Below are 144,179 nucleotides of genomic sequence, written 5' to 3' on the forward strand. Positions count from 1 at the left end.
TCTCCGCATACATGGCGTTATCGCTCTGATATGACCTGGAGGTGCAGGGGGTATGGGGAGAAGGCAGGAACGGGGTACTGATTGATAGTGATCAGCCATGATCGCATTGAATGGCGGTGCTGGCTCGAAGGGCTGAATGGCCTACTCCTGCACCTATTGTCTATTGTCTATTGTCTATGACGTCTACATTAATATTCGTATCATAGTCATCATAGAGCCAAGCAGCAGAGAAACAGGCTTTTCAGCCTAACTTGTCCATGCCAACCAATTTGCTTAACTGCGTTTAGTTCAGTTCACAGATTCAGCGAGGAAACAGGCCCTTTGGCCCGGGTCCACGCCGACCATTGATCATGCATACACTAGTTCTATCCTACACACATTTTACAGAAGCCAATTAATGTACAAACCTGCACGCAAAACCCACGTGGTCACAGGGAGAACGTATAAACACCATAAAGACAGAACACATCTCTGGCACTGTGAAGCAGGAACTCTAGCGCTGAGCCACCCCGAGCTCATACCATTTGCATGTGTTGGGGCCAAATCCCTCTAAACCTTTGTGTAAATGTTGTTTGAAAATAATAGAGACCACGATGCCCGAGTTCTGGTGTACTTGTTAATTCTAGGCTATTCCACTGGTGTTGCTTGAGAGAAACAAAAAATCAATGGAAAAAATTTGTTCCAATCAGAATTCCCCAATCAAATAAATTGATGAAACATGAGACCCAAAATAGAATTTCAGTAATTCAGTAACTTCCTACAGCATGGAAACAGATCCTTCGACCCAACATGCCCACTCCGACCAACATATCCCATCTACACTAGTTCCACCTGCCTGGGTTTAGCCCATGTCCCTCTAAACATATTGAATGGCGGTGCAGGCTCGAAGGGCCGAATGGCCCACTCCTGCACCTATTTTCTTTGTTTTTCTATGTTTCTAAACCTGTCCTATCCATGTACCTGTCTAAATGTTTCTTAAACTTAAAATTAAAAATGGAAAAAACATCTCTAGGACCAAGAGGCCTTCCTGAATAATGGGAAGTTCCGGAATAATGGAGCCGTGGCCGTTCTGTCATTGAAGGTGTGGTTTTTGGATGTTGGAGGGCTGAATGGGTTCGGGGATGGTGTAAGATCAGATCAGCTGAGTATTTGCTGAATGGCAGAGCAAGGTCAAGGAACAGGCTACTCCTGCTCTTTCTCCCTATGTTCCTTTCAATTGAATATCTTGCCACCCAAATTGAAAAGGAAATCTGGTCGACAACTTTAAACTGGACCAAATGTTTGTACTGAAAAATATTAAACATGATTCCGCCAGCCGATTTGCCTGTGCACTCCAGATATTATTAACTGTATAAAAACAATTCCCTTCATGATATCACCAAAATATGATGCTACACAAGAAAATCCTCAGCGCTCACCCTTGATCTTTTCGGTGAGGGGAAATTGAGATGAAAAATATCGGGTGAATGGACCAGGTTCATGGGGAGAGTAAAATTAAAGCCATACCCATGTTCCTTGATTTTCGTTTTTTAATTTGGAGATACAGCACGGAAACAGGCCTTTTAGCCCAGCAATCCTCACACACTAAAGGGCCAGTCCCACTTAGGCGATCTTTTTGACGACTGCCGGTGACTGTCAAAGTCGTAGCAGATCGCCGAAAAAAATAACCGTACGACGATGTCCACGACAATGCCCGCGTGTTAGAAATTTTCCCACAAACGATTATTACAAAAACTGAGGTACAACTGAACGAACTTTATTGAGAGAGAGAGAGAGAGAGAGAGAGAGTCACACAGAGCACAGGAGTCCGTACGAGTCCCCCCTCCCTTCCCTGCTGCTAATGCTGCAACATACCTCTTTTATACATTGATTGAATACCAAAAAGCGTTGAGACAATGGCGTCTGATAAGTCTCTCGGGGTGAAAGGAAATAACAGATAGCTGACTGAGTGAGACCTGTTAATTACTTGTGCCCTAGGCAGTTTCGGTAAGCAATCTTGCAAAACAGCTTCTGGTCGCGCCAGCAATTATCTTATAGGTACACAGACAGAATACACAAGGTAACAAATGCATAAATTTTCCATCACGCGACAAGGTAAGACAACCTCAACAGTTCAACAGAGCTTTATTTGTCATTCGGTACCAAGGTACCGAACGAAACTACATAGCAGTCACACACAAAAAAGAACACAAGACACATGACCCCAACACATAACGTCCATCACAGTGACTCCAAACACCCCCTCACTGTGATGGAGGCAACAAAACTTCCACTCTCTTCCCCACGCCCACGGACAGACAGCTCGTCCCCGACCGACCCGCACAGTCCCCGCAAGGGGATGGAAGTCCCCGCGGCCGAGTCGCACCGGGCGCTGACGAAAACCGGTGACTCAGTCTTCGCTACCTAGGACGTTCACTACGTCGGGGACCACGGCAAGCAAGACAACCAACGAAAACCTGCACTTATGTGGAGGTGACACAAGCACAACTCACACGTGAACAAATCGACAGCAAATCGTCCGGTGAAATTTCTAGGTATATTTTGCATTTGTTTGAAGTGCCCGTTTATAAAAAAAAATAATCTTTGCATGCAATTACCCATCTTTCATAGGAATATGTTGTTTTTGAATAAAGTTGATTTTGTTGATTTCTTAAAAAATAGCTGTGGGGATTTATTGAATTTCTAAGTGCTTTTTCACGACATCTCATTCACAGATTCTCATCGCATTCATTTTCACCATTAAAATCAAACGCTGACACACGCGCTGCGCTATGAGAACTCTTTTCTAAATGAATGAATGAAAAGTGTTTTGGGACTACAAGACTCATAGAATAAATAAAAGACATCTATGTAAGTCTAAAATTAATGGAGGAATTGCTTTACCTAATTTTTTATTTTATTATTGGGCGGTTAATATTAAAAATATAACCTGCTGGTTGGATGATTCTGATCAACAACCGGATTGGTTAAAGATGGAGAAAGAGGATTGTTTACCATTCGATATTGGTGCGATCCTCTTAGCTCCAATAAATTTAAATAAAAAAACATATGGAGGTAATCCCATTATACACAGTGTTATCCGTACCTGGAAACAATTAAAGCTTACGTTAAAATTGAGTAAATTATCTGTTTTCCTTCCTATTGCGAATAATCCCTCTTTTAAACCGTCTGTCTTAGATAGAGGCTTTGCTCAATGGAAAAGTTATGGAATTAAAAGGGTGGGAGATCTTTATCATAAGGGAACTTTTCTTTCTTTTCAGGATTTACAGCAGAAGTACGGATTACATGTTAATAATTATTTTAGATATTTACAACTTAGAGATTATGTAAAATCACACATGCAAGAATATAAGTTTAGAGGTCCAGAAACACTTGATGTATGCCTGAATCGACATTATAATTCAAATAAATTAATATCCTTTATTTACAATACTCTCCTTGACACTGACATTCCGTCATCAGAATCTTATAGACGAGCATGGGAGGACGAATTGAATCAATTTATAATGCAAGATATATGGGATGAAAGCTTACAACATATACATCAATGTTCATTGAATACTAGACATTCCTTAATACAATTTAAAATAATACATAGATTACATTATTCGAAGACGAAATTAAATAGGATTTTTCCTAGTATCTCTCCTATTTGTGATAAATGTCAATTTCAAGAAGCTAATTTAACTCATATTTTCGTAACTTGTATAAAAATGCAAAACTTCTGGTTGGAGATTTTTAAAATAGTTTCTAAAGTTATTAATAAAAAATTAGATATGGACCCAAAATTAATTATATTAGGATTATCAGAACATACTACAAATTTTACAGTAAGTCAGGTACATTTTCTTGATTACAGTCTAATAACTGCGAAAAAATTAATACTTAAATTTTGGAAAAAACCAATAACCCTCACAATTAAAATGTGGACTACGGAAATGACAGAGACCCTGCATTTGGAAAAAATAAGGTTTGCCTTAATCGACAAACCTGAGTTGTTTTTAAAAATATGGTCTCCATTTATTGAATTTTTAGAAAAGTAAATGGGTTTGGCACAGGACTAAAATAAAAAAATTAAATTAAAAGTTGAAACTTGAGTTAGGGGTTGGATGTACAACTGTGGTTATTGTCTCCCGGATCTACTCCCTTTAATTTTTATTGTTAGATCCCTTTTTTTTTTAACCCTCTTACTCTCTCTCCCCAAGTTTATAGTTTTTTATTTTTATTTTTACTTTCTCTCTTCAAAAATTTAAAATTGAAGCTATGTAAGAACTTTGTAACAAATGTGTTTTTTTCTTATTTCTATCTGTACATATGCTTTTCAAAAATAAAAAAAATAAAAAATAAAAAATCAAACGCTGACACACGCGCTGCGCTATGAGAACTCTTTTCTAAATGAATGAATGAAAAGTGTTCTCATAGCACAGCGCGCGTGTCAGCGTTTGATTTTAATGGTCAAAATGAATGCTACTAGGTTCTGTGAATGACATGTCATGATAAAGTACTTAGAAAGTCAATGAATTCCGACTCCTGTTTCTTTAAAATCACCAAGATCAACTTTATTCAACAACCTTTTTTTTCCTATGAAAGATGTAAAACTGCATGCATCGCGGACTCCACCCACAATCCACAACTGGCTGTTGCAGCTGCCTTTCAGTGGACTGGTTTAGACCACAGGTGTCATGCTCGGAGGCGGCAATGACGTGTGAAAAGGGCTGGCCGGACCTTGCTGTCCACGTGGTCAGGTGTGCATTTCCCCTACAAACACAGCAGTAAAACTCAGTTTATCTTTTTAGTAGTGTCTGTCTATGTGGGAGCTTTGGCTTTTAATAAACGTCGTGAAATGCCTGTGGATGTGCTTGCCTCATTGATCTAAACAAATAAAGAGTTCTCATAGCGCAGCGCGTGTCAGCGTTTGATTTTAATGCTCAAAATGAATGCTAATAGAATATGTGAATGACATGTAATGAAAAAGTACAGGCGCCAACCTTGCGTACCTGGGGATAGCACGCGACAATGCCCGCAATAAGCTACGGTACCGGGCGATAAGCCAGCTGTCGCCGAGAAATTTCAAACCGGTTGAAATCTTTGCGACGCGCCGAGATCCACTACGATTCTTTGAAGACTCCCCACGATCATGCCAGCGACACCCTGGCGAACTGTGGGGGCAGCCTAGTCGCCATCTGTCGCCTTACAATCGCCTAAGTGGGACAGGCCCTTGAGTCGCCGGTTTTCGTCAGCTTGCCGTCGCCTATGTGGTAGGTTGTCTTACCTTGTCGTGGGCATTGTCGTACGGTTATTTTGTTCTGTGATCTGCTACGACTTTGAGTCGCCGACAGTCGCCCAAAAGATCGCCTAAGTGGGGCAGGCCCTTAACACTATCCTACACACTAGGGACAATGTACAATTTTTACCAAAGCCAAATTAACAACAAACCTGTACGTCTGGAGTGTGGGAGGAAACCGGAGCACCCGGGGAAATCCCACGCAGTTACGGTGAGAACGTACAAACTCCATACAGACAGCACCCATAGTCAGGATCGGACCCGAGTCTCTGGCGCTGTAAAGCAGGAACTCTACCGCTAGTGCAGCCGGAAGGAAAGCAGATTTCTTATGCTGATTCACACACACTTTCAAAATGAAATAATGTGGGTGAAACCAAGTGCCATGGCAATTATTTGTTCTTGTGGCTTGGCTTCAAAGTTCACATGCAATAGGTCTGTTCCAACAAGAGCACTTGTGATGTCTATCATCGCTGGCTCTCACATAGGCTGGATGAAGTTTTAAACCATGGAGAAATTAGCTTAATCTGCATCATTGAGAAACTGGAAAGAATGGAGCACTGCTCATTGTCTATTAATTCAGTGCGAAAGTACATCCAAGCTCAAATTTGAATCTGCACCAGAATGCTCAGGTACAGATTTGAATGAATAACTCCAGTTTGAATTTAGTTTATTGTCACGTGTGCCGAGGTACAGTGAAAAGTTTTTGTTGTGTGCTAACCAGTCAGCGGAAAGACGATTACAATCAAGCCATCTACAGATACACGATAAGGGGAATAACGTGAATAACGTTTAGTGCAAGATAAAGTCAGTAAAGTCTGATTAAAAATAGTTTGAGGATCTCCAATGAGGTAGATAGTAGTTCAGGTCTGCTCTCTAGTTGTTGGTAGGATGGTTCAGTTGCCTGATAACAACAACAGTAAGTCCAGCTTTACCAACTCCCAAGCCAATACCTTGAAATGGTCTCTATCTTTGAAAGTGGCACCATAGGTAGATAGAGTGGGTCAAAAAGGCTTTTGGCACATTGGCCCTCAACAGTTAAGAGTTTTGAGTATAGAAATTGGGAGATTATGTTACTGTTATATAAGACGTTGGTGAGGCCACACAGAGTAGGCAGGTGGGACGAGTGAAGATGGGACATGTTGGTCAGCATGGGCCAGTTGGTCAAAGAGGCCTGTTTCCAATCTGTGGCAATGAATTCCACAGATTCACCACCTTCTGGATAACAAATTTTGTCCCTATTTCCATTCTGAAGGTACATCCTTTTAATCTGAGGCTGTGTCCTCTGGTCCTGGACTCTCCAAATGTACCATGCATGAGTACACTGTCTTAGTAAATCACACTCTGAACATTTTAACAAGCAATTCTCATACCTTCAAATTCAAAGGGGGCGTCATCCAATTAATTTGTTCAGGGATATAATCTACTGTACAAATGGGAGTATTTTTTGTTAACTTTCAGCCCAACATCTGAAGTAAACCTGTTGCTTGCACCATTCTCTGATTAGACAACAGTTTTGGTTACAACAGAACAATGGAAAAAAGGAAAATCCAAGAGGTTAGCGTGATACAACAACAGGAGGAAGTACCGCTGTTTCATTATAAGTGACAAATTCCTGCTTTGGCATGAAGGAAGGCCAAATGAGAAAAGAAAAACTGTACACATACAAATCACAAACACGGGGAATATCTTTCAGCTCTTCAACCCATCTGATCCATTCTGAAGGGTCTCGACCCGAAAAGTCGCCTATTCCTCCCAGCCTTTTGTGTCTATCTTTGATCCATTCTTCACACGGGTTTCCTCCTACTTCCTCTAACTATAAGCATGACCATCTTTTACTTACTAGCTTACTGGAATTTATTATAACTCTCTAAATGACGACTTGTGGAACAGGGGCCCACTTTTCCACCCCCCTCCAGCGAAAGGGGTGTGTCCCAAATTCCTCATTATATTTATTAGTCACTATTTTGCATTTTATGGCCCCTGACTTTAGAAACTATGAACATTGAATATTGGCAAAGACGGTGCATGCATGTTGTAGTTCGTTTTATTTGGCTTGGTGACAATTTCAGAACAAATGTACAGCAAAACGAACAGTAGTTTGATTTTTGAAAAGAGTTGGACACCATTTCCATCCCAAATTTTAGCCTGCTAAAGTCATCCCCATTTTTCAGTATGTACAGGAATTTCCATTTGTGGGATTATTTAGTTTGTCAATGCTTGTGTATAACCAAAAGAATAAACCTTGCACAACAATGCAATACATAGATTAATTATCAAGGGTGTGTTTTTGGCAGATGAATTTTGAACCTGTTCTCCAATCATTTACAGATCACCTTTGCGGCACAGTGCTGGACTTAAATAGCACAGTAACTTTAAGAAATTCATCTTTTTAACGTGGCAATGGTTAAGAAAAAAACCAACTTACATTCCCTGTGATCAACTGCTGCAGCCATGACATTAAAGTACAAAGTTAAATACCTTTATTCCGACCAACATTCAAGTACATTATAGAAAAATATATTTTGTATGGTACAGAGTAATTCAGGCCAGCTAATTTCCCCATTGATATCAGGCAACATTTTTACACAAAAGCATTTGGAGGAAACTGTCATCTGTGTAAACGAACTTTGCACAACAAACCCAAGATGCGTAAAAATGGCAATGCTAGTTCAGGAATCGACACAAACTACAAATACTTCAAGATAAATATTCATTCTTTCAATAAATAGAGTGGTTAAAAAGCAGCACATGGTTTTTAGAGCTCTACTGTGTAAAAAGGTCAAAGTATCAAAGTTCTGAACCCAAGCCAGTTGAGATCTTGGAAGGGAATTCTGAGATCACTGCTGAAATCATGAATTTTTCAATCTCTTTCACTACAAGCTTACAGGTCTTCAACTTCAGTTTGTCATCTGGGTGTCAGATGAAGCAGGGGCTGGTGTCACTGGTCAGAAAGGGACCTTTGGGATTCACGAGGAGAACGTCTTTGTGTATCCCATCTCTGTACTTGTCCATGAAAAGAATGTAATGTCTACTTATAATAATCAATGTTTGCACCAATAATAGCACCTTTCCTTTTGGCAACTGACAATGTTAGAATCAAATTGATAAGTGCAAAGAACACCACCATGACCACCACCCTGTCCACCAATAACCCAACCCCTCTTCCCATTCCCACTCTCCCCACACTGGAACAATTGTAAAAGACTGAGCAAGAGCCATTAGACATCACAGATAATCACTCTCAATGTCCGAGATTGGAGATGATTGAGTAAGACAATAGTTATTGGATAAAAAAAACAAATTGAAAAAAACCCCAATTATCGGGCTCTCTGTGATGAACGTACACCAAATATACTGGAATGTTCAGAACTTAAAATCCAGCTCTCGTTTTATTGGGGAAATTAGTTGATCCTGATTACAAAGTACCTATTGAGGAAAAGCCACCAATGTTCAGTGCCCCTGAGTGTTATCCCCCAAAGAATTGGATTGCACCTTATTACTAAGGGAAAGTGTGTCAAAATAACAGCAAAATAAGTTGTAAACATCTAAGAATTTTCAAGATATTTAAAAAAATTATATTGTAATTTTGTAATTGCATAATTTTGACCATTACATAATCACAATTTTTCTAGATCCTTCATTGAAAGTGTGTCAAAAAAATATTTACACACTGAGCTGTACATTTTTTTTGCAGCAATATACAGATAATTCTCCATCTCGTACATTTACATGACAAACTACACTGCAAGAAGGTTGTTCATCTCCCACTTTTGCGAGGTCTTTGCAGAATCACAATCTGAGATGAAAATCTGGTGAAGCACGTCGGAGCGGTCTAAGCACTTGCCTGTAGGAATGTGTGTGAATCTGTGCAATGTCTGAAAGGAAAGATTGAGAGATCACATTCTACCCAAGAACATAGAACAATACAGCAAAGGAACAGGCCGTTTGGCCTCACAATGCCTCTGCCGATCATCAGAAGGTCATAAAACATAGGAGAAGAATTAGGCCACTAGGGTCGCCGAGAGTCTGTTCTGCCATTCGATCACGGCGGATCTATTTTTCCCTCTCAACCCCATTCTCCTGCCTTCTCCCCGTAACCTTTGGCACCCTTGTTAATCAAAAGCCTATAAATCTCCGCTTTAAAAATACGTAAGGACGGCCTCCACCGCCATCTGTAGCAATGAATCCACAAGTTTACCACCCTTTGGCTAAAGAAACGTCCTCATTAATAATACTGAATCATGATGCCAAAATAAACTAATCCCTCCATTCCCTGCTTATCCACATGCCTATCTTTTTCTCCAGAGGTGCTGCCTGACCTGCTGATTTACTCCTGTACTTTGCCTATCTAAAAGCCTTGTAGAGGCATGATGCATACCTTAAGTTGTAACCGTGCTACCATGGATTCCTGAGGAAGGGTTCTGACCCAAAACGTCACCTATTCCTTTTCTCCAGAGATGCTGCCTGACCGCTGAATTACACTGCATTTTGTGTCTATCTTCGCTATAAACAAGCATCTGCAGTTTCTTCCTACACACCATAGATTGAAGACTTATTATCTTATTAAGACTTAAAATGTAACTGGTGAGAATGCCTCAAGGATCAGTCTTTGGCTCTCGATCTATATTAATGACAGAAGAGGGAGCAGAGTGGAAGTTATCCATGTTTGCTCTTGACACTAATATTGCTGCTGCAATGGGTATTTGGAATGATAGGTTAATTGATTCCACAAAAACTTACCAAATGTAATTTGAAGTGTGATATCATATAAGGTAGGAATCAAAAGACAGAGCAATATCCAAAATGGAGAGACAGCAAAAGAAAGCAGCACAGGGCGACACAGATTTAAAAAAACACGTCTATAACACAGTCAACAGGGAAGTGCAGTGTATTTAAAAAGCAAATAACACATTGGCCTTCATTGGAAGAAGGTTTGAGTATTGTTACGATTGCAGAGAGTTTGAGGCCAATTTTGCTTAGCTTATTTAGTTTAGTTTAGTTTAGAGATACGGCATGGAAACAGGTCCTTTAACCTACTGAGTCCATGCCGAATATCAATTACCCATTCACACCAGTTCTATGTTATCCCATTTTTCTAACCACTCCCTACACATTTCCTCAGGCCATCGGAGGAAGGGTTCCAACCCGAAACGTCACCGTTTCCTTTCTCTGGAGATGCCACCGGACGCGCTGAGTTACTCCAACATCAGTATAAACCAGGATCTGCAGTTCCTTCCTACACAGATAGTTTCTTGATGTTCACCTAGATCGTCTGCCTAGGAAGGGTGCATTGGGTAGGCTAGGATTTTCAGTGGACATAAAATGCCGTTTGTTGGGAGGTGAGAAAGGATGGAAAGATGCTCCCTTGTGGGAATGGAAGTAATAAGGAAGGGGAACAAATGGGTAAATTCAGTAAAGGTATGGAAGTGAAAACGCAGATGCAACCTTCTGAGAGGAAAGGGCACATATTTTAAATGAGCAAAGGGCTTTGAAATGTTCAAGACTAAGTATCGGTTTTAATTCAAACCTCACTGTATCACCAAAGGTACTGTACTGACAATTTATTATGGGTTTTCCCACAGTAATAAAAAGTTAACAATTTTGCATTTACAAGTGAAAACTAAGGGTGACTTGTAAAATTATATAGAACATATACCACACGACCATGCCATACACCGATCAGCCAAAACATTACGACCACTGACAAGCGAAGTGAATAACATTGATTATCTTTGTTACAATGGCGCCTATCAAGGGGTGGGATATATTAGGCAGCAAGTGAACAGTCAGTTCTTAAAGTTGATGTGTTGGATGCAGGAGAAATGGGCAGTAAAGACCTGAGCGACTTTGACAAGGGCCAAATTGTTATGGCCAGATGACTGAGTCAGAGCATCTCCGAAACAGCAAGGCTTGTGGGGTGCTTCCGGTCAGCAGTGGTGAGTACCTACCGACAGTGGTCCGAGGAGGAACAAACCACAAACGGGCGACAGGGTGCCCAAGACTCATCGATGCCCGAGGGCAACGAAGGCTATCCCATCTGGTCCGAACCGACAGAAGGTCTACTGTTGCACAAGTCACAGAAAATTTAAATGGTGGTCATAGGAGGAATGTGTCACATTACACAGTGCATCGCACCCTGCTGCGTATGGGGCTGCACACGGTGGACCAACAGCATATTAGGCAGGTGGTCATAATGTTTTGGCTCATCAGGTCATAATGTTTTGGCTGATCGGTGTATCTCCCATCTTGTACAAGGCTCTTGTCACTCTTCTCTGCCCATCAGCATACCATTCTATTCTCTTCCTTGTTTCCCCTGCAATCTACCTTTCATTTTCACCGTGGCTGCTCCTCACGATAGTAAATTTCTCTTATTTGCAACTCTCTGGGAAAATAAGTTTCTTCTTTTTCCTTTATTCTTTTTATTAGTGGCTGTTATTATATTTGTCGCTCTTGACTCAGACTCTCCCACAGGTGGAACCAGGTTCGTTCTGTCTAATATAATTTCCTTTAACCAAAGGACCTCAATCTGATTCCATATCAGCTTCGTTACTTCTATGGAAGAGAGCCACAGACTGCTCAATCTTACAATAAACTGGTGCTAATAACACTGACCTTACCTTTATATACTGCCATTCTTTATATACATTCATATTACAGTGCGTGATCATAACCTTTGACCCATCTGCTCCTCTGGTCAAGCACTGGTCGTACTGCATCAATTGATTGGCTTCGTTGATTCGAAACAGCTGAAAATAACATTCAGTTTATGATGCTTCAAGTACTTTTTCTTCTTTTCATTACTATAAAAAACCATGACCACAATAACTTGGCAATTACAGGAACGTTTCTTGGTTTCAGTCATTATATGTCTATTTGAGAGGAGTTGCCAAACTTGCCCAATAAGCAAAGTGGAAAAAAAATGTTACATCAGGAATAATTTTCACAGGATTTGAGCAGATTAAAAGGAAGAAGATTGCATCTGACTTAATACACTAGGCTTCATCTCACAATTAAGAAGCATTTGCCTTTCAGACTATCAGTTAAAAATAACCCTCCACTACCACCCTCTGCCTCCTACCACCAACCCAATTTTGTATTCAATTTGGTATCTCACCCGAGATCCCAAATTTTCTAATCTTTTGGAACAGCCTACCATGCACGACCTGGTCAAAGGCCTTGTTAAAGTCTATGTAGTCAATGCCCGGTAAAGAATGAAGCCGTTAAAAACTGAGAAGTTGGATGGCATACTACATTCTCCTTGGGCAGGGAAAACAATCATATCATTGAAATACAAACACAAAAGGTAAAATTATTTAAATGTTTTCTCAGTCCCCATTTCTGTAGTAGTTTCTACCATATCTAGTTTGTAGCTTTCTTCTGACAATACAGGTTTTAAACCAAGATTTTAGCTTGAAATTTTTCATTTAGCTGGAAATACCTAATGATTCATTGTTGAGGTCGAAACCTCTTTTCATAACAAAAGCTCAGTCAAAACTGCACCAGACACAGCGAGAATAAAGGCCAGGTTGCCCCTGATCCATCTGTGTTCAGCTAACCAGAACGCTGCAAATCACCCTGCATGTTGCAGTCATGGAGAAAAGGCTTGAGAGCAGGTCCGGCAACATTTGTGGAGAAAGAAACAAGAGTTGGTGGTTGAACCTTTCATCGGACCTGGTGTAAATTCCAGTTCCAATGGAAGCTCCTTGGCCTAAAATATAATTCTGCTTTTCACTCCAGAAACATTGTTTGAGCTGCTGAGAATTGACATTTTCTGTTTTGATCTCAGATCTTTGCAGCATCTGGGGTGTTTTGCATTTGGGCATTCAGCTGTGATTCTCAGGCATCCATTCACTTCCTTGGGGCACAATATATCTTTAAAGCCAGTGCCAAACTAGCAAGTCTAATATGATAACGTAACGTTATAGATTTCTTGCTGAGTTCTGCTTACTACAATGGTTACATTGAACTTCTTCCCCTTTTATCTTGGAGCTGACTAGGATTACCTGATTTCCTCCCATTCTATGGCAAGGCCCCAGCTCGATAAATCCACCATTGGTGTGGCCCATGCTGTCGATGCAATAATCAGTTTCGTGTCCTCTGATCTGAAATGAAAGGTGAATGATCCGTAAAGCTGGTGTGGTAAAGAGCATGTAATTATTGAACCAAGTCAAGCTTAAGGCTATACCTAAACGAATGTTTGATTATTTCAGCAATCATTACTAAACACGTTGTGTGCCTCTATGACTCTACCAGTGACACCATTCACACACCACCTTAATAAACCTGCAGGCAATAGTGCAATTTACTGCTACATAGCTAACGTTTTGGGGAATATAAATTAATCTAGAGTGAATTAATAATTATACCTCTCCCCATTCTACATTTTTAGCTGGTAGTGGGTAGTGTTCTGGAATGTCATAAGCTATCTCTTCCATGAACCATTTAAAACTTTTGCAGTGGTGTTCCTCACGAAACTTCTTCAGTGGTGTTATATCTCCATAAGCCATGGATTTTGTCTCGGGACGACTTGCATAAAAATAGTCGGCATATTCATCCCACCATACTTCTACAACGCGAACATAATTCTGTGAAGAATAACGGTGATATATTAATTTCATGACCAGCAAAGCTATCTCCTGTCTGCACACATGCAAAATTAATTGATTGATTAATCAATTCATTAGTTACATTGATCAATTGAAAATTGTTGCCTTAACATTTACTCATTGAGGAAAAGGGAAACCATGTTAGAAATTTTAAGGGCGGCACAGTGGTGCAGTTGGAAGAGCTGCTGCCTTACAGCACCAGAGACCCGGGGTTCAATCCTGACCTATGGTGCTGTCTTTACGGAGTTTGCACATTCTCTGACCACACGGGTTTCCTACGGGTGCGCCAGTTTCCTCCCACGTCCCGCAAATTCAGCCTTGGAAGTGGGCTATGGGAACGGATCTGCTGACTCCAGCCAGGCCGGAGTTAGAGCCCCGGCCGCAGGGGACAAATTTGACCCAAAAGTCCCGGTGTGGTTGAGATCGGCCTCACCCGGCCAAGGCGCAATATTTTTTGGGAGACTTCCGGGGGAGCGGGGCGGTTAAGGTTTCAAGTGCACCGAAAATCGGTACTCGATCTGTACTCACAGAAGAGGAATTTAAACACTGAATGATGGAAATCCTGGCCGTATTATAAATTTAGACATTTCCATTTACGATTACGCAAAGCTCATTCAGCATACACATATAGTCGGCTAATTGGTTGAAGACATACCTTTAAGGTTGGAGATGATCCTACGTGAGCTGGTGGTGGGTTCCCTGCCCACCCATGCAAACGGTAAATATGACCTACACGAGAGCACGGTACAAATAACAATTTTCCTCCACACTGCCATATCTGTACGGGGATGAACAAGTCAAAAGGAAAAATTATTGTGTGGGAATAAAAGTCTTCGACTGTTCTCAACAATAACATTTTATTTAGGCATTAGCTCATTGAGTCATACAGCGTGGAAACAGGCTCTCCCGCCCAACTTGCCCACACATACCCCATCTACACTACATAGACTTAGGGGCATAGATTTTGTCTTTTTGACATATTATTGTTTGTTTTTATGCGTGTAAACATATATATATATACACACACACATGCCCGAGTTACTTCAGCATTTTGTGTCTTCTTCGGTGTAAACCAGCATCAGCAGTTCCTTCCTATCCCAGAAATACTAGGGGACCGAGGATCAAGTAGGAGGGAGGAACTAAAGGCAATCCACGTTAGTCAGGAAATGGCGTTAGATAAACTGTTGGGATTGTCATATGAGGAAAAATTGAAAAGACTAGGCTTGTATTCACTGGAGTTTAGAAGGATGAGAGGGGATCTTATCTCCACACAACGAGACCTGGGTGTGCTTGTACATCAGTCACTGATGTACAGCAGGCAGTGAAGAAAGCTAATGGCATGTTGGCCTTCATTGCTAGAGGATTTGAGTTTAGGTGCAAGGAGGTCCTACTGCAGTTGTAAACGGTCCTGGTGAGACCGCACCTGGAGTATTGTGTGCAATTTTGGTATCCTAATTTGAGGAAGGACATTATTGCTATTGAGGGAGTGCAGTGTAGGTTCACCAGGTTAATTCCCGGGATGGCGGGACTGACATATGATGAAAGGGGATCTCATAGAAACATATAAAATTCTTAAAGATTGGACAGGCTAGATGCAGGAAAAATGTCCCCGATGTTGGGGGAGTCCAGAACCACGGGTCACAGTTTAAGAATAAGGTGTAGGCCATTTAGGACTGAGATGAGGAAAAACATTTTCACCCAGAGAGTTGTGAATCTGTGGAATTCTCTGCCACAGTATGCAGTGGAGGCCAATTCACTGGATGTTTTCAAGAGAGAGTTAGATTTAGCTCTTTGGGCTAAAGGAATCAAAGGGAAAAGCAGGAACGAGGTACATTTTAGATGATCAGCCATGATCATATTGAATGGCGTTGTTGGCTCGAAGGGCAAAATGGCCTACTCCTGCACCTATTTATTTTCTTCACATACACACCAACATGTATATAATATATACCCACCACCCTTTGTGTAAAAACGTTACCCCTCAGGATTCTATTAAATCTTTCCCCCCTCACCTTAAACCTATGGTGTACATGTGGGGCAAGAGACTCTGCATTTACCTGATCTATTCCTCTTGTAATTTTGTACAAATTCTGTATCTCAACATTTTCACTCTATGCTTTTAGATGAGAGCAATTCCTACACATAAAATTCTCCATAATGTTTTTTAATAATAATAAATTGTTCAAATCTTAATTTTATTGCCAATTTTTGGCACCACAATGTTACTGTGGATCGAGTTAACATTGTAAAGTCTTCCCAAAGGTATTTCAATAGTTACGATGTACTTTCATCAATTACAGCATTGAAGAATAATGCTTCAAGCTTTCTCTCTCCATGTATTACCTTATAGGATATCTCGAAGTTTTCACCTCCCCAGATTTGAAGACCAGGATCATAGAGCCCCAGCTCAAAGAAGAAATCTCGTTCAATAGCGAACAATCCCCCAGCCATAGCTGGGGACCTGGGAAAGTTATTATTAGACAAATAGATACCAAATTAGAAGTTTCCAACTACTGTCTTATTCTTTTTGCGCCTAAATTTCTGAGAATTGCAGTTTTTAATAATAAAATTCATAAAGCATAAAGTTGCACTACCCTTTTCCAGAGAATAAGCCGATTTCTGGTCAATTATCAAGTTTTAGATACAGCCATTTGTTAAACTCGATAAATTGAATGATGTAATGGTTAGGAAGCATTATACATATGAAACAAGTGGCAAAATTTATATTCAATTAACACAAGAACCAAAAGAACATAATGGCTAATAAGCACAATTGGAGGATTTTAGTTAAAGATCTAAAAAATGTCCTGCGAAAAGGGGAATGCAACTTAAGAACGAGGAAAATGTTGGAAATCCTCAGTAACTAAGCGAAAAAAACACAAAATGTCCCATGTGTAACCCCTTCAGTCTCCAACATTTTGTGTTCTTGTTTGAGGTTGCTACTATTTGCAGATTTTGCTTTTTATTTAATTTCATATTCCATCCATTTCCTGGGCAAAATATTTCCACCTTAATGTTTTAATTACTTTGCTTGCGTGCAAAATAATTTGTGTATCTGATTTAGAACCTTTGATCCATTTTAAGAGGAAGAATTGTTTTACCTTTATCTTGACCTAACCCCACCCCTTCAACTTAACAGGATATGTCATGCGAGATCTGCAGTTTATATATAAAACTACATCCTGCTGGTTTGAGAACAGACATGTCCCTGTATTTGCATGTATTCTTAACCATTTACTTTAATTCTGACTGCAAGTCTCAACCTGTTTGCAATTGGTTTTCGTTTGTAATGTTCTACATCTGTATTCCTAAAACTTAAGCACTGAAACCTTTATCCTTTTAGCCTTTGTACTTTTATTCCCAGGAACCATATATGCACTTCAAACACTGCCTGCTTTGTTTAAATACTTTCTATTCACCATTTGTTTCCATATCTCCAACCATTTCCTTCTACAACTGGCACATTCTTTCGCTTAGCAACTTAATCTAAACCTGAGTTTACGACTTGAACTGCTTTCAACTGATACTTAGTGGGCTTGGGCTTTCCACCAAAGGATCGGAACACAATGTTACTTCTGCAGCGAGGCTTGAATCCAAATATTATACACCCATGTTATATAAAAAGGATCGAACCCGGGTCTCTGGCACTGTAAGGCACCAACTCTACCACTGCGCCACCGTGTGTCAGGAGGTGAATAGAGAGGTCAATTTGGCACCTGCTTATTCTGCAATGACTGGGACAGTGGGTGCTAGATGGAGCAGGTGGGTGAATGGTTTGGGATGTGGTGTGTTCTCACTGCCACGTTTCTGTGTATTTCCAACAACAAGTGCCATTCTAAATATTCCTTCCCCACTGAGCAAAAATTATAGGTCAGGGATGTTACACTTTCTCAAGGAGCCTTGGACAACATGCTTGAATTAATTCATCTGTTCACCTTGTCATCTTTTGTCATGATGGATCATGGATCACTCTGTTTGTTTTAGTAATCTGGGGTGGGGTATGTGAACAATGAGGACCGTCATCAGAGACAATTGCGTATAATTCAACCCCCAACGCAGGGGAGGTTGAGTCGCTTACCCTGCCAACGGGTCAGGGAATATTGCGGAGGCAGCAATATTGCGGTGTCTCTTTAGTGCCTTGAGGTGCTTAGTGTTGTTAATACATCTCAGAAGCACACAAGGAGGCAAGCATCATTGTCGTTTGGTCAACCATGAGGGTAAGAGGTCCTGAACTTTAAACATTCTGTTCCTAAGATGGTTAAAGGCCATGCTGGTCCACTGAAGGTGATGGTGGAGTTCATCTACCTGCAGTGAGAGATACCTCCTGAGATACATATCGGGATCATCCAAAAGTCCATATTAGGCTGGTATGGATTTGAATTGGTAAATATCTTCCTCCTGTGCAAAAACACTCTGATTTCATGTCAGCTGACAGGATGTGTATTTAATCTTAATTTTTTGATACAATTATAAAAGGTAGAGATAATCTACATAATTATCTGGAGCTAATGCAGCCAAGGCAACCATAGCAAGGAAGTTATAAAACACCAGCACCTGCCTCATTGACGTGGGAAGAGAACGCAATAACTGATGATTGATTGTATTACTGATTGTTGTGTTGTTAAGTTAATGTGCCTGTAAAGCTGCAACAAGTAAGAATTTAATTGTTCCGATCCCATTGCATATGACAATTAAACGCTGTTGACTCTGTAAAATGTTAAACTCGCAATATGACTAAAATTCTTTTAATGCTTCCAAGACTGGAAGATAGAAATGCTTTTATTCCAAATATATAACTGCAATGATTTTACTATGTGGAATGGGAGCATTTCCTTAACTGGCCTTTTTATGGAATTTGGCTTGGGTGCAGCTGAGAAAATCCTACGTTAATGTTGCGTTTAATGTGCCTGTAAAGCTGCGGCAACTATGAATTTCATTGCTACATTCCTGGTGCATATGACAATTAAACACTCTCGACTTGAGAATGAACAGCCCTCTTCAGATCAAAGGTTCTCTGTTCCTCATCTTTTTTTTGGTATAATTTTAACCAATTGCTCCTCTTATTAATGCCAAATTATAATCAGCAGTGGTAATTTTGTTAATAAACTAAATACATTAAAATGATATTCAATGCAAACTGAAAACCCAATTGTATTATACCCGATAAAAAGCAAATATCATTGCAAAATAATAATCAATAGTATAAGAACTTAACTGAAGAGCTCTCAGTTTACAGTTAGAAGGAAGAATGCACATTAAGACATATAAATACATGCAGCAGCAGAACCCCATGCGTGGTCACCAGCTTTTCATTTGGTCAGATCCGCAGAGCACTGTAATATGTTTGGGTAAAATGGGACTGAAGTAATCAGAGCAAGGAAGGTAGAACCATAATCAGGCTCCTCAAGGAGAGCAAAGGAATCTCATATCTTACACAGGTCAGTGCAGTGAAAATTTAATGGTACCAGAAAGGTTGAATCACGTTAAAGCCTGCCGCACTCACTCGATGCCAAGAATTATAATTTTATCTTTTTTTTTGTCTACCATATTGTGCAGAGCATAAGATGCATTACATTGGGGGAGAAGCACTATATGTGCCTTTTGTTTTTGCCCAAACTTGTGCATTTTAATTGTTAGAAATTTCCAAAAAGATTTTGACAGTCAGCAGCCATTCCTTCAACTGGTCATGCTCACGTTTATGGTGTCAAGACACACATATTAGTCGAAAAGAATCTCTACGTTGCTGGTGTATTTATTAGACATAGTAGGAAGCAAACACACTCATGCATTCCCAAAAACCTCCCATGTTATCTATTTCAAAAAAGGCAATAACGTGATTAGAAATACTCAGTCATAATAAGTGAAATTTCTGTCGCTGTGGTTTAAGTGATAACAGTTTTGACCATGTTGCTGACCCAATGGATAGAGAAAAGTTAGCGATTTGTTTACCAACATAACTGTGGATGTCTCCGGAGCCACCAGACATTATGAATGGCACCTGGCAATTGCTTTTAATCAAGACTACTTAAGCTCATGGTTTACTTTTTTTCACATAAAAGTTAGTAATGCATCTTAGTCCCTGCATGATAGGATAAGTCACAAATAAGCTATTTAGTAAGGATCGAGCAAAGTACTACTTCCATACAGTGACTTCCAGTTTAGTGCAGCCTTGTATCAATGCTGGATTCTGTATACTCCACAATATCACATCAGAAATTACAAATAGCATGTTCAAAAAAAGCATGGCTATGGCTGATCCCTAAATAAAAAATGAAATTTAGTGAATTTCCAACACAGACAAATTCAGGACCAGAACTAGTATTTATTCTTGCTGTCAACATGTTTTTCTTCCATATATATCGTATCTCATTAGTGGGATTCCTCAACCATGTCACACCTTGATCCTCTTTTCTCCAACATAAGGAATTCAAATCACTGTGAGTGCATTCTCATTCAATATATTGTCTCATGCCAAAATCGTCCGCATGTGTTTGTGTGCTTGGTTGCATTCTCTTTGCAATGAAAGGTTGAGAATAGCATACAGCACAGAAGAGCCAACCTGATCTAAAGTCTGTGAAGTGACGGGATAATACGTTGAGGAAATTATTCTGTCTTCTTTTAACATAAATCATCCCTTTTTTGCCTTCAGGATTCATCTTCTTTGACTTTCAGATTTCTTGATATGTTGTATTGCCAAATATTCCTATAACCCTTTTGCTTATTTAGACTTTGAGATGAAGCCACTGATACATCTATCTAGGTCACTAGTGAAAATATGGACAAATTCTAGGCCTTACAGAAGCTTACTCATCCAAATGCCTACTCATCTTGGAACATAGAACATCTAGAACAGTACAGCATAGGAAGAGGGCATGAAGACCACGATGCTAATCTAAACTAATCTTATCTGCCTGCACAAGGCATATAACCCTCTATTCCCTGCCTCACAAATCTCCTTTAAACTCCCTTTCACCTTAAACCTACATCCTCTCATATCGGACATTTCCAACCAAGGAAAAAGACTATTTACCCTCTCATAATTTTATATTCTTCTGTCAGGTTGCCCCTCAGCCTCCGATGCTCTAGAGAAAACAATGCAGATTTTTCTGCATCTAGTTACTCATGTTATAACTGTTAACATAGAAACATACACATAGAAAATAGGTACAGGAGTAGGCCATTCGGCCCTTCGAGCCTGCACCGCCATTCAATATGATCATGGCTGATCATCCAGCTCAATAACCTGTACCTGCCTTCTCTCCATACCCCCTGATCCCTTTAGCCACAAGGGCCACATCTAACTCCCTCTTAAATATAGCCAATGAACTGGCCTCAACTACCTTCTGTGGCAGAGAATTCCACAGACTCACCACTCTCTGTGTGAAGAAATGTTAACCTTTATTGATTTCCTACTCCATTGTAATTATTCATAAGGGCAACATTCCAAAAGGTGTCAAATGTGTAATGGGTTTTCAAAGATTTATGAAAAATTATGGCTTATTTTATGGCAAATGAATGCCCATGAACTGGATCCACTTTTGCACAGTATTTGATGGGATGAGTTTCCCCATGGGAACTGAGTGGCTTCTCAGAATGGGTTAAAGTTGTACTCTCAGTTCAAGTGTTGAGTGTAATTTTATACCAGTGTAATTCAAACTGATTATCCACCTGATTTCTTCTCAGGTTTTCGCAACGGAGAAATAATAGAAGCCCTTTGTTTGCTCACAACTAATGCACTCACTCATGTGTACATGAAATAACAGGAGTGGCTTAAATCCACATGGGATTGCAAAATCTGATGTGTGTGAAGAAAAATACATGGCAGAGTGGTTGAGGATGGTGTAAAGTGCTAAGTACGGATGCAAATCTGCACTCAGTGGAAAACATAAATAATATCTGATCGTTTCTCCTCTGAAACCCATCTTCTTCTAAGACATTCATCTCTGCAAACATCAAAAGAGTGATTAATCCACCAAATAAATTCCTTTCAACGTTATTTCCTGTGGGGTTGTAATTTTGGGAAAAGCTAAGACGCCTGGATTACTTGTGTGTGTTCGGTACACTCCCATTGCAATGAATACCAGCATAGATCACTAGTGGCTGCATAGCAGACGGCTGCAGAACATGCTAAACTGGAACTTCTGGTTTGCAGTACTTTGGGAGAACATACACAGAACTCGACAAAGAGCTACTGGTTGATCCTTACTTGGAGACAAGCCCTTTATGGACACAATTGATGTAAATGTTTAAGAATATATAAACTGTGGATACATTCTCGCACGTAAAGTTAAGAATATCTTGGCACGATGTAAGCGCGGCATTTTCAGGTCAATGTGAAGACATTTTTTGCAGGTAAAGAAGAAATACCCAACATATTAAAAAACAGGAAGAGAAAGACATGGACATTACAGAACTAGAGTGTGGATTTTTAAGTGGCAATTATCAAATGTTCTAATGATTACCAATATGGTTCAGTTTTATGTTTTCTCCTTTCCTTCTCTCGCTTGGAGAGGGGGACACGCTTCCACAGCATGCTCCAGTCCCATGCTCCTCTAGCAAAACCATCTTCATCACCACCCCCTTGCGGCGATATCACGTAAGTATTTCCGTTTATGGCATCTATAAGTGGCACAGTACATGAGGTTCTGCGGCATTGTCAATATCGTTGGTGGAGGCGGAAAGGGTGGGTGCAAGGATCCATGCGTCAACATATTATTGGAATTAATGTGGGATGCAGCCGGTTACATGGGAAAAATGGAGAGATCATAGGTCTTAGAGATGTAATGGAAACCAACAATGAATAAATTCAACTGTGATTACCGATAAGGCTCAGTTTTATGTATTCTTCTGGCCTTTTCACGACTGTTCAATGGTACACGCTTCCACAGTAAGCTCCAATCCCAGGCCCCTCTGGCAAAACCATCCTCATCCCCACCTTGCTGTGGTTCAATGGTAAAGTCATTGCCATCTATGTAATCTATAAGGGGAACTGTACATGTAGTTCTGAAACAAATATTCAAGAACACAGTATATACCAAAGATAGATGAACCAAGTTGGACCTTCATGTTTAACATCTAACTGCAAACAATTATAGCAGATTTGAGATAAACTGAACTGCTGTCATTTATTGGGCAGAAACACAATCTTACCTTCTCATTTCATGGAATCAGTGGCATGTTTTTAGTAGCATAAATTGGCATTTGTAGCTTGGTTATGTCTGGGTCACTAGCTGTCCGGTGGAAGTCTCTCACTCCCGAAGCAGAAGTCTAAGCCAAGACTCCAGTGCAGTCGAGACACAAGGGACTGCAGATGGTGTAACCTGGAGTAAAAAATAAACTGCTGGAGGAACTCTGCAGGTCAGGCAGCATCTGGACAGGCAGAGGGATGGTTAATGTTTCCAGTCGAGATCCTGATTGAAGGTTTTGACCTGAAATGCCAAACAACTCTCCAACCTCTGCAGATGCTGGCTGATCCGACGAGTTCCTCCAGTGGTTCGTTTTTTTACTCCAGTATGGTACCCACGGAGTGCTACATCATCAGTGATGTTGCCTTTCAAAGGTAAATGCTAAATCAAGGTTCTCTGTTCGCTTATGTACTCTGAGGCTCTGACTGCTCTCATGGTTTTCCAATATTTATTCTCCAACCAATGTAACTGAAGCAAAATATCTGGTCTCAGTGACTCATTTCGACACAGGAGGAGGCGCGTTGGTCCACTGGATCCAGTCCAGCTCCCAGCAGAACAATCCCATCAGTCCTACTTCGCTCATATTTCCCTTTAACCTGGCAACTATATCTACATCAATGATTGTCAATCAATGATTGTCAATCAATGATTTGGATGAGAACATACAGGGCAAGATTAGCAAGTTTGCTGATGATACAAAAGTGGGTGGTTTTGCAGATAGTGAAGATGGTTATGAACGATTGCAGCAGGATCTGGATCGATTGGCCAGGTGGGCTGAGGAATGGTTGTTGGAATTTAATACAGAGAAGTGCGAGGTATTGCATTTTGGGACGTCTAACAAGGGCAGGACCTACACGGTGAATGGTAGGCCGGGGGAGTGTTGTAGAGCAGAGGGTTCTGGGAGTGCTGGTGCATGGTTCCTTGAAGGTCGAGTTGCAGGTAGATAAGATGGTCAAAAAGGCTTTTTTCACATTGGCCTTCATCAGTCAGAGTATTAAGTATAGAAGTTGGGAGGTCATGTTGCAGTTGTATGAGATGTTGGTGAGACCGCATTTAGAACATTGTGTTCAGTTCTGGGCGCTGTGTTACAGGAAAGATATTGTCAAGCTTGAAAGGGTTCAGAAAAGATTTACGAGGATGTTGCCAGGACTAGAGTGTGAGCTATAGGGAGATGTTGAGTAGGCTGGGTCTCTATTCCTTGGAGCGCAGGAGGATGAGGGGTGATCTTTTAGAGGTGTCTCAAATCATGAGATGAATAGATCGGGTAGATGCACAGAGTCTATGCCCAGAGTAGGAGAATCGAGGACCAGAGGACAAAGATTCAAGGTGAAGCGGAAAAGATTTAATAGGAATTTGAGGGGTAACCTTTTCACACAAAGGGTGGTGGGTGTATGGAACAAGCTTCCAGATGAGGTTGTTGAGGCTGGGACTGTCCCATCGTTTAAGAAACAGTTAGACAGGTGCATGGATAAGACAGGTTTGGAGGGATATGGACCAAGCGCAGGCAGGTGGGACGTGTAGCTGGGACATGTGTGGGCAAGTTGGGCCAAAGGACCTGTTTCCACACTGTATCACTCTATGACTCTAACTCTTTCTTCCAAATGCCCACCAACTCCACCCTGAGCCCTTTGTCACTTACACCTAGCACTGCTTTAGGGTGTGGGAGGAAACCAGAGCAGCTGGAGAACACCCAGCAGACACAGGGAGAATGTGGAAAGCACAGACAGACAGCACCCAAGGTGGGGGATCGTCCAGGTTGTTGGAGTTGTGAGGTTCCATGGTGCAGCTGTTTTTGTCCGTGCCACATTTAGAGTCATAGAGTCATACAGTGTGGAAACAGGCCCTCCGGCCCAACTTGCCCACACTGACCAACATGTCCCATCTACACTAGTCCCGTCTGCCAGCATTTGTCCCATATCCCTCTAAACCTAGCCTATCCATGTACCCGTCCAAATGCTTCTTAAACATTCGTAGTTTAAAACGTTAGTTACATGATTGGACCTGTCTCAAATACCTCCTCTGGCACTCGTGTCATATACTTATCACCCTTTGTGTAAAAAAAGTTACCCCTTAGGTTCCTATTAAATCTCCCCCCCCCCCCCCCCCCCCCCATCTTAAACCTATGGCCTCTGGTTCTCGATTCCCCTCCTCTGGGTAAGAGACTGTGCATTTACTCTATCTATTCCCCTCACGATTTTGTACACATTTCTTGCATCTCAGCAGTGACTGAATTAAGTACTAAATTGGGTGTGAAGTGCTTTGCGACATCCTGAAAGGGATGTAAAAGGTGGCACAGAGTTGCAAATACTTTTTAAATTCTTGCCTGAAGTCGCCTTACAACAGTCGGCCAGATTACTTTGCATGACAATGTTCAGCAGTGTTACTGGAAGTTTGAGGGGGATGGGGTGATATCCCAGATGAGATCATTTCGTTCTGCATGGATCAGGAAATGTAACTTCTGCTTTCTGATCTGCGTGGCACAATGCTGCAGTTTCAGCCATTTGGGGATTACACCCTCATGTATCCAGAACACCAGGTATCGTTCACTAGATATTAGTATGGTTGTAAAAAGCTTTTATCTGGGTACATGTCCTGTAATTCATCTGCCTTTTGTTTTTAGACTTTAGAGATACAACATGAAAACAGACCCTTTGGCCAACTGAGTCCACGTCAATCAATGATCACCCCCGTACACTAGCACTATCCTACACACTAGGGACAGTTTACAATTTACAGAAGCCAATTAACCTACAAACCTGTACATCTTTAGAGTGTGGGAGGAAACTGGGGCACCCGGAGAAAATCTCCTCGGGTTCCTATTAAATCTTTTCCCCTTCACCTTAAATCTATGACCTCTGGTTCTCGATTCTCCCACATTGGACAAGAGTCTGTGCATCCACCTGATCTATTTCTCTCATGATTTTATAAACCTCTGTAAGATCACCCCTCATCCTCCTGCGCTCCAAGGAATAGAGTCCCAGCCTACTCAACCTCTCCTTATAGCTCAGACCCTCAAATCCTGGAAACATACTTATAAATCTTCTCTGCCCCAGTTCCAACTTAACATCTTTCCTGTAACATGGTGCCCAGAACTGAACACAATACTCAAAATGTGGCCTCACCAACATCTTATATAACTGCAACATGATCTTCTAACTTCTGTACTCAAGACTCTAATTGATGAAGCCAATGTGCCAAAAGCCTTTTTGACCACCCCATCTACCTGTGACGCCACCTTCAAGGAATTATGTACCTGCACTCCTAAATCCCTCTGCTTTACAATACTTCTCAGAGTCCTACCATTCACTGTGTAGGTCCTGCCCATGTTAGACTTTCCAAAATGCAACACTTCCCATTTCTCCGTATTATATTCCATCAACCATTTCTCTGCCTAGCCAACTGATCAAGATCCTGCTGCAATTTTTGACAACCACTATTCGCAATACCATCCATTTTTTTAATCATCTGCAAACTTGCTAATCTTGCCAAATGAAACCAATTTTCTATCCATCCGTGGATCCCATGCGATCGGACCTTCCAGAACAGCCTACCATGAAGAACCTCATCGAATGCTTTGCTGAAATCCATATTTACAACATCTACAGCTCTGCCCTCATCAACCTTTTTGGTCACATCTTCAAAAAACTAAATCAGATTCGTAGGACACGACCTCCCCGGTACAAAACTATGCTGACCATCCCTAATCAGCCCTTGACCATCTAAATGCATGTTTTTTCCTATCCCTCAGAATATTCTCCAGTAACTTTCTGACTACAGATGTTAAAGCTCAGTGGCCTATAGTTCCCAACCCTTTCCTTGCAGCCCTACTTGAATACAGGTACAACATTTGCCACCCTCCAGTCTTCTGGCACCTCTCCTGTATTTAATGACGACTCGTAAATTTCAGCCAGGGTTCCCCCAATTTCCTCTCTAGTTTCCCACAATGTCCTCAGATATATCTGATCTGGCCTGGGAGAATTGACTATCTGCCTATCTTCATACACGTCAGGACCGTCAGCACCTCTTTGATCGTCATACTGACTGTTTTCGCAGATAAGGTGGTTGAGGCTTTTGGCACTTCGGCCTTCACCAGTCAGTATTGAGTATAGATGTTGGGAGGTCATGTTACAGTTATATAAGACATTCGTGAGGCCACACTTAGAGTATTGAATTTAGATTTGGTCACATTGTTGTAGGAAAGACGTTGTCAAGCTTGAAAGGGTTCAGAGATGATTTCTAGGATGTTGCCAGGACTCGAGGGACTGGGCTATAGGAAGACCTTAAGCAGGCTAAGCCTTTATTCCTGAGAACACAGGAGGATAAGGGGTGATCTTATAGAAGTGTACAAAATCATGAGAGAAATAGATAAACTGGTATTTTGCCCAGAGTAAGGGAACTGAGAACCAGAGGACATAGGTTTAAGGTGGTGGGGGGGTAATATTTAATGGGAGTAAATGGAGGTGACTTTTTTGTTTACACAAAGGGTGGTGGGTGTACGGAACAAGCAGCCAGGGGAGGTAAGTGAGGCAGGCACTATCATAATATTTAAGAAAAATTTAGACAGGTACATGGATAGGGTAGGTTTAGAGGGTTAAAGGCCAAAAGCAGGCAGGTGGGACTAGTGCAGATGGGGCATGTTGGTCAGTGTGGGCAAATTGGGCCTAAAGGTCTGTTTCCATGCTGTATGACTCTACGTTCAAGCAGGGAGGTTTTGTTGGACCTACACAATGCTATAATGTTACTTAGCTCACAAGTATAATGTTTAGCTCTGGGCAGAATGCTTCAAGAAGGAGGTAATAGTACTAGAGAATGTGCAAAAAGATTTACTAGAACCATTTCAGAGATCAAGGATGGCAACCCAGTAGGTTAAACTGGAGAAACTGTGGATGTTCTTGGAGCAAAGAAGATGACGAGGAGATCAGAAGGAGATGTACAAAATCTTAACCAGTATACACCGCAGAAATAGAGGGAAAAACTGTTCTTATTCGCAGAGGTCAGCACAGAGTAAAGTAATAGGCAAAAGACAGAGGGAACTGTGGGGAATTTTGTTCGGCACTTGGGGAAAAATAATTTGCAAGGCTACAGGCTAGACCTGTAAAATTGATTGACCGAATTGTTCGTTAGAGAGCTGGCAAGGACTTGGTGTGCTGAATGTCCTCCTGTGCTTCTCTGATTCAAGATTAATTGGCATTTTCCTTGCAGGTTAGCTGCTGTGGATAACCAGAGATAAAGGAAGCTGACGAGTAATTGGCACTCGAGACATCATGCATGCATGACGCGGTACCCATAACAAATGAGGTCATAACATTCTAATCACCTGGGAGAATTAGCCAGCACAATTGGCACATGTGTGTGTGGTTACCATTTAAACCCAGATGCATTGAGAAGTCATAGCTGCTAGTCACTCAAGCGTTTTTTTTGCGTAAAATGAAATGAAATGTATTTTTAAATGATACTCTTGGGATATCCATGTCACTAGTAAGAGCAGCATTCATTGGGTATTCCAAACTGTCCTTGAAACGATGGTGGTCTCTCAACTTTACAAACTGCTGCAGTCTTTGGGCTATTAATTAGGGAGCTCCTGGACCTTAACTCAGTAGGAATGTAACTTATTGCAAAATGCACTCTCAATGGCAATTTAAAATCTTTTACGTGCTTCTCAAGCTGTGCTGGAATGAACAGCATTGCACACAGTTCGAATGGCATCTCCTGTGATAATACATTATTCCAAACGTTGCAAAATAGTGGCAAAAATGAACATTTGAGCTATTGCACAGGGTGTCATTAAAGTGGCTGGTTTATCCTGAATGATTTCAAGTTCTTAATTCTTAACTGTTCATGGGGCTGCACTCACCCAGGCAAGTGAAAGTGTCCCATCACATTTCTGGCTTATGTGTTGTAGCCCGTGTGAAGGCGAGTATTCTTTGTAGACTTTGACCTGTTCTTATAACCTAATACTTAGGTAGCCAGTACAATAAAGTATTGATCAATGTTGAGCACCAAAAATGCTGCTAGTGGGAAATGGTAATTCTATTGAATATCAAGGAGGGCTGGTGAAATTTTCTCTTGTAAAAGTAGGTATTTTCTCCTGATTTTGCAAGGATCTACAAAAGCTCTTTGAATGGTACAAGGGTAGGCTCATTAATCCAGCATTAAGGATGCAAAGACCAGAAACTGTATAGATGTCATCACATCATCACATCTTTAAGTAATACAAGTTACACTGAACTTCTTTGAATTCCATGCAGGTAAAACACAGAATCCATTTTGTGCAAAACTTTTTTCCCCCTCAGATATTGCAATGACACAAACAGCACGGCAGTCTGTTTAAAGTGTTGAACGAGGGAATAATGATAATCAGGATATGGAAAATGTCCTGCTTTTCTCCAAAATGCCACAAATCTTTAGTGCTGCATTTCTTTACCTGTATTTTCCCAATGCTCTCAAAACATTCTTGCCTTTGCACTGCAGAGTTGCCAATGTTGGTGCTGATCTATCGCCCTATCACTCATGTGCATGTTTATCCCTTTTAGTTCACAAGTTATAGGAGTAGAATTAGGTCATTCGGCCCATCGGGTCTATTCCGCCATTCAATCATGGCTGATCTCTGCCTCCTAATACCATTTTCCTGCCTTCACCCCACAACCCTTGACACCCATTCTAATCAAGAATTTGTCGGTTTCTGCCTTAAAAATATCAACCCTTCGGCCGCCACAGTCCTCTGTGGCATTTTCAGTTGCGTTTCCACCATCTACAAGTTAGGGGTGTGATGGGATACTTTCCAGTTGCCTGGATAAATGAAGCTCCAACAACAGTAGCTCAGAAGCATAATACAATTCAGGACAAAGCAGCCTGCTGGATTTTTATTCCATTTACAAACTTAAATATCCATTTCCTTCCTGACTAGAGCATTGTGACTACAGTATGTGCTTTCTACAAACTGCACTACAAAACCTGCAATCTCTACCATTAAGAACGCTGAGGGAAGTAGGCACACGGGAACAATGTATAAATGTACAATTGTTCCCGAGTCTAAATCCTGGAGCTCTCTACTCAATAGGGCTGTGTGAACATCCTCACCGGAGGAACTGCAGCTATTCAATAACATGACTCACTATAGCACTTTCTAAAAGTAGTTGGGAATATCAGTAAGCGTTGGCCTTTTCAGTGATGGCTGTAATTGTACAATGAATATTAAAATTGCTACCTTTAAAAAAAGAGTTTAATATTTCATTTGAAAACAAAAGTACAATTCCAAATTATTTAAATTGCTAAAAGTAGTTACGAGATTTCTCTTCGCAATTGACTTCCTATCTTTTTGAACAACGTTTGAAGCAGATCAGCTTGCCTTACCTGTCTGCAGTAATGGGGGCTATAAGTGGTGCATACCAGTTAGGTCCAACTTCACAATGAGCATCTAGATATATCAAAACCTGGCAAATGAAAGAATAAATATTTTGTAATGGATAGAGTAACTTTGCAATGCCAACTTTTTTATTCCAGAGTGACAGAAACACATTTTAGGGAATATGCTATTTTTTAGTCATTTTAGTCATATAAAAGCTGAGCAAATAAAGACATAAGAAACATGTAACATATCCCAAACCATCCACATTAATGAACAGATCTATCCACATTTACCACCCCTCACCCCCACCAAAAAAAACCCCTTCTGCTCCTTTTCTTTCATATACCCATCTAATCCAATCCTAACAAAGAACATTTAGGCCAGAAATGGCTGTGATGCCCATGTTTTAGCAGTGTAATATAATGGGAACGATTTGCCTCCACATTTTTAAATTGTTCCAAGGTTCTTCACGTGAAAATGTGATGAAAATTTAAACCATGCCAAAATAGGCGAATTTCAGGCAGTGATCAAAAGCTAGGAGCATGCTGAAAAAGGAGAGAAAGGTGGAGAAGTTGAGAGACAGAAAGACAGAACCTAGGTTCCATGTAACTGAGGAATTGCCCCCAAAGGAGGTTTAAGAGACTCAATATTCAACTTTGTAAAATATTACAGAAATAAATTAAGAAGCCTACCTACCATTAGGCATATTCTTTCCCTTTTTTTAATGGAAGTTTAAACTTGCACATTTTATTGTTTGAGTAGTCAAGCTCGGTGTGATAAGCATGAGTCTTTGTACAATGAAGTGCAGCTAGTTTGCATGGTAGTCCTCCCAGTTCCCCAGATTACAGTGAAGACAATCCTGCTGCGTTGATAGATTTCTCTAGCACCTTAGTTGATGAACTGTGGTCCACCTAGTTTTATTTTTATTCTTGATTCTCTAAGTATTTTGATAGAAAGGGATGAGAGTGGATCTAGTTAGCTAAAATGGAACCAAACTTTAACGTCAAATTGCAGCAGAATATTTTTCATATTTTTTTTTTCTTTTCATATTTCAGATACAGCGCGGAAACAGGCCTTTTCGGCCCACCAAGTCAGCGCCGCCCAGCGATCCCCGCACATTAACACTATCCTACACACACTAGGGACAATTTTAGGGACAATTTTTACATTTACCCAGTCAATTAACCTACATACCCGTACGTCTTTGGATAATATGAATTATCTTTGCAGAAATTATGGTTAAGGTACATTTCCCTGAAGAACAAATGAAGAACAAACAAATCTCGAGCTCCAAAGATAACAAAAGAAGAACTCAAGGCAACTTACGTCAATAATTTAAAAAATGAAATGCTGAAAAGCAAATTCAGTTAATGTTTTGCACCTGTTACCCTTCCTGAGAAATGGGGGAGTGGATGGTTTAGGATTTTTTAAAGCAGAACTGGGAGGAGGAGTCAAGTGTAGGACTATATGGAGATGGTGAAGACAGGTCAGGTGATAAGGAACACAAGTACTGAAGGTGTATTAAAGAAATGAGTTGAGAAAGGACATAAGCATAATAATGAGAAATGACGAAAGATCAGTTTATCTGAAATTGGAAATTTTAAATGTTCATTGCAGAAGATTGTAATGTGGACAGACAGAAGAAAATATGTTATAATTTTTCTAGTTTAATTTGGACAGACAGATCGGAAAGTGAATGGGATTGAGAATTAAAGAAATTCCGGATCATCCCCGTGGACTGAGTACAGGTGTTCTGCAAAGCAATCACCTAGCCTGCATTTGGCTTATCCAATGTGGAGAATGCAGTACACTAGATTAGAAAAAAGTGCATGTACATTGCTGATTTACCTGGAATGACTGTTTGGGCCCTGGATGGTGGAAATGTAAGAAGTGAATAGACAGGATGTGTAGGAAGGAACTACAGATGCCGGTTTAAACCGAAGATAGGCACAAAAAGTTGGAGTAACTCAGCCGGACAGGCAGCATCTCTGGAGAGAAGGAATGGGTGACTTTTGGGTCTGAAGAAGGGTCTCGAAACGTCACCCATTCCTTTTCTCCAGAGATGCTGCCTGTCCCACTGAGTTACTCCAGCTTTTTGAGTCTATCTTAAGTGAATAGACAAGTGTTGCTTCCCCTCCCATTACAACGAGAAGGTGATGTGGGATGGGCAGTGCTGGGTGAGTGGAAGGGCTGACCAAAGGAGTCAGAAGCAAGCAATACCTGTGAAATGCAGAAACGCGGGGAGAGAGGAAGCCACGATTGTTAGTGGAATCATGTTAGAACTCTTAGAAATTACAAAGAAAAAAAATGCCAGCTTGATTACGAAAAATAAATCAAGAGGGGAACTGAAAACTTAAGTAACAAAGGCAAAAAGAGCATTGTGAGGAAAATTGAGCAGCCAATTTAAATGGTAATACAAAAGTAGGCATATAAATAGTACAAGTCTAATACATTGAAGACAGGGGTCTATTGAGGACAAATAAAATGTGTATTTGCACATCAATGCTGTGGAAATGTGTAGGAAAGAACAGCAGATGCTGGTTTAAATTGAAGGTAGACACAAAATGCTGGAGTAACTTAGCTGCCTGTCCCGCTGAGTTACTCCAGCATTTTGTGTCTACCTTCGATGCTGAGGACCCGGTTAAGATACTGAGTTCTTTGCATCTGTCTTCACCAGTGTGAAAGATGAAATAGTTGAAACACTTGATATGCTAAAAATTGTTAGCTTGGAGGCAGTGGAAAGGTTGGGTGAACTTAAAGTCGAGGGTTCACCAGGATTCTGAGGGAAGTTTCAGAAGATATCACAGGGGTATTGACCATAATCTTTTAATGATCTTTGGATGACCAAGCATGGTGGCAGGCTAGGCTCGCCGCCCCAAAGAAAGACCCGCAGGGGGGAAACTCGGCAGCTGCCGAACTTGGCTCCAAAGACCAGAGTCGTGAAGGAGGGAGCCATTGGCGATGATGGATGCAAGTAGTGGGCCAGTAGGAGAGGAACCGGGGTATTGCCTACAGCGCCTTTAAGGTCATGTGCCGGAGGTGCCATCGAAACACAGAGGCCATTGGGTGAGGCCCCCAGTACGCAGGTCAAGCCAGTCGAGTGCAACGGCGTAGGCCCTGAAGCAGTATATGGCTGAGCCCAGTAAATACAGAACAGCCATTTAAACCTCAGCCATGGGAAAGAGGATAGCAACCAATTGCCGCAAAAGATAAAGAAGCTTGTGTAATGGGGTGATGCATAGCAAATGTAGTTTAATGCAGAGAGATGTGATCTACATTACAGTTGTGAATATAGAAAAAGAAAGTAGAAAAGCAATGAGTGAACATTGAGGTGGTGTTCCCATCGGACGTAGCAAGGACTAGAGGTAACAGGTATACAAATAAAGGGAAAGAGAATTAATAGTGACGCGAGGAGAAGCTTATTTTAATGCAGTATATGGTTGGGATCTGGAATGCACTGTTTGCAGATATGGTGGGGTCAGGTTCTAATGTGGCCTTTAAAGGTGGATTGATAGTGTTTAGATTAGTACTGGCATCAAAAGTTACAGGGTGAAGGTAGGAGAATGGGGTTGAGAAGGACAGATAGATCAGCCATGATTGAATGGTGGAATGGACTCCATGGGCTGAATGGCCGAACTCTGCTCCTATCACATGGATTGAATAAATATACGGTGAAGAAAAGGTTGCATGGCTGCAGAGAAGATGCTGGCAGAAAGTACTAGTGAGGTCCTCTGGTAGAGAGCCATCGTGGATGTGATGGTACATCTGTGTAATAACACTGCCTATGACACTTAATCTATTGTCATGGATAAGGGTGGCAGATTTTGTTCCCTAAAGAGTTTAAGTGAACCAGATAGGTTTTTATGGCAATCCAGCGTTCTATGCATTTTATTCCGATTCATTTAATGAAATTAATTTAAATAGCCTCGCTGGTCTGGTAGGATTTGAACAAATCTGCATCATGAGTCCAGGTCTTCATTTAATTGTCAAAAAGCATATCCTTGTCCATATTATACAGATTTTGAATGAATAAGAATCCATACTCTACCTGCCCAAGGGCTGCTTTATGAGCACCAATACTTCTTGCTTGAATTAATCCTTCTCTTCTTTCATTTCGAAATACCTTGACAAATCCATTCCATTGTTTCAAATACTCCTCTAACCTTTCCTTTAAATGTACTGGATACAAGGCAACAGGAAGAAAAAAAACCCATTAAATTGCTTGTCGCCCTGGATATTCCCACCAACATTTGAAATGACTGTACTTAAGAAAAATCCCCAAGTGCTGATCTTTTAAGAATTTTCTGCCCAAACCATGTGTAGGAGCATTTGTTTTTGTTTAAAAAAAAGTATGAAAAGTGACACCATGTCAATAGCTGCAAGCAGTAAAGTCTGTAGATGCAAAATGAGGCCTGTGTACTGCATTTCTTGATAGATCTGTCCACCTAACACTTTAACCGTGCTGAAGTTATTGGTAAGAATTTGGAAGTAACAATTTGGAAACATTCTGAAAGCAATGAAGGTGGAGGATCTGTGAAGGGAATTCAACCTGGAATGTTGACTATGTTTCTCATTCTTTAGATACAGCCTGACCTGCTGAGAATTGCTGGCATTTTCTGATTTTATCCAAAGAATGGGAGTTGAATTTAGATTAGCTTTAGAGATACAGCACTGAGTTTGTGCCAATCAGCGATCATTCGTATATTAGTTGTACCCTACACGTTAGGGGCAATTTACAGAAGCCAATTAACCTACAAACCTACATGTCTTTGGAATGTGGGAGGAAACCGGAGCACGCGGAGGAAACCCATGCGGTAACAAACTCTGTACTGACAGCACCCATAGTTAGGATAAAACTGGGGCTCTCATGCTATAAAACAGCAATCTACTGCTGCACTATTCAAGTAATAGCTACCAATGGTGTAATGAAAAATTAAATAATAACAATAATCTCAAAGCCATCTGTCTAGGCCTTTAATAGTTTTGCAACATAAATATCTCTCTGTTTGGTATATCTGATCTATTTGGTTAGCATGCAAAAACAAAGCTTTTCACAGTACCTCGGTGCAGGTGATAATAATAAAATCTTAACTTAAACCTAATCACAATCCTGTAGTCAGACCACTGAGATACAAGGCACAGAGATCAGAGTGGGAGAGGGATAGAAAACTCAACTCAGAGGTAACTGGAAGCTCAGGGTCATCCTTGCAAACTAAACCGGGGCGTTTTGCAAAGCAGTTACCCAATTTGCATTTGGATTCACTCTGACCATTGTCAATGTGTTCGCCAATCAATTGCTGTGATACAAATAGCTCCAAGCCTTTGGAAGGTACTCAGATTAAGAGGCTTGTAATTAAAATCGAAGCATCTTGTGATCAAATAGAGTACAGAGATTTAGACTTTAGACATACAGCGTGGGAACAGGCCCTTCGGCCCACCGAGTCCGCTCCGAAAAGCGATTCCCATACACTAGCACTATCCTACACACTATGGAAAATTTACAATTCACAGAAGTCACTTAACCTACAAACCTGCACATCTTTCGAATGTGGGAGTAAACCAGAGCACCCGGAAGAAACCCACACAGTCACAGGGAGAATGTACAAACTCTGTACGGAAAGCACCTGTAGTCAGGATCAAACCTGGGTCTCTGGTGCTGTTAGGCAGCAACTTTACTGCCGCCCCAATGCTGTGATTTTTGCGAGTGATGCTTATGTACAAAAATGGAGCACAGGAGAATGAGCCTGGCAGAGGCTGTGGGCAAATCATCTCGGTCCTAATGAGGATACTTTACACTTCTCTCTCATTTTGTTGACTTACTGTAATTTCGATTGCTTTTTTTTTTCCACGTGAGTTGTAGATCAAATGTTTTTAATGCAGAAATCCGGTGACTGCTGTGCACCAGATGATGTCATTAATGTGTGCCTGGCTCTGGGCAAGCTTCAGATGTGCTAAGATGAATTGAACCTGGAAGTTCAGGTTCCAATTTCCAGATGGTTGCTAATCGCCTCAGAAATGCATACAAGTGTGATTTCATGTGCAGGAACCAGCATTGCTGTGCAAATCACACATGGAAAATGTGAATGAATGCATCTAATTTTTAGGCAATGATGTTTTAAGATTATTTAGTCTTGTATGTAATTTATGCCTTGTTACATTTTGCAACGAATGCCTTCCTTGTATTGTTTTGGAAACACAGTAGAAGGGTGAGCTGACAATATAAAAGTCCAAGACACAAAAAGCTGGAGTAACTCAGTGGGTCAGACAGCATCTCTGCAGAAAAATAGGTAAATCCATGTAGTGATAATAAAATTGAACTACATTTCATCAAGCTCACTAATTGACAATCAATGGTATACTGGCCCTAGTGAGATGATGCTGCCGGGGAACTGGAAAGTTCTAATAATATTGACGTAATTCAGCTAAACAGTTCACTAAAATAAAAATCGATATGCAAGCTACTCTGGACTAGGGCTGCAAGTAGCCCTAGGAACAGCTTCAACTTTAAAAGGAATGGCTTGTGATTTTGTCAGTTTTGTTTTTGTTTTCACTATCAGTACGTGGACATCATGGGCAAGGTCAACACATGTTGGTCATCCCCGATTACCCATGAACCGTCCATATAAGGCGGACAGATTACCTTTGGTGAATCAGCTGACTTTAACAACAATTGATTCACCAAAGTCATTCAGGGAAGGACATCTCTCCAGATGCCCGATGAAGGGTCTTGAGCCGTAACACTGAAAACCTATTTCCCTCCAAAGATGCTGCCTGACTTGCTGAGTTCTTCTGGAAGCTTTCCTTTTTTTTGCTCTCAATTCATGTAATTGCAGTCTCTTGGGCCTCCTGAATACCAACCTGGTAGTTTTGTCGTTACTGTTTTCAAGATTGCCTTTATTTAAATTGATTACTTGAATTTGGCAGTGGTAGGGTGGAAGGGTATGGGGTGGGGGGAGTAGTAGTCTAGTTGGAGATATAAAGTCATACAGTGTAGAAACAGGCCCTTTGGCCCAATGTGCCCACACTGACCAACATGTCCCATCTACACTAGTCCCACCTGCCTGTGTTTGGCCCATATCCCTCTAAATCTGTCCTATCTATGTAACTGTCTAAATATTTCTTAACGGTTGCGATAGTACTGCCTTAAGCTCGTTCCATACACCCACCACCCTTTGTGTGAAGAAGTTACCCCTCAGGTTCCGATTAAATCCTCCCCCCTCACCTTAAACCTAGGTTTTTTGGTTCTCGATTCCCCTACTCTGGGCAAGGGACTGTGCGATTTCCCAATCTATTCCTCTCATGATATATCTTTGTCTCAATATATATATGTTGGGCTGAAGGGCCTGTTTCCACACTGTATGACTATATAATATATATATATATATATATATATATCTATATATATAGATATATATCTATATATATATAAAAATATATATTTTACTAATATGAACTAGTAGGAGGGGACTTGCATTCAAAAAGATGTTGGGAACCTTTGGGAGTTTTTCAATCATGAGTTAAATCCTGCATTTCTTGTACTTGTGTTACTACAAATTCCTTACAAAGTGGAGTTCCAAGCAATTATAAGCTTGCAAAATAATGCCCCCTTGTGGATTCCAGAAAAAAAAACCTTTTTTAATTTCGCTGACTTCATTTATACATTAGACCAGAGGTCTCCAAACTCTGGCCCGCCAAGAGATTTTATCTGGCCCGCAAAGAGATTTTTAACACATTCCGTGCTGCAGCTCAGCTTCACCCGTCTTCTCCCATCAGCGCGTCTCCAGCTCCCTCCCGGCGTCCGAGTGTCCCACCACCTCTCCCCGTTCCTGTGCTCCTCGCTCCTCCAGGCTCGGCGCCCCTGCTCCGCGCCTCATTTCCTGAGGATCCTCGGCCCCTCACCGCTCCTGCTGGCCCTCCAGCCCTTCTCCCCGCTCGCCATCTCCGTCAGCTGCGCTCCATTTCCACTTGGCACAACACCTCGAGGCTGGGGGCGCCGAGCAGAGCTGTGGCCTGGTTCGCCTCGGTTCCCAGCGCCCGGCCCACCTCTCGCTGCTGCTCGGCCTCCGCTGCCGATCGGCCTCTCCCCAGCTCCTCTTCCTCCTCCTCTTCAGGCTCCACACTCCGCTCCTCCTCCTCATCCGCCACCTCCTCCTCTAAGGCCGTCGAGCACGGCTTGGGCCCTTTGCCCTCAGGCGGGTCGCCGACCTCCAGCGCACGCTGCATCTGCCCCTGCAGACCCCCCAGCTCGGGTTCTTTCCGCTGTTCCTTTCCCAGCTCGCTCAACCCTGTCCTTTCCTCCTCCTCCTCTTCTCCCCCTCCCGGTCGGCGGCCCCCTGCTTCTCGGCCTTGCTCTCCTGCCTCCCTTCCCGGCCGCGTTTCCCCTTCTCCTACCGGCTGGCCAGACGTCTTCCCAGCTGCTTTTTGCGTCCACAGGCTTTGCATCCCTTCTCCCGGTTCCTCTTCCTCCGCCGGATCTTTCAGCTTCTTCCCCATTTTTTACATCACAAAAATTGACCATTTGGGCATATTTTTCATGGTAAGAACTTACGTGTTGCATGTGTTACTAGTGTATGCCGGAAGCTGCCATGTACTCCAGATGGCTTGAATTTCTTCCATTTGTTTTACTTAAGTTCTTTTTTGAGTTCATTAAATTTATAAAACTGACATTTCTTTATTTTTTCCTACGGCCCGCAAAAATGTGCCAAATATATAATGTGGCCCTCATGCTGAAATGTTTGGAGGCCCCTGCATTAGACAAAACAAATTTCAGGGAGGGCAATCGATTGTTAGTGGGAATTACACAGAAACAGAGAATGAATTAATGTGAGAAATTAAATTACTCTACTGTTTCTCATATTTTCTAATGGTAAGAATATTTTCTTTGTGGTGGCTCAGTGGTGCAATGGTAGAGTTGCTGCCTTACAGCGGCAGAGATCTGGGTTCCATCCTGACAATGGGTTTTGTCTGTATGGAGTTTGTATGTTCTCCCTGTAACTCCGTGGGTTTTCTCCGGTTTCTCCCTGTAAGTTCGGTTTCCTCCCACACGCCAAAGACGTACAGGTTTGTAGGTTAATTGGCTTCGGTAGGTTGTAAAATTGTCCCTAGTGCGTGTAGGTCAGTGCATGAGGAGATCGCTGGTCGAAGCATACTCGGTGGGCCAAAGGTCCTGTTTCTGCGCTGTATCTCTAAAGTTTAAAGTAAAGAAGCAAGCGAAACTCATCATGTCAATCCCATCTCTCGAAGCATTTTCATCGATCTCATTTGTTCACTTATTTTCCTGTAATTTATTCACATCTCTTAGGCTCATCTTCCTCCCCCAATTCTTCTGTCGCTGACCTAAACAAGGGTCAATTCAGAGTAGGCAATTACCTAACCCTAACCCAATTAACACATCTTTGGAGGTGGTGGAAACCAGAGCAACCGACAGAGGGACACATGGTCACAGGGAGAATGCACATTATGCAGTCATTTGAGTTACAGAAATCAATGCCCAGAAATTGAGACTGAAGAAGACGGGTCTTGACCTGAAATGTCACTTATCCATGTTATCCAGTGATGCTGCCTGACACACTGAGTTACTCCAGCATTTTGTGTCTTTCACTGAGTGTTAAATGCATTGGGGAATCTGGAGGTCAACAAAGACGCGGCATAAATGACATTATTTTCTATGTTCGTGTTTCAACTTTAGAACAGATGGCCAAAAAAATTGGCAAAGGAAGCAGTTTTCAAGCATCTTAAAAGGAAAGAAAGACAGAGAGGAGATGATGTTTTTGGACAAGATTTTAGCCCTTGGAAAGAAGTTCTCACCTTTGTTGCTGTAATCATCAATTAGAACTATTTCCGCAAGGTACTTTTTGGGAGTCCTCTTAATCACACTGTGGACGGTCCTCATAAGTGTTGACCATCCTTCATTATGGAAGACAATGATGATACTGGATGTCAGTAGACGCTCATCATAATGCCAGTATTTGCACCTGGTGAGATAAATACAAAACTTAGTAAACTCTACTTTTCAGCATCAGCTACCGAGAGCACAAGATACAAACCACTGAAGCAATTTGTTCATTGAACATTACCAATTGTGTGAGCTATGTATAATTCACTCTATTTACAGTAAGGAGTGACTTTGAAAACCAAAGAGGTGATGACCTGGTGTTGCACATGTTAGGAGTCATCTCTGCGTTAGTGTTTATGATGCAGAGAGGATTGGAACAAAAATTACAAACTTTATCATGAGTCAATAGAGTCAAAAGTGTTGACTTGTCATATGTACCGACAACAGAGCAATAACATTCTTACTTGAAGCAGGATAAAGTACCTGTAAACACAAAACACACCACAGAATATATATAATAAACAAATATTCAGTAAATTAATAACTCCAATACAAGAGCAAAGAAGTCCAAAGTCCTTAGTGCAATTAAATACGGTCCAAAGTTCATAGTTGAGGTTGTCATTGTATATTGTAACTTCATGCAAATCATGCAAAGTCTATATTTTTCAAAATGTTTTATTTCTCAGTGAAACCAGAATGCATATACAAATGCAGCTCTGTGTGATACAATGGTTTGTAAGAGTCAGTTTAGACACACTGCTATTCATCACTTATGTAAATCTGTTTGGACTTGGGAATCAGGGGTATGAGGATCCACAAACCTCTCTTCATCGATGTGACTGTGGTTGAGAGAAAGCTTCATATTCCTGGGCATGAATACCTCTGAAGATCTGTCCTGGACCCAACACACCGATGCAATCGTAAAGAAAGTCCATCAATGCCTCAACTTCCTTAGAAGATTGAGGAGATTTGCGATGTCAACAAATACTCTCTTGACCTTCTGCAGGTGTACAGTAGAGAGTATATTGACTGGTTGCATCATGGCCTGGTTCGACAACTTGAATGCTCAGGAACGAAGGAGATTATAAAAAGTTAACACTGCCCAGTTCATCACGGTTACTGAACTCCCCACCATGAAGGGATCTATAAAAAGCACTGTCTCAAAAAGGCAGCCATCACCATCAAGTGCCCACACCTCCCTGGCCATGGTCTCGTTTCACTCCTGCCATCAGGAAGAAGGTATAAATGTGTGAAAACTGTAACGTCCAGGTTCAGGAACAGCCTCTTCCCAACAATCATCATGCTATTGAACATGACGAACTCCAACTAAACTCTGAACTACCTGCGTTGCACTGGGGACTTCAGGCTTTGCATTGTTTTTGCACTATATTGAGTTTTTATTTATTGAAGTCTTTTGTGTGTTTGTTAATTATATTATCAATTGAGTACTGTGTTTACAAACCGGTTATGCTGCTGCAGAAAGTAAGAATTTCATTGTTCTGATCCGGTACATAGGCCAATAAAACACTGTTGACTCTTGATTTGAAAATGACACCAACATAGAACAGGGCAGACATAGAGAGATATAGTGCAGAAACAGGCCCTTCGGTTCACCGAGTCTGTACTTAGCTTTGTGCGAGGGGAAGCATTGTATTGTCTGGACATTGTGTTCTAACTCCATTCCACTCCGCTGAAGCTGTTAACAACCCTGATAGACTGAGATGTTCTGAGAATGTGAAACTCACAATAGTGAATGGTAAATCTTTCACACATTTTGGTTTAACTTGCCATGTCCCATAGTATAGAGAGCTGTTTCTTAAACGGATCGACATCTGGTCTAACCCGTACAATTATATAAATCTTCCTTTTATCATTTACTACACGATGACAGCCCTGATCTCACATCTGAAATTGTTCAACTACATCCATTTTTCCATGGATGGGAATGGAAATTTAACACAAGGTAGTCAGGTTAATTCCCTGAGGGAATACGTACCCTTGCCCTGCATTTAAGATATTCACAACTACAGAAATGCACGTTTGTAATCTCCCCAAAAATATCCCAGCAAAACTAAAGAGCCTGAAGGTTGCTTTGATTATCTGCAACGACACTTCAGACTTTTCTCATGAATGTTTTTTCACAAGTTTGATAAACATTTCTACCGTTCTTTAAAAAAAAGGACTCACGAGTGAATAATTCGTTTATTTTTTAAACTCTTAGATTTGTCCCATCCCCGACCTCCAATCTTATTTGGCATGTTGCAGATTAATATTTTGTCCCCATTGCTCACGGTCTTCAGGGGCGCAAGGTTTCAGCCTCACTACTGCTCGCTACGTTTTGAATCCTCCAGAACCACAGCTGTTTACCACTGGTACTTAGAAGGTCTGCTTCCTCTTCCCTCTGCCATCTCCATCATGTCTCCATATGCTCCACCCTCACTTTTCCCCATTTCCTGCCGATATATGGTAAATGCCAACTTTTACTTAATTGAGGGGAGACCCCAGGGGAATCATTTGCGAGGCAAATAAGACCCAGGTAGAACAGAGGGATGTTAAAGTCATTAGAATTACAATTATTTACGACTTAATTTTTTGGTCAGGCTCCTAAAAATATATATATATATTTTTTGCATTTGATTGCTGGCTGTGTACATGTTTTCAAGCACTAGTTCCTGCCAAACCACCGGCAAATAAATATCATAAAAGTTATGATGTACCAGATAAAACCTTTTGATATACACTGTGCAATGACTACACATGGTGTGAGGTTATACAAAATGTTTTCCAGAATGGCAGTGACTTTTAGAAAAGAAAATGGCAGTCTCCAATTAATGCTGTCTCAAGTGCTTGTTTAAACCAAAACATATACCCTGGCACAAAATTCTAATTTTGTATTGATAATGTACAGAAATAAAGATCAAAATTTCAGACTACTGGGTCAAATTTTACCATTTCTAAAATCTTTGTGCCACCGAGAACGATTTTCGGCAGGGATTTTGGGGACACAACGGGCGGCACAGTGGAGCAGCGGTAGAGTTGGTGTCTTGCAGTGCCAGAGGCCAGAGTTCAAACCTGACGACGGGTGCTATCCGTACGAACTTTGTACATTCTCCCCGTGACCGCATGGGTTTTTCCCGGGTGCTCCGGTTTCCTCCCCCATTCCAAAGATGTATAAGTTTGCAAATTAAGATGGCTTTGGTAAAAATCGTAAAAATTTATCCCTAGTGTGTCGGACAGTGCTAGTGTATGGGGATCGCTGGCCGGTGCGGACTTGGTGGGCCGAAGGGCCTGTTTCTGCGTTGTATCTCTAAACTAAATTAATAACAGAAAGGACACAATTCCCACGTTATTTGCTTTATTTTGGCTTTTGAACGTGAAGGAGATATATTGCCTCTCGTCTCACCATTATTCTTAATTTTGTGATAAATGGGATGGGTTTTTCTTCCCATGAGGTAATTTCCATCAGATTCCTTGGTTTCGCCCCTCTATCTATATGGAGTCTAATGTACATCATGGCAGAGAGCAAAAAAATATAACATGCAAGTAATTATTAACAGCCTGGCAGAGACCAGCTTCTGAAAGACATGTGGTGGACTCCTTGTTGGACAAGTTCCCAGTCCCTCTTTAAAGAATCAAAGGCATGTTCAGCTGTTGAGACTGAGCTGTGTAAAACCTTATCCCATTACTGGAATGACAGATGTTATTTATTCAGGGATTGTAATACAATAGATACTTATTCAAACTTTATCTTTCTTTATTAAAACTGCTCGGGTAAATAATTTGCCTTTAAATAAATAAAAACCTGTGCAAAAAATATTTTTTTCAGCTCTGTAAGTTAAATTAATATTTGATTCTATGAATAAAATTAATTGGCAAATAAAGACTTAATCTTTGGAGTTTGGACTCAGATTTTCAACCATTTTACTATTTTGCCTTTGTTCTCAAAATAGATTGATTACGTATAACCATCTTCCCTTTAGACACTGCATTTAATTCATTGGTGAATCTACACTTTTCACCAATGGTTGCTCTGGTTGTTATTTAATTGAATGGAGATTAAAAAGGCTGACTCTACAGAAAATAACAAGACAAATCAGGGAGGTAATAAAGCCTGAAGTTGCGCACCACAATAGACAGCTGGTAAAGCTAAGGCGAAATTTCTTTTCATCCCTTTGACACCAATAGGTAGAAGGGCATGAGTCATGGAGTCATAGAGAATGGAAACAGGCCCTTCGGCCGACTTGCATACACAGGCCAACATGTCCCATCTACACAAGTCCCACCTGCTTGCATTTGGTCCATATACTTTTAAACGTGGCCTATCCATGTACCTGTCTGTCTAAGTGTTTCTTAAATGATGCGATAGTACTTGCCTCAACTATCTCCGGCAGCTCATTCCATACACACACCACCGATTGTGTGAAAAGGGTGCCACTCGGGTTCCTATTAAATCTTTCCCCCTCGCCTTAAATCTATGTCCTTTGATTCTCAAAATGATGCAGAAGAATTGGTGAAGAATTTAATTAGGGGTCATTGCAAAATAATACATTATATGATTAAATTCCCAGGCAATTACACCTTTGTGACACCACTTTGAAATGGCAGTGATCGTGACGAAGATAAGTATATCTGCTTATCACTTCCTACCTTTCTGTTTGACTGATTAGAAACAGCCAGCACTTTTCCTGTTGGCAGGAAATACAAGAGGCAGTAATAGGATCCATCTCGGTCTTAAGTACACCAAATGAAAGGCAGGTTTTGTTACAGTGTAGTTCCATTACTACTCTTCAGGAGAAAGATCGATGCAAGCACACCACAACCATATGGTCTTCTCAAAATGTCATGGGCTGGCACCAGAGGAGAATTTTTATACCCACAATGTTTTCAAGTTAAGATCTTAGCCGCTGCATTTGATCACTGCGACTTGTGGCATGTTGTGTTAAGCGGAGCCAGAATAGAAAGACAAGTGGTTCAAAAGCCATCTTCGTTCTGTTTATAAATTTAGAAACATAGAAAATAGGTGGAGGAGGAGGCCATTTGGCCCTTCGAGCCAGCACTGCCATTCATTGTGATCATGGCTGATCACATTTAGTTTCGTTTATTGTCCTGTGTACCAAGGTACAGTGAAAAGCTTTTTTTTGTGGTGTGCTATCCAGTCAGCGGAAAGAAGATACATGATTACAATCAAGCCACCCACGGTGAGACACAGCGAGGCACAACTTTGGATTGGCAAAGGGCATTTGGACGAAGCAAAAGACCAGATTTAGAACAACCAGATTTAGAATAATCCAGTTTAGAAATCAACATAAAATTAATATATAAATTACACACAGTGTGCTGTAACTACTTGAACATTCAAAAATGTATGCACCAAAGCATGGGATAGATTTGCTCTCCAAAAATAGCACTACCATCTACTGGTTGATACTGGAACAGCTCAACATTTCATCAAGGCTATATTTGCTTTGTTTCGCTTCCAAGGAAGTCTCAAGGAGAGTGATGGTGGGTCATTCCCAGAGGTAAATTGTATCAACTAAATTCAATGTTCTTTGCACACAGGTAACTATACTTCCAGCTGAAAAATGCAACAACCCCCAAAAAATTTGAATACAAGTATTCCTTGATTTACAAATGGTCGATTTACAATTTTCAAATCTAAAAGTTATGATTCTTTAGGGGATGTATTTCCTGGATTTATAAAGATTTTCTTGCTATAATAGAACGCATGTCAATCTCCAGACAAAATACATTTCATGCGAGACTGCCTCTCATGCTGATGCTGCAGTACTCTGCTTGTTTTTGGGATGGATCATAATTTTTTCAAGATGGTTTCAAAGTGGCCTAGTGGATCTGAAAATTACATCTCTCACTGTAGTTTACATCTATTAATTCTAAGCAGAGTGCAATTAATAGAAGTGCAAAAGGAGCACTTGATGGGCATTCACAATTTGTCAAAAGCTGCATACTGATAGTAAGAACGTGGACAAAATGCATGGAACATTTAGGGTGGCACAGTTGTGCAACGGTAAAGTTGCTGCCTTACAGCGCCAGTGACCTGGGTTTGATCCTATGGGTGCTGTCTGTATGGAGTTTATGCGTTCTCCCCGTGAACGTGAGGGTTTTCGCCAGATGCTCTCGTTTCCTCCCACACTCCAAAGATGTGCAGGTCTGTAGGTTAATTGGCTTCTTTAAATTATCCTTAGTGTGTAGGATAAAACTAGTGTACAGGGTGAACGCTGGTCGGCAAGTTGGTGGGCCGAAGGGTCCGTTTCCACGCTGTATCTCCAAACTAGACTAAACTAATTTCTCTTGGAAGTGTTTTCCATGTTAAGAAAGGAATAAAATGATGCAATGGAATAATGGAAAAACAGATAAAACGTGGTTAGAAGATCATAATGAACATACATGCTTCTAAGTTTGACGATCACCATGAAAGTCTTGCTCATCATTTCGTAACAGTCACACATAAAATCCCTGTCATCTATATCATGGTCTCCAACAAGATCAAATTCACAAGCAAGACTAAACTTTAGTGACAGTTCTGCCCTTCACTTCTCCAGTCACCACTTGGCATACAAAGTTGTCACTAACATTAAAATACACAAATACAAATGAGGAGCTTGAAAATACCATGTTGACATTGAAGCCTGCACCAGATCTTGGTTAATCTGGTTGCTGCCACAACACTCATTTCCCGGCCTATGCTTCTCAACAATCTGTCTTAAAGAAGATTCTGACTTCACCAACTTTTGAGGAAGAGAATTCAAAAGACATATGACCCTTAGAGGAAAAATGTACCAAATGCATCGAAACAGTCCACTGTGTCCATATTCAAGAGTTGCTAGGTTTTGGTACCATTTTCAAAGTCCCAGCTATAGATGGCCTTAAAGGGCCATTGTAGCCGTCGCCTCCATCCTCCATCCGGATCGCCAGTAGACCATCGCTCCACTCTCGCTCGGCCTTCAGCCTTTGTGCCCCAGGGGGGCTTCCCACAGCCAACCCTTGTGGGTGTGCAAGGCAAGACCCCCATGATTCTTGCTGCCCCTTTGTCAAGCGACCGCCACTATCGCCAACTCCCTCCACCTTCTGGTTCCGGGTTTATAAGTATACTGCGTAAAGGCTCAACAGGTCACGCTACTGCCTCGCGGCTCCAGCAACCCTGGCTTGATCTTGACTTCCGCTGCTGAACGTGTGGAGTTTGCATGTTCTCCCTGGGATCTTAGACATTTCTCTTGGATGCTGTGGTTTCACCCTAGATGTCCAAGACATGCAGGTTGAATGACACCCATTCTCGTGTTGGGGGAAACCCAGAGAATCTGAGACAATTGATGGACATACGAGAGAGAATAGAGTTCAGGGGAATAAATGCTGGAATGGGATCTCCCATTTATTCGCCTGTACAGTGGGAGGCATAGTGTTCAAGAGGCACATGTCCTGCTTCAACGTCAAAATATTAGCATTTAAACAGAAAAGCAGATTTGTCACAAAGAAAGATATTATACAAAGAGAGCCAACATTTGAGCTATTTTATTGACCACAACATGAGTCTATTCTATTTGGCTATGAAGAATTAAATTTAGTAGAGTGGAATGAATAACTGAATTAATTATTGAATTATATAACTGAGTTATTTGAATGCCAATAGATCTCTTTTATGACTTCTGAACTACTATATCTTTCATTATTATGAACTACTGTTTCTTTTTGGCATGCTGTTGTTTGAGACCGGTGTTACTCAAGCAGTTACGGGTTATCCGCTAAACACTGTACAATGATGGCTGCATTACAAACTGTTTTTTAAAGTTAAGTGCACCATGGACCAGGCATAATAAAAATAAAATTGGACAATGCCCCTCTATTTTGTCTGAAGAGTACATTTTATCAGAGTTTCCACTGTGAGGGACAAGCTAGTTTGCTAATGCATAGACCTGTAACAGATTTGATTGACTGATCTTCTTTTTATAAAATTCTGATTCTGAGAAGTTCTTTTGCATTTACCTTTTGTGAAGTTCTTTCTCCTTTCGTTGAGCAACTGAATGACTCTACTTGCATTCAATGTAAAAATCTAGGGTCAGAGGTCTTTATGAATAGTAACATCTTTATCTAATTCAGATTCGAATTGTACTTCCAGAAATTTGATGCATTTTTGGATAATGGTGGAAGTGAATGGGGATGGGGGGAGCACACTGTAAAACTAAAACGTTATGTTCAAATTGTTAAGAGGACACATTCTACTATATGATGCAGGGTCGCAATTGAAAACACTGACTGTGCATTTGCCTCTACAGATGCTACCTGACCCACCGAGTTTCTCAGGCCAATTTTACAACATCTGCAGTCTCATGTCTCCGCACTAATAACAATATATATATCATACGACTACATAAGCACCTCTTTTCTTTGTATACTTCCTTAGAATCATAGAGTCCTGCCCATTAGGTCCTGCCCTTGTTCGACGTCCCGAAATGCAACACCTCAAAACCTTGGCATTAAACCTTGTCTTAAGTTTTGAATATGCATTTCTGAGTGGCGCAGTTAAACAAGATAACACAAGGCATGGGCTTCTAATGCATAGATGCTTTTATACTGTGCTTCAAAAGTTAATACAGAGCCAATGTTTAAAACTGGGCAGTCAAACAGCAATTTTCAAATAGCCACCTGAAACATTTCTACAATTCTGTTCCATTTCCATGTACACAACTCAATCATCACTTCAAGTTTCCTGGATGGCAAGGGTATGTATGGATCCATTTCATGCTGCCACCTAACCGCTGGGTTGCATTAAAACTGATGACATAGGAGTCAATGTTGAACAACCCTGTTGCTACCCGAGATGACAATGAAGAAAAGATCTCCAGTCCAGTATGGAGCAGGGTCAGACATGTGGTGAAAATCAGGTCTGAAACCAATCTCGGTTTCACATTATGGTCACACGGAACATAAATAACAAAAGCAGGAACAGGTCGTCAAGCCCTTCGTGACTGCTCTGCTATTCAGTAAGGTCATGGCTGATCTATAACCTTAGCTGCGCTTTTCTGCAATAACCGAGTGTCCCTTGATTCCACTGACATCTGGAAATTTATTTGTCTCTTGTACAGCGAAGTTCTGCTGCTCCAGTTGGGAATACCATATCAGCCCAAGCCAAGAATGAAATTGAAAGAAATAAGCTTCCCGCCAGAAATAAGCAACACTTTCTTCATTTGAGTAAAATATGTTCTTCATTCTAAAGTTAACACAATATTACCCATCTTTGAAGAAGTATAATTTCTTGAATAAATCAATATCGAGTCAGGGGAAAAATCGTCCCAGTGAGAGATGGCATAATTAAAAGAATTGTGCTCTTAAAAGTCCATGATAAATTCAAACTTGAAATGTTGAAAATACATTTCACATTACTCAAGATAGATATAAAAAGCTGGAGTAACTCAGTGGGTCAGGCAGCATCTCTGGAGACTTTGAGTCTGAAGAAGGGTTCTGCCCGAAACATCCCCTGTTCTTTTTCTCCAGAGATCCTGCCTGACCCTCTGTGGTACTCCAGCATTTTGGGTCTATCTTCGGTATAAACCAGCACCACTAGTCCCTTCCTACACATTTCACATCACTCACTTTTAAATTACCTGCAGGAGACTTCAAGCATTTTGCTACTTTGTTTTGGATCTATCTTCAACATAATTGCACAATGATCTTATAAAATTTTCAATAATTCCCAACTCGATCCTTAACAGGTAATATAATTTAAATTGTGCAAAGTTATACATTATAACCTGGCAGAGACTGGACTCTTTGACCCATGATTACACACACCAGAGGCTGACAGGACCAGACTATAAATGTTAGGTTCAGATCGGGTTGGTTATCAAAACATGATAATTAGGGGTGCCAACTATCTCACTCCCAAATAAGGAACAAGGTGATGTCACCGCCTAGCGTCCCACGTGACCTCACCTAGCCAGCGGCCACATGCTCTCGCTCCACCGATGGTGGCTGCCCGGGCCAGGAGGCGGGTTGCTGCACAACCTTCGCTAGGTGGCGCCCGGGCCTACACTGTCCAGACACTGACCGGGCCTACACTGACCGGGCCTACAGCGCCCCTCGGGCCTAATACGGGACAAGGGAGGTCCCGTACGGGACAAACAAATCTAGCCCAATATACAGGATGGCCCGGCTAATAAGGGACAGTTGGCAACCCTAATTATAATCCATGGCTCGGAATGGATCTGGCCTTTCTTGTGCTTGGTTTTAACTTTACAGCAAAATATACATCTACATATGGAGATAATTTATTGAACCTTTGCACTTCTAATAAAGTCATTACTAAGCAACTTTCCTTGAACCAATGCCAAGGGCAAAATTTATTACTGTTCAAATAGATCAACTTTGCTGATACTGAATGCAATTTGAACTGGCTGCTTGGAATGCTGAAAAGTACCAAAAGAGGGCACCAGTGACCAAGTCAACAGCTGCACATACAGCCCCAAGTCTGTTTGCCATTTACAGAAATAATGGAGGTGGAAATTGGTATGCTGGCATGGATTGAGGATTGGTTACAAACATAATCAGAGGGGAGGAAACGAGCTTTATAGTGGCACAGCGGTAGAGTTGCTGCCTTACAGCGCCAGAGACCCGGGTTCGATCCGGACTACGGGTGCTGTCTGTACGGAGTTTGTACGTTCTTCCCGTGACCGCGTGGGTTTAGTTCCCTGCCACACTACAATGACATATGTGTTTGTAGGTTACTTGGCCGGTAAAAATAGTAAGTTGCCCCTAGTGCGCAGGATAGGGCTGGTGTATAGGGAAATCGCTGGCTGGCGCGGACTCAGTGGGCTGAAGGACCTGTTTCCGCACTGTATCTTGAAACAGAACTAAAGTAAATGAGTCATTTTCAGGTTGGAAGGTTATGACTAGTGGGATGGCATGGGAAAATCAATTCTGCAGCCCAACTGTTTATAATCTATATTAACGATTTGGATGAGTAGACAAAGTACAATACAGAAATAATGGTAGTGGAAATTGGTATACTGGCATGAATTTAGGATTGGTTACAAACTCCCATTATTTCTGTATTGAACTTTGTCTCTTAATCCAAATCATTAAGATAGATTGTAAACGGTTGGGGTGCAGCATTGATTGGTAAAAGCTTTATCAACGTTTAGACTCTCGAGATATAGGGTGAAAACAGGTCCTTCGGCCCACTGAGTGCACGCCGACCAGCAGCAACCCCGTACATTAGTACTGTCCTACAACTAGGGACAATTTTACCAAAGCCAATTAACCTACAAACGTGTACGTTTTTGGAGTGTGGGAGGAAACCGGAGCACCGGAAGAAAACCCATGTGGTCACAGAGAGAACGTACAAACTCCGTAAACAGCACCCGTAGTCAGGATCAAACAAGGTCTCTGGCGCTGCAAGGCAGCAACTATACCGCTGCACCACCGTGCCGACCCGCACCTTACAATTTGATCTGCACTAGAATGAGGAAACAGACTGATTGGATGGGCAGCACTGAGGGGGTAGCCAGGCTCGTGTCAGGACAGGATCAAGGAAGCGCTCAGACTGATTCTTGATTAACAGGCTCTTACTAGGTGAGGAGTGTGACAGATATCAAGAGTTTTCTAACCTAATGTTCTGATAATAAAAAGTTGGAAGCCAGTTGGAATGACAGGACAAAGTCAGGAGGGATATAAACAGGTTTAGTAAATGGGCAAGAACATGGCAGACAAACTAAATAGGGGATTTATTCACAAAATGCTGGAGTAACTCAGCAGGTCAGGCAGCATCTCGGGAGAGAAGGAATGGGTGACGTTTCGGGTCGAGACCCTTCTTCAGACTGATGTCGGGGGTGGGACAAAGGAAGGATATAGGTGGAGACAGGAAGATAGAGGGAGATCTGGGAAGGAGGAGGGGAAGGGAGGGACAGAGGAGCTATCTGAAGTTGGAGAAGTCGACGTTCATACCACCGGGCCGCAAACTGCCCAGGCGAAATATGAGGTGCTGCTCCTCCAATTTCCGGCGGGCCTCACTATGGCACTGGAGGAGGCCCATGACAGAGAGGTCAGACTGGGAATGGGAGGGGGAGTTAAAGTGCTGGGCCACCGGGAGATCAGTTGCGTTAATGCGGACCGAGCGCAGGTGTTCAGCGAAGCGATCGCCGAGCCTGCGCTTGGTTTCGCCGATATAGATACATCTTACGACCACATCTTGACCCAGACTCGCTACCACAGCCACATCTGCTTACGACCACATCTTGACCCAGACTCGCTACCACAGCCACATCTGCTTACGACCACATCTTGACCCAGACTCGCTACCACAGCCACATCTGCTTACGACCACAACTAAATAGGGGAAATTTGTGAGGTCATCTACTTTGATAGGAGACACGGAAAAATGTTTAAAAAAAAAAATGGTGAGAGAAACTAAACTGTTGGATCTCAGAGGAACCGGGGCGTAACTTGTCCATGAACCAAAATATATTAAAGTGTAGGTTAGGGCGCTGTCTGTGCGGAGTTTCCATGTTATCCCTGTAAACGCGTGGGTGCTTCGGTTTCCTCCCACATTGCATGGATGTGCAGGTTTGTAGGTTAATTGGCTTCTGTAAATTGCCCCTAATGTGTAGGGTGCTGAAGTGAGATAAAATAGTACTCGTGTACAGGTGATCGATGGTTGGCGTAGACTCAGTGGGCCAAAGGGCCTGTTTCCAGGCAGTTTTTCTAAAATCTCGAAAAGTAAATGGTAAGTTGTCCTTTATTGCAAGAGGATTTGAGTGAAAGTAAAAATGCTTTCTTGCAATTGTATAGAATTCTGCACAAGACTGGTTACCCTACTGACAAAAGGAAATAACTTCCGATAGAGGGAGTGCATCAAAGGTTCACCAGCTTTGTTTCTGATGAGGGGAGGGAGGGGAACGGGAATGGTAGGGAGGGCAGAGGAGGGTTGTATGTGGCAATTGTTCTATGCAGGGAGAGTCAACAGGTTACATGAATAAGAGGTGACGTGGTTGCAATGGCCAAATTTCTTAAATTGATTAGCAAGTTAGATGCATGGACCATATTTTCCCTGATGGGATAGTCAAGAGTCAGAGGTCAGTCTTCAAATAAAGTTGGCCATTCAAAACTGGAGAAGAAATTTCACACCCAATGTCATTAAATGGTGAAAAAGGAATGGAATTTCACTGCTAAACATGTAACCCTAATCGAGCACCAAATTCTATTTCAAACATTCAATACCGAACAGGTTTTGAGCTTTAGATTCAAACTTGGGAATTTGCAAAATTCCATAGCATGTTTCCATAGCTCACAAACAAACAATTCTCTAAACAATATTCAGAGATGTGCTTGAATAAAAACATTATCTGACTTGTAAGATTACCTTTGCCATTCATTTTTCAGGATTGAGCATGGCAGCTAGACCAGCATGTATTGACATAGTGACTAGTGCTTGCAGGCCCCTCTGTCCCACCTCATCAAGGCCCTATAGCCACAGCCTAGACCATCACACTAACCAACCTTCCTTCCATTGACTGCATCTACACTTCACGCTGCCTCAGCAAGGCGACCAGCATAATCTAGGACGAGTCTCACCCTGGTCACTCCCTCTTCACCCCTCTCCCATCAGACAAGAGGTACAGAAGTGCAAAAACGCACACCTCCAGATTCAGCCAGTTTCTTCCTAGCTGTTATCAGGCAAATGAACTGTCCTACCACCAGGTTGAGAACGGTCCTGAGCTCCAATCTACCTCGTTGAAGACCCACAGACTATCTTTCCTGGACTTTATCTTGCACTAAACGTTATTCCCTTAATCATGTATCTGTACACTGTGGACGACTCGATTGTAAGCATGTAGAGTCTTTCCGCTGACTGGTTGGCACACAATAAAAAGCTTTTCACTGTATCTCGGTACACATGACGATAAACTAAACTAAACTTGTCTAAATCATACAAGAACCTCTCTGCATCCTCATAGCTCACACTCTGATAGCTTTGTTCACGTGCACACTTGGAGATATTGCATTTCATTCCCTCATCCAGATCAGCGATATATATTGCGAATAACTGGGGCTCAAGAACATACATCATCCCTTTAGTCACTTCCTGCCACCCCAACAAAGAACCAACTCTTTAAGTGTGAGAAAACAGCGTATTACTGTGCAGTGAGCTTCACATCAACAGTATGAAAATGACTAGGCAAAATTATAAAGAATGTACAATTCTTTATGTACAAGGACACAAAGCGCAGGAGTAACTCAGCTGGTCAGGCAGCATTTCAGGAGATCATAGATGGGTGATGTTTCGTGTTCAGACCCTTCTTCAGACTGGACATATAGAAAATAATCAATGAGATTAGACAAAGTCAAATCCTGTTAATTATTTTCTAAATGTCCATTTATCACTTTTATTATAATACATATACTTTCTTTATAATTTACCCACATATTTTTTGTCCTTTTGTTGGGCCTGCGGAAGAGACCCAAACTGAAATGTCATCCTACCATGTACTCCAGAGATGCTGCCTGACCCACTATGTCACTCCAGCACTTTGTGCTCTATGCAAAATTCCAGCTTCTGCAATTCCTTGTGCCTCCATTAGACAAAGTCAATGTTGATTTATAAAAGTAACATAATGTATGCAAAATCACAGATGTACTTTTAAGGAGATTAACAGCTAGAATACCGAGGAGCTCGAGAGGAAATTGCAGAAGTCCTCGTTGAGATTTATGAGTCGTGAAATAATGGCGAGGTGCCGGATGACTCGAGGAGGCAAATGTTATGCCTCTATTCAAGAAGGGCTACAGGGAAAAGGCTGGGAATTACAAGCCAGTGAGCTTAACATCTGTGGTCGGAAAGTTACTAGAGAATATTCTGAGGGATAGGATATACATGCACTTAGATGGACAAGGGCTGATTAGGGATAGTCAGCATGGGTTTGTACATGGGAGGTCGTGTCTCATGAATCTGATTACGTTTTTTGAAGATGTGACCAAAAAGGGCAATGAAGGCAGAACTGTAGTTGTATACATGGATTTTAGTAAGGTATTTGACAAGGTTCCGCATGGTAGGCTGTTAGAAACATAGAAAATAGGTGCAGGAGGCCATTCGGCCCTTCGAGCCAGCACCGCCATTCATTGTGATCATGGCTGATCGTCCACAATCAATAACCCGTGCCTGCCTTCCCCCATATCCCTTGATTCCACTAGCCCCTAGAGCTCTATCTAACTCTCTCTTAAATCCATCCAGTGATTTGGCCTCCACTGCCCTCTGTGGCAGAGAATTGCACAAATGCACAACTCTCTGGGTGAAAAAGTTTCTTCTCACCTCAGTTTTAAATGGCCTCTTCTTTATTCTAAGACTGTGGCTCCTGGTTCTGGACTCGCCCAACATTGGGAACATTTTTTCTGCATCTAGCTTGTCCAGTCCTTTTATAATTTGATGTTTCTATAAGATGCCCTCTCATCCTTCTAAACTCCAGTGAATACAAGCCTAGTCTTTTCAATCTTTCCTCATATGTCAGGCCCGCCATCCCAGGGATCAATCTCGTGAACCTACACTGCACTTCCTCAATTACAAGGATGTCCTTTCTCAAATTAGGAGACCAAAACTATACACATTACTCCAGATGTGGTCTCACCAGGGCCCTATACAACTGCAGAAGAACCCCTTTACTCCTATACTGAAATCCTCGTTATGAAGGCCAACATTCCATTAGCTTTCTTCACTGCCTGATGTACCTGCACGCCAACTTTCAGTGACTGGTGTACAAGGACACCCAGGTCTCGCTGCACCTCCCCCTTACCTAACCTAACCTAACACCATTGAGATAATATTCTGCCTCCTTGTTTTTGCCGCCAAAGTGGATAACCTCACATTTATCTATATTATACTGCATCTGCCCACTCACTCAACCTGTCCAGGTCACCCTGCAACCTCCTTACATCCTCTTCACAGTTTACACTGCCACCCGGCTTTGTGTCATCCACAAACTTGCTGGTGTTGCTTCTAATTCCCTCTTCCAAATCATTAATATATATGGTAAACAGTTGCGGCCCCAACACCGAGCCTTGCGGCACTCCACTCGCCACTGCCTGCCATTCTGAAAAGGACCCGTTTACTTCTACTCTTTGTTCTGGAAGATTTGATCCCATGGGATTCTAGGAGAGTTTCCTCTGGCTGGGAGATTTTACAATGAGGTGGTCATGCTTTTAGAATATAGGTAAGGCAACGAGGAGAAATTTATTCACTCGAAGAGGGAGGTGAATTCCCTACCATACGAGGCTATGGAAGCCAAGTCAATGAATATATTTAAGGAACTGTTAGACTCAAAAGGCATAATGGGGAATGGGGCGTGTAAATATGGTCCCCCGATAGAGGATCAGGCATGGTGTAATGAATGGCAAAGCAAGCTGGAAGAGCCAAATCAGCCATGCGTTCTTCTAGTGTGGGCCAGTCCTGGTTTAGGTTTTGACCTGAAACACCAAAAAGTTTTTTCACCGCTGAGTTCCTCCAGCAGTTTGTTCTTTACACCTGCTTCTAATTCTCATGATTTTTATGTTTTGAACAGTAAATGACTGCATTGTTTCATATTTTTTAATTTTGATTTTAATCCATGATTTTAATTAGTTGATATTCCAGAAGACTAAAACAGAGTTGCCTTTTAGTGGAAACAAGGGAAGATATTATCAACATATTCGGTTAAGGCAATATCAAGTAGGTTAAAAAAATGCCCATCTGGTGCATAAACAGGAGTAAATCTGCATTCTATAAATTCTACTCGTATTCCAATCTACGATTGTGATGGGAACCAAGAAAAAGGCATTCGATGAACCTCAGAATAAGATGTTTTGAAACAGTTATTGATGTACTTTAATTATCCGAGGAGAATTGAGAGCTGGGGAAACCATATTGTGGTCACAATCACTACAGAATTATTTTGGTATTGTAGGAAACACCGCAGAGATTCAAGCAAGGAACTAATTCAAAGACAGTGAAGGATTTTGGAAGAGTCATCTTGTTCAGAGAGAGCAAAGGGAGTGGAGATGGAGTAGGCGGGTAACGATAGCAGGATCCATTGTTTAGTGAGTAGAGAGAAAGGAGCAACGAGCCAAGGAAAAATCGATGTGTCTATTTTAAGAACAGAAAATCCAGATATTTCATTTGCAGTCTCTAATTTAGGAGGATGGAGAGAGAGCTAGAGAGCTATAGCTTTTGCCAGCTGCCACACTTTCTTGATGGCAGACAGAACTAAATCACATGACAAACCTCTGCTTGTTGATATGGTTTCACTTATTTCACCACTATATCATATCTAAAAAGCTTCTCATTCTTTTTGACAGTTATGTCAGACATCAGGAAGAAAAACCTTGGAAATATATCCAAGCTTTTGTGTCACCATGACTGATTTCGCACGTATGAACAACGGCCTTGCAACAAAGTGCAGCCTCTGAAAAAACCCATCATGTCTATCAAATCGCAGGCGACACGATCTGTATTTCCAGCGCAAATTTCTGATTTTTCTGTTGACTAAATGGTTAGAATTGAACATACGCTGAAGCCATTATGTTTCCATGTTCAGTACAAATTGCAGTTATATACAAGCTCCAGGTTGCAATATTAAAGGATAAAGGTAGATTACTGGAAGCTGTGCTTGTTTATGTGCAGATTTCAAAACAAATTAAGATACGTCAAACTTTGTCCTGATTAGTACAGACCCCTGTACTGATTCCATGCCTTTATATATCACTGTACATATTCTCTGTGCCTTTATCGTACAGGTTACGTGGTTGAAGAAGGTAGCCATTACCTTCAAGGGGCAATTTGGGATGAATTAAATCCTGGCTGTGCAGCATTTTATTTTACATTTTGGATTTTGCAGCATTTTGCTTTTGGTTGGATTGGCACCGTGGCACACCTAATGGAACTTCTGCCTCATAGGTCCAGCTACCGGGAACAAACCTAACCCCTGGTGCTGCCAATGAGAAGTTTGGATGTTCTACCTAACAGTATGAGCACTTCCCCAGATGCTCCGGTTTCCTCTCACAGCCCAACGACGTGCAGGTTAGCACGTTAGTTGGCTATTGTAATTTGCCTCTTTTGACTGAATCGTGGGAGAGTTCATGGGATTGTGGGCAGAATAAAATATAATTAGTGAGAGATTGTGTCAATGGGTGCTTTGATGATCGGTGTGGACTCACTGGGCCAAAGGATCCTGTGCTGCATGACTTTATGACCTCTTACAGGTGAAAAGCTTGTTGGTACTTCTGTCAACATGGGGATGTACAAGGTCTTTTTTGACAGACTTTCAAGAATTTTAAATAATGGCTCTAAAAGCAGCAGAATGCCTCAGTTTCTTGATGGTTAGTGGCAAAATGAATAGTTGAGTTGACCTGGCTCTAGAGTTGCTGAAGGTTCAATGTCTCCACTAGCGTTAATGTCCTCAGCAACATTTACCAACCTACCATTTGTGGTTCTTCAGCTCACATCCTCAACTGCTGTTCCACAGGGGAAAAAGCTGCCTTCCGATTATATTTTTTAATATAATGATACAAGGTTAGGTTCTGTACGGCCTTTGGTTCAAGCCCCATTTTTTTTAAAGAAGAAAACTGTTCATAGATAAGGAACGAGTTCCACAGGTGGACTCATCTAACTCTTCTTTAAACTTTAGAATTTAGAGATACAGCACAGAAACAGACCCTTTGGCCCACCGAGTCTGCACCGACCAGTGATCACCCCACTAGCACTATCCTACACATGAGGGACAATTTACAATTATTACCAAAGCAAATTAACCTACAAACCTGTGCCCCTTTGGAATGTGGGAAGATGCCAGGGGACCTGGAGAAAACCTACGCGGTCACAGGGAGAACGTACAAACTCTGTACAGACAGCATCCAAGGTCAGGATTGAACCCGGGTCCCTGGCGGTGTAAGGCAGCAACTCTTCTGCGGCACCACTGTGTCGCCCCAGAGTAATGACAGACTTTCGAAGGGGATGGGGCAAAATTAAAATTCTTACCAATCTGTTTCAATCCCAGAATCATTTTACCAGATTGTGTATGCAAAACAGAGAATTACACTGTACATAGGTGCATGTGACAATGAAGTATTATTGGATCATTGAATCATTTGCAAGGAAGGGGCCATTTCACCCACTGAGTCCTTACGATGTTATAGCAATCCAAGTAATCCCGCTCTCCACATCTTTCCTGATAATTGTGCAAATTCTTCCCTTTCAGATATTAATTCAGCTCCCTTTAGAATACCATATTTGAATTTGCCTCCACTATTATGACCAGCACTGCATTCCATTCAGACTCTAACCAGACTGTGTGTAAAAGCATCACTTCCGGTTCTTATATTAATGATCATTTTATGATCCCTGGTTTTTGACTGTCAGCCAGTGGGAATAGTTTATCTCCATCTACTGTCCATACTATTCATGATCATTAAGGCCACCATCAGTTCTGCTCACAAGCTTCACTGTTATGAGGTTAGGGTTCCAACTGACAGCATTTCCACTTAAAGCTTTTCCCCTCACTATTGATCTGCCATGATCACATTGAATGGCGGTATTGGCTCGAAGGGCCGAATGGCCTACTCCTGCACCTATTGTCTATTTCTGCCCCTTTATACACCTAGCCATGAAATGTTCCTTAACTCTGTCCTTCCACTGTCCTAGCTTCATTCCACCATTAATTGAACTGCCATCAGGTAAACAGGTCATTTGATTTGGAATTACTGCAGTAAACTCCTCCACCTTGTGACATAGCATGTTTGGCTTATATCCCTCCGATTCCGATCCATGTACCCGTCCAAAAGTCTTATAAATATTGTTATAGCTCCTACCTCAACTACCTCCAATGGCAGCTCGTTCCATATACTCACCATCCATATACTCACCATCCATATACTCTCCTGTGAAAAAGTTGCCCCTCGGGTTCCTATTAAATCTTTCCCCTCTCACCTTAAACCTATGTCCTCTGCTTCTTGATTCCCTAACTCTGGGTAAAAGACTTTGTGCACCTCTTGAAAATCGTTTGTATTAGGGTTTTGGTCAATCTCTTAATAACTGCACGTGGATCGTTTTTATTTGACTGCACTCTGAAATCCCTTAACATTATTTTTCCATGTCAAAGGTGCCATATTAATGGATATTATTGACTTACTGTAACTTGATTTCTAGTGTGGGATTAATTACAGATTTAACTGGCAAGAGAAATGTTATGATGACAATTTTGCAGCAGTTGGTTAAAACAGCACACTATTTTGAGGTCTAACATTCAGCCAAATGGTGGATGGAATAAACAGGAAATGGTCACAATGACACCGCTCCAATAACTTTTGCAAAGGAAATCACTACTAAGCCTCTTGCAATGATCTCACTTTTCACGTTTAATGCACATGCCTCTGGTCATCTATATTGAATGGTTGCACTGTAATCAAAAGAGGTTAAAAAAATTATGTTGTGCATAGCTTTAGCTGGACTGTAATGTAGAACATTGTCAGTCAGGACTTTGGAATCTTCCTGTCAACACGTTCAAAGTACATGGAGTGTGTGAATACACTTCATTATACAGTGTCCAGCTGCTACTGAGCAATCACCAGTGGTGGATAGCTTATGACTGCCAGGAAAAATAAAACTACTAAACTTCATTTTCCTGATCAAATAATGGGGACAGAATAAATGGATTAAAATAAACACCACGGCTGCTGCCAGGGGCGGAGACACTGATCTAAATGTTCCGTGCAAATAGTTACAGGTAATTGTCACATAATGATGGATAAATGCACCATTAACTACCCACAACGGCACATCAGATCAAGATTTCAATGCATGACTTCCTCAAATTCCACAAACCACCATGTGACAAATCCCCTCTGCTGTTTCCTGAAATTGCACTTTACCAATTTGTCCTTTCTGCAATCACAAGCTGGAGTAACTTCAGCCTGAAGAAGGGTCTCGACTCGAAGAAGGGCGGCACGGTGGCGCAGTGGTAGAGTTGCTGCCTTACAGCGAATGCAGCGCCGGAGACTCTGGTTCGATCCTGACCTCGGGCGCCGTCTGTACGGAGTTTGTACGTTCTCCCCGTGACCTGCGTGGGTTTTCTTCGAGATCTTCGGTTTCCTCCCACACTCCAAAGACGTACAAGTATGTAGGTTAATTGACTGGGTAAATGTTTTAAAAAAATTGTCCCTAGTGTGTGTAGGATAGTGTTAATCTGACAAAATTCACACAAGGCTTGGTAGGACACAGAAGATGCTTGGAATCAGGGTCCATAATCGCAAAAATAAAGAAGAACCATTCAAGCTTAAATGAGACAAAATGTATTCATTCAGAGGACAGTGAATCTTTGAAATTCTTTACCCACGAGGGCTGTAGAGGCTCGGTCAATGGATATATTCAAGACATCAGCTGATGCATTTTTAGATATTAAGGAAATTAAGTGAGATGTGGTTAGTGAAGAAAAGTGGCACTGAGATAAATGACCAGTCATCCTTCAACAGAAGACTGCAGATATTAAATTGAGCAAAGAAAAACTGCTGCAGAGCTGCTCAAGTGTCAACATTAGGATGGCACAGTAGTGCAACTGGTAGATCTACTGCCTTGTAGCACCAGAGACCCGGGTTCAATCTTGATCTCGGCTGCTGTCTATGTGGAGTTTGGATGTTCTTCCTGTGACCCACATGGGCTTCCTATGGGTGCTCCGGTTTGCACCCACATCCCAAAGACGTGCAGGGTTGTAGGTTATCTGGCCTCTGTAAATTGCCCCTAGTGTGTAGGGAGTGGATGCAAAAGTGAGGTAACATGGAACTAGTGCGAACGGGGGATCAATTGTCCTCATGGACTCAGTGGGCCAAAGGGCCTGTTTCCATTCTGTATCTCTAAACTCGTGCCTTAATTCCTTATCTCCCAAGTCATCCTTTTACCCTTTTACTCTTAATATACAAGAGTACAACATTTACATATCTGCTGTGCAGCTACAAATAAGAATTTAATCGTTCCGTTTAGGGACAAATGACAATAAAACACTATTGAGTCTTGAGTCTCTTCAATATACCTGTGGAACCTCTTTTCCTTTACTTTGGCTGCCTGATCCATTTTATACTCCCCCCCCCCCCTCCCCCGCTCATTTGCCTTCTTGAGTATACTCCTACATTTCTTGTATGGCAAGGCAATACAATTACAACATTTAAAGGCAACTGGACAGTGGTCAGAAAAGCAGATGGGGATTTGGGTCTAATGCAGGCAAATGGGATCAGTACAGACAGGATGGTGTGTTGGCAGTGTCCTGCTTTTGTGCGGTACATTTCCATGACTACAAAATTTCTGTCTTACCAACTCCTCGACATCATTCTGCAGCCAAAGATCATATTCATTGTTGTCAATAACAGCACCAAATTGCATGTCATATACAAAGTTTGTTAATTATTCCTCCTGCATTCACATCCAGACCATTAAACTAAGGCTTTCAGTATACCACTCCTCACACGCTTCCACCTGTGAAAACAACCCAAAAGCACCACCTTTCGCTTTCTATCACCAAACCAATTTTGAATGCAATTTGTCAAATGATCCCAATGGACTCTTGCCCTTTGGGCCAATTCCCCCATGAGGGACCTTGTCAAAGGCCTTAGTGTTCCTGTAGGCTACATCAACATCATTACCCATATCGGCATTCTAGTTACCTATTTGAAAAGTTAAATCCAATTAGTCAAATGGGGTCATCCCTGAAAACCACACTCACCATCTTCAATGAGTTGCACACCCCAACCACACTTCAAATGGAGATTAATTCTGTCCCTCAGAATTTTTTTCCAATAGCGACTTCACCATTTGTAGTGATAAACGAACCACATTTGCTGGAATAAAGGTGCCATATTTGCTATTCACCATTAATCTGTCACGTCTTCTGTTTTCAGGGAGCATATACAAATTTCAATCAGGACTCCACCAATCTCTCCCTTTGCTTCCTATATTAGACAGAAATACATTACATTGGGCCCGAGGAAGTAATCAATTTTTACGCCTGCGAAAACATCTGAATCCTCCTCCTTTTCAATGGTAATTTGTTCTGCAACTCTCCCTCACTGAATCCATCAACTATACCATACCCCCTCCAAATGTACAGCTCTTCGCTCACTTTGCAACAATCCCGACATTATTATCAAACCTGCCGACAAGGGAGGTGCCCTGGTAGACTGGCGGTCTGATCTCTACTGGGCCGAGGCCAGGCGCTAGGTCTCGGACACCTCCTCCTATCTACCCCTGGACCATGACTCCACAGATGAGCACCAGGCCATTATCATAAGAAAATAACTGCAGATGCTGGTACAAATCGAAGGTATTTATTCACAAAATGCTGGAGTAACCCGAAACGTCACCCATTCCTTCTCTCCCGAGATGCTGCCTGACCTGCTGAGTTACTCCAGCATTTTGTGAATAAATACCAGGCCATTATCTATAGCTACCACAGCTTTCAACTATAATGTCTTTATCCAGAGTTAATACAGTGGAAAAGTACTAATTTAATATCTCACCTACCATTTCTTTCTCCACATACAGCCTGCCCCTGGTTCCTAATGTGCTCCGCTCTTTACCAGGTTACCCTTTTGTACTTAATATACTTATAGAATGCTTTTAATTGTTGTTAATCTTGCTGGCCAGTGTTAGATCATACCTTCTCCCACCTAGGCTTGAGCAACAGAGTTCATTCCTTAAATGGATTTTGGAGAGATGGATGTTTTAGAAATGTCAAACAGGTTGTTTACTCGTCACTGTGAATTGTACCAGTTCTTTACACATGTAACTAAAATTTCCCAGCTACTGTGGTGATATTTGAATGCTTGTGTCTGAATTGTCAGTTGATACATTACTTTTTCATCCAATAATAACATAATCACCATGCCACCACTCCCTTTTGAGCAGGGTGTGTTTGCTTTCTCCATGGTACAAGCTTCGATTAGGAAACACATTATATATTCTCTGTTTGCATATGTTACCTGCACTTTGCCCTTTTTGCTACCTGAATAGATTTCGACATGCGTTGTAGGAAAATAAAATTATATTTTCATTGCTTCTTTTATCAGTTGTGGGTATTCTGCAACAACAGGTGGCTAGTACAAAGAAATAGGACCAGGATTAACGACAGAGTAAAAAAAAAAATCAATGTCTCAGCCTCCACATATTGCCATGGTAGAGAATACCTCAGGGTGCAATGACCCTGCCAGAAATAAATTCAATCACATTGCAATCTTAAAAGGCAATCCGTGATTCTGAAACCATGCCTCTCGTTCTAGATTCCACGAAGAATGTAAATATTTTTTCACTGTTGATCCTTTCAAACCTCCTCAGTATTCTTTATCGGCTTCATCCTTCTCCTCCCATTCTTCAAAACTCAAATGAATCCAGACCAAAGATAGGCACAGAGTGCTGGAGAATCTCCCGACAAAAAGAATGGCTGACGTTTCGGGCCGGGACCAAGACCCAAAACATCACCCTTCCTTTTTCTCCAGAGGTGCTGCCTGACATGCTGAGTTACTCCAGCACTTTGCGTCTATCTTCAGGATATACCAACATCTGCACCTCCTTTTTACACATGAATTCAGACCAAAACTGCTCAATCTTTCCTCATTTGATAATTCTCAGTCTGGGAAAAACATACTTGCTTAAATAAGGACATCGAAACTGTGCACACAGTTGTAGCAAGAATCACTTACCATTGTATTCTGTCACAATCCACCCACAGGCTAATTCCTGAGATATAGGTTAGCTTTTAAGTAAATACGATTCAGATTTATTCACAAAACACCACTGATGCTGAACATTTCAAATAAAACAGTAAATGTTGGAAGAGGGAAATACTCGGAAAGTCAGACAGTATCTGTGAAAGGTGCTATAGTTATTTTGTCCAGTTTCACGTGGATATCAACAGAGATTCAGATCTGCACATTTTGGATCCACCATGGTCAAAGATCTCTTCAATTATTTTTTTTATTTCTCTAATCATTGCTCTCATCTCATTGTGCTACATACTTAATGCCACAGAGTTCTACAGCACCGAATCAGGCCTGTCAGCCCAACTTGTCCATGCCAACCAAGGTGTCTTAGTGAACTAGTCCCATTTGCCTACACTTGGCCCATATCCCTGGAATCCTCCCATGTCCAAAGGTCTTTTAATCGTGTTAATTGTACCTGCATCTGCTACTAAAACTGAAGTGAAGCAGTACTTTTCTGGGTTATTCTCTATCATCGCAAGGCCCAGAAATGATACGATTCAAACCTAGAATAGAAATATTAAGTTTAAAACTAAAGGCTGTCAATTGCTGAACTTTTTTGTAAATAAAAGCAGCGTACGCATTCTGTGCAGTGACAAGGGGCTAAAGAAATATGTCTGCACTTGAATTCTAACAATCCAACTATAATCGTTACTCTTTTTGTCCATTCAGTAGCAAGCAACAACTAAAGGCATCTTGTGACACACAAGACTGACTTGGTAATAGTATTTAAAAAAAAGCTGCACAGATCCAATATTTAATGCACCCCGAGTTAGCTAACCATTGTTTGTTCAGTAAGGCAGAATGACAAAGAACGTCCCTATTCCTGATCGTAATCTAACAAACACCACTGCAAACTTAGGTACTGGTTGGGAACAAAGTGTCTTCAATGTGTAATGTTCCCAATCATTAACAGCGCCCTAACTTGAATATGATTATTTAGCACCACAGTAAAGAGTTTGCATTACCCGTGGAATTGCAACTGAACTTAAAGAGTGAGATGCAACAGAAAGATGACTGCAGTGGAAAGACTTGCAATTCAATATACTGCCGTGGAATAAAACTTTAAATTCATTTCTCACTTACTCTTCATGTCTCAGATCATTGATCGATCGATCCAGTGATATTTGATCGCTGGCCACCATATTGAAACCAAACTCCTTGATGCTTGATTGCACAACATCTTTATATTCAGCACCCAGTACCAAAGGCTTTGCTTCTTCTCCGGGACCATTGGCTACACCCGGTGGTTCAGGCTGTTTGGTCTCAAAGTTCCCCAACACACCATTTCTCAACACGGGATCGGGGTAAGGAAATTTCTGTGGTTTGAAAGTAAGATACTGTTTCTGTATTGCATTCTGTTGGTTATTGTCAGCAGCACCCTGCTGGGGTACATTTTTATTTTTTAGTCGAATTGACTCTAGGTCCACTTCCACTCCTTCAACTTGAGGCCAAGGGACAACGGGTTGAAATTTGTTATTCACAACAGGTCCATTAATGGGAATATTTGGCTTGTTGACATCTCTTCCTGGCTAAAAAGGTAAGCAGATAACAAAAATATTAGTGATAAAAAAATTCAAAAAACTAATATGAACAGTGGTCATAACCTTATGCTGTGGCCCCCATGACCTTTGAATCTACGTTAATCAGTCACTGATCTCGTCATATCTCTTATTTGCTAATGTTTGCTTCCTGAAATTTGTAGGGTTGGAAACTTAAGTGCTTCTCCAAGCAATACAGTATCACTGAAAGATTAAGCCTAAATTGAACACCAGCAGGTGATGGGACACTCATTTAAACTGTATATACATTCCACAAAAAGTTTTGTAATGCCGATTTATGTGATCTGTCAAGGCAAAATGTTAAGGCTTTCATAAAATCCATATAGACAATAGACAATAGGTGCTGGAGTAGGCCATTCAGTCCTTTGAGCCAGCACTGCCATTCACCGTGATCATGGTTGATCACCCACAATCAGTACCCCGTCCCTGCCTTCTCCCCATATCCCTTGACTCCGCTATCATTACGAGCTTTACCTAACTTTTGAAAGCATCCAGGGAATTGGCCTGCACTGCCTTCTGACACTTCCACAGCTTCACAACTCTCTCAGTGAAAAGGTTTTTCCTCATCTCCATTCTAAATGGCCTACCCCTTATTCTTAAACTGTGGCCCCTGATTTGGGACTCCCCCAACACCGGGAACATGTTTCCTGCCTCTAGCGTGTCCAATCCCTTAATAATCTTATATGTTTCAATAAGATCCCCTCATCCTTCTAAATTCCAGAGTACACAAGCCCAGTCGCTCCAGTCTTTCAACATACGACAGTCCCGCCATTCCAGGAATTAACCTAGTGAACCTATGCTGCACTCCCTCAATAGTTAGAATGTCCTTCCTCAAATTTGGAGACCAAAACTGCACACAATACGCTAGGTGTGGTCTCACTAGGGCCCTGTACAACTGCAGAAGGACCTCTTTGCTCCTGTACTCAACTCCTCTTGTTATGAAGGCCAACATTCCATTGGCTTTCTTCACTGCCTGCTCTATCTGCATGCTTACTTTCAGTGACCGATGAACTAGGACACCCAGATCTCGTTCTACTTTGCCTTTTCCTAACTTGACACCATTCAGATAATAGTCTGCCTTCCTGTTCTTACCACCAAACTGGATAACCTCACATTTATCCACATGAAACTGCATCTGCCCACTCACACAACCTGTCCAAGTCACCCTTCATCCTCCTCACCCTTCACACTGCCACCCAGCTTTGTGTCATCTGCAAATTTGCTATTTTGCATTTGAGAACTCCTACGTCGAGACTATTGAATTCCTAGTGTTTTGAGATATCAGATCATTCACATTTTGTTTAAAAGAAGGGATTCTACATGGAAAACCTATGTATCTCAGGAGGTATCTCTCACTACAGGTAAATTAACACCATCACCTTCAGTAGACCAGCATGGCCTTTGACCATCTTAGGAACAGAATGTTTAAAGTTCGGGACCTCTTACCCTGATTAAAGCTCATGGTTGACCAAATGACAATGATGTTTGCCTCCTTGTGTGCTTCTGAGATGTACAGGGCCCTCCATACTGTTTGGGACGAAGACCCATAATTTATTTATTTGCCTCTGTACTCCACATTTTGAGACCATTCAGATTTGAGATTTGAGATTTTGAGATTCCACATTTTGAGATTTGTAAATAGAAAAAAATCACATGTGGTTAAAGTGCACATTGTCAGATTTTATTAAAGGCCATTTTTATACATTTTGGTTTCACCATGTAGAAATTACAGCTGTGCTTATACATAGTCCCCCCATTTCACCCAGAAGCTGGTGATGTCCATGAATCACAGACTTCAAGCAGTTATTGCATGCAAAGGATATGCAACAAAATACTAAACATTGACTACTTTCATTTAGCTGACATTGCTGTGTCCCAAACATTTTGGTGCCCTGAAATGGGGGGACTATGTATAAACACTGCTGTAATTTCTACATGGTGAAACCAAAATGTATAAAAATGGCCTTTATTAAAATGTGACAATGTGCACTTTAACCACATGTGATTTTTTTTCTATTACAAATCTCAAAATGTGGAGGACAGAGGCAAATAAATAAATGATGGGTCTTTGTCCCAAACATTATGGAGGGCACTGTACCTGCGGAAAAAGACCAATCGTCCACATCAAACATCAAGGCAGGTCCTAAGGTCCAAACCTTATGGAGGGCACTGTAAATTACAATGTCCGGTTAGGTACTGTAATTAGGTGCAGCTTTAAGTTTGCTTGCATGCATGGTTGAGGCTTCTTTGTTTCCATGTCGTGACTGAGTTATGAGCTCACATCACCTGCAGTAATGCTGTTTGTTAATTTTCATGGGAGAGTAATAAATGATATTAACCTGCAGTAGATGTGTTACAGATCAAATAGCACCAAGTCAAGAGGTCATTCTGGCCCTTCCAGCAATAGCAAATTCAGATGCCTGTGCTTTCTATGCACTTCTTTTTCTCTTGATTCTTGCATCAAATTACTATTGACCTTTACAGTTTGTGCAGCAAAATGCTTAATCCACTACTACAAGACTTGGGAATTACTATGTAAATTTAAGCACAAACTTATTTTCAATCAGTCTGAAGAAGGGTCTCGACCCGATCCTTCTCTCCAGAGATGCTGCCTGTCCCACTGAGTTACTCCAGCATTTTGTGTCTACCTTCAACTTATTTTCAATTATTGACATTCTTTATCCATGCAAATAATATTATATTACACTTAAAATCTGGAGCCCAAAACAAAACATTTAAAATACTAGAAGTTGGTATGTAGGCACAAAGAACTGCAGATGCTGGTTTACAAAAAAAACACACAAAGTGCTGGAGAAACTTAGTGAGTCAAGCGGCATCTCTGGAGAACATGGATAGGTGATATTTTGTGGTTGGGGGTGGGAGTGGGGGAGAAGCTGGATGAGAGGAAGGGCAGGACAAAGCCTGGCAAGTGATAGGCGGACACAAAATGCTGGAGTAACTCAGCGGGTCAGACAGCATCTCTGGAGACAAGGAATAGGTGACGTTTCAGGTCGAGACCCTCAGTCTCGACCCGAAACATCACCTATTCCATTTCTCCAGCGATGCTGTCTGACCTGCCGAGTTGCTCCAGAATTTTGTGTCTATCTTCGGTATAAACCAGCATCTGTACTTCCTTCCAACACAAGTGATAGGTGGATACAGGAGAGGGGGGTTTTGATAGGGAGATGGTTGGAGAAAGGCCAGAGATTTAAAGGCAATAGTTGTGAGATAAGGATCATATTATGGCATGACCTTGCCTTTGAATCAGTTGGTTGTGAATTCAAATCCCAGAGGCTTGAGCAAGTAATGCAAGTTTTGCAGCACGGTGTACATGACATTGAATCAAAGCCTCTTAGAAATATCAGCTAAACGTGATAGATCTAATAGAGCTTGTGTGAGAGATTATCCACAATTCCTGACCAACATTTATCCCTCAAGCAACTTGCAAAAACAGATTATAAAGCCTTTTATTTCAGGGCTGCCCACAAAACCTTATTTAGGCTCCTGTTGCTCCTATTATATCACAATGATCATACTTCATAACTGTATAACTGGTTGCTTGTGAATCTTCTGTGGTTATGAAAGGCATTATACAAACTTACTACATCATGTGGCCATCTGGAAGAAAATCTGCTACTTCAGTGCTTATTTAAATCTTTTTTGTTAATTCTCAAATCCGTCAATGCTGCAAATAAATGTTGTGTTCTTCCATTTTTCCCTTGTAATTCACAACCCGAGTATTTTATAGAACAGCAAAAGACTTATCGTTTGTAATACAATGAACTTGACACCGAGGTCTTTATCTACGCACAACCATTTTCCTCAAATGACTTGGGTGGCCCAGTGGCGCAGTGTAAGAGGTGCTGCATCACAGCGCCAGGGACCCGGGTTCCATCCTGACTACGGGTGCTGTCTGTACTGAGTTTGTCCGTTCTTCCCGTAACCGTGTGGGTTTTCTCCAGGGGCTCTGGTTTCCTCCCATATTCCAAAGATGTCCAGGTTTGTAGGCAAATTGTTTTCGGTATAATTGTTACATTGTCCCCGGAGGGCAGGATAGTGTTAGTGTTCAGAGTAATCGCTGGTCAGTGCGGACTCAGTGTGCTGAAGGGCCTGTTTCTGCGCTGTATCTTTAAAGTCAAAAGACTATTGGCAGTGCTGGTGAATTTCAGCATTGATATTGGACCTTGTCGACAGGTGCTGTGATGCTTAGTGCATGGCTTACTTTCACATTCATCGCACTGAAGGAATCAACAATGAGTAAATTTGGATGGCTTTCAGTACCAAACAGCAGTTGTGTATGGAGTACAAGAGTTAAGTATAAGAGTCAGAAAGTCATGATGCAGTTCTCATTTGGAGTATTGAGTGCAGTTCTGGTTGCCCCAGTCCAGGGAGGACATGGAGGCGTTGGAGAGGGCGCAGAAGAGGTTTACCAGAACACTGCTAGTTTAGGTGGTATTAGCTACAAGAAGAGGTTGGACAAACTTGGATTCTTTTCTCTAGAATGTCAGAGGTTGAGGGGAAACCAGATAGAAGTATATAAAATGATGAGAGGCATATTTAGGGTAGACAGTCAAAACTTTTTTCCAGGATGAGAGGGCGGAGCTTTAAGATGAGAGGTGCAAAGTTTAAAGATATGTGGGGCAAGTCTTGTTTTAACACAGAGGGTAATGGGTGCCTGGAACCCGGTGCCAGGGATGTTGGTGGAGGAAGATACGATAGTGGCATTTAAGAGACTTTTAGATAGGCACTTGGAAGTGCAGGGAATAGAGGGATATGGATCATGTGCAGTCAGATGACATTAGCTTATCTTAGGTATTACAAAATGCTGGAGTAACTCAGCAGGTCAGGCAGCATCTCTGGAGAGAAGGAATGGGTGACATTTCGGGTCGAGACGTCGGAAATGAAATAAGAAAGTGGAAACTTTCCGCCAAATTCGGAAGGGTTGGGTGGTCTGCAACAGAAGTACTTCTCTGTCATGTTTTCATACTCAAGCAGGGATTTCACCTCCCCACTTCTCAATGCAGAAACACAAACAATTTACACTACAAGTGATTAATTGTTTATGTCTCCAAATAGAGGTAAGTATCATGGGTGGCACATTTGGGCAGTACAGTGGCACAGCGGTAGAGTTGTTGCCTTATAGCGCCAGGGACCCGGGTTCGATCCCAATTACGGGTGCTGCCTGTACAGTTTGCACATTCTCCCAGTGACCGTGGCTCCGGTTTCCTCCCACATCCCAAAGACGCGAGGCTTGTAGGTTAATTGGCCTCTGTAAAGTGTCCCTTGAGTGTAGGATAGAACTGCTGTATGGGTGACCATTGATTGGTGTGCACTCGGTGGGCCGAAGGGCTGGTTTCCATGCGGTATCTCTAAATGAAACTAAACTACCATCATTGCTCTCTCTGCAAATTCCTCCAAATCTATCCAAACCATTGTCAGCATCCACTGCAAGGTCCACATGCCCAACATTAAGGGTCTAATCACTGTCCACATGCTCCGGTGGGCGGACCATACGGTGCATACCTGACACAAGACCCTCAAAATATGGATTCTTCCCCAAGCTCCATTCTGGCAATATACAGGAGGACCGAGAAAACACTTCAAGGATACCTTAACATTTCCTTGGAGAAAAATGTAACCTCAAGGACCCCTGGGATTCTCTTGCACAGGACTACCCAAAATGGCAAAGAAACAGGCAGGAAGGTGCCAAACATTTCCAAACCCTCAGATGGGAGCAAACGGAGGCCAAACACAAACATCAAAAGGACCATACAACAAGCCAAATGATCCACTGATCCCTTCACGTTTCACTGTAGTATGGTCATCAGACTCATTTGTAATCTGAGAACCCAGGGAACCGTTGTGGAAGCAGGTCACCTCAACCCCAAAAGATTGTTTAATTAGAAGGAGAAGGAATAGATAGATGGCTGTTGGTATTTGATGGTACAAAATAAATCACTATTTTCTCATTTGTTTGAGCTATGCATTGAGTTTTGTGAATCTGTTGATACTCTTTTGATACCCCGCATCTGACAAAACTATTATAGTTTGCTTATTTCCAAACTGAAAAGGGTTTTATTCATTTTGTCTCTTACATGGTTGCATTCTATTCCCAACACAAATGTTTCTTAAAATGACCAATTCTTTAAATCCTCCCACCTGGCCAAAATCACAAAGCATCCTAAATACATTGCAGTGCACACACAGGTGGATGACACAATGGCGCAGCAGTAGTCGCTGCCTTACAGTGCCAGAAACCCAGGTTCAATCCTGACAACACTGTACGAAGTTTGCACATTTTCCCTGTGACCACGTGGGTTTTCTCCGGGTGCTCGGGTTTCTTCCACATTCCAAAGACGTCTGGGTTTGTAGGTTAATTGTCTTCTGTGAATTGTCTCTAGAGTGTAGGGTAGAACTAGTGTACCGGGTGATTGTTGGTTGGCATGGACTCAGAGGGCCGAAGGACCTGGTTCCACATAGTATCTCTAAACTAAACTAAAGTGCATGCTCACACACACACTCACACAATTCAGTGTTAACACAATAAAGTAATACAATTCTAACATGGAAAATAGAGCAATGTTTCGCCCACACGCATTTATGTAAAGACTAAATAAGTTACATAAAATTTTTCAGAATTGGCAATATCGCATTTATGATGAAAGGGGTTGGAATCAATCACTCAAATCCTAATCAAGCTATTTTCTTAGCACCCTTCAGTCCCGGCAAAAAGCGACAAGACAGCTTCACACATTCTGCCATGACCTTTTACTTTCATTTGTAAAATTCAATTTACTGCCAGGTTACACTTTGGTTTTCTATCCCACAAAGTATTTAATCTTATTACCATTCTCTTGTAGATGGCCATTCATTATACATCAAGTAATCTTGAACAATATAAAATATGTTACAAGGCATTATCAAGCAATAAATCTTAAAAGTATACTGTAAAAGATTAAACACCACAAAAGGACAGGAAACTACAGGAAAACTGCAATGAAATAATCTTACACGTTATTAAGAAAAGCTTACTGAAGTTGCTTTACCCAGATGCTTAATTAACCAGCTGTATGCACTTGCTACAGTATTAAACAGCTGTTGTTAAAGACGGCATTTCCATCCACTACCAACACTGGAAGACAGTGTTTATCTTGGTGTGAATTTTGGCAAGGAATGTTTTTGACACGCCTTCAATTCCTTTGAAAGATTAAGAGTTTGTTCACACCACCTTAGCTTGAGGAGAATTAAGTTATTTTCTTGTGTGACACTACATGGCCAGTTAAAGATTGGCACCTTGGAGAGGAGGGATTTCAATATTTCAACAAAATAATACATGTGGGCTTCTTTATTTTACTCATTCAGAAGAATGAATGTTGGTGACAAGGCCAGCATACATTGCCCAACCCTAATTACCCTTGTAAAGGCGGTGCTGAGGCACCTCCACAAATACCTGTCATCCTTCTGTTGAATGTGCTTCCTCTGTACAGGGAGTTACAGAAGCCAGATACAACAATGGACTGACACAAAATACTGGAGTAACTCAGCATCTCTGGGGGAAAAGGATAAGTGACGTTTCGCGTCGTGATCCTTCTTCCCAAGGTCTTAAGGGAATAAAGGGTCCTAACCTGCAATGTCACCTATCCATTTTCACCCAGAGATGCTGCCTGACCTGCTGAGTTACTCTAGCACTTTGTGTCTATCTTTGGTATAAACCAGCATTTGCGATTCTCTGATTCTACATCTCAAATACAACAATGGTGAAAGAACAGAAATATACTACCTTTTCAGAATGGTGTGGTATGGAGAAGAGTGAGGTAAACACAAACAGCCCTTGTCCCTGATGGTAGAACTAATGGGTTTGTAAAATGCTGCTTAAGTAATCTGTGCAACTGTTGTGTATTTTGTTGATGGTGGAAAGGCTTTGGGGAAATGAACCTCTAATCTACTATCATAGCCAAAATACCTGGATCAACCAAAAGTACTGGAGATGGTACGATAAGGTCAATCAGTTTCTTCTAAAAGATATGAGAAAAGATAGAACAGGATACTGAAGGGCAACTTTTTCACGCAAAGGGTGGTAGATATATGGTATGCGTTGCTCTAGAGAAAAGGAACTGGTGACATTTCGGGCCGGTCTCGACTGAGTTACTCCAGCTTTTTGTGTCTATCTAAGATTTAAAAGACATTTGGACAGGTACATGGATAGGAAAGGTTTAGATGGTTATGGGCTAAACTTGGACGTGGGACTAGCATAGATGGGTCATCTTGGTCGACATGGACAAGTTGGGCTGAAGAGCTGTATGACTATGACAGTTGGCTGAGTTACATATGGCTTTGCAGGATATGTTGGCCAGCTGACTGTCCATTTTTTTTGCTACCAACTCTGACTATTCTTACCAAATCTTCAACAAGTCTCAAGTGACATCCCTTGAGAAAATAGGAATTGTGTAAAATTTAAACACAATGCACACGACGAGACTGGCAATGGTCCTGATTGCCCTCATAGAAATATGGAAATACAATGCTTATGAGTAGGATCTAATGAATGGGAAGTGCTGCGATAATTAATGTCAACACTTCTGCAGACATTGCATGGTGTTTTCACAGTGACTGATAGCAGTTGCTGATGTACTTTATGCAACATGAAACAGGGGACATTGAGTAATAGTCCACGAGGGAAAAGCCAGATTTGACTCATTAGCAATCTGAAGGACAAGCTGTGGCTTTGGAGAAGATCACAAAGCATTAAAAGATACAAGGAAGTTGCAGAATTATTATATACAAAGGGGCTACTGTGAGCGTATTAAGTGATAAAAAAATATCATTGCCCCGATCTCAGTCTACATACTTATTACTAACAGTACCTCAATTGCTCGAATATCAGGCAGAAATTCCGGAACCTCATCACTATCCAGGCAAAACAATTTTTTCTGTCCTCACCAATTACCTTAAATCTGAATCCCTTTGTTTTGAATCTCTGCAAAGAAAAATAACAAATTCCCATTTCCCTTATCTAGGCTTAATCTTGCATATCTTGATCAAATCTCCTCCATTCCATATAAAACAATCCCAGCATCGTTAATCCGTCTATACTCTCACAAGTGAAAGGAGCAGAATTAGGCCATTCAGCACATCGTCTACTCTGCCATTCAATCATGGCAGATCTATCTCTCCCTCTTAACCAAAGATAATAGAGCAGAGCAAGAAAGACCACTCGACCTTAAAAACCGTAGTATGTCATGGCACCATTTTTGTAGGCAGAAACTTGCAGAAAGATTTTAAAAGAAAAATAACAAAAATCTGTAAATTGATAGATGAGATATATTCTGCATTTTTATGGTATCATCACATAGTGCTCCCCCAAAACACTGACTACACGACGAGAAGCATAGCGAACGGCGGGTTTTGACTACTAAAATGGTAGACGTTACGCTCCTTTGCGTACTACACTTCAGTATAGGCGATTTTGACGGAGTGGTTCATCTTGCTCCTCTAGTATCTTTGCTCTTAACCCCATTTGCCTGCCTTCTCCCCAGAACCCCTGACACCTGTACTGATCAAGAATCTATCTATCTCTGCCTTAAAAATATCCATTGATGACCACCGTCTGACTAAAGAAATTCCTCCTCATCTTCTTCCAAAAGGAACGTCCTTTAATTCTGAGGCTATGGCAGATAGTCCTAGACTCTTCCACTAATGGAAAAACCCTCTCCACATCCACCCTAACTAAGCCTTTCACTATTCGGTATGTTTCAATGAGGTCCCCTTCCAGCGAGCACAGGCCCAGTGTCATTGAAATCTCCTTATATTATAACCTTATAACTAACAGAGCTCTCCAGTAATGCTGTAATGCAAGTATAGGTCCACCACCGATTTTTCGGCACCCTTGGTTCTAGCACCTTTCACGATTATCCATTTTGCCGGACCAACAGAGGTCACAGCCTCCGAGAACAGTACCGGAACACTCTTCCAAGGCAGCCGAGGGGCCGAGATACCAGCATGCAGAGTTGGCCCCGGAAGTCGGCTATGGAAAAGGTTCTGCTGGCTCTGGCAAGGCCGGAATTCCAGAGCTCTGCCTGCAGGGAGCAAATTCGACCCGCCAATCGGCCGCGGAAGGTGGCTATGGGAACGGATCTGCCGGTTACGGCTGGGCCGGAATTCCAGACCCTGGCCGCAGGGATCAAATTTGGCCCGCTGATTGGCCACGGAAGTCCCGATGAGTTTGAGATTGGCCGCCCCACTTGGGCTATGCGCCACATTTTCAATGGGAACTTCCGAAGGGGGGGATTTCAAATGCACTCTCTTAATTCTATCTGGATTAAAGGAGGTGCTGGAAAATCGGTGGTGGACCTGTACTGAAAATTAATTATGCCTAAACTGGAGCCGGAGTAATAGCTTTTACGTACACATTAACCTAGATAATAGATCACATGGCATTGATTGTTCTGTTATCAAGATTCTGCTGCTCGAATGTGGTGGAAATGCATACTCAACCATTACAGCACATGTGGTACCCACCATATTGGTATGGTTTAACTTAAACTGATATACAGTTGAAATGCACATTAGCCAATCTGTTTGTGCAAAAAAGGGCCTTATCCCTTCAAGGCGTGTGTTTACTAATGGCATCAGTCTTCTTCTTAAGCAATCTCTTGAGATTACGGATGACTTACTTCTACTCTAGTTTTGTGGGTTCTGGAGTAGACTCTACGGAAGATGGGTCTCGACCCGAAACGTTACCCATTCCTTCTCTTCAGAGATGCTGCCTGTCCCGCTGAGTTACTCCAGCATTTTGTTTCGATTTAAACCAGCATCTGAAGTTCTTTCCCACACATTTGGAAAATATGGATAGGCAACGATGCATGTTCTCCAGAGATGCTGCCTGATCGCTGAGTTACTCCGGCATTTTGCGTCTTTTTTTTTTGTTGCTTTAAAATTGGGCTTTTGTATGTTCCCAACAAGGACTAGAGGCTCTCAGCACCATCCTATAAGCATGTCCACCACTTTAAACAGTCCTGGGCAGGAGACTCCCAGGAGTCATTGAGGATAGCTTCTTTGTTGAGGTTTCTTTTATCGGCCTGTTTATGTTGATCTCAACCCGAAGACAGAGCTCAGAACAAAGTGTCCGTTTCAGGAGTCTACAGGACAACTAAGTCTGACTAGGCCTCAATGCTGAGGTGTGGGAGTGGATTTCCGACATTGGAGTGCTTATCCTGTCGAAAGACGAGATCAGCGTTGGAGGTATCTCCTCACCTATAGATAGTCCAAATCTCAGCAGCAGAAATGAATGGCCTATGCCTAATAGATCACGAGTTCCATGCTAGATTTTAGATTTTGATCTTCAAACACACTGTCGCTCAATTAACCAAATATTCTGCCGGTGCATTAAAGACAATGGTCATCCTGCTGAGTGGTGGTGCCCCAAATAAATGAAATGGTACACGGATCCTGGTCAGGTTGTAGACCTTTAGTGTTGGAGGGTGATTTTTTTAAAAAACTGGGATTTGTGGTGGGATTTAAATTTGCTTCCCTAGATCAATAGTTCATATCTCTACGGACCATACAAACAAATTAACCAGGACAGCACAGTGGCGCAGCGATAGAGCTGCTGCCCCACAGCTCCAAAGATCCAGGTTCGATCCTGACCGGGTGCTGTTTGTGTGGAGTTTGCACGTTCTTCCTGTGACCATGTGAGTTTCTTCCATGTGCTCTGGTTTCCTCCCACATTCCAAAGACAAGCCTTGCTCATTGAAAACCCTTGAACTATCTTTAATCGGACTTTACCTTACACTATATTTTATTCCCTTTATCTGTACGCTGTGCACAGCTGTGGACGGTAATCATGTATAGTCTTCCAGCTGACCGGACAGCACACAACAAAAGCTTTTCACTGTACCTCGGTACACGTGACAATAAACTAAATTAAATAACTTTTACCATAAAAAAGTTCTCTTTCAGAGAATAGAAAGAGTATGGGGTATCGAATCCATATAAAATATTCCACAACAATGTTTCAAACAATGAAGTTCTATTGGCCAGAATTACCAAAAATAGATTTTCTGGTCATTACCATAGTGGTTTTTGAGAGGCTACAGCGAGTACAAATTGCCCTTTAGTATCTGTGAAGTGGCTCTAAATTGCTTTGGGCAGCCTGCAGGGGCTAAAGATGCTAGAAATTCAATGAAACCGGGAACTGAGGTAAATAGCTCCATAAGGTCAGGAGACTAAATTGTGTAAATAGACATACTGGGCAAGAAATTGATACAGAAGGCCCTTATGAATTATATTAAAATATGGACTGTACAAGTTATTTAAAAAAACCATTATAGATGTGTAAAAATTAATATTCTATCCATATTCAAGTTTTATAGCTGCTGATGGCATGTTTATTGCTGCCAAGTCTTCGTAGGGTGTTTTATGATCAAAAATTGAGAAAAAAAGCATTACAAAAATCATAGTACAGGGAGTCTAAAAACATTTTTATGAAAAGAGGATCTAGTTACTTATACAGGTTCAAAAGAAGAAATGACTGAGAAGTTATTACAAGGCTGAGCAGCCTGTTTGGATGTCAAATTCAGGTGGGTTATAAACAACTTCAAATGTATCCCTCAAGCATATCTTCTGATTTATTTTCTATTCATTGCATTCCAACTTTTGGGTTGTAATATGTACTGACGTACAGCTCCAAGGCGGTTGATGACATATTGTTGGAAAATCACCTTTCCGTCCAAATGGCAAATTCACAGCGTGTTTACAACAGTAAATATTAATGGTAAGCTTCTCAATGAATGTGCTCAGCAGCTGTTGTTAGTAGTAGCAAAAGATTTAGTCGGGAGGGCTAGGTTGATAACTAATTATGTGTGAGAGCAACTCATTGAAGCACAGTATTCCAGAACTTCGAGAGTCCTTGTTGCTTCCAATCCCTTACGTTAGAGAGTGGATGCTCTAGTTATATAGCATGGAAACATTTCCCTTTAACCTAACTTGTCCATGCTGATCTAGTCCAATTTGTCTGCATTTGTCCCAAATCCCTCAAAACCTTTCCTATTCATATACCCGTCCAATTTTAATGTTTAAATGTTGTTATTGTACCTTCTTCAACAATTTTCTCTGGCAGATCATTCTATATATCGACCAGCATTTGTGCAAAATATTTTCATCTTAGGGGGTAAAATTAAATATTTTCTCCCTATTAAATCTTTTCTACCTGACCGTAAACCTATACCCTCTAGTTCTTGATTCCCCCACCATTAAAAGACTATGTGCATTCACCATATCTATGCCCCTCATGAATTTATACACCTCTGCAAGATCACCCCTCAGTCTCGTACATTTCAAGGAATAAAGTCCCAACCTGCCTAATCTCCCCTTTCCTTGAATCCTGGTAACATCCTCTGAAATCTTCTCTGCACTCATTCCAGCTCAATAGCATTTTTCCTGTAGCAGGGCAAATGCTGGAATTTATAATAATGTTATAACAGAACATCTCAAAATAAATAATAGGACTGTGTAAAGCAAAGACTTATGAAAGGAAAATCAAGGGTCAAAAGTGCTTTATTTACAGAACAATGAAATTCAATGAAAATCATGTTCGATTAATCTGCTGGAATTCTTTAAGGTTGTTACTAATGGAGTAGATACGAGGTAACAAGTGCATCTGAATTTCCTTAAGATGTTCAAGAAGGATGATCAATGAGATAAGAGAACATGGAATTGTGGATAGCATTAAGACATTGGGTGGCATGGTGGCGCAGCAGTAGAGTTGCGGCCTTAAAGCGCCAGATACCCGGGTTCGATTCGGACCATGGGTGCTGTCTGCACAGTTTGTATGTTCTTCCTGTGACCGTGTGCGTTTCCTCCGGATACTCCAGTTTCCTCCCACACTCCAAAGACATACAGGTTTGGAGATGAATTGGCTTTGGTAAAAATTTTAAATTGTCAAGGATAGTGCTAGTATACTGGATGATCATTGGTTAGCGTTGCATTAGTGGGCCGAAGGGCCTGTTTCCAAGCTGTCCCTCTAAAGTCCAAAAGTACAGCTTTTACTAGTTACCATGCCTTCAGAAAATACATCGTGGTGACAAAGTAACAGGTCGTCATGCTGCTACCAATGACGTCTACATCCCCTGAAAGTTTTTAAAAAAGAAAAACGGGGCAAAACAGTGGCACAGCGGTAGATTTGCTGCCTTACAGCTCTCGAGACCCGGGTTCAATCCTAACTACAGGTGCTGTCTGTATGGAGTTTGTATGTTCTCCTTGTGATCACGTGGGTTTTCTTCAGATGCTCTGGTTTCCGTCCACACTCCAAAGTCATATAGCTTTGTAGGTTAATTGGCTTTGGTAAAGAATGTAAATCGTCCTTTGTGTGTAGGACAGTGCTAGTGGACGGGATTGGCTAGTCAGCACGGACTCGGTGGGCCGAAGATCCTGTTTCTGCGCTGCATCTCCAAACTAAACATGGAGCATTGCTATTAGATAGAAAGCAAAGAATGGGAATAAACGGATTATTCCGAGGTTGGCAAGTAGTAATTGATACAGGGATCAGAGCATAGGCTCCAGCTTTTCAGTCTGGATCAATAATTCAGCTGAGTGAACCAAATATATTTCCAAATTTGATGACAATACTAAACTAAGTGCGTCTGTGACAACAAAGGAGGGTGTAAAGATGCCGGAGATATGGACTAGCTGACTGGGCATGAACGTAGCAGATGGAATATAATATGGGACATAGATCAGTTTGTCCATTTCAGTGTATGTAATAAAAACGTAGAATATTGTCAAATGGTGAGAGATATGCAGATACCTTAAGGGAAAACGACATGTTAGCCTTTAATGAAAGGATCTAAATGTAGCAGTGGGATATCTTATTGCAAGTTCATAGGGCCATTGGTGAAATAGCACTTGGAATATAGTAGGTAGGAACTGCAGATGCAGGTTTATACCGAAGGCAGACACAAAATGCTGGAGTAACTCAGTGGCTCAGACAATATGTATAAGAAAATAACTGCAGATGCTGGTACAAATCGAAGGTGTTTATTCACAAAATGCTGGAGTAACTCAGCAGGTCAGGCAGCATCTCGGGAGAGAAGGAATGGGTGACGTTTGGGGTCGAGACCCTTCTTCAGACTGATGTCAGGGGGGCGGGACAAAGGGCTGATGTCAGGGGGGGCGGGACAAAGAAATATCTCAGAAAATATCTCTGGAGAAAAGGAATAGATGGCATTTTGAGTCGTAAACCTTGTCTGAAGAAACGTCATCTATTCCTTTTCTCCAGAGATGCTGCCTGAACCTCTGAGTTACTCCAGCATTTTGTGTCTATTTGGAAAACAATAGTGTGTGTACGGTCTTGGTCTCCTCGCCTTAAAATAAATGTATCTCCTATTGAGAATTCAAATATTCACTAGCTTGGCTCATCATATGTTTCAATTGTATCAGCCTCTAACAGCTTTTCTGACAGCTTTTTCCAGATATTCATCACCCTGTGTGGTAAAATTTATCCCTCAGATCTCCCTTAAACTTTTCCCCCTCTCACCTTAAGGCTGTGCCCTAGGAAGATTGTAGAACTGAAGCAAATTACTAAGATAGGGAGTGGTGAGGCCATTAGTGATTTGAGCACAAGGATGAGACTTCATGTAATTGGAATTGGGATACGTGTAGTTCAGTGAGCACACTAGTTTTGGGTCAAATGACTGAACTCAGGATTACTGAATGTGCTTTGACACTTTTTGCAATATATACAGAAGGATACTGACACCTTTGCATCCACTCCCTTCACATTTGTGGCAATTTACAGAGATCAGTTATCCTACCAACCCGCACATCTTTGGGATGTGGGAGGAAGCTGGAGCACTCGGAAGAAACTCACACGGTCACAGGGAGAACATGCAAATTCTACACAAAAACACTTGAGGTCAAGATCGAACCCAGGTGTCTGCTCTACCAACTGTGCCGTCCTTACAGTATATACTCACAATCTATCACATTGCTGCCTTTGCACTTCTTTGAGATTGCACTTTCTGTTTAGCTGTAACACTATATTCTGCACAGTTTATTTTCTCTTTTGCACTGATGTAATTTGCCTGGGTAGTACGCAAAAGTTTTTCACCATTTGGTACAGGTGACAATAATAAACCAACAACAATACAGAGAACCAAAATGAAACATAACCTGAAGATTTGTTTCAGAATAGTAGATGACTGAAGTATTTTATAAAATGTTCACAAAGCCATCAGGTCCTGGGAATAGGTTACTCTTTCTTGCCATTCTTTTTTTTATATAGGTGTCTGTTCCTTGCTAATGTTATAGTTTGTTCTAGTTGGATCAATTATTAGATTTTCCTGGAATAGTCATGGTTCGCCTTTATTAAAGATTGACAAAGTAATGTGAACTGCGAAGAGGATGTTAGGAGGTTGCAGGGTGACCTGGACAGGTTGAATGAGAGGGAAAATGCGTGGCAGATGCAGTATAATATAGATAAATGTGAGGTTATCCACTTTGGCGGTAAAAACAAGGAGGCAGATTATTATCTCAATGGTGTTAGGTTAGGTAAGGGGAAGTGCAGCGAGACCCGGGTGTCCTTGTACACCAGTCACTGAAAGTTGGCGTGCGGGTACAGCAGGCGGTGAAGAAAGCTAATGGCATGTTGGCCTTCATAACGAGAGGATTTCAGTATAGGAGTAAAGAGGTTCTTCTGCAGTTGTATAGGGCCCTGGTAAGACCACATCTGCCTGTTATGGATTTGAGAAATTATGTAGACATTGTACATGCATACATGCCATCAGGCACTCTTTGAGATAGCAGCGAAGCAAAATGAAAATCACTGATACAATGGGCAGCTAATGACCATGGAATTAACTGCTCGGAGCAGATGCCCATTTACGTGAATTTGCAAAGTGGAGGGGTTTCCAATTTTAAACCAAATTGCACACACCAAAATACATGCAATGTAAATGGTGTAAAATGAACTCATGCAGAACCCATAAGATTTTGATATTTCAATGGTCTAATTTATACAAGTACTCATTATAAAGAATCCATTTAATATTTTCTGCTTTTTAGAATGCTGTCAAAAAACATTTTAAACATAGTATTTGGAAGACATACTATGTCTACTTTAATAAACAATTCAACAAAAATTCTAGGTGCTGGAATGATTAGAAAAATGCAACTGCAGTGAAAGGAAGGGTTCTGATGAAGAAAACTTGCATTCAAACAGAACCTTCATACATTCAATCATCACTGACACAGAAAAAGGAAACATTTAAAAAGCAACAAATAAAATCAGCATCAATCACCTGATCAGAAATCAGGAGAGGGAATCAGAGTGAACATTTCAGGTTGATAATCTTTCATCAGAATAGTTTGTAAAAGGTCACCGACTTAAAACATGAGAGGCCTTGTCTCTATCTAGCGCTCCACATATGCTACCCGACCTGCTGAATAGTTCCAGCATTTCCCATTTCAATCATTTGCAGTCTCTTGCTTTTTGATTTCAGATAGATTTGTCCTTTCTCCAAAAGGCAAAATTTTCAAATTAAATTATGCTCTTGTTTATGGTCTGTAAGTACCTTAGTGATAGCTTGAGAACAATAAAGTTAAATAGAAAAGAATGACAATAAAATTTGTGTACAGATAGGACATAAAAGGTTGTGATCAACAGTGTGTATCTACATTAAAATATAAATACATATACTGTACATATACACACACACTATAGAATGCCCATACCCATCATGGAGATCTTCTGGTGCCATACTTATATAAAACAGTACATCTGATTTCTACTAAAGACATAACTAAGGACTTGGCAAATAGCAAGTTGCTGCCTTACAGCACTAGAGAGCTAGGTTCAATCCTGACTACAGGTGCTGTCTGTACGGAGTTTGTACGTTCTCCCTGTGACCACATGGGTTTTCTCCAGGTGCTCCAGTTTGCTCCCACACTCCAAAGATGTACAGGTTTGTAGGTTAATTGGCTTCTGTAAATTGTTCCTGGTGTGTGTAGGACAGTGTATGGGGTGATCGCTGGTCGATGTGGACTCGGTGGTCGATCGCTGGTCGACGTGGACTCGGTGGGCCAAAGGGCTTGTTCCCACACGGTATCTCTAAAGTCTAACTTAAAGGCAATGCAGTTGGGGTGGCACAGTGGTGCAGTTGGTAGAGATGCTGATTCACAGTGCCAGCGTCCTGCGTTTGATCTTGACCTCAGGTGCTGTGTGTGGAGATTACACATTCTCCGTGACTGCATGGGTTTCCTCCGGGTGCTCCGGTTTCCTAGCACATTAGGCATACATGTTTGTAGGTTAATTGGCTTCTCAACAATGCCCCTAATGTGTTGGGAATGGGATAACATAACCCTAGTGTGACAGGCTAAACAAAGTTTGGCGTGGATTCAGAGCACCCTTGGGCCTGTTTCAATGTTATATCTCTAAACTAAACTAAATGCATTTTTAAAAGGAAAGTAGGCAGTCAATGAAGAGACTCTGAAGGACAAAGATGAGCGTGAGTAACGTTTAAAGTGCATAATTGCTCAGAACTGTAAATTTACTAACAATCACCACTGACAAACAATTCTTTCAATTCTTTCAATTCCTGACCCAATCAATTGGTGGTTGGGAGAGGGCAACTTCTGCACCATCCACCAGAAACCGCGCAATTTAAAACGATATACATTCATATAGATACAATGTGTGTAGGAAAGAACTGCAGATGCTGGTTTAAATCAAAGATAGACACAAAATGCTGGAGTAACTCAGTGGGACAGGCAGCATCTCTGGAGAGAAGGAATGGATGACGTTTTGGGTCGAGACCCTTCTTCAGACTGATGTCAGGGGAGTGGGCGATACAGAGATAAAATGTAGTCGGAGACAGTAAGACTTGTCGGAGAACTGGGAAGGGGGAGGGGATGGAGAGAGAGGGAAAGCAAGGGATACTTGAATTTAGAGGTCAATGTTCATACCGCTGGGGTGTAAGCTACCCAAACGAAATATGAGGTGTTGTTCCTCCAATTTGCGCTGGGCCTCACTCTGACAATGGAGGAGGCCCAGAACAGAAAGGTCAGATTGGGAATGGGAGGGGGAGTTAAAGCATTGAGCAACCGGGAGATCAGGTTGGTTTAGGGGGACTGAGCGGAGGTGTTCAGCGAAACGATCGCCGAGCCTGCGCTTGGTCTCGCCGATATATAGGAGTCTCAACATGGAACAGCGGATACAGTAGATGAGGAAGTGCAAGTGAACCTCTGCCTCACTTGAAAAGACAATCGGGGTCCTTGGACAGTCGAGAGGAGGTATAGGGACATGTCCCTGCAACTACAGGAGATGCAACACAAGTACCCGGGGAGGGGGTGGTTTGGCTGGGAAGGGATGAGTTGACCAGGGAAATTGCGGAGGGAACGGTCTCTGCGGAAAGGGGTGGAGATAGGAAGATCTACTAGCTCCATCTTCCCATCTGTACTACTAGCCACATCTTCCCATCCCTACTAGTTTAGTTTAGTTTAGAGTTACAGCATGGAAACAGGCCCTTTGGCCCACCGGGTCCGCGCCGACCAGCGATTCCCGCACATTAACACTATCCTATACTTACTAGGGACATTTTTTTACATTTACCTAGCCAATTAACCTACAAACCTGTACGTTTTTGGAGTATGTCTCCACTACTAGCCACATCTTCCCATCTCCACCTCTAGCCACATCATCTCATCAGCTTTCAATACCATAGTCCCCACCAGACTGGCTGAGAAGCTGCTGGAACTGGGGCTTAGCACCCCTCTGTGTGCCTGGGTCCTGGACTTTCTCACGGCCAGGCCCCAAGTGGTCAGGATGGGAGAACACACATCTAGCCCCCTCACCCTGAACATAGGATCCCCCCAGGGTTGCGTCCTTAGCCCCCTTCTGTACTCCCTGTACACACATGACTGTGTGGCCAGGTTCAGCTCAAACTCCACCATCAAGTTTGCTGATGACACTGTGGTGGTGGGCCGGATCTCCGACAACGATGAAAAGGCCTACCGGGGAGGAGGTGGCTGATCTGGCACTCTGGTGTCAGGACAATAGCCTCCTCTTGAACGTCAAAAAAACGAAGGAGCCGATTGTGGACTTTAGAAGGGCTCAACATCCAAGGGCGTACACGCCACTGGAAATAAATGGGTCTACAGTAGATAGGGTGAGCAGTTTTAAATACCTGGGAGTCCACATCAAAGAGGATCTGACATGGGCAACACTGGTGGGTAAGGCAAAGCAGCATCTGTACCACCTTAGACAGCTGAGGAAATTCAGAGTGTCTCTGAGGATCCTTCATTGCTTCTACTCTGGGGCTGTGGAGAGCATCCTGTCTGGCAACATTACAGTCTGGTTTGGGAACAGCTCTGCCCAGGACAGGAAGGCCCTGCAGAGTAGTGCGTTCGGCAGAACGCACCATGGGAACTAAGTGTACAATAGACAATAGACAATAGACAATAGGTGCAGGAGTAGGCCATTCAGCCCTTCGAGCCAGCACCGCCATTCAATGCGATCATGGCTGATCACTATCAATCAGTACCCCGTTCCTGCCTTCTCCCCATACCCCCTCACTCCGCTATCCTTAAGAGCTCTATCCAGCTCTCTCTTGAAAGTGTAGTTGGGAAGATGCCCCCCTGCAGGACCTATACATCAGGAGGTGTAGATCGAGAGCAAGCAAGATTATGAGGGACCCCTGCCACCCCAGCAGCGGACTGTTCCAGCTGCTACGGTAACGCTGTGAAAATGGAGAGGATGAGACGGTTTCTTCCCACAGGCCATCAGGACTGTTAACTTTTATAACTCCAGGGACTAATTTTTGTCTTCTCTGTATTAACTTTAATTTATATGCTGTAACTGTAATTCTTTTTTTTTGTTGCACATTCCGCAGGCATTGCCACTTTTGGAAAATGTCAAGTTATGCACTTTGGTGGTCAAAAAAGAGAAGCAGAACATTTAAAAAATTGGTTATAAAATGGTTAATGGCGATATTCAAGCCTCCCTTAGTGTGTTTGTAAACAAGTCACTGTAGGCCAACATACAAATGTAGCAAGCAATCAGGAAGATTGCTTGGTATGTGGACCTTCATTGCATGGTTTTGAGTACAGGAATAAGGATACCTTACTAATATTACAGAGGACCTTGTAACACCTGGAATATTGTGTGCAGATTTGCATAAGTTTTTTCAGGCAAAGTTAGATAAACTTTTGATAAAGCAAGGGAGTGAAGAATGAAGTGTGAAGTTTTGGGTTACGGTCAGATCAGCCATGATCTAGTTAAATAGAGGGGCAAGCCCAAGGGGCCTAATACTGCTCCTAATTTTTTGTGTTTGCATGTAGGAACACACAAAGCAGGACGTAATTTGAAGCTCAACAATTGCTGCCAGTTCTTTTCAAATCAAACCAGTGACAAAAGTGAATAAAGGTAACTTTTACAAATTATCACTTTTGTGTTTTCAAATTATGTGTCTTCATATTATTTGAATTGTGTCTTCAACAATAGATAATACAAAAAGCATTTGTTCTCCAACGACAACACAAAAGAAGTAATCTCAAAAGGTTTTACTTCAGAAATTTCAGTTAACAGCTTCGCAATTGAAGATAACAATTATTTTAATTTTGTTTCTATTCTCATCATTCCCTCAATATTTTCTGCTTTATTTTCATGCAATGCTATTGAGCTCTGGATAAGACAACTTTCAAGAAATTCCTTGTTTGCACGCAGAATTAATTATTATTAGAAGCTATAACTCACTGACGGCATGCTATAATGAAATGCCATCTAGCAAGCGAAGAATTAAACAGGTCCTTCATTACTTGAAGGACAAAATAATTTAATTACTAGAAGGACAAAATAATTTTCCTGGCCACCATTTAAGCTGCAACAACCACCAGAAATAGATCACATAGCAATTGAATACAAATAAAACTGCAGATGCTGACTATAGTAAGTCTCTTGATAACCATGCACCCTTGAAATTTGTCAGTACTGAACTAGCAGATTTTCTGGACTTCGGGATGTTATTCACATTAATACCAAAACATATTTTATTTTACTTTTTTAGGGGTTCTGCGAGAATGCGATAGTTGCATGCCTATGAAGCCTCTTGTTATGAAAAATAGGTTTGTAAAAACAATTACAGGAAAGCTTTGTGAAAAAGGACCTTGAGAGGGAGCGGTGGGGGAATGGTGTCCGTTATTGCCAATATCATCATTGTATAAGGAGTAGATACAAATAACTGCAGTTGCTGGTTAATAGACAAAATTAAATAAAGTGCTAGACTAACTCAGCAGGTCAGGCAGTATCTCTGGAGAACATGGATGTTTCGGATAATAAAGAACCATTGACCATGCTTCTGTTTGTCAATTTGTAAAGTAGCTTTTAAGTGGTTCTCTAGTTACCAATCAAAATCATGTTGTAATCAATTGAACCAGTGTAATACAAATTACATTATATTCATTTCATGGTAGGGAATCACATGTTCTAGCAGAACCACCTAAAGTTGAAGGGTTCTGTGAGAAGCACTGTCTCAAAAAGGCAGCCAACATCATCAAGGATCCACACCACCCTGGCCACGCTCTCATTTCACTCCTGCTATCAGGAAGAAGGTTTAGGGGTCTGAAAATTGTTACGTCCAAGTTCAACAATAGGTTCTTCCCAACAACCATCAGGCTATTGAACACCATGACCTCCAACTAAACGCCGAACTACGAATTGTCTGGGTTGCACTAAGGACTTTGGGCTTTGTTTTCTTTTGGGCTTGTTATTTATTGAGCTTGTTTCTGTTTGTTTATTATAGTATCTATTGAGTACTGTGTTTATAAACCTGTTGTGTTGCGGCTGCAAGTAAGAATTTCATTCTTCTGTTTCAGGCCATAAGAAATCAAAACACTCTTGACTTAGAGTCGTACAGCATGGAAACAGGCCCTTCGGCCCAATCTGCCCATGCTGGCCAAGATACCCCATCTACTACGCTAGTCCAACCTGCCAGTGTTTTGGCCCTTTCCCTCGAAACCTTTCCTATCCATGCAACTGTCCAAATGTCTTTAAATGTTAAATAATGTAGTATATTAAATTCTCTTGGGAACTCAGTGATTTAAAAATTCTTCTGATTTTCTCACTTGTCAAGTACTGAAGAAGGATCATTGACCTGAAGTAGCAAATCTGCTTTCTTTTCCACAGTTCTTACTGAACCTGTCAGGTATCCCAACACTTCCTTTATCGAGCTGCTCAAGAGGGGAACACATGAGACAAGATGCTGGAATCTTAGGCAAAAAAACCCAAAAAGGAATTCAGCAGGCCAGGCGGCATCTATGGAGGGAAATGGACAGACAACGTTCCGGGTCGTGTGGGGTGAGAAGGGCCCTGGTTTGAAATGTCTGTCCTCTTTCCACTGATGCTGCCTGGCTTGTTAAGTTACTTTAGCAATTTTCTTTTGGTTTGAAGAAATTTGATTAATCCAAATGGAGATCATAGTTGCCTACAAAAGAACAGTGATCACACTTCAAACAAACCCACTGGCCAGAAGCAGTTTCTTAAGACTTTTCCCAAGAGCTATCATAATTAAAAACTGGTCCATTTTGAAATTGCAAAACTGATTCAAATTGCAGTATTCGATTTGATGGGATCATTCCCAAACTTTATTTCCATAAACCAGCAAATTATTTGAAGCAAGAAAAGTTTTCTCTGCATTGGACAGGTTTAATGATCCAATCTACACATTTCTCCCCAAGCATGAATTATGTCAAAGTAAAGACCTTAAAAAAGGAACCATCGATAGGCATTGTGTCAGTGAAAGTAAGAAAATTACTGCATTGTACCATAATGCAGACTCAAATTTAGCAGTATTTATTTGTACATTGCTCATGACTTCCATATTAAATAGTTTGTAGAAGAGACTTGACACAGTCCTTCACTGCACCACAGCAAGAATAGGAAAAAGCAATTTGCATTCGAGGTGCAACGATTAGAACTAGCAGTCCAAATCCACTGCTGGAAATGCTGAAAAGGTTTAAGCAAATGAACTCAGAAACCTATGTGCATCGACAACTAAGAGGAAAAGCAGAAATACATTGGATTGATTTGAAGTAGAAAGGCAGCAGCCAAGATTTAAATGCAAAATTTCTCACACCTGCAAGGATACAACTGCCTTTCTACAGAAGTAGATGAGCCATGCTGTAGTAGTGCTGAATCGCTTGTATCCAATAACTGAGGCCAGAATTATAGTAAAGTCTTGATACTGTCCCCAATTTAGGTAGCTTTTTATAATTTGAGCAAACCACTTTACACATTTAAAAAGGCCAGTAACACAAGGGCTCTGAAGATCGACACAAAATACTGGAGTAACTCAGCCGGACAGGCAGCATCTCTAGATAGAAGGAATGAGTGACGTTTCGGGGCTCTGTGTCTCCCTCGCCCCTGACTCTCAGTCTGACGAAGGGGTTCCACCTGAAACGTCACCTATTGAGTTACTCCAGCATTTTGTGCCTATCTTTGATGTAAGCCAGCAGCTGCAGTTCCTTCCTACACACTTCACGTGGGTACATCCAGGATTCCTCAACATTTACTCTCAATCTAAAGATTGCTATCTGCTTTTTCAGTTTTTGTGTTTTATTCACATTGTTTTTATTTCTGCAGCTTACTCAGATTACCCACCCAGGGCATTACTTACATGGTGACCACTAGGATAGAATGAAATCAAACGACTAAGACACCATGCCATCATTACAAAAGTACTGGAATTTGCTACTGTGACAAGTCAATTGAGTCATAGATTCATACAGCATGAAAACAGGTCCTTCAGCCCAACTAGCCCATGCTGACCAAGATGCCCTATTTACACTAGTCCCATCTGCCTGCTTCATGTAAAATATTTTAAACAAGTAGTGCAATAATAAGTAAGATTTTGGAACTATGTTACTCACTACTGACAGCAAGGTAGATTCCGAATCTCATTAGTGCAGATGCGAATCTTAAGTTTTCTGTATCGTTCATGGACAGATCGCACGCAAGGACAAAAAAGAGCAGCAGATACACTCTACACGGCCCTTCAATCCGGCAGCATTCTTCACTGTGCTGTCTACTACTTGAACTCATCACCGACATTCGCCATGGTCATGTTAATATGATACTGATGCATTTGACTTTGCTGGCTCCTATATCCCTGAGGCCTCTGAAAACGCATGGTAAGGCTCCAGTGGTGAACAGGCTCAGGTGATAAAGTGCCGAGGCAAAAGTGGGGCTGATTATTCTAGCCTGTCAAAGTTGTCGAGGAATTTAATGAATTTTAAAATATCTTGGACATTCAGATAGTTTGGTTCGGTTCAATTTAGAGACATAGCAAGGAAACAGGCCCTTCGGCCCACCAAGCCCACACCGACATTAATCACCCGTTCAAACTAGTTCTATGTTATCCCACTTTCTTTTCCACTATCGACACACAGCAATTTACAGAGAGCAATTAACCTATAAACCTGCACGTCGTGGTCACATGGAGAACGTGAAAACTCCAGAGGTCAGGATCAAACTCGGGTCTCTGGCTCTGTGAGGCAGCAGCTCTATCCGCTGTGCCACTGTGCATATAAACATGATTTTTCTAACTTTTAAAATAATAATTTTCCAGCTCTATCTCAAGAAATATGATGTGCTCGATCCTACGTTAGATATGATAACGGGTGGCACAGCGGTAGAGTTGCTGCTTTACAGCGAATGCAGCGCCGGAGACTCAGGTTCGATCCTGACTACGGGCGCCGTCTGTACAGATTTTGTACGTTCTCCCCGTGACCTGCGTGGGTTTTCTCCGAGATATTCGGTTTCCTCCCACACTCCAAAGACGTACAGGTATGTAGGTTAATTGACTGGGTAAATGTAAAAATTGTCCCTAGTGTGTGTAGGATTAGTGTTAATGTGCGGGGATCGCTGGGCGGCGCGGACTCGGTGGGCCGAAGGGCCTGTTTCCGCGTTGTATCTCTAAATCTAAAATTTGACCAAGCACATAACCAGAGATAAAAAGATGGGAGAGCTGCTGGAGGAACTCAGTGAGTCAGGCAGCATCTGTGGAGGGAAATGGCCAATTGACTTTAAGAGAGGACTCTTCATCTAAACTGGAAGAGTAGAGGGGAAGTAGTCATTATAAAGAGGTGATGGGGGGAAGCTAGCAAACAGTAGGTCTCAGTCTGAAGAAGGGTCTTGACCCAAAACGTCACCCATTCCTTCTATATAGAGATGTTGCCTGTCCCGCTGAGTTATTCCAGCAGTTTGTGTCCATCTTCAGTTTAAACCAGCATCTGCAGTTCTTTCCTACACATTTTGTCTGCTCCACTGCAAAATCTCCTCAAGGTATACCTACATTGAAGAAGTTCTCCTCATCTCTCCAACAAGTTCTGCAACATCCTCTCTCACTGCTCCCCCTCTGTGATTCTTGTTTCCATACCTTACACTTGCTTATCTCCGCATCTTCCTCTCCCCAGAGTCTGAAGAAGGGTCTCGACCCAAAACATCACCCATTCTTTCTATCCAGAGACGCTGCCTGAATTACTCCAGCATTTTGTGCCTATCTTCAGTTTAAACCAGCATCTGCAGTTCCTTCCAACACAGATTCCAGCATCAGTAGTCTCTTCTGTCTACCCCTAGTCACAATCTCTGTGGCACACCATGGCTAATGTGGTATTATCTTGCAAAAGTGACTATTGAATGGCAACATACAAGTACTCAGTAGCATGCAGATTAAAAAAGCAGCATTTACCCAAACCCTAAAGATTTAAAAATTCAAATGAACAGTGGAAATGTCTCAAAAAAGCTGGTGATGCATGGTTACATCTGAGAATAACCATTGGTCAGTATTTCAAATCTTTCTTTCCACAATTAATGCTATGGATTATCGACTGACAGGTTTATCACTGCATTGTCATGAAATGACAATAGCTCATGCCTAAACAGAATGTAAATTTACAATTTTATAAGGGTGAGAAAAAAAGAATAAGTATGGCAAAACAAGACTTCTAAAAAGTGCCAAATATGAGAAAGGAGAATGGAAGGGTTGGCTGCCTAAAGTTATAATTAAATCAAATGCAGCAGACTGTACTGCCTTCTACTGTCTATCACAGTGAATTTCTCCAAAATAATTTGGAGCAGAACCCAATAGTGTCCTCTGCTGGGACTGGAGACAAGAAAAGTCTGTAACTTTCATCTGAATGGGATGATGCATTACTCTCAAGGGTTCAAAATTAATGGGCATGAGTGCAGCTTAAAGAACAGGGCGAGGCTAGCAAAAAGAACAGGGCGAGGCTAGCAAAAAGAATAAATTCACAGCAACTCTCAAAACTTATCCATTGGGTGTGTATTGAAACAAAATTATTCAAATAGCTTTCTGGTAAGTCCTCTTCATCAGGGGGACACATGTACAAAGCATATCTAGGGGAAGAGCTGGGTGGGGATTTATTATATTTTCACACTTCTAACCTAACCTAACCTTTTCCTAACAAGGTCAGCCCCATTTTAAAGCTGGAAAGAGAGCAAAAGGAACTGCACACGTGAAACAAAACTAAACCAGTACAAGATGCAAGACGTTGACAGTTGTCTGGAAGACATCCTCTCCTTACCCATGAAGGGAAAACTCGAGACCAGTCATATCCTGGGCCCGAGGCCTGCTCTCTCTGACTTGATTCTAACCCGGTATTTTTGCGAGCAATTCCTCAAATAATAAAAGGAATCGGAAGCTGGGATTTGAAGTGGAGGGGGAATTGATTGGGAAGCGGGTGTGGAGAGAGGGTGGGGGAGGGAGGATGAGGTGGTTGAGGAGGAGGATGATGAGGTTAAGGAGGATGAGTAGTAGTGGGAGTCTCGCGCTCTTCCTCGACCTCGGGCATCGCGGGGGGGGGGGGGGACCCCCCGGGGGCCGTCTCCGTCTCCATGGCAACGGGTGCCTTTAAAGGGCCGCAGGCTCCACCTCGGGCCTCCTCTCCCCCCCCCACCCCCCTCCCCTCACAAAACAAACCAAACCTCCCCACCACTCACCATCTGCCGAGCGAAGGGGTCGCCATCCTCGCCTTGCGTCGACAGCAGCCTGGACCAGAGCGCCACCAGAGCCAGGAAAGTGCCAACGATCAGCAGGCTGCGTAAGAGGAAGCCCAGTTTCACCCTCATCGTCCCTTGCCGAATATCTCCCCCCCTCTCACACACTCCGCACAACTTCAGCCGACCTCCCCCTCCTCCCCTCCCCCTCCCCGTCTCCCTGCACAAGTTCAACTTTCCCCAATGGGTCTCCACTCTCGGATAAATCCTTCCCTCGACCGTGCAGGGTTGAGCAAAACGAAACCTGTAAATCCCAGTGTGCACTTGAAGGTATTTTCCACAAAAAAACAGTCAAATAATTTAAAATATCTGTGTGTAAAAAAAATAAGGACTTATTTTTTTCTCTCCCTCCCTCTCTCTCTCTCTCTCTCTCTCTCTCTCTCTCTGTGTCTCTCTTTCTGTTTTGATCGTCTTCCTACTTAGAGCAGCTTTCACGCACTGCTGCCCTCTCTAGCTCTCTGGCAACATGTGCACCGCCCCTTTCCTCTCCTTCCTTCCTTCCTTCCCCACCCCTCCCCTCTCTCTTTCTTTCTCTGTCTCACTTCTTCCTTCCCTCTTCCTTTCTCCCCCCTCCCCGCCGCTTGTTCCGTTAATTACGTTTGATTCGATCAGTTCTGCTTCAGTTAGTGAGACAACCTTCGAAGAGGAAGAGTGTGCTTTTAAAAATAGATCCAAGTTCTTTCACTTGGAGTCCAAGAACACAACAACTTTTAACTGTGATTAAATGTTCTGGGAAAATTCAGGTGGTTTGTTTCATATTTTAACACTCTTATTATTTTGTTTAGACATGAAAAAGATTCCAACACCTGACTGCTCAGACTATAAATAACTTTTATACTAGAATTTCACTGGTTCACCAATAACTGGGTGAATTTTTTTCCCCCTGATCTTGGGTCAACGTGCCAAAAGCTTTTTTTTAGATATATATAAATGACATTAACTTTAACGTAGATGGGTCGGTTAGTACGTTTGCAGACGACACCAAAACTGGTGGAGTGAGTAAAGCTGTCAATGTTTTTCAGCGAGATGTAGATCAACTACAGAAATGGGCAGAGAAATTGCATTAAATGCTTGAGTTTAATACGAACAAGTGTGAGGTGTCTCACTTTGGGAGGTCAAATATAAGGGGAAAGTATACAGTTATTGGCAAGACCCAAAAACTGCATTGCAGTTTGTTGGTCATTATTTTAAGAGTATTTGAGTATAGGAACAAGGATGACTTTTTGCAATACCGTCTGGAGTTTTGTGTAGAGATTTTCTGAGGTAGAATGCTCTGAGGTAGGTGCAGGTCGGTCACCCTTAGACTTAACTACATATTTCCTTGGAAGCTAAATTTAAAATCAGAACCAAAGCTCCAATCTTCCCTCAAAACTGAAATCCCATCCCTCCATGCTTTGAGCACTAAATCATTTGATATTGATAAAGGAATGTCATCCTACTTGCCACAATTATCTTTTATACTCTGGCTGCAAATTCTCCAAACTCTTGACCTCATGTATTCAGGCTCAATCCCATTGGGTATCTGGAACCATCTGAGTCTTAGGCATTGAACACCCAGCCTCATATTACAATCTTCTCAGCCTGACTTTTCTGTTACATGATCTCCATTCCCTGCCCAATTCACTGATGGCTGCACCCAATCTTAAAAAAACAGTCCTCCTTTAAGGCTCACCATTCCTCTCCTTGTCAGTCATTTACCTTGCTCTTGCATCAAAATTGAGCACTGATCTTGGCAGCTGCCACCCCCCCCCCCCCTCCTCCTCCTCACTCAACACTTGCATGTGCATGGGCACCTCCTGTCCCAGAGCCTGCCCTGATCCAAAGCAGTACATATTTTATTATGGAAAAGTACAATGCCCTTTCAGGAGTTACATAGGATTGGGTACTATTACACTTTGTAGCAGCATGACTGAAACAATTGTTAGCACTCCACTGTAATGCCTGTCTAATGCACCCATTTTGATGTAATAGCATTTCTAGGTTAATGTGCCCCGATGACCTGAATCTGATGTTCATGTCTTGCACAATTGAAGGCTGAACTGATTACACATTTGATGACACCATACTCAACGACCATTGTTAAGCTTTTTTCTAGCGTGTGAACATACAGAGCAACAAATTATGATTAGATCCAATTTTAGATCCATCAGTATTTGTTTGTGTGTAATAACACAAAATAGTAAATACATTACACTTCTGATTTTTGATTATTCTTTCTAACCCTTTATGCCTGAGTACTTTGCAGCACTCTGTTCCAAACATTCTTGCTCTGAATCAGAAGATGAAAACATTACTCCAGAGATTTCTGGAGGTAATTCAGGCTGACAGTCCTATGCAAGGCTGAATGCATGCTGCACTGTCTAAGGTGAGTTATTAAACCAAGGCTTTGTTCTGTTTCAGAGGGATATGCAGCTATGTAAATCATTGGTTAGACTTCACTTGGAGTATTGTGTATAATTCAATAGACAATAGACAATAGGTGCAGGAGGAGGCCATTCGGCCCTTCGAGCCAGCACCGCCATTCAATGTGATCATGGCTGATCATTCTCATCAGTACCCCGTTCCTGCCTTCTCCCCATACCCCCTGACTCCGCTGTCCTTAAGAGCTCTATCCAGCTCTCTCTTGAATGCATTCAGAGAATTGGCCTCCACTGCCTTCTGAGGCAGAGAATTCCACAGATTCACAACTCTCTGACTGAAAAGGTTTTTCCTCATCTCAGTTCTAAATGGCCTACCCCTTATTCTTAAACTGTGGCCCCTTGTTCTGGACTCCCCCAACATTGGGAACATGTTTCCTGCCTCTAACGTGTCCAACCCCTTAATAATCTTATACGTTTCGATAAGATCTCCTCTCATCCTTCTAAATTCTAGTGTATACAAGCCTAGTCGCTCCAGTCTTTCAACATATGATAGTCCCGCCATTCCAGGAATTAACCTAGTAAACCTACGCTGCACGCCCTCAATAGCAAGAATATCCTTCCTCAAATTTGGAGACCAAAGCTGCACACAGTACTCCAGGTGCGGTCTCACTAGGGCCCTGTACAACTGCAGAAGGACCTCTTTGCTCCTATACTCAACTCCTCTTGTTATGAAGGCCAACATTCCAAATTCTGGTCACAGCACCACAGATTGTGGTTGCAATAGAGAGAATGCAGAAGTTAATTGCTGCGGTGTTGTTTGGAATGGGTGGCCTGTAGTTTTAAGTAGGTTGGCTGGGTTCATTCTCACTGGAACGTAGAGGGCTGAGAGTTGATATTACAGAGGCTTATAAAATTATGAGGGAGAATTTGAATATTTTTCACTGGGCAGGGAAGACTAGAAATATGGGGCACAGGTTTAAGGTGTGAACAAACAGAACATAGAACAGTACAGCACTGGAGTGGGCCCTTCAGCCCACAATGTTTATGCTGTACAAGATGCGTAGCTGAACATCTCATTTGCCTGCAAGTGATCCATATCCCTCCAATGTCTGCATATCCACGTGCCTATCTAAAAGCTACTTAAATGCCACAACTGCCTCTACCACCACCCCAAGCAATGCTTCCCATCCTCTGTGTGTAAAGAAAAAACTTGCCCTGCACATCTCCATTATATTTTCCCCCTTTCACCTCATAGCTATGCCTTCAGTGTTGAACATTTCCACCCTGGGGGGAAAAAGGTTCTGGCTGTCTCTCCTCTGCACCCATTCCAAAGCTTCCACATCCTTCCTGTAATGGGACGACCAGAACTGCATGTAATGCTCCAAATGCGGCCTAACCAAAGTCCTATAGAGCTGCATCAATACTTCCTGACTCTTGTATTCAATGCCCTTAGCATTGAAGGCAAGCATACCATATGCCTTCTTTATCACCTTTTCTACTAGTGCTGCCATCTTTAGTGAGCTATGAACTTGGACTCCAAGATCCTTCTGCACATCATTGGTGTTAAGGGTCTTGCCATTAACTGTATGGGAAATTTAAAGGATATCTGAGTGGTACGTTTTTCACACAGTTATCTGGATTGAGCTGCTGGCGGATGTGGTAAAGGCAGATACAATTGCAATGTTTGAAAGGGATTTGGACAGTTACTTGGATTGGGAAAGAGAAGAGGAATATGAGTTTAATGCAGGAAAATAAGAAAGCAAAGGCTTGCAGATGCTGGAATCTTGAGCAAAAATCAAATTGCTGGAGAAACTCAGTGGGTTAGGCAGCATCTGTGGAGGGAAATGGACAGACAATGTTTCAAGTCGGGATCCTTCAGACAAAATATTTATTTGGATTTTGAGTGGTTTGAAGAAGGGCCCCTTCACAAAATGTCATCTGTCCATTTCTCTCCACAGATGCTGCCTGACTGCTGAGTGCATCCAGCATTTGTCTTTGAGCAGGCCAATGGGATCAGCATGGTTGACATGGACGAGAGGGGCTCATTTCTGTGCTGCACTATCCTACGATTCTATGAAATAATTTTTTAATATCTTTGAGAGTTAAAGAATTAATATTGTGGAACAGTGGATTTTATGAGTGCCTTCGATTGCTGCATGACGAATGCATAACATGTCTCCTGATGTGCAATGTGTTTAACAAAACAGTGAATGATATTTGCCAAGAGCAGAATTTATCAGACTGGTAATTTGGTTCAATTTGGATTTCCTCTGGAATCCTTCCAATGAAACGCCCTGGAATGTTTTGTTATGTTAAACGTGTGAAAAAAGCTTGGCCTTTATGACAAGAGGGGTTGAGCATCGGAGCAAAGAGGTCCTTCTGCAGTTGTACAGGGCCCTAGTGAGACCGCACCTGGAGTACTGTCTGTAGTTTTGGTCTCCAAATTTGAGGAAGGATATTCTTACTATTGAGGGAGTGCAGCGTAAGTTCACTAGGTTAATTCTCGGAATGGCGGGGCTGTCGTATGTTGAAAGACTGGAGCGACTGGGCTTGTATACACTGGAATTTAGAAGGATGAGAGGGGATCTTATTGAAACATATAAGATTATTAAGGGATTGGACACGTTAGAGGCAGGAAACATGTTCCCAATGTTGGGGGAGTCCAGAACCAGGGGCCACAGTTTAAGAATAAGGGGTAGGCCATTTAAAACGGAGATGAGGAAAAACTTTTTCAGGCAGAGAGTTGTAAATTTGTGGAATTCTCTGCCTCAGAAAGTAGTGGAGGCGAATTCTCTGGATGCTTTCAAGAGAGAGCTAGATAGAGCTCTTAAAGATAGCGGAGTCGGGGGGTATGGGGAGAAGGCAGGAATGGGGTACTGATTGTGAATGATCAGCCATGATCACATTGAATGGCAGTGCTGGCTCGAAGGGCCGAATGGCCTACTCCTGCACCTATTGTCTATTATCTATTGTCTATAATTAAATGTAGTTTGTACTTTGGGTTGTTATGTAAGATATTAATATAAATGAATATTATATTATAACATGTATAACAGCATATAATCCTCCAATATTTTCGTCACCTCCAACGGCAACCCACTACTTGCCATATCTTCCCATCTCTACCCCTTTCTGCTTTCCGCAGAGACCATTCCCTCCGCAACTCCCTGGTCAACTCGTCCCTTCCCACCCCCTCCCCAGTTATTTTCCCCAGCAACCGCAGGAGATGCAACTCTTGTCCCTTCACCTCCCCTGTCGACTCCATCCAAGGACCCCGAAAGTTATTTCAGATAAGGCAGAGGTACACTTGCACCTCCTCCAACCTCATCTACTGCATCCGCTGTTCCAGGTGTCAACTCCTGTACATGGGCGACACCAAGCGCAGGCTCGGCGATCGTTTCGCTGAACACCTCCGCTCAGTCCGCCTAAACCTATCTGATTTCCTGGTTGCTCAGCACTTTAACTGCCTCTCCCATTCCTAATCTGACCTTTCTGTCCTGGGCCACCTCCATTGTCAGAGTGAGGCCCAGTGCAAATTTGAGGAATTTCAAGTTGCCCTTGCTTACCCTGTCTCTCCATCCCCTCTCCCTTCCCAGTTCTCCGACCAGTGTTACTGTCTCCGACTACATTTTATCTCTGTCCTGCCCACTCCCCTGACATCAGTCTGAAGAAGGGTCTCAAACCCAAAACGTCACCCATTCCTTCTCTCCAGAGATGCTGCCTGTCCCGCTGAGTTACTCCAGCATTTGTCTCTACCTTTAATATACAGTGTCCTCCATAATGTTTGGGACAAAGACCCATCATTTATTTATTTGCCTCTGTACTCCAGCAATGTCATGTAAATGAAAGTAGTCATGTTTAGTATTTTGTTGCATATCTTTTGTATGCAATAACTGCTTGAAGTCTGTGATTCATGGACATCACCAGTTGCTGGGTGTCTTCTCTGGTGATGCTCTGCCAGGCCTGTATTGCAGCCATCTTTAGCTTGTGCTTGTTTTGGGGGATAATCCCTGTCAGTTTTCTCTTCAGCATATAAAAGGCATGCTCAATTGGGTTCAGATCAGGTGATTGACTTGGCCACTCAAGAATTTACCATTTTTGAGCTTTGAAAAACTCATTTGTTGCTTTAGCAATATGTTTGAGATCATTGTCTTGCTGTAGAATGAGTTTTAAGACATTTGTTTGAACTTGAGCAGATAGGATGTGTCTATACACTTTAGAATTAATTGTGCTACTACCATCAGCAGTTGTATCATCAATGAAGATAAGTTAGCCAGTACCTTCAGGTTTGGCTGATATTTCTAACAGTTTTATTGTTGTTTCTCAGTCTCATAATGGCTTCTTTGACATTCATTGGCACAACTTTGGTCCTCATGTTTATAGACAGCAATGCAAGTTTCCAAAGGTGATGGAAAGACTGGAGGAAAGACTTGGTGCTGAGAGCTCTCTTATACCTGCATTAAGGAGGCAATTAAACACACCTGAGCAATTACAAACACCTGTGAAGCCATGTGTCCCAAACATTATGGTGCCCTGAAATGGGGGGACTATGTAATTTTTACATGGTGAAACCAAAATGTATAAAAATGGCCTTTGGCCCACCAAGTCAATACTGATAATCAAGCATCCATTTACACTCACCCTAAACTAATCCCTTTTGCCCTCACATATTCCCATCAGTTCCCCCAGATTTTCCCACTCACCTTCTGGCAGGGCCAATTTACAGCAGCCAACTGACCTATCAACCTCCATGTCTCTGGGATATGTGAAGAAACCAGAGCACTCAGGGGAATCCTAGGGCTGTCATAGAGATAATATGTAAACTTCATGCAGACACCACTAGTGATCTGCAACATATCGGAAAGAGATTACATTTTGATCACTATTAGTAGATGTGCTTGAGAGTTTCGGGCAGGTCTGAATACTACTGGCGGTCAACATTTTTGCGTACATTTAGTGTTTACATTAGTATTCTTAGGCTAATTTCTTCCCCAAAGGGGTTTAAGTTGTTCAATAATTATCAAGGCAAGCTAACGAATAGCTCATTATCCAGTTATGAAGATTCAACAATAATGTCAGCTCATTAGTACTTTAAACACCTGGCATATCTAAGTCTTTTGTGAAACCAGAAGACACCAAATAAGCTACTAAGCAGAATCTAAAATGCTCCCATCAAACATTTTTGCTGTATTCCAATTTATAACCAGACTGTGTGGCAAATCATATAATTTGTCTAATTTCTTTACAACAATTTGTAATTATAAAAATAATAATTTGAATTTGCCCACTGTTAAAAAGACATGTTTGTCATTGGTTAACCCAAGTGGGGGTGGCACAATGGTAGAGTTGCTGCCTTACGGGGCCAGAGAACCGGGTTCGATCCTGACTACTGGTGCTGTCTGTACAGAGTTTGTATATTCTCCCTGTGACCGCATGGGTTTTCTTCGGATTTGCAGGTTTATTAGCTTCGATAAAAATAGTAAATTGTCCCTAGTGTGTAGGATAGTGTTAGTGATCTCTGGTCAGCATGGTCTCAGTGGACCGAAGGGCCTGTTTCCATGCTGTATCTCTGAAGTTTAAAAGTGCAGCTTTTACTAGCCACCATGCTTTCAGAAAGTACAATTCCTTTGGGAAGGCATGTAGAAGTGTCTGCACGTTGTGGTGACTCAGTACCACTAAATCGTGTTGCTGCTTCACAGCACCAGAGACCTAAGTTGATCCTGACCTCGGTTAATTGACTGTTGTAAATTGTTCTTGGTGTTTAGGTGAGTGGTTGAACCTGGGGAGAGTTGGTGAGAATGTGGGGATTAAAAAACTAAAATGAATGTAGGATTAGTGTAAATGGGTGGTTGATGGCTAGCACAGACATGGTAGGCTGAAGGGCCTTTTCCCCTCTGTGTGCCCTTTGGCCTCTTAGGATCTGTGAGCAACTGCAAAGTATGTTTTAAGGGAGTGAGGAAGTAAGCAAAGGAGATTTAGCTTGTATGTTTAAAATTGTTGATTTTGTTTGTATCAAATGGGGTGAAAATACTTTTGCTGGTGGGAGAATCGCTAACCATGGGGCAAAAATATAAGGTAATGAATGAAAGATCTGTGATTGATTGAAAGATACAACATCGAAATGCACCTTTCGGCCCACCGAGTCCATGCTGACCATCAATCACCCGTTCTTTGCTATCCCATTTTTGCACTCACTCCCTGCACATTAGGGACAATTTACAGAGGCTGATTAACCTACAAACTTATACGCATTTGAGATGTGGGAGGAAACTGGAGCACCTGGAGGAAACCTGCAAGGTCACACAGAGACTGTGCAAACCGTGCAGATAGCACCCGAGGTCAGACTTGAACCCGTATCTCTGGTGCTGCGAGGCAACGGCTCTGCCAGCTTTGGCACTGTGCCGACGATAGGTGAAACGGTGAGTTATTTATTGTAGTGAGGTGCGGCTGTGCGTTGCCTGAAAGTGTGCTCGAGGCAGATTCAATAGGGAATTGGATATATATAAATTTTACTTAAAAAAGAAAGATCTGAAAATCATGGAAATAAATAAACCAAAGCTGCTAGCCTGAAACAATAATAGAAATGGAGACACAAAGAACTACAGCTGCTGATTAAAAAAAGGCACAAAGTGGAGAAGTATCTCAGAGAATCAGACAGCATATCTGGAGTGTGTGAATATGTGTTTTTTCAGTTTGGGATACTTTTTCAGACTCAAGAAGGGTCCCAACCTGAAACATCACCTATCCATGTTCTACCGAGATGCTGCTGACCTGCTGAATTTATCCAGCATTTTCTGTCTTTTGTTACAAAAACAGAAATGTTGCAAGAACTCAACCAGTCAAGCAGCATCATGGAGTCATCGTGTGATAAAGTCTTACAGCACAGAAACGGGCCCTTTGGCCCAACTTGCCCATGCTGACTCAGATACACCAGTGCCACCTGGCTGCGTTTCGCCCATATCGCTCTAAACCTTTCCTATCCATGTACATGTCCAAATGTCTTTTAAATGTTGTATAGTACCTTATTCAATCACTTCCTCTGGCAGCTCATTTCATATAACCACCACCCTATGTGCGGAAAAAATGACCCTCAGGTTCCTATTAAATCTTTCCCCTCTCACCATAAACCTATGTCCTCTGGTTCTTGATTCCCCTTCTCTGGGTAAAAAGACTCTGTGTATTCCCTTCATGATTTTATACACCTCTATAAGACCACCGCTCATCCTCCTGCGATCCAAGGAATAAAGTCCTAGCCAGTCCAACCTCTCCCTATAGCTCGGGTCTAAAGGAGATTTAAAGAATTTTCATTGTACTTTGATGACATTATTTTCATAAAGAGCAATAGACAAAATCCCACAGGTGCTGGCAACATCCTCATAAATCTTACTCAGCATCTGCTTAGCAACATCCTTCCGATAGCAGGATGACCAATACTGAATTAATACTCCAAATAAGGCCTCATCAATGTCTTGAAAGGCTTATGTGTGCTATGTGATTCTATGACATAGGATTTTATTTTCCTTGAATTTAGTATTTCAGAGAAGTAATGCTGTGGTCATTTATAAACTACTCCAAATTAGTTTAGTCTATTACTCATAATGAAAACAATGTGACCAAAATACAATGAAAATCCTTTAAAATCTCCTTCAGGTCTTTGTAAATCCATTTGATTAATTATACAACAGGAGTTCCTCCCTCCTGGACAAACATGCTGGTGTTGCAATTTCTCCTTGGCATTAATATTGTAAATCAAGATTTGGGAGTACTGCCAGCATAAGGATTTCACGTGAAGCCAGTGTACTATGACACCAGTTACTGTTCAATCTGATATAATGCATTTTGTAGTGCTGGAGATGTTGGAATCTTGGGTAAAATACAAAGTGCTGGAGGAAGTCAATGAATCAGGCTTCACCTGGGAGGGAATGGACGGGCGATCATTTGAAGAAGGGTCCCTACCCAAAACTTCTCCTGTTATTTCTTCTACAGATGCTGCCTGACCCGCTAGGTTCCTCCAGCACTTTGTGTTTTCTCATTTCAGACTATTGTTACTTTCTTTTGATGAAAATTCATTCCATATTGAAATGTTTTGTAGTCATGCAGCGTGGAAGCAATGCCCTTTGGTCCAACTTGCCCATGCCGACCAAGTTGGACCAAAGGGCATTGCCTGCACGAGTCCCACCTGCATGCTTGGCCCATAACCCTTTAAACCTATCCTATCCATCTATCTGTCCAATGTCTCTTAAATGTTATGAAAGTACCTGCCTCAACTACCTCCTCCGGCAGTTCGTTCCATAAACCTTCCATCCTTTGTGTAAAAAAAACTTTATCCTTCAGGTGCCTATTTCGTTTGAAGTTTATTCCAATCTATGCCTGAAACAAATGGGATCATAAACGCTTCACCCATCGACATTCTGCATTTCCTGGAAATTCAGTGTCCATGTTTTAGGTTTTAGGCTTTCAATAGTTCCTGGGCATTCTGTTTGCCTTTAATAAAAATCTCAAATTCTTCTAATGCTTGAACAGAATATTTTGACTGGTATAGGGAAGTACTAGCAAGGTAGACACAAAGTGCTGGTGTGACTCATTGGGTCAGGCAGCATCTCTTTGGTGCTCTCAGATGAAGCACCAGCAGCTTGCCATTGACATTTAGACAAAGGCAAGTCCGATGCCTTGCTGTTGATGACTAAGATTTGGATGCAAACCGGAGAGGCCTTATGAGGTAATAGGGTTGTTGCATTGGCAGACAGGAAAAGCCTTGCCCATAAAATTGCTGAAAAGATATTAACAGCCAGCTCAGCCAAGCCTCCAGCTTTCCCAATTATCGAGGTCGTCAGTGACTGAATGCTTCTAAATGTTTCTGACATCACAAATATTTAAAAACTGCTTAAAAGTCACCTAATTTAAAAAAAATTAAGCATGAATCATTTACAGACTCTTGAATAATTAAAAATATTAAAGTAAATCTATTAAATAAAAATGTATGTAAATTATCTTGCATTTTTCACTCTCAAGTCTTCTGCTCCATTCCAGTTATTAGGCTTGCTGTTCCTGGGTTGAGACGAACTAGGTGTAGCTCCAGAAGGAATATTTTCCCAATTTAACCGCAGGGGAATTCAGTAAGTTCATGATCCATCTATGAAATTAAATGTTAATATGCAGTAAGGAAACTGGCAACAGAACCTGGCCAACAAGCTCTGGGCTTCGATGTTTGTGCTTGAAGTCGCTGATGCTTGCAAAATTTAGGCATTGAAAGGGGTACGAGGATGAATGCTAGCCATTCAGAATGTAACTGTTGGCATTTCCCAGCAAGGTCAATCCAGACTGACTGAGAAGAACATGGGATTTCTCCTCAGCATTTTGTCAAGTCCCTGACCAATTTTACTAAATTGTTTACTGCGTTCATTAAATTACTGTTATCCTTCACCTTCCCTTTTTGTTCTTTCTCCTCTGCCCCCCCCTTCCCTTGTTCTGTGCATGCCTAAACCATTTCCATCTGCATTTTCCAGATTCAGTGAAAGGTCATGCAGGACTAAGATATGAAGACATTTCTTCACGCAGAAGGTAGTGAAATTTGGAATTCATTATTCCAGAGAGTTGTGAAAATCATTTGCTGAATAAGTTCAGGACTGAGAACTGTAGATTTTTGGCCATTAAGAGTTTCGTGAGATAACATTATGAGATTATGTTACAGTTGCACAAGATGCTGGTGAGGCTGCATTTGGAGTATCATGTTCAGTTTTGGTCACCCTGTTTCAGGAAGAATGATGTTAAACTGGAAAGAGAACAGAGAAGATTTATGAGGATTTTGCTAGGACCTGAGGGTCTGAGCTATAGAGAAAGGTAGGGCAGGCTAGGACTTTATTTCTTGGAGTGCAGGAGGGCTGAAGTGTGATTCTATAGAGGTGAATAAGATCGCAAGGGGAGTTGATGGGGTAATTACACAGTCTTTTACCTAGAGTAGGAGAATCAAGAACCAGAGGACAGGTTTATGGCGAGAAAGGGAAGATTTAATAGGAACCTGAGTAGAAATCCATTTCACACAGGGTGGTGGATTTGTGGAACGAACAGCCAGAAAAGGTAATTGATGCAGGCACTATAACAACAGTTAAAAATAATTTAGGCAGTTACATGGATAGGAAAGTTTCAGAGGGATGTGTGACATATGCAGACTGGTGGGCCAACTGTAGATCGGGCATCTTGGTCGGCATGGGCAAGTTGCGCAGAAGGGCCTATTTCTGTGCTGTATGACGGTAAGTGGTTAGTGCAGGAAAGTGGCATTGAGGTATAGTAGACACAAGGGTTAAATGCCTACTTCTGTTACGAGTAGACAAAAAAAAAGGATATTGGGCAAGATGAGATCATTGTGATTGTATTGACTCAAGGAGGCAATTGACCTCGCCACCATTTTGTTTCATGTGTTCTTGCATTAATCCTACCAGTCTCTGCACAGCTGTATTTCTTCTTGTAAGGTGTCATAATGTCTTGTTGTAAGGTGTGATGTGACACCATTGTGTTGTGAAATGTCACCGAAGTACTTAATTAAATAAAATCTTCTGAAGTTCCGATATCAAGGTGTTGCACACTTCCAGCACTAGAAACTGCACGGCTGGATAGGATTGTTATTGGAGCTCAAATTGGAGCTCCTTGATCAATCATCATCCTTGAAGAATAAAACAAACAGTTGGAAATCTGAAATAAAAATAGAAAATTCTGGGAAAATGCAGCACCTTGGGCAGCATCAGTGGAGAGGAAAACAAAGTTAACATTTAAAGTTGATGATCACAACTAACCTTTCGGGTATATTGTTAACCTTGCAAACCGTAAGGCCTGGGAATAAACATATAACTTCTAGTAACGTTCAGGGAAGTTTCTTTGTAGAGTATGACACTTTATAGTGCATTCTCTTGAGCAAAGCACAAAGTTCTGGTGGAACTCAGCAGACCAGGCCTCACCTCTGGAGTGAATGGACAAGCAGCATTTCAGATTGGGACCCATCTTCAGATTGATTGGTTCAGGGGTAAAACCGGGGAAGAGAGGTGACGGTGGAATAAAGTCTTGCAAATGATCGGTGGATACAGGTGATGGGGGCCTTTTGAATAGAGGATGGGTGGAGTAAATGACAAAGGCTTGAAGTGAAAAGGAGACAAAAGGATGTGTTGGATGAGGAGGAGTGAAATGTAAAGCTGATGAGGGCGATATCAATGGAAAGAGATCGGGGAAGGGAAGAAAGTAGAATCCATGGGAGATGGGGAGAGGAGACGAGTGAACAAAAGAGGGGAAAGGAGTAGTATGACTGGGGGTTGGCTGGCTGTGGGGTTAGGAGACACTCTTGTTTTTGTTCTAGCCTGCAATACTTCTCAGTCATAAACAATTGCTACAGTATGCAACATGCAGCGTGCAACATGCAGTATCCAGTCTGAAGAAGGGTGTCGACCCGAAACGTCACCCATTCCTTCTCTCCCGAGATGCTACCTGACCTGCTGAGTTACTCCAGCATTTTGTGAATAAATACCTTCGATTTGTACCAGCATCTGCAGTTATTTTCTTATGCTAAGGTATGCAAAGTGCCTTAGTAGCATAGTGTTTAAATCACTGGTCCAAGGAACAGGCATTAAAATCTCACTATGACAAATAATTAAATTTAGTTTAGTTTAGAGATACAGCGTGGAAACAGGCCCATTCGGCCCACCGGGTCCTCGCCGCCCAGCGATCCCCGCACATTAACACTATCCTACACCCACTAGGGACAATTTATACATTTACCCAGCCAATTAACCTACAAACCTGTACGTCTTTGGAGTGTGGGAGGAAACCGAAGATCTTGGAGAAAACCCACGCAGGTCACGGGGAGAACGTACAAACTTCGTACAGACGGCGTCCGTAGGCAGCAACTCCACCACTGCGCCACCGTGACTTAAAATGGAGTCATTAAAATTGAGAATTGAAAAGTTATATCTTTTTTTTAATCCTCTTATTCTCTCTTCTCAATAGTTTACAGTTTTTTTTGTGTTTTTTTTTTCCTTTCTTCTTTATTTTTTATTTTCTCTCTTTAAAAATTTAAAAATTGAAGCTATGTAAGAACTCTGTAACAAATGTGTCTTTTATTTCTATTTGTACATATGCTTTTCAAAAAAAATAAAATTAAAAAATAAATAAATTTGAGAATTAAAAATCTAGAACAGTCATGTTGTAAAAATGTTGTGGCTCACAAAAGATTTTGTGGAAGGTAATCTAGCATCCTTGCACAATCTAGCTTGAATATGACACCAAAGCCAAGGCAGTAGAGCTGATGTTACCCTCTGAAATGGTCCCGCAAGTTACCCAGTTCAAGGGCAATGAAAGATTAACCCATAACTTATGGACATTATCAAAGACCTTCCCTTTTGACAGTTATTATCATATGAAGCAGGAAGTCCAAGAAAATATGACTATAAATATATGACTATAAATTTATTTTGTGTGAACTATATTTCTCCAAATGTTTTCTGTCCAAGTGTCTTTTAAATATTGTTATTATACCTGCCTTAACTGCATCCTCTGGCAGCTTGTTCCATATACTGTCCATCCTCTGTATGAAATTGTTGAAATCACCCTCTGAAATGGTACAGCAAATTACCTAATTCGGGGGCAATGAGAGATGGAGACACAACTTATGAACAATACATTTTTTGTTCGAATTTGTCAAAATACAGGTCCAGGAGAAGACCTTTCCTTTTAACAAAGTTTTCATGATGTGAAGAAGAATTCACGGCTATAACAACCCGAGCTTATTTTGTATACCATCTGATTTTATTTTGCTTTGCATAGTTACACAGCAGAGTAATTATACCATTGGGCATAGGGGTTCTGTGTAACAGAAGCTGCTAGCTTGGATGTGCAAAATGGAATTTCTACATGCTATTATTTTTCGAAAGCAGAAGGCATACTATGAACACTGTTGCAAATATGACAATTGAAAGTAAACCTTTGCAGACAGGAACTGCATGTAGATAGAAAACGTTTGCTCTGTCATGTATGAAAAAGGAAGCACTTTGGTAGTTTTTCCTTTGCTGGTTGTACAAGCTGTTTGTATTCATATTAACCCCTGAGCCCAGCAGTTATTGAACAAAATTTGAACCTCGCCGCAGAGAAGGTGACTAAAATCTTGATCAGAGTAGAGGTCTCAAGTTTTCTTGATGCATTGAAGAGAGAGTTAGATATAGCTCTCAGGGCTAACGAAAGTCAAGGGATATGGGGTGTTATACGAGAATTTTGCCCAAACAGTCGGTGACCCATAGCGCTGTGGCCGGTAGCGCTTTGTTTTAAATCCCACGCGCTAACCCGACAACGCTCTGTTTAAACCTTTGCTTGCCAAACCGGCAGCGCTCTGGGTATTACCTTTACCCCAAGTCTGTATTGCTGTGTTTATTGCTTTATGCGCCAGCCTGCAACTGATAGCACTGTTTCCAAAGGGGGGGGCGGCCTTGCTTGGATGTAGTCCCCTGCCATTGGGTACAGTTTAAATTTGGGAGCAGCTCCAATGGCCAAGACTAACCGGCAGGTATTTCAACACCTGATTTCCTAACTGTATAAAGGCAGGTGCCAGTAAGCCAGAAGTTAGTTTAAGTTCATGAATGAGAGGGGTTCATCGACGGGCTGAGTCGCGATCAGCGCTGCGGATGGAGGCAGAGAGAGACGTGTGCTGCTGTAAAAACGGACCCCAAGCATACCATGACAAGTATTTTTTTTGTTCTCTCTCTCTTGCCAATAAATCTGATGTGTTTATGTACGAGAGGGGCTCACTCACGGGCTGATTCGCGATCAGCGCTGCGGACGGAGGCGGAGAGAGGTGTGTGGCTGTAAAACTGGACCCCGAGCATACCGAGACAAGTATTGTTTTTGTCCTCTCGCCGATAAAACTGATTTGCAACTAAACAGACGAGTGTGCCTTTTTTCTGTTCGACCAGTCAGATCCTTGAACTTGTTCCCTTGCAACATGGGGAGAAAGCAGGAACGGGGTACTGATTTTGGGTGATCAGCCATGATCATGTTGAATGGCGGTGCTGGCTCGAAGGGCTGAATGGCCTACACCGGCACCTGTTTTCTATGTTTCTTGAAGAATAGTGGATGAACAGCAGAGAGATTTTGGAAGGGAATTTCACCGGTTGAGCCAATGTTTGATTAAATTTGGGTTCTATCAAGTAGCTAACCTCCTGAAGAAACTGGGTCAGTTATTTTATTTTCTCAGTTTGGGGTGAGTAATAAACTAGACTTGAACAGCGGTGTTCACAGGATTTGTGCAAGGTGTTTTATTTATGAAGTTATACTGAAATAAATATTCTATTTGTGTGTTGATGCTAGATAGCATAAGACCTAGTGGAGATATGGCATAACTACCAATGAATAATGATAGTGGATTCAGGGGGTATGGGGAGAGGGCAGGAACGGGGTACTGAATGTGGATGATCAGCCATGATCACATTGAATGGTGGTGCTGGCTCGAAGGGCTAAATGGCCTACTCCTGCACCTATTGTCTATTGTCCATTGTCTATTGTAAATGACCAGAGTAATATGCAGAGATTTAGAATATTGATTTGGAGAACTATGTTCAGATCTCACCATTGATAATCTAGAATAAAAAAAGGATGGTATCAGTATAGGTGATTGAGCTTTGTCACACGATAGTTCAGAGGTGCTATCCCATTATATTCAATATTACCATCAGGCAACTGAACCATCCTTTCACCAACTATAGAATGGTCCTGAGCTACCATCTACCTCATTGGAGACCCTCAGACTATCTTTAATCAGACTTTTCATGACTTTATCTTGCACTAAACATTATTGCCTTTATCCTGCATCTGTACACTGTGGGCGACTTGATTGCAATCAAGTATAGTCTTTTCGTTGACTGGATAGCCCGCAACAAAAAAGATTTTCACTGTACCTTGGTACATGTGACAATAAATTAAACTAAACCTTCCCCATGGCTGTTGATGAATAGGCAATAAACGCTTGCTTTGCTCGCCATGCCTACGTCCTGCAAATAATAATCGGAAAATTGTTCCCAAAACATCTCTGCATTTCCAATTCCTTCATGACATTCCTATAAAAAAGCATGACCATTAAACCTTCAATTAAAACTCTTTTTTGGGGATCTCTCAGGCATATTTGCTGATTGAAGATGCAACATAAATGCAAGTTATTAAAAGACGTTTCATTGTTCAGTCCTTTTCTCCTGCAGCCTCAACATGAACCCATATTATACTCGTTCTAGTATTTAATTTAAGGGCCTAGATCCCAATACTGATTTATATTGCTGTAAATTGGGTAGAGATTAGCATCACACAGATTGAAATACAGTGTGCGGTAATTTCAAAGACTGGATAAGTGCTTTAACACTTTTGTTAGAATACCAAGAAAAAGAATCACTCAATCATTCTTTAACGAGTTAGTAATAATATCAGTTTGATATGGGCTTTGAATTTGGGTACCTTGGTTCCAATGCACTGTTCATGTGCTTATGCGAATATGAAATGATGCATTTCATTCCCTGGAGAGGGTGCAGGTTGGGTTGAATCCTTCCTATCATCCTATTTAGACTTATTTTCAGTATTGAAATAACCTCGGTGTTATTAGGTGTCATTTTAACGTTGCTGCTTTCATTTCCTCCTAATTTAATGTAACCCATTGCAAATTTGTTCATCTGTTAAAAGTGGTTCCCTTTTAATTATGTATTGGTTCTCTTTCAATTATGTTGGATTCAATGTCACATTGTTGTTATACAGCATCTGCCTGCTAAACTTCAGTGATAGACAAGGCCATCTATGGCCCTCTGAAGACCAACGTTATTTTAAGAAAAAGTTACTATTTTTCTAGCAAATAGGTTGACTTATTAATTTTCCATATTACAGTGCCCTCCATAATGTTTGGTACAAAGACCCATCATTTATTTATTTGCTTCTGTACTCCACAATTTGAGATTTGTAATAGAAAAAAAATCACATATGGTTAAAGTGCACATTGTCAGATTTTATTGAAGGCCATGTTTATATATTTTGGTTTCACCGTGTAGAAATTATGTCGTTTATACATAGTCCCGCCATTTCAGGGCGCCCTAATGTTTGGGACACTTGGCTTCACAGGAGTTTGTAATTGCTCAGATGTGTTTAATTGTCTCCTTCATGCAGTATAAGAGAGCTCTCAGCACCAAGTCTTTCCTTCAGTCTTTCCATCACCTTTGGAAACTTTCATTGCTGTTTATCAACATGAGAACCAAAGTTGTGCCAAAGAAGACCGAGAAACAAGAATAAAACTGTTAGAGACATCAGCCAAACCTTAGGCTTACTAAAATCAACTGTTTGGAACATCATTAAGAAGAAAGAGAGCACTGGTGAGCTTACTAATCGCAAAGGGACTGGCAGGCCAAGGAAGACCTCCACAGCTGATGACAGAAGAATTCTCTCTACAACAAAGAAAAATCTCCAAACACCTGTCCGACAGATTAGAAACACTCTTCAGGAATCAGGTGTGGATTTGTCAATGGCCACTGTCTGCAGAAGACTTTATGAACAAAAATACAGAGGCTACACTGCAAGGTGCAAACCACTAGTTAGCTGCAAAAATAGATGGCCAGGTTACAGTTTGCCAAGAAGTACTTAAAAGAGCAACAGCAGTTCTGGAAAAAGGTCTTGTGGACATTTGAGACGAAGGTTAACTTATATCAGAGTGATGGCAAGAGCAAAGTTTGGAGGAGAGAAGGAACTGCCCAAGATCCAAAGCATACCACCTCATCTGTGAAACATGTTGGTGGGGGTGTTATGGGCTGGGCATGTATGGCTGCTGAAGGTACTGGCTCACTTCATTGATGATACAACTGCTCATGGTAGTCGCATAATGAATTCTGAAGTGTATAGACACGTCCTATCAGCTCAAGTTCAAACAAATGCCTCAAAACACATTGGCCAGCGGTTCATTCTACAGCAAGACAATTATCCCAAACATACTGCTAAAGCAACAAAGGAGTTTTTCAAAGCTAAAAAATGGTCAATGCTTGAGTAGCCAAGTCAATCACCCGATCTGAACTCAATTGAGCATGCCTTTTATATGCTGAAGGGAAAACTGAGGGGGGCTAGCCCCCAAAACAAGCGTAAGCAAAAGATGGCTGCAATACAGGCCTGGCAGAGCATTACCAGAGAAGACACCCAGCAACTGGTGATGTCCATGAATCGCAGACTTCAAGCAGCCATTGCATGCAAAGGATATGCAACAAAATACTAAACATGACTACTTTCAATTACATGACATTGCTGTATCCCAAATGTTATGGTGCCCTGAAATGGGGGGACTATGTATAAACACTGCTGTAATTTCTACATGGTGAAACCAAAATGTATAAAAATGGTCCTTCTTAAAATCTGTCAATGTGCACTTTAACCACATGTGATTTTTTTCTATTACAAATCTCAAATTGTTGAGTACAGAGGCAAATAAATAAATGATGGGTCTTAAACATTATGGAGGGCATTGTATATTCCAACTGTTTGTACTTTTCCATTCTAAATATTGCTGAGCCTCTTTGCATCCTCCTCTTACCTTACACTACCAACTAGTTTTGTATCGTGCCAATCCTGGTTATGTTACAATTGGTTCTCTCATCAAGAACATTAACACAGATTGTGAATATCTGGCCCGACATCAACAATCAGTGGTGTTCTTCATTATTGACAGTCTAACAACTCAAGATTGACCTGTCATTCTTAATTTAGTTTAGTTTATTATTGTCCCGTGTACTGAGTTACAATGAAAAACTTTTTTGTTGTGTGCTATCCAGTCAGTGATAAGACGATGCATGATTACAATTGAGCTGTCCATGGTGCACAGGTGCAAAATAAATGGAATAATGTTTAGAGCAAGATAAAAGCCAGTAAAGTCCAATTAAAGATAGTGCGAGGGACTCCAATGAGGTGTTGCATTTTGGGACATCTAACAAGGACAGGACCTACACAGTGAATGGAAGGCCTCTGGGGTGTGTTGTAGAGCAGAGGGATCTAGGAATGCAAGTGCATGGTTCCTTGAAGGTCGAGTTGCAGGTAGATAAGGTGGTCCAAAAGGCTTTTGGCACATTGGCCTTCATCAGTCAGAGTATTGAGTATAGAAGTTGGGAGGTCATGTAGCAGTTGTATAAGATGTTGGTGAGACTGCATTTAGAGTATTGTGTTCAGTTCTGAGCACCATGTTGTAGGAAAGATACTGTCAAGTTTGAAATGGTTCAGAGAAGATTTACGAAGATGTTGCCATCCTCATGGTCTGAACAATAGGGAGAGGTTGAGTAGGCTTGGTCTCTATTCCTTGGAGCGCAGGAGGATGAGGAGTGATCTTTTTGAGTGATAGATTGGGTAGATGCACAGAACCTCTTGTCCAGAGTAGGGAATCGAGGACCAGAGGACAATGGGTTCAAGGGGAAGGGGAAAAGATTTAATAGGAATCTGAGGGGTAACTTTTTCACACAAAGGGTGTTGGGTGTATGGAACAAGCTGCCAGAGGAGGAAGTTGAGGCTGGGACTATCCCAACATTTAAGAAACCGTTAGACAGGCAATTTGGATAGGACAAATTTGAAAGGATATGGTCCAAGCGCAGGTAAGTGGGACTAGTGTTGCTGGGACATGTTGACAGGTGTGCGCAGGTTGGGCCGAACGGGTCTAGTTTCATACTGTATCACTCCATGACTAAATGGTAGGTCAGGATCGCTCTCTAGTTGGCGATAGGATGGTTCAATTGCCTGATAACAGCTGGGAAGAATCTACCCCTGAATCCATGTGCGTTTTCACACTTCTGTACTTCTTGCTTTTTTCTGACCAACCAATTCTCAATCCATTCCAGTATAATGTACCTAATCCCATGTGCTCTAATTTTGTTTAATAACCCCACACATGGCACATTATTAATGTTTCTTCTGAAAATTAAAGCATGTTAAAGCACTGATTTACCCTTATCTAATCGGCAGGTTACAACCTAAAAAAAAACCGTCCTGACAGATTTGTCAGACATGATTTCCCTTCATAAATCCATATTGACTCTGCAGAATTCTCTTATTATTTTCCAAGTGCCCTGTTTGAATAGGCGCCCTTCTTTAATAATAGATTCTAACCATTTCCCTGCCACTGTGTTAAAGCTGTTTGCAGCAGAATATTTAAGAGATTTTTGGAAGAAATTTGATGAGGTGCTGCACAAATTTACAGCTCATGGGCTTGGGGATAATGTATTGGCATGGAGCGAAGATTGGTTAATGGACTGAAAATGGAGAGCATAAATAAAAAGGTAATTTTCAAGTTATAAGACTGAATAGTGGATGTTGCCGGGATCTATGCTGGGGTGCCAGCTGTTCACAATCTGTATTTTGCACAGAGGGCTGACTGTAATATATCGAGGTGTGCTTCTGTTGAAAAGATGGTGGCAGAGTGAATTAAAGAGAAGTGTCAAGTGAATGGGGGAAGACAGCGCAGATGGAAAATCGTGTGGGGAAAATGTGAGGTAATCTATCTTGGCAGGGAAATAGAAAAGCTGAATTTTTCTATCAAAGGGTGCAAATTGAAAGGTGTTGGTGTTCAAAGTTACCTGGCTACACAAATTACCAATCATTAACATGCAGCTGCAATAAAACAAATGGTCATAGTCATATAACGTGGAAACAGGCCTTTTGGCCCAACTTGACTACGCCGACCAATATGCCCTATCTACTCTAGTCCCCCCTGCCTGCTTTTGGCCCATAGCCTTCTAAACCTATCCTATCCATGTACCGCGAGATGGACCTTAAAAGGAGCGTCCGGTGGTGTCATCGGGATTATAGCAGGGGACACATTTATTTGAGTGTAAACAAGAATGACTTTCATTGAAAAAGGGAACCACTGATATAAATTATATTTTTGCCAGTGTAAGATTGTTATGTGCAAATTGATTGCCATTTTTATTATTTACAAAGAAGCTTCTGATAACATTCTTCTTTAGCTGTTAATGTGCATTGGGAGTTTCTTAGACCATGAAATTTACTATTTACATGCAAATTATACTTTGAGGTTGTGAGAGATGCTTCTTGTAAATCATCCTTTAACATGATTTGGAAAGATTTTACAGAAGGTGAGTTAAGCAATTTTTGATTAATTCAGAGAAAAATTACATTAGCTTAAATAAAATTAGGGTTCTGTTGAACAGCGGTGGAAGATAATAAATGGATTTGATAGCAAATGTAAATCTGTGTATTCCTGTAATGAAACTAAATTTATTTATTTTTAAAAAAGGACAAAATTGCTGGAGTAACTCAGCAAGTCAGGCAGCATTTCTAGACAACATGGATAGGTGATGTTTCAGGTCGAGACTATTCTTCAGACGACATAAATTTATTTACGTAGTTGACCATTTTTCTGGGAGTTGGCTTAAGCAAAGTTCTAAAGTTCATCCTAGAATATTCCAATTCCATTGCTTTCATGTGTCACATCCTTTCTGTTCAGTTTAGTTTTAATTTAGAGATACAGCATGGAAACAGGCCCTTTCACGTACCGAGTCCGCAGCACAATGTCCATGCTGAACATGATCTCGTGAACATGAACTAATCTCACCTGCCTGCATGTGATCCATATCCCTCAATTGTCTGCATAGCCATGTGCCTATCTAAAAGTCTCTTTAATGCCAGCATCGTGTCTACCTCCACAATCACCCCTGGCAGCTCGTTCCAGACACCCACCACTCTGTGTAAAAGATTTGCCCTGCAGATCTCCTTTAAACTTCATCTCTCTACTGACCCTCTAGTCTTTGACTTCTATCCTGAGAATAAGGTTCTGATGGTCTACCCAATCTATGCCTCTAATAAGTTTATATACTTCTATTTGTATATGGTAACTCTTGCATCAGATTTGATTCCCCTTTTATTTACACTTCCACCTGGACATATTCCTTTACCCCTTCACAAGCCATTACCCCTTTTAGTTGATTCCATCAGCACTTTTGCTATTATATCTGATCTTTCTTTTATTCTCTCTATTGGTCTCCTCCATCTGCAACTTGAAACATTTTGCTTTCCAATGTTACTCTGATTAAAACAAAATCATCAATCGAAGCCATCTATCTATGTACTAAAACTCTTGTTTGTTCGCTTGTTCCTGAACTACAGCCAAAACGGTACACGATAGTGCGACAATTTTAGGCCCACCTTACTCACTGTCATCCCGTGGTCCTATGGAAGACGTTTAATTGAAATCGGTGTTATATTTTTAAAGTTATTCACATTTTAAAGTTTAAAAAATCGTGCATGCCCAGTTGGGGCTCCATTGATCTGGTACTTACGTAAGATGGCCGCTGCATCCGTGCCAGCGCAGTTGGGGCCCATTGAGCAGGGCTCGGCCGCCTGTCTCTTGAGGGTGGGAGAGCCAGGTCTGGGAGGAGGGGGGGGGAGAGGGTGCTGCACCAATGCTGGAGTGGTTTGGGCCCAATGGGTCCACTCGGTCTAGTTAATTCTATTTCTCTCTGCAGTGTTACTACCTGGCCGGTGAAGAACTTTTCACGATTTTCTTTTTTGGTTTTGATCTCTGTAAATGAACAATATAGTTGTCAACACATAAACAATCTGTATTCTCCTTCACTAATTTCAACAATTTATGGATGTCATGGACCCGGGTTTGATCCTGGCTATGAGTGCAGTCTGTACAGAGTTTGTACATTCTCCCCGTGACCGTGCAGGATTTCCCCGGTATTCCAGTTTCATTCCACACTCCAAAGATGTACAGGTTTGTAGGTTAATTGGCTTTAGTAAATATTGTAAATTGTTCCTAGTATGCAGGATGGTGCTAGAAGATGGGAATCGCTGGTCGGTGCGGACTTGGTGGGCCGAAGGGCCTGTTTCTGCACTGTATCTCTAAAATAAATCTTTAAAATAAACAACCTGATGAGTTTAGACTAATTCATGAAGAGGACAATAATAATCAGAAAGAGATTCACAATACTCTGCTTGCAATACAACTTAAGGTTAGTACTGAACTTTTACTCTGAATTATTTATTTTCTGTGAGTTTCTTATATTATAAATTCTATTCATGTGAGTAGCTGGAAAATAGTAAATGGTGCACACCATATTTTCAAAAAATGCCATTAAGTGGATTAGTCAGTTTTCTGGAGAAGACTTATTGCACTCGTATCAGAGGAGTCAAATTATATTTTATTCATTCACAGACACAAAAGGAAAGATGTGCATTTATAATATGCCTTTCAAAACATCAAGAATCCAAAGCGGTTGGCAGCCAATAAAATATCTTGAAGTGTATTACCCTGTTGTAGCGTTGGAAACACAGTAATCAATAAATTTCACAAAAAACTTTAATAAATAATTGTTTTTCTTGTTTTCTTTTTATTTCTTCTCTTTCTTATTTATTCCCATTCCACTTTTTTTCCTTCCAAACTCAATCTTTCTCCTCTTGGGAGAGAGCATAGGTTGCATCCTCCTCTTGGGATTGAGGTTGACTTGCTTCCTTGCTTCCAGTTCTGTGCTTTCTGAAGGCCAATGTGGGAATTGCACACTCTCCCTCAGATGAGGAAGGAGATGTTTCACAATAGGAGATGTTTACTTTAGTTTATTTTATTGTCACGTGTACCAAGGTACAGCGACAAGCTTTTAGGCGTGCTAACCAATCACTGGAAAGACAAGACATGATTACAATCCACACTGTATAGAATATACATGGCAAAGGGAATAATGATTAGTGCAAGATAAAGTCCAGTAAAGTCTGATTAAAGATAGTCTGAGGGTCTCCAGGTCAGGACCGCTCTCTGTCGAAGCAGCATGAAGTGTAACTGGAGTCAATGGAAAGGAGGTTGGTTTGTGTGATGGTCTGGACTGCGTTCAGAATTCTCTGCAATTTCTGGTGGCCTTGTATGGAGTTGCTCCTTCAGATGTGGTGGGCAGGTGGTTGAGATGAGGAGAATAAAACTTGGCCAGGTTCGGAGAGGCCATATTTTCTTGAAAATAGTGCCATGGCAATAGTTGCTTTAATATTTTGTGATTCGTAGAGTGATAACATGGAAATGGGTCCTTTGTACCAACTCATTCATGACTACCCTGGATTGTCTTTCCAAAATGTGACATCTCATATTTATCTGAATTTAACTCCATTTGCCATTCCTTGGTCCATTGGCCCAGTTGACCAAGATCCCATGTAATCTTAGATAATCTTTTTCACTGTTCTTTATACCACTAATATCAACTGGAGATATTAACCATGCCACCTACATTCCTACCTTCATCCCTAACTCTGTGTTCATTGACAGGATGGTGATGGAGAGTGTCAAATCCTTCAAATTCCTAGGTGTGCATATCTCTGATGATCTGTCCTGGACCCGGCAAACTGATGCAATCATAAAGTAAGCCTATCAATGCCTCTACTTAGAAGATTGAGAAGATTCAATATGTTAACGAATACTCTCTTGAACATCGACAGGTGTGCAGTAGAGAGCATATTGCCTGGTTGCATCCTGCCCTGGTTTGGCAGCTCGAAAGCCCAGGAACAAAGAAGATTGCAAAAAGTGGTAAACACTACCCACTTCATCACGGGTACTGACCACCCCCCACCATCGAATGGATCTGCTAGAGTCGTTGACTCAAAAAGGCAGCCAGCATCATGAGGGATGCACACCACCCTGGCCACACCCTCATTTCACTCCTGCCATCGGGAAGAAGATGTAGGATCCTGAAAACTGCAACGTCCAGGTTCAAGAGCAGCTTGTTCCCTGCAATCAGCCTATTAAACACTACAACCTCCAAATAAGCTCCGAACTACATAGACAGGGGCATTGTTTTTGTCTTTGCACTATACACTGTATTTTCTACTGAACTCTCTTTTTTTTTGTTGATTATTATGGTGTTTACAGCGTACCATGTTTACATATCTGTTGTGCTGCTATAAGTAAGAATTTCATTGTTGTTTTTTGGGACACATGACAATAAAACACCCTCTCATATTCCTCTAAATCTTTCCTATCCATGAATCTTTCCAAATTAATTTCAAATGTTGTTATTGTACCTGCCTCATCTATTTCCTCTGGCTGCTCATTCCATATATCCACCTCCCTCTGGGTGAAAAAGTTGCCCTTCAGGCTCCCATTAAATCTTATCCCCGTCACCTTAAACCTATGCCTTCTTTTCTTTCTCTACCCTGGGAAACATTCTGGATATTAATCCTATCTTCATGATTTTATACACCACTACTATAGCATTACTTCTCAGCCTGCTGCACTCCAAGGAATAAAGTTCTAACCTGCCCATCTGCTCCCTGCAGCTCAGGCCCCTCGATTCCTGGTGACCTCCTCATAAATCTTCTCATCACCCGTTCCAGCTTAATGGCATCTTTCCTTTAACAGGGCGACCAAAGCTGAACACAATGCTTCAAGCGTGTTCTCACCAGCGTCTTGTTCAATGTCAAAGTTAGCAATCCCATTCACTGGCCGCAGGTGAGGCAATGTGAAATCTCTAGATGCCCACTCGCTCAGAGTAGGTGTCCAGTATGGGGGTGCTGGCCAGGGTTGATTGGATTGGTCTGGGTTGGAAGCTCACAGACAAAATATAATTGGTGATTGATGACACCACAATTGTTTTTGTTTCTTGCCATTCTAAACACTTTTTCCTTGCCTTTCAAGCAGTGCAAGTATTTCTTTAACACTGTTATCTACAAAAAAAAATCTGCTGAAAAGCCTTTAGTCATATTTTAATACATGCAAAATAGAATGGCAGATAAAAGTTTCCATAACAGTTGGGTGCTACAAAATCCCAGCTGTATGCAAATTAGTGGTTGTACTTTGCCTTTGTAAATGTAGCTACATGTCAAAGCAGATCATTGTACGTTAGGCACCAAGCTGAGGCTGAACCCGTGCTGATTTATTTTCCCTTCCCTATCCTGGGAACATTGAGGCCCATTGCAGCACTCTGCTGGCCACAAAGCTTGACTTCAGCTAATTCAGGACTGAGCACTTGGCTTTAGTTTGGTGCCAGCTCCTGTTCCAATCAAATCAAGCTTTCTCTCCACTTTATCTCAAACCTGAACCTTTTCTTTACTTGCTTTCTCTTCCAACCTTGGCTTTGTATTTTTCTTCAACCGTTAAACCACTAACTTCGAGTTCAGATGAGGAAAAGCTACTTTGAAACATTAACCTTGCGCTTCTGTACATTTGCTGCTTGTCTTATTTTCCAGGCCTTCTTTAAAAAAAAAATCATATTTCCAAATATCCATTATTTACATACATTACTATTCCCTCTACATTTGTTTAAGCTGCTCACAGCTTTAAGTGCAGTGAACTATGACATTTGTGTTGGTTGCTACTCAAAACTATAGCGGGCATTCATCTGAGGTCAAAATAAGAGTATTATCTGGAATCAATAGGAGTCCTCATTACACGGAGTTAGTTTAAAAAAAATCCTTTGGGAGCAGTCCACACTGCATTAACTGCTTCAATTCCAACACCAACTCTTAAAAGTAGCCAAAATCTGTCACAGTCAGTCGGTCTGAAGAAGGGTCCTGACGTGATACGTCGTCTGTCCATTCCCTCCGCAGATGTTGCCAGCTGTGTTCCTCCAGCACTTTGTGTTTTGTTTAAGATTCCAGCATCGGAATAGATAGGGTGAATGCAAAGTCTTTTACCCAGAGTAGGGGAATTGAGAACGAGAGAACATAGGTTTAAGGCGGGTGGGGAAAGATTTAATAGGAACCTGAGGAGGAACTATTTCACACAGAGGGTGGTGGGTATGTAGAACGAGCTGCCAGAGGAGGTAGTTGAGGCAGGTACTATAGCAACATTTAAAAGTCATTTGGACAGTTACATGGATAGAAAAAGTTTAGAGAGATGTAAGCCAAATGCAGGCAGGTGGGACTAGTATAGATGGGGCATCTTGGTCACCGTAGGCAGGTTGGGCTGAAGGACTTGTTTCCATGCTGTGTGACTATGACTATGACTCCATCTGCAGTTTCTTTTGTCTTCAAAATCCATTCATTTTGGCCATCGCTCAAGTTGTGCAAATTCTGAAAGGGAGCATTGTGTGAGTAGTGTTTTAAAATATTTGAAAGGGAAAGATTTGCAGGAACGATATGGAAAAGAGAGAACAATAGAACTGTGTAGCTTTCTCAAAAAGCTTACATGGAATGGGCTGAAAGGCCTCCGATCCTGCTCTTATCATTCTGTCTACAGTCATTCAATCTACAGTCACAGACCAAATATTTGACATTATATCAGAAAGTTTAGATCAGCCAGTTAAATAGCATGCAGCGGGTGCACGATGAATTGTAAATAGAAGCATTTATTAATGATGCTTGCAAATCTGAAATGTATTCAAGAAGGGAATGGAGATTATAGATGCAGTGCTTCCTATCCTTAGCAACTAAACAAAAAGCAGCAGTAAAATGTCGACTTTATTTAATTAGTAGCATGAAATGCATACTTTGATGGCAGCAGAGGGAACACTGCAGATCAGAAAGCAAATGAGCTGAAGTGGTATCATTCCCCCCCCCCCCCATTAATAGCATAATGATCCCATAGAATTTGTGCTGATTATAACAATGTATGAGATTTTTAAAAACAACCTTCCATTGACACCGTCAACGGATAATATTGTTTTTATATATTTATTGCTTTGACTCGGAGCTGAATTGCTCCAGTGATATTTCCTAATCCTTTACTCTATGACTTCTCTGTACCTCCCTTGGACATGTTGGTATGTTCTGAAGACACAGATTGGCTTTCAGCAGTGCTACAAAATGTGCAGTATCCAGACCATGGAGTGAATGCCAGCTATTTAACTGTGGAAAGCATCAAATGGGACTAGAATACAAATCCTCTCCAATTTACGACAGGGTTCCCTTTCCCAAGAACTGTTCGTAACCCGAACGGCTTGCAATTCGGAAAAACAACTAGCTGGAAATATTTTAATATATATTGATGGTGGGGTAGCTATACCTTTCCTGGATCATCGATGCTGGCTGGCACTAATTTGTTCTGTACCTTTCATACCTCTAGTTTTCATCTCTCCTATCAGTCTGAAGAAGGGTCTTGTTCTGAAATGTTGCCTATTCCTTTTCTCCAGAGATACTTTCCGACCCCCACCCTTCAGCATTTTGTGCCTATCTTCTATTTACACAAACTATAGGCCAACGAGGGCATTTAACTCGACCATTCAGATTTCTCTGCAAAATTCAATGACATTGCTGTGAATAGCTGGTAGAGCTGCTGCCTCTCAGTGTCAAAGACCCAAGTTCGATTCTGATCTCTGGTGCTGTCTGTGTGCTGTTTGCATGTTCTCCCTGCCATCAAAGATAGACACGTGGGTTTCCTCCGGATGCTCCGGTTTCCTCCGACATCCCACAGGCATGCAGGTTTGTAGGTTAATTGGCCTCTGTAAAATGCCCCTCAAGCACAGGGAATGGATATAAATGTGGAATAACATAGAACGAGTGTGAACACGTGATCGATGGTCGGCGTAGACTGGGCCAAAGGGCCTGTTAACATGCTGTATTTTTTTTACACACACTAGGGACAATTTACAATTTTCACCAAAGCTAATTAACCTACAAACCCATACGTCTTTGGAATGTGGGTGGAAACTGGAGTACCTGGAGAAAACCCACGGAGTCACGGGGAGACCGTATAAACTCTGTATGGTCAGCACCCATAGTCAGGATTGAACCCGGGTCTCTGGTGCTGTAAGGCAGCAACTGACCGCTGCGCCACCGTGTCGCCCTGTATCTTTCAATCAATCGATCAAACCGTGTTCTCACATGGCAGAAGATGCCTGCAACTCTGCAGCAGTCGGTAAATCCATCCCGATGATCTCCCAAATACTCATTTGTAAGTATGGGCTGGGTAGAAGTTGGGTATTTTAACGGGGTAGGACCCATAAGCGGAATTTTAACTCTCTCCGTCTGCAGATGCTGCCTGTCCTGCTGAGTATTTCCAATGGTTTCTGTGTTTATTTCAGATCTCCTGCATCTGCAGTTTTCTGTGCTTTAAAAGAAATAAGTCTTTTTTTTGTAATGACCAAAAGCCACGTTTAAATATATTAAGAAACATTTTTTTAAAATTTAAATAATTCGAAAAGAGTGTAAATGACCTTATTTATCATTCCCTGCGGCAGCTATTCCTCTCCATGGAAATGAAAGTACTTGTTTTTCCTTTGGTGGTCTAACTGACACAAGGTTAAATGAGCAGATTTGCCAGTTGTTGCTGGGGAATTTAGCAGGTTCATGCCCACCGCTATTCTCCATGTGAGGTTCAGTGATTAAATTTCTGGCAGAGCTTGGCTGGCACTTTGAGGATTTATGTTTGTTCATTGGTTATGAATTGACTGGTGCTTCTGGGGAGGTAAATGCTCGCAGTTCAGCGTGCAACTATAAATCTTTCCCAGAAACTGGCAGCCTACTGAAGTACGATCACTGTTTAAAAATGGGCCAATATATGATGTACACCTTGAAACAAAAACATTTGCGATTTTTAAAAAAAGCATTCGTTAATTTGTAGATTCTCAAGGCACAACGGGCTAATGGTGAGCAGATGATGTGCTTGCTAAAAGTAAACAAGCCAACAGATGGGATGCACCACAGGTTGCTCAGGGAGGTAGGAGTGACTTTTGCGGCAGGATTTGCTATAATCTAAGATGCCAGAGGATGAAAAAACAACAAATGTAACACTTTTGTTTTAAAAGGCAATTAAGAACAGGCCAGGCAATTACAGTTTAATGTTTAGGAAGGAACTGCAGATGTTGGTTCTCACTGAAGATAGACACAAAAAGCTGGAGTAACTCAGCGGGTTAGGCAGTATCTCTGGAGCAAAGGAATAGGTGACGTTTCAGGTCAAGACCATTATTCAGACTGAGGCAGGGGTAAAGGAAAAGAGGGATATAGAAGGTAAATAGAACAAATTAACGAAAGATAGGCAAAAAAACGATGAACAAGGAAAGGTGGAACCAACAATGGTCCATTGTTGGTTGTGGGGTAGGTGATAACGGATTATAAGGACAGTGAAACTCAGCAGGATGATAGTGAAACTAGTACAATGACGGATGGGGGAGGGACAGAGAGAGAGGGGATTCAAGGGTTACTTGAAGTCAGAGCAATCAATATTTAGACCGCTGGGGTGTAAGCTGCCCAAGCGAAATATGAGGTGCTGTTCCTCCAAATTGAGCTTGGCCTCACTCTGACAATGGAGGAGGCCCAGGACAGAAAGGTCAGTATGGGAGTGGGAAGGGGAGTTAAAGTGTTTAGCAACCGGGAGATCGCATAGGTCTAGGCAGACTGAGCGGAGGTGTTCAGCAAAACGATCGGCCAGTCTGCCCTTGGTCTCACCGATAAATAGCAGTCCACACCTGGAACAGCGGATACAGTTGATGAAGTTTAAGTGATGCAAGTGTAAAACTAACTGCTTGAGAAACTCAGTGGGTCAGGCAGCAGCTGTGGAGCCAGGGAGATGGTCAATGTTTCAGGTCGAGACCTTGTATCAAGACTCAAAGATTCACTGAGTTATGAACTTGCACATTTAGTCCCTCTACATATCAACATTCCTAAGGTCTCTCACTTCCCAAAAGTACCTCACACTGATATGGATTAAATTCCATCTGCCAGCACTCTACCTAATTCTCCAACTGATTTTTGTTCCACTGTATCCTTCCTCACCATCTATAACTTCAAGTCTTTAGCAAATTAGGACATGTTTGGAGGGATATGGGCCAAACGCAGGCAGGTGGGACTAGTGTAGATGGGACATGTTTATCGGTGTGGGCAAGTTGGGCCAAAGGACCTGATTTCATGCTGTGTGACTCTGTGACTCTAAAAAAACCCCATCCATGACTACCCTCTGCACCTATCACCATTTCAACCGGGACATTACTTGAAGAGTTCCTCAGAGCTGTTGCCCAAGCCCAGCCAGGATCATTTGCTTCATCAGTGCAGTCTGAAGGGTGGAAAATCCAGTGGAGGGAAAATGTTCTTAGGTGTACAGTAAAATTAAGGTGAGGGTGGAAAATGGCACCAAGCTGAACATGGAGATAAAATTGAAGAATTTCCTAATTCTTACGGTGGCGCAGCGGTAGAGTTGCTGCCTTACAGCGAATGCAGCGCCGGAGACTCAGGTTCGATCCTGACTACGGGTGCTGTCTGTACGGAGTTTGTACGTTCTCCCCGTGACCTGCGTGGGTTTTCTCCGAGATCTTCGGTTTCCTCCCACACTCCAAAGACGTACAGGTATGTAGGTTAATTGACTGGGTAAATGTTTTTAAAAAATTGTCCCTAGTGTGTGTAGGATATAATGTGCGGGGATCGCTGGGCGGCGCGGACTCGGTGGGCCGAAGGGCCTGTTTCCGCGCTGTATCTCTAAATCTAAATCTAATTTCTGGACCATCACTGTGCCTTCTAAACTGTGGAATCACCTACTTTTTTTTTAAAGAGATGCTTCTTAAAATCTGTCTCTTTGACTAAGCTTTTGGCCCAGTATCTTAATGCTGTATGATGTTTTGTTAAAATAACACAATTGAACAGGATCTTGCCAGCTATAACTGTGGCTAAGGTATTATATAAATGTCTAAGATACTAAAAGTTGTCACTTTTTGGAGGGATGTTTTAGAAAATGGAAGAAACCGCAGCACACCAAACCCAACAGTAATTTAAGATTTTAAAGCGGGGATTTCGGGTTTGGGTGAATTATTTTCCTAAAAATTCTCCTAACTGATTTGTAATAGGCAGCATGGCTTTATGTGTGGGGAAATTGTGTCTCACAACTTTGATCTGTTTTTTTTAGATGTCTAAGAGGATTGACGAAGGTGGGGTGGTAAATGTTGTTTATGTGGACTTCAGCAAGGTCTTGGACAAGTCCTTCATGGTAGGCTGATCTTGTAGGTTATATCACGAGATCCAGCCTGAGCTGGTCATTGGGATACAATATTGGCTCGGTAATAAGAGACAGAAGGTAATAGTTACGAGTTGACACAAATTGCTGGAGTAACTCAGCAGGTCAGACAGCATGTTTATGGTATCCTAAGCATGTGGTGTTTATAGTTTATATCAATGATTTGGCTGAGAATGTACAAGACATGATTAGTCAGTTTCCAGATAACACTCAAGTAGACTGTAAACAACGTACACCGTGAAGATGGTTATCAAAAATTACAGCAGGCTCTTGATTAGTTGGGGAGGTGGGCTGAGGAATGGCTAATGGAGTTTAATGCCGATCAGTGCACAGTGTTGCATATTGAGAAGTCGAACCAGAGCAGTACCTTCACAGTGAATGGTGGTACCCTGGGGAGTGTTGTAGAGCAGAGGCATCCAGAAGTACTAGTACATATTTCCCTGGAAGTGGCCACAGGTAGATTGGGTGGTCAAAAATAGACAATAGGTGCAGGAGTAGGCCATTCAGCCCTTCGAGCCAGCACTGCCATTCAATGTAATTATGGCTGATCATCCACAATCAGTATCCCGTTCCTGCCCTCTCCCCATACCCCCTGACTCCGCTTTTGATACATTGGCCTTCATCAGTCACGGTACTGAGTACAGAAGTTGGAACATTATATTACAGTTGTACAAGACGTCGGTAAGTACTGTGTTCCGTTTTTGTCACCCTGCTATAGGAAGGATGTCCTGAAGCTGGAAGGAGTCCAGAGCAGGTTTACAAGGATGTTGCAAGGACTAGAGGGGCTGAGCTATAGGGTGCAGTTGAACAGGTTGAGACTATTCCTTTGAGCGCAAGATACTGAGGGGTGATCTTATCGAGGTGTATAAAATCACGAGGGAAATACATAGGATGAATGCAGAATCTTTTACCCAGGGTAAGGAAAACTAAAACCAGAGGACATACGTTTAAGTGAGAGGGGAAAAATTTAAGAGGAACCCGAGGGGCAACTTTTTCGCTCAGCGTATTGTGGCGACATGGAACAAGCTGCTAGAGGAGGTAGTGGAGGCAGGTACTGTAACTGTATTTAAAAGACACTTGGGCGGGTACATGGATAGGATAGGTTGAGCGGTAAATGGGCTAAACTTGGGCAATTGGGACTGGCTTAAATGGAGCGTCATGGTCGAGTTGGGCTGTAGGGCTTGTTCCGTGCTGTGTGGCTCTATGACGTGTAAATCCTTCTTGATGGTTAACACAGGCCAAAGAACCTGTTTCCCAGCTGTATGATTCTTTGACTTTGCAACTCTATGACATTCCTTCCGCTGAGTTATTTGAAATGTCATTTGTTTTTACATTTTGAATGTAAATTTTCATCTCTGGAGGGAAGGAATGGGTGATATTTCGGGCCGAGACCCTTCTTCAGACTGCAGATGTTGGAATCATAAGCATAAAATTAACTGCTGGAGGAAATCAGTAAAGCTATCTATCTTGCCATGGTCATCGTTGCTGGCTTTGATTTGTCCTTTTCATACCTTTCATTCATTTGTTCTTTGTACCTTTTCATGTCTCTAATTTCCCTCTCCCCTGACTCTCAATCTGAAGAAGGGTCTTGACTCCAGAGATGCTGCTTGTCCCGCTGAGTTACTCCAGTAGTTTGTGTCTACCAAGGAACTGCAGATGCTGGTTTATACCAAAGATAGACACAAAATGCTGCAGTAACTGAACCGGTCATGCAGCATCTCTGGAGAAAGTGGATAGGTGACGTTTCAGGCGGGGACCATTCTTCAACATATAACTGGATCTAAGGTTTTTAATGGTACTCTACCCATTGTCAATGGGAAGAAGCATTTGGGGAAACATTGAGAAACTTTCACAACAGGGATAACAAAGTGAACACAAAGTGAACTCTGGACCTGCAGCTCTTTGAGCAGCTCTCCATATGCCTCTATAAAACCAAAATGCTAGAACGTAAGGATAAAAACAGAAAATACTCAGCATTTGAGGGTGAACATTTAAGGAATGTTAAAACAAAAAATCAATGCCCTTTCCTCACAATCGAACCCAATTCCACCTGCCACTGTTCCCAAATATGTATCCGGATGTGTCCTGGTATTTGGCAATTTTTTTAGAAATTGACTTTGCAAGCTGCATTATAGTAATTAAGAAATTTACAGGGTGGGTCATAATGTTCTGACATTCAAGTCTGCAACATTTTTCCCAGATGTGTCAACAGAGTAAATGAGCAGAATGTGAGATTGACTAATCTTAAGAGAACTGTTTCCTTGCATGCTTCAATGGTGTCACATGCGCAACTGCACAGTGATTTTCCTTTTGCATGTTTACACATGCAGGTGCCGCCAATTCTTTAGAGTCATAGAGTGATACAGTGTGGAAACAGGCCCTTCGGCCCAACTTGCCCAAACCGACCAACATGTCCCATCTACACTAGTCCCACTAATTCTCTGTGCCATTCTTTGTGTCAATATAGCCAATTTTAGTTGGAACATGGAATAACTGGATTTAATAATAGATCAATGAGTGATAAATGCTATCAGGTATGGTACAATGGCTGATAGCACAGTACCTGAGAGGGACGATAGACACAAAATGCTGGAGTAACTCAGTGGGACAGGCAGCGTCTCTGGAGAGAAGGAATGGGAGACGTTTTGGGTCAAGACCCTTCTTCAGACTAGTTAAGGATAAGGGAAACGAGAGATATAGATGGTGATATGGAGAGATAAAGAACAATGAATGAAAGATATGCAAAAAAGTAACGGTGATTAAGGAAACAGGCCATTGTAAGCTGTTTGTTGGGTGAAAATGAGAAGCTACTGCGACTTGGGTGGGGGAGGGATAGAGAGAGAGAGGGAATGCCGGGGCTACCTGAAGTGAGAGAAATCAACATTCATACCACTGGGCTGTAAGCTGCCCAAGCGAAATACCAGATGCTGTTCCTCCAATTTGCATTTTGCCTCACTCTGACAATCGAGGAGGCCGAGGACAGAAAGGTCTGTGTAGGAATGGGAAGGAGAATTAAAGTGTCCAGCAACCGGGAGATCAGGTTGGTTCATGCGGGCTGAGCGAAGGTGTTCCGTAAAATGATCACCCAGTCTGCATTTGGTGTTGCCGATGTATAAGAGTCCACATCTTGAACAACGGATACAGATGTTTGAAGGAGGTGCAAGTGAACCTCTGCCTAACCTGAAAGGACTGTCGGGGTGCCTGGACACAGTCGAGGGAGGAGGTATAGCGACAGATGTTGCATCTTCTGCGGTTGCAGGGAAAGGTACCTGGGGAGGTGGTGGGAAGGGATGAGTTAACTAGGGAGTTGCGGAGGGAACGGTCTCTGTGGACCTTCTTACACAGTACCTGAGAGGGATTGGGGACCTTGAATGTTCTGATAGAATCAGCAAATGTATTTTCTGATTGAGGTACTAACCTGATTTTCGTACTTAGACTTGATGCAGCACACTAGAAAGCTGTAAACATCAACAACAAATTTGTACTAATATTGTCATATAAGACATGCAACCAAATAAGTTTTCATGGCAAAGGACTCTTAGACTGAATCTTAGAACAAGGTGTAACTCGGGACCATTCTGAGATTAATTTGAAACAATAAAATACAATCAGCGACAGGAAGTATTTCATCTTCTACCTCTTCACTCACTTCCGCCATGGGACCTCTGTAGCCCTTCCAGGTGTGACAAGATTCACATGCACCTCTTCCGACCTCATCAGCAGCATTTAATGCTCCCAATGTGGCCCCCTTGACATCGGCAAGACTGAGCATGGGCGAGCGACTACTTGGCCGAACTCATGCGGTCTTGTCTGCCAAGTCCTGCTGGAGCAGCTGGTTGCTAACCATTTTAATTCCCCATCCCATCCGCAGAGCGACCTTTCTGGCCTCCTTCATTGCCGAGTGAGGCCACACGCAAACTGGAAGAGCAGTACCTCGTTTTCCACTTGGGCAGCTTACAACCCACTTTGGGGCGGTGCTGTGGCACAGCGGTCGAATTTCAATGACAAAGGAAATAGATGTAGAATTCTGGGTGAAACATGCAAACACAGAATAAGAGGGCAGGAACAGGATATTTGGCTTCAGTAGTAGAGAACTCCACTGTTCCTCCAGCCTTAATTGATTGATTGCTTGAAAGATGCTGCATGGAAACAGGCCCTTCGGCCCACCGAGTCCATGCTGACATTTGTGGGTAAAAAAATAACAGATTTAGTATGTTGCCGTAACAAGCTGCTGAAGAAAACTCCACATTTCCAAATGGTGGAATCATCATAAGGTCATAAGTGATAGGAGCAGAATTAGGCCATTTGGTCCATAAAGTCTCCTCTGCCATCCAATCATGGCTGATCTACCTCTCCCTCCTAACCCCATTCTCCTGCCTTCCCATAACCTCTGACAAACATACTAATCAAGAATCTATCTATCTCTGCCTTTAATATATCCACTGACTTGGCCTCCACAGTCTTCTGTGGCAAAGAATTCCACAGATTCACCACCCTCTGACTAAATAAATTCCTCCTCATCTCCTTCCTAAAGAATGTCCTTTATTCTGAGGCTATTACCTCTAGTCCTAGACTCTCCCACGAGTGGAAATATCTGCTCCACATCCACTCTATCCAAGCCTTTCACTATTCTGTACATTTCAATGAGGTCCCCTCTCATTCTTCTAAACTCCAGCGAGTACAGGCCCAATGTCGTCAAACACTCCAGATTATGCCGTCATTCAGATTATGATGTGTGCTTGCACTTTTGGTAGGGCCATAGTGCAGGTACACTCATCCTTTATACACTGCTCCTTCATGGGATTCAAGAGCACCTTCTGCTGACCTCAGTATAGCTCTGACCCACCTAATGATCACTTAGCAACCATCTGACCTTGAGAAGGTACGAGAGACCTAGGATCTCCCCGATCTTTGACCATCTGCACTCTGCATTTTCCCCTTTGTTCTATATATTTATTGTTCCAATTATCTAATTATTGTACTGGATATTAAATCTAAACCCGTCTCCTCCATCCACAGCCAGTGGATTTGATTGAATTGATTGAAAGATGCAGTATGGAAACAGGCCCTTCAGCCCAATATGTCCATGCTGCTCATTCATCACCTGTTCACACTAGTTCCACGTGGTCTCATTTTCTCATCAACCCCCATAAACAGGGCAATTTAGAGGCCAATTAACCTACAAACCCGCACGTCTTTGGGATGCGGGAGGAAACTGGAGCACCCGGAGAAAACCCACGCAGTCACAGGGAGAACACGCAAAGCCCCCACACAGTACCCAAGGTCCGGATCGAACTCCAGGTTTGGTGTTGTGAGGCAGCAGCTCCACCAGCTGTGCCCTTGTGTCGCCTTACTGTCTGACCCATTGTCTCAAAACGTGTGGAAGACCTTTTTGAATTTTATTCAACATTTTTGTTTCTCTTTTACATCACGCAGTGTATTGGTGGAGCCGTGCGAGTGGCAGGATCCAAAAAGCATGATTAACAAAGATTTATTGAGAAATAACGTGCAGCGATTGCTGGGAAATGCTATGCCAGGTATATAATCATAATATTTCATTTTAATAGTCTCCGTTTAGAACAAAATAGTGCAATATGTTGTTTCTCAGAAACCTAGTAAATATTTAAGTTCTCTAAAAGACAAACTTTTTTTGTGCTATGTGGTAGATGATGTGCAGTTAGACATTTCCTAGAAATCCCATCGACAAAGATTACCAATAAATGACTCACAATATTTGTTTTCCAATTTAATACATACAAAAAAAAAAGAAAAGACAGTTGTTCACAAAGCCCAAACAGGGTATTTTCATTTAAAAAAAAGCTCAGTATAATTGTTGGATACTGGCTAGCTCTTCTGTAGGGCTGGTCAACAGGTTTGACTTGGAATCAGCCATGCACTTCTTTGCTGATCAGTCGAGCTGTGACCTGCCCTAGAACAGAAAGTGCAATCAGCATCCACTTCGAGATACACAGGAGCAGAATTGACCTGAGATTCTGTAGAATTCCAGCTCTCTTTCGTTAAGTCCAGTGCACCAGTAAAACCAGTCCGCTCTTGACCAGCAAGGCATCCCCGAGCCCTCGCGAACCTTTCCACGTTCTTGTGGCAGCTAGTGAGATTCGTTTTTTTTCCTCATCTTCCCCATCTTCCATCCAAAGACGTGCGTCAGTCACGTACTTAATTTCGGCTGCGGCCACTACCGATCCTGAGAATGAGCCCGCTGCCCCGCCCCGCCCCGCTCACAAGCACGCACGCACGCACGCGCACACACACACGCACACGCGCACGCACACCCCACCCCGCCCCGCATCACTACCCCGTACCTACGAAACTCGACACCTGAACGAATCTGATCTGGACGCGGTCAGTACCAGCCGAAGAACTGACTCGCCAAATGTGCACAATCTCCGCTGTGGCAAAGATGTCCCACTATGAGCTGGAGTTACTGTTGAATTTATCCAGAACAGTCACATTGACATGTCGGAAAATCCACTGCTGGGTGTGCACTGAGGGGTTACATCGGCTCATGAAAATCTTCTTGTCGGCTAGGCTGCAGTCCATGCAGCTGTTGCTCACAGGGTGATAAAGGGTTTTATCCTGAGGAATGTTAAAAGAGAGACAAAGGTAGATCTGTCAGTGCTCGTGTAATGCAGGGTCACAGTAATCAGCAGTTGTCTTCAGATATTAGGCTTTAGAGATACAGCACGAAAACAGGCCCTTCAGCCCACTTGGTTCGCACCGACCAGCGATCATTCCGTACACCAGCACTATCCTACACACTAGGGCCAAATTTTACAAAAGTCAATTAACCTACACGTCTGTGCGTCTTTGCAGTGTGGGAGGAAACTGGAGCGCCCGGAGAAAACCCATGCGGTTCCAGGGAGAACCTACAAACTGTACAGACAACACCCGTAGACAGGATCAAACCCGGGTCTCTGGCACTTTGAGGCAGCAACTCTAACGCTGCGGCATTGTGGCGCCCAAATGTTATTGTCATACCATTGCAATCCCTTGACGCTTCGAAGCCACATGTCAGGAAGAAATACTCGGATGGATTAAAATATGAGGAAGAATTTTCTAGTTGTGAATTATATACACAATGGCGCAGTTAGTAGAGCTGCTGCCTCACAGCGCCAGAGACACAGATTCGATCCTGACCTCGGCTGCTGTCTGAGTGGACTTTGCGCCTTTTCCCTGTGACCGCGTGAGTTTCCTCCGAGTGCTCAGTTTTCTTCCACATCTCAAAGGCGTGTGGGTTTGTGGATTAATTAGCTTCTGCATATTACCCCAAATATCTAAGATGTGGATGTGAAAGTGAGATAACAAGGAATTAGTGTGAACAGGTGATCGATGGTCGGCGTGGACTCTTCGGGTGTTCCAATTTCCTCCCACACTCTACAGACGTACAGGTGTGCAGGTTAATTGACCTCGGTAAAATTGTAAAAATTGTCCCTAGTGTGTAGGATAATGCTAGTGTACAGAGTGATCGCTGGTTGGCGCGGATTCGATGAGCCAAAGGGCCTGTTACCTTGCTGTGTCTCTAATATAAACTAAACTAAACATGGTTTAAAATTGAAGGCTTCAAATAGGTTTGAGAATAAAGGTGCAAAATCAAGCATATGCTGATACAAAAGCATTTCTATTAACTGTGGTTCTAAAATAACCAGCAGGTTTTGCTAGTGAACGTCAGGCGGATTCTCCTGATGCATCAGACCAAGCTGTCGAGATGGAGAGAAGAGGACTTCCACAACTTAGGATCTTGGCAGCAAAAGGCAATGAAACTAAAGGAGAGGAGAGGAGCAGAGTGGGACAGTTTTATGGGCGAGCAAGTAAGTAAGCAGCCAGAACTGGAGGAAAACAGAGATTTGGACAGGTACATGGATAGAAAACGTTCAGAGGGAGGGTGTGGAAAGGAACAGAGGGAGGGTGTGGAAAGGGGAGAAAGAAAGGGCTGGGAGGCGGGTGTGGAAGAAGTTGGTGGGGGGGGGGGGGGGGTTGCAGTTACCTAAAATTGGAGAATTCAATGTTCATACCATTGGGTTGTGAGCAACATAAACGGAATATGAGATGCTGTTCCTCCAGTTTGCGTGTGGCCTCACTCTAGCAACGGATAAGGCTTGGAGACTGATGCAAGCATTTGGCGAAACGGTCGCCGTGTCTATTCTTGGTCTCCTAGATGTAGAAGAGGCCACATCGAGAACAGATGCAGTAGGTGAGATTAGAGGAGGTGGATGTGCACCTCAGTCTCATCTGGAAGGACTGCTGGGGTCTCTGGATGGAGGTGAGTGAAGAGGTATAAGATGTGAAGTTATCCACTTTGGTGGCAAGAACAAGGAAGCAGATTATTATCTCAATGGTGTCAGATCAGGAAAAAGGGAAGTGCAACAAGACCTAGGTGTCCTTGTACACCAGTCACTGAAAGTAAACATGCAAGTACAGTAGGCAGTGAAGAAAGCTAATGGCATGTTGGCCTTCATAACATGAGGATTTGAGTATAGGAGTAAAGAGGTTCTTCTGCAGTTGTATAGGGCCCTGGTAAGACCACATCTGGAGTATTGTGTACAGTTTTGGTCTCCTAATTTGAGGAAGGACATCCTTGTAATTGAGGCAGTGCAGCGTAGGTTCACGAGATTGATCCCTGGGATGGTGGGACTGTCATATGAGGAAAGATTGAAAAGACTAGGCTTGTATACACTGGAGTTTAGAAGGATGAGAGGGGATCTTATAGAAACATATAAAATTATAAAAGGACTGGACAAGCTAGATGCAGGAAATATGTTCCCAATGTTGGGGGAATCCAGAACCAGGGGCCACAGTCTAAGAATAAAGGGGAGGCCATTTAAAACTGAGATGAGAAACAACTTTTTCACCCAGAGAGTTGTGAATTTGTGGAATTCTCTGCCACAGAAGGCAGTAGAGGCCAATTCACTGGATGAATTAAAAAGAGAGTTAGATAGAGCTCTTGGGGCTAGTGGAATCAAGGAATATGGGGAGAAGGCAGGCACGGGTTACTGATTGTGGTTGATCAGCCTTGATCACAATGAATGGCGGTGCTGACTCGAAGGGCTAAATGGCCTCCTCCTGCACCTATTTTCTATGTTTTCTATGTTTCTAAGTTACAACTCCAGTAGTTGCAGAGGAAAGTACCTGGGGACGGGGTGGCTTGGGTTTGGAAGGCATGAGGGAACGAAGGAATTGTGGAGGGAGTGGTCTCTGTGGAAGGTGGAAGGAAGTGGGGATCAGAAGTTGTGACTGGTGGTGCAATCAGATTGGAGGTGACAGAAATATCAGAGGGTGACGTGTGCTGCATGGCTGCAATATGCAGCTCCGATGCAGTGGGCTGCTCCAATGCAGTTGTTCATGTTGTGGAGAAAGAGCTGGGGATGCTGCCATTGCATATTTGGAATACCTCTGAGGCTGTTGGAACAAGAAAAGTACAACGTTGGGATATAGTAGTGGGAATTTTATTCAGCATGTAGAAGGAAAGACATTTTTATATAATGCTATTTTCATTCATTGAATGCCTCAAACACTGAGCACCTAATTGAATATTTTTTAAATCTATAAATGTGTTGCACTGCAGTCCCAGAGCATTGCAAGCTTCTGCAAACAATAATGCAACAATGAAAAATAATCTGTTTCAGTATTGCTGGTTGAAAGATAAACACTGCGAAGGATACAGGAATAATGAAAATGCCCTCTTCTAAGTAATATCATAGAATCCCCCAAGTCGACCTGTAATTAAATGTGGACTTGGTCTAATGTTTCACCTGAAAGATGGCACCAGTGACAGTGTTATGGTAGTGTAGTCCTGCAGAGCTGAACGAAGGGATGAGGAGGGTCTTTGGACTTTTGCAGAATCAAGAGTTATGGGAATCGGATAGAAGAATAGAATTGAGGCTGAGATTACCTTTATTGAATGGCAGATCATGCTTAAGAGGCTGTATGATTTCTCCCAGCTACCACTTATGTTCTGTTTGCACCCCATGCTCAAATTTTTTGAGTGGGATTTCATCAGAAGTAAGGCTGTACCATTGCACCATTGGAATCTTTTCTTTGTGGTATGGTAGTAGCCTATTGATCTGCTATCTCCATGCCTGCTGATCTATTGAGAGTAGTTCCAGTTGTTGATTCTCAATCTCTTTTGCAAGTGTGGGTCCTCAAACATGGACTTCACTCTCATTCTATTTGGGACTTTTGGACCTCACTTCTCTTTGGGATGAAAACGTTCTTTGATCGACCCACCCCCTCCAAATCTTCTACGTATTATCTTTCAAGTCCCCTAGTTTTGAGTATTTCTTCAAAGGGAGCAAGTATACAATGCTGGAAAGGTGTTGATTTTGGTTTATTATGGTCATGTGTACCAAGATACAGTGACCACATGCTGGGAGACTAGTGGGATGGCTGGGCATTGGGCTTGGATATGCATATCTCTTCCTATTCTTGGACATGCATATCTCTGATTGATCTGTCCTGAACCCAACACATTGTGCAACTGCAACGAAAGCTGACTATTGCCTCATTTTGCTTAGAGGTTTGAGGAGATTGTTTTTTTTTCAATTACCATCGAACTATTATAGGTGTACAATAGAAAGCATATTGACTCTATGCCATATGGCCTGGTTTGGTGATTTGAAAGCCCAGGAACAAAGAAGTTAGCCCAAAGTGGTGAACATTGCCCAGTTTATCACAGGTATTAACCTTCCCACTATCCATGGTATCTACAGGAGTCGTGCCTCAAGTTCATAAGTTCATAAGTCATAGGAGCAGAAGTAGGCCATTCGGCCCATTGAGTCTGCTCCGTCATGCAATCGTGACTGATCTACTCTCAACTCTGTTCTCCTGCTTTCTTCCCATAACTCTTGACACCCTTACTAATCAAGAATCTGTCAATCTTCGCCTTAAAAAAACCTCAATGACCTGGCCTCCACAGCTGTCTGTAGCAATGAATTTCACAGATTCACCAGTCTCTGACCAAAGAAATCACTCCTCATCTCCTTTCTAAAGGTATGTCCTTTTATTCAAGAATGTAGCTAATATCATCAATGACTAATGTCCCCCTGGCCATACTCTCAATCTACTGCTACTTTCAGGAAGTTTAATTAATGTAACTGATCTTTTATTGTACATTTATTTGCTGCATTGTTGCACTTAATGTGCCTATTAAAGTTGCAGCAAGTAGGAATTTCATTGTCCCAGTGCTTTTTAATGTGACAATAAACACTCTTGTCTCTTGACTTTGTTTTGCTTGTTATCCAGACAGATCATAAAATACCAGAGTGCAATCTTAGCACACATGAGTACATCAGGTACTGAGAAAATAAACAGAGTGCAGAATATAGCTACAGAGAAAGTGCAGATTAAAACAATGTGCAGGGGCCACAACAAGGTAGATTGGATGTTCAGGAATGCACCGTTAGCACATGAGAAGCCAATTGGAAAGAGTCTGGTAATAGCGGGGAAGAAACTATTCTTCAATCTGGATGTGTGTGCTTTCAAGACTCCCCAATGGGAGAGGGAAGAAAAGAAAATGAAAGAGGTGTGAGCGGTCCTTGATAATGTTGCTATTTTCCTGAAGCCGCATGAAGAATATATGAAGTTGATATGGGGGGGGGGGGGGGGATCTGGTTTGCCCCGGGGGGGGGGGGGCAACTCAACTACCTCCTTTGACCTGACGCTTGTGAGGCTACGTCCACAACTCTCGGCGGTTTCGTACAGTCATGGGCAGGGCAGGTGTCATACGTGAGAGATGCACCTGTAGAAATAGCCAAGAGTCATTGGGAATATGCCCAGTTTCTTTAGTTTTCTAATGAAATAGATGTATTGGTTTGTGTTATTGGCCGTGACATTGGTGTGGTTAGACAAGGTCAAATTGCGGGCAATATTTTCAACTTGGAATTTGACCAGTGATTCAGTAGATGATAGTTTCATGCATGGGATGTGTATGTTGATGATAATGCCATCATTTATGATAGTTTCAGGCATGGGATGTGAACATTGCTGATAATGCCATCATTTATTGTCCATCTCCAAACGTCTCTGAATGGAGGAGGCTGTTCTGGGTCAATCACATTGGTGAGTCTAGAGTCACGTATAAACTAGACCTGATAAGAGCGTCAGATTTTCTTTCCTACAGGATATTGGTGAACCAGATAGTTTTTACAATAAAAGGCACAAAGTGCTGGAGTAACTCAGTAAGTCAGGCAGAATCCCTGGAGAACATGGATACGTCATGTTTCGGCTCAGCTCCCTTCTTCAGACCTATCCATAGCCTCACCTGCTGAGTTACTCCAGAACGTTGTCTATTTGTTTGTAAAACCAGCATCTAGATAAGGAAGGCCCGATCGCCAGCTGCGGGAGTAAGATCGTCCCATCAACGGAAGGTTAGAGGCCCTTGACCGCTGGAGGACAAAGAAGGGAGAGATTTAATTTTTTCGCCTTCCATCAGTGAGGAATGCAGAAGAGTCACTATGGTGGATGATCATGTTTAAATGTATTTTGTGTGTTCGGCTGCTTTTTATTGTTATGACTGTATGGCAAATGAAATTCCTCATATGTTGCAAAACATACTTGGCTAATAAAGTATATTCTGATGATTATGATGATGATGATGATGATTAGAGTTTATCCATAGCTTTTACAATAATCCAGTAGCATCATGGTTAGAGAGAACTTTTATGAATTCCATATTTATTTTTTTACTTGAAGTTAAATTCCTTAGCTGCTATGCTGGGATTTGAACTTGCTTTGTCTCGATTCGTGTTCGAGAAATCTGGTTCCTAGTTCATTAACTTAAACAAACCCCATGCATTGCAGTAAATGTTTAGCAGGTCTTCCTTGTACTGGTCCATTACCTTACTCTTGTCATTCAAAGTTACATCAAATGTTATTTTGAAATTAATTATCCTTGACCAATGAGTCATAGAGTCATACAGCACGGAAATAAACCCTTTGGCCCAACTTGCCTGTTCCGGCCAAGATGCCTCATCTACATTAGAACCACCTGCCTGTGTTTGGACCATATCCCTCTAAACCTTTCCTATCCATTGTACCTGCCCAAGTGTCTTTTAAATGATGTTATAGAACCTACTCAACTCCCTCCTTTGACCTAAAGTCTAGGTCTGGGCCCAAAGTCCTTTCGGTCACAAGAAGGGACTCGACCCGAAATGTCACCAATTCCTTTTCTCCAGAGATGCTGCCTGACCTGCTGAGTTACCCCCATGATTTTGTGTCTAATTACCTCCTTTGGCTGGTTGTTCCATAGGAGAGGAGCACTGTGAAAGATATTCCTCTTAGTTCCTCCGAAATATCATGGAATAGTGTTGGCTATAAATGCACATAAACTAATGCGAGCAGTTTTATTCAGCATTTTATCAATTAAGTTAAAATGGAGTCAGTATACATTCAACTCATATTTTAACTGATACCATTGAACTAACATTATCAATTTAGATTTAACTATTTTTGTTTCTTTTGGAACATGGGTAATAGTTTGTGCTTTACTGATAGCTTGCTTCATTTGGAGTTGGGTCGAACACATTGCTTTAGACTGGTCTTATGAAAGCTGGAGCCCTGATGAATATTGGTCTATCTTTTGAATTATTGTAAAATCCATCTACTTTCATGACAATTTTACCGATGCTGGATCACAAATTACCTAAGATATTTGATTACATTTATATAGTTGCGATGAAATGTTGTGCAGTGAACACTTCACAGGTCTTGGCTGTAAAAGTAGATTTTCACTTGTCATAGAATGTTTCCACTTTCTCACAGTCCCTTATCACTAATCCATCTTTCATTCACGTTCCACAAGAAGTTACAGACATTTTCATGAAATGGCTTCGGAATTGATTTGCTCTATCTTTTATATGTGCTTTGAATTGAATTTAAATCATTTTGTAGTTTAATTTAGTTTAGTTTAGAGATACAGTGCGAAACAGGTCCTTTGGCCCACCAAGTCCGCACCAACCAGCGATCCCCGTTACACCAGTACTATTCTACCACTAGGGGCAATGTACAATTCTTGCCAATGCCAATTAACCTACAAACATGTACGTCTTTGGAGTGTGGGAGCAAACCGGAGCATCCGGAAAAAACCCCACGTGGTCACAGGGTGAACGTACAAACTCCATGCAGACAGCACCCATAGTCAGGATCGAACCTGGGTCTCTGGCACTGCAGGGCAGCAACTCTACTGCTGTGCCACTGTGCCGCCCCAGATGAACCAGTGAACCAGTGAGTCTTTCTGACAATCCAATATTTTTTGTGGTCATCATTAGTGATACAAATTGTTGTTCCAGATCCCAGATTATCAATTTAATTAAAATGCCACAGCTGCCATGGTGGGAAAGAAAAAGGGCACATAGTGCTGGAATAACAGCGTGTCGGGCAGCATCCCTGGAGAATGTATCTGTACACTATGGATGGCTTGATTGTAATTGTGTGTTGTCTTTCTGATGACTGATTAGCATGAAACAAAAGCTTTTCACTGTACCTTGGTACACGTGACAATAAACTAAACTGAACTAAACTAAACCGAATAGATGGCGTTTCGGGTCGAGACCCTTCTTCGGACTTCTTCAGATTGCTGGTAAATGATGGGAATGAATGCTGCCCTCTGGATTGTTGGTATTCTGAATTTGTCCAGGAATATATTCACTGTACCCTTGAAATTTTAAAAAACCCCAGCAGAAACACGTGAAACAAACATTAAAAAAAGACTGACACGAGGATCTGCAGATGCTGCAATCGTGAGCAAAACACAAAGTGCTGGAGTAGCGAAGTAGATTAGGTAGCATCTGTGGAGGGAATGGATAAGCATTGTTTTGTGTCGGGACCCTTCTTCATATTGGACTAACTCAGCATATTGAGCAACATCTGTGTAAGGAGTTACAGTCAACGTGTTGGGCCAGCATGTCCACAACGATTCTCTCAAACCTCTACAGATGTGCATCTCAGCCTGGTATAGCAACTGCTCAGCTCTTGAACATGCAGAGGGTGGTGAACACAGTCCAGTTCATCACAGGCTTGCCACTTCTCCCACTCAATCCATCTTCATGAATTGAATCAGAAAGGCTGGAAGCATCATGAAGGATCCCTGGCCATGCCATTTTCTTTCTTCTAGGCTCAGCTGTCCAGACTTAAGAGCTTTATCCCACTGCTCCCAGACACCTGAACTAACCACCTCTTTCACACCCCATTCCCAGAAATCTTGCCCTGTTCTATACCTCATTCAGTTATTATGTTATTCCACAGAGTCATAGATTCATAAAGCGTGGAATCATGTAGCATGGAAACAGACTCAACTTGCCCATGCCAACCAACATGTCCCATCTATACTAGTCCCACCAGTCTGGCTCATACCCCTTTAAACCACTCCTATCCATGTACCTGCTTATGTTTCTTAAAACTACGTCCTCTGGCAGTTCATTCCATATACCCATGCACCTGTGTGCAAATAAGTTATCCCTCAGGTTCTTATTAAATGTTTCCCCCCTTACCTTAAACCTGTGTCCTCTGGTCCATGATTCCACCTTAACATTATTTTCATGACTTGGATTTTGCACTACATTTTTGCACTGGTTGTATATTTATTTGTGTATTTATCATTACGGTATATATACTGTTTACTCTGTGAACTTCCTGTGAACAAGGAATTGGTATTTATGCCAATAAACCAAACTGATCTGATCTCTTCTTGATTAGCTCTTTGGGAGACTAGGGATTGCACAAGACTATAAATAGAAGCATTTCTTTCATTTGGTTCTTTGTAAGTCAGTTTAAAGTGTATTCTTGGGTTCCTGATGTTCCTACCCTGGTGTATCAAAATGTTCACAGTTTAGAACACGTTAAATCCACACCCCAGTAGCAGTGCCACAAATGCAGCATTCTGGACTCTCTGTCCCCTGTATTCACAAAAAGGGATATCAGTACTGATATTGATACTGAATGTAGTACTTTCATCCGCTCCGATAGCAACATCAACCGAAATAAAAACCTGGGACCTTGTGTAGGGAAGATGTGCAGATGCTGGTTTACACCGAAGATAGGCACACAATGCTGAAGTAACTAAACGGGTCAGGCAGCATCTCCGGAGAAAAGGAATAGGTGATGTTTCGGGTTGAGTCTGAGTCTGAAGAAAGGTGTTGACCCATAACGTCACCTGTTGTTTTTCTCCTGAGATACTGCCTGACCCGCTGAGTTACTCCAGCATTTTGTGTTTATTGTCTTGCAATTCCTTGTTATTTCATATGCTCAGGATATATTCCTG

General features: G+C 41.9%; 2 protein-coding genes across 4 annotated transcripts in view; both read right to left on the reverse strand.

The window, feature by feature from the left end:
• Positions 1-7,327: 7,327 nt before the first annotated feature.
• galnt7 (UDP-N-acetyl-alpha-D-galactosamine: polypeptide N-acetylgalactosaminyltransferase 7) lies at positions 7,328-94,727 on the reverse strand. Of its 2 annotated transcripts, none has more exons than XM_078396862.1 (12): positions 94,592-94,727; positions 66,110-66,555; positions 40,231-40,397; positions 34,472-34,602; positions 30,429-30,508; positions 22,353-22,535; positions 16,234-16,351; positions 14,546-14,668; positions 13,651-13,869; positions 13,288-13,386; positions 11,902-12,030; positions 7,328-9,159 (listed from the first exon to the last, which is right to left on the reverse strand). In XM_078396862.1, exons 1-12 carry the CDS (start codon positions 94,718-94,720, stop codon positions 9,022-9,024), a joined length of 1,962 nt encoding a protein of 653 aa, XP_078252988.1. In that variant the 5' UTR covers positions 94,721-94,727; the 3' UTR covers positions 7,328-9,021. The 2 variants fall into 2 exon arrangements, with proteins under 2 accessions (XP_078252988.1, XP_078252989.1); XM_078396863.1 differs by lacking the exon at positions 22,353-22,535 and adding an exon at positions 22,711-22,893.
• Positions 94,728-134,216: 39,489 nt separating this feature from the next.
• The window catches only part of galntl6 (polypeptide N-acetylgalactosaminyltransferase like 6), an 801,537-nt gene continuing 791,574 nt past the window's right edge, over positions 134,217-144,179 (reverse strand). For both annotated transcript variants that reach the window (XM_078396864.1, XM_078396865.1), the window contains one exon: positions 134,217-134,503. In XM_078396864.1, coding sequence (XP_078252990.1) covers positions 134,336-134,503 — 168 coding nt within the window. In that variant the 3' untranslated portion in view covers positions 134,217-134,335. The remainder of the gene's footprint in view (positions 134,504-144,179) is intronic.

This window comes from Rhinoraja longicauda, chromosome 3, assembly GCF_053455715.1.
Source record: "Rhinoraja longicauda isolate Sanriku21f chromosome 3, sRhiLon1.1, whole genome shotgun sequence".
Lineage (NCBI taxonomy): Eukaryota > Metazoa > Chordata > Chondrichthyes > Rajiformes > Arhynchobatidae > Rhinoraja > Rhinoraja longicauda.

Bases quoted from the DNA above. Each gene is read 5' to 3' on its own strand.
- galnt7 (XM_078396862.1), bottom strand. From the start codon at position 94,720: ATGAGGGTGAAACTGGGCTTCCTCTTACGCAGCCTGCTGATCGTTGGC. The intron at 30,509-34,471 runs GTAGAGTATGGA...TTCATTTGCCAG, and splicing joins ATAAAGCAGCCCTTGGGCAG to GTTTTGATATATCTAGATGC. The intron at 9,160-11,901 runs GTAAGGTCAGTG...CTTTCCTTTCAG, and splicing joins AAGAATGGCAGTATATAAAG to ACATTGCACAGATTCACACA.